The sequence below is a fragment of the Bufo gargarizans genome, chromosome 7, assembly GCF_014858855.1.
Source record: "Bufo gargarizans isolate SCDJY-AF-19 chromosome 7, ASM1485885v1, whole genome shotgun sequence".
Lineage (NCBI taxonomy): Eukaryota > Metazoa > Chordata > Amphibia > Anura > Bufonidae > Bufo > Bufo gargarizans.
This window is the reverse complement of record NC_058086.1, coordinates 10,452,247-10,596,425: the sequence shown is the minus strand read 5'-3', so window position 1 is coordinate 10,596,425 and position 144,179 is coordinate 10,452,247. Positions and strand designations below refer to the sequence as shown.

The window sequence follows — 144,179 nt, the reverse complement described above, 5'->3', positions numbered from 1 at the left end:
CAGACCCGGTCTCAGGGTCCCCCTCCCTCTTACCGGCCACTGCTTCAGGGCCAGAGGGCCCGCGCCTTGCTGCCCCTGACCCATCACGGGCACCGGTCCGGTCAGCACTAATATATCCGGTGCGGCCGGTCCGCCATTCCAGGCCCCCTTACTTCCGGCCGGCGGGGTGGGCTCCCGCGGCCAGCGAGCCACCATTCCGGTCCCTGTCTCTTCCGGCCGGCCGGGTGGGCTCCCGCGCCGGCAAACCGCCATTACGGGCCCCTGTCTCTTCTGGCCGGCGGGGTGGGCTCCCGCGGCCGGCATTGGGCTATGCCCCAGCAGGTGGCGGTCGGCGGGGCTCCGCTACTTTGGTCCCAGGCTTCGGCCTGCTGGGCCGCAATCCCGACCGGCCCGCGGGGTGGGCTCCCGCGGCCGGTTTGAAGCGCCGTTCTGCCGCAGGTCCCGGCGGTATGACGGGCCGGGCGCCGCAATTTAGCCCCCGGCTTCGCGGCCTACTAGGCCGCAATATTCCGGCCTCTGGTGGAGGGGGCGGGAACTTCTCCAGGCGCGAATTTTCCCGCCTGGAGGTTCCTCCGCCCCCAGGGGATCGCACGCCGCCCTCCAGGCCGGATCCCTGTTAACCCTTTGGGTGCAGGCCGGCTTCCAAAAAATGGGTCTTTATAGTTGGCCCCCCTTTTTTTCTCTGTCTCTCAGGGCCCCTATATGGTGGCTCCCCTTTAGCCTCAGAGGCTGAGTTTAAATAATAATAATAAATAAAAAAAAAAAAAAAAAAAAAAATACATCATGTTTTCTATTGGGCTGCGCTTGACGCTGCAGCCTCATCAGTAATGCTGCATGTCTGCATGACCTCTTTCCACAGGCGGCATGGTGTTGCGCTCCCAGCCTGCGTCGCTGCTAGGGCATTTCCCCTTTTAGGCGGTTTTCTTGCCTCTTCCAGGATACGGCGCTGGCCAAGTGCATTCGGCCCTCTGTAGGCAGCATTCATCATCTCTCCAGTTATGGTGCCTGCCATGTGCATCCCCCCCCCTCCTAGGCGGGCTACTGCACTCTCCCTGGCTGGCCATGTGCATGACCCCCTTCTTAGGCGGAATGCTGCACCTTCACCGGATACGGTGCTGGCCTTGTGCACGACCCCCTTCCATAAGCGGAACGCTGCACTCTCTGGATTTGCTGCCGGCCATGTGCGTGACCCCCTTCCGTGGGCGGAACGCTGCACTCACTGGATTCGCTGCCGGCCATGTGCGTGACCCCCTTCCTGGGCGGAACGCAGCACTCTCACGGGATCTGTTGCCGATCATGTGCATGCCCCCCTTTTTTAGGCGGGATACTGCACTTTCACCGGATACGGTACTGGTTATGTGCACGACCCCCTTCCATAGGCGGAATGCTGCACTCTCGCTGATGTGCTATGATGTACTTATGTACTATGTTATTATGCTGCACTCTCGCTGATATGCTATGATGTACTTATGTACTATGTTATTGTGCTGCACTCTCACTGGTTGCGCTGCCGGCCATTTCTTAGGCGGTATGCTGCACTCTCATTGGATTCCCTGCCGGCCTTGGGTATGCCTCCTTCCCTCAGGCAGCATACATACATCCCTCTGTCTTTGGGTGTTTCCTCGCAGGTACGTTGCTGGCCACGTGCATGTACCCCGTACATGGCAGGGTGCTTGCTCTCTCGCTGGATCCGCTGTCGGCCATAGGCATGACCCCTCTTCCGTAGGCGGTGTACGCACTCTTGCTGGATTCGCTGCCAGCCAGGGGCATGGCTTCCTTCCTCAGGCGACATGCACGCGTTCTTAGTGACTGTGTTTGTCTCTCGCCAGTACGTTGCTGGCCATGTGTATGACTCCCATGCATGGCGGTGTGCTCGCACTCTCCCTGGAGGAGATGCTGGCCATGTGCTTTACCCCCTTTTTTCTGGGCGGTGTGCTACACTCTCACCGGATACATTGCTGGCCATGAGAATGGCCCTCTAACATGGAACGCTTGCACTTCCATTGGATACGGTGCTGGCCTTGTGCGTGACCACCTCTCACTTCAGGGCAGAATTTGGCACGCTCATGGGATTCACGGCTGTCCTTATATGGCTGGGCTGGACTTGTACATGTCCCCATTCATTGGCAGAGTAGTTACTCTCTCGCTGTGTTCAGTGTTGGGTGTATTATTGCACACTCCTTTAATGCTAGGATGCCCCTGTGCATGTTCCCCTTTCACTAGGTGGACCTCCTGCGTTCCTCCTGCGTTCCTGCTGGTTTATAGGGTATGTCCTGCTTCTCTGAAGTAGGTTCGGCCTTAGGCATCACTCCCTTTTGGGACGGGTCTTTGCACTCTTGCCAACTGCAGTTGGCCAGGTACAATTTCCCCCCTTTCGGGGTGGACTGATTGCGTTCCATCGCATGCTATACTGGTTTTGTGCATAACTCCCTTTCAGGTTGCACTTTGCGATTCCGTACATGCTGTGGCGCTCTGGGACGAGCCCCCCTTTTTTTTTTTTTTTCTAGGTGGGTTGGCCTTCTCGCTGCTTGCGGGGCTGCTCGTTCGTATGCCTCACCTGCTTCCTGCGGCATACCTTTGTTTCTTGGGAGACGATGCTTGCTGCCAGCCTTGCACTCGTCCCTAGGGAGTTCATTCTGTCCTCCTGACCGGACAGGCTCTATTTCTCTCTGCTGCACCGAGCTGGGTGGTGCTCATTCATTTAGTTGGCCTTTCATTCCAGGGAGTGTTCGTGGGTCCTAGATGCATGCCCTTTGCGTCCTTCTGCAGCATTGCTTCCCTGCGCAAGTGGTCACATGGTCGAGAGTGCTGTTGTCTGCGGCGCCTCTCGAATTCTTCATTGGCGCTGGCAGGACTGCGGTTCCCTTGCCTGCCGCAATTTCCTCCTCTTTGGATGCAGTGTGGTATGAGTCCTTCCTCTTGGCGCCTCTACGCTTCTGTCTGATCTGCTACCGGGTTCGGGCTGCTCTTCTCGGGACGGTCACCCAACTTCTCTTGGGTGCTGGATTACCCAGGTCCGGAGGATCTCCGCCTTGGGTTCTTCAAGGTATTCGCCTTCTGCGAGGCGGTGGACCGGGCGTCTCACAGTGTAGCGGGTTCTGCCTTTGAGCTGTCCTATGGCTTCCCTGTTGCCCACTCCTCCTCCTTTCGGTTGGAGGGTGTTATGTCGGCCTCTGTCTCGACTGCCTCTTTTCGCCGGCTTTGTTTGGCTCCCGCTCTATACAGATCACTCTGATGTGGCTTCCCGCCAGACTTCGGAGGCTGTGTTTTCACTGTCCTCCCCTCTGGGGTGAGCATGGTTGTTCCTGTGGATGGTTCCGGTGTTCCTTTTGGCCTCGTACTGTCTCCCTTGTTCACGCTGGCTGTATTAGCTGTGTGCTTGTTTACCGAGTCTACCGCGTTCTGTCCTCCCGCTGGGTGCAGATTGCGTGGCCCGTTCTAAGACGATGGTCCTGATGTAGACTTACCTTCTCGATAACTTGGGGGGACTAACTTTTCAGTTCAGATTGTCCTTTGATCCACACAGGGGCTGTACAACGTGGTTACATCAGCATGGACTTTAGCCTGCCTTCTCCTGGCATCTGGCGGATCCTTTGGGTTCTTTTCATCTGTCCTTCTGCTCCCCCATTCGGGTGGATGCGGGTCAACGTTGTTCGAGGGCCGACGGGGCTAGTTTTGTCGACCCTTCTGCCCGTGTTACTGGTCTGCGCCTGTTCTCATTGGGTTTTCGCCTGCTTGCCAGGCGACTCCAGCGGGTTCACTACTGTCCACTCCTGGCTGTGTCTCGTCCAGGATCTGTCGTAAGACTTAGGGTTTTTTGTCTGGGGTTCTGTGGGAAGCTGTGCATTCCCCACTCTGAAGTTCTTTCCCCATGGTTCTGTCTTTTAGTTGAGGTGTCAAGTGTCGGCGCTGTTCTTCCTCTTCCAGCGTTCCCGGCCCTCTGGGCCTGCCAAGACCTTCTTCCTCGGAGTGGCTCTTTGGTTCCTCTGTACTGTCCTTCGGTACCGCCCTGGGGACTATATCCTGAGCTCTCGGCGCTCCGATCTTGCCCTTGGAGCCGTTACAGGAGTTCTCTCTATCCGTCTGTCCTGTACGGTTGTGTTCCGTATCAGTCGTGTCTCTGACTGGTGCCGGCATGGGCCCCCTTTTTTTGTTACGAGCTTTCTGTCTTTTCCAGGACAGGGCTGTTCTGCATCTCGTTTCTTCCTTCCTTCCTTCCTTCCTTCCTTCTGAAGGTGGTGTTGCCTTTCGCTTCAACACCTCACCTATTTGGACGTTGTTTGGGCCTGGCCGTTTTTTACTTGGAGATCTCCGACTCTTGCAGTCGTTCGGCCTCTTGGGGTTCCAGGAGGTCTGTGCATAGGGTTGACAGACTCCAGGGTGGTTTTCCTCTGCTTGATCAGATTGGCTATTGCTGTGGTTACCGCACCTAGGGCAGGATTCTGTCTTTGGTGTCACCGTTCCTTTCACCAGAGCGGTCGGTGCCTCCTGGGCCGGAGGCATTGGGCTTCGGCCGTGCATTTGGGCACGGCGGCCACAGGTCTGCCTTGCACGCCTTACTGAGTTCTACAGGGTGCATACTCTGACTTTGGCAGATGCTGCCTTACCCCGCCTGGGTTTACAGGCGGCGGTTCATTGATGCCTTTCGGGTGCTTCACCTTGGTGCTGTGGTCCCTCCCCCTTTTGGACTGCTTTTGAACGTCCCAAGGTCTTCTGTGTCCCCCAAGGAAACTGGGCGAGAAAACGAGATTTTTGTATAACTTACCAGTAAAATCTCTTTCTCGCTCTTTCCTTGGGGGACACAGCACCCACCCATTAATTGTTTTTTCTCTGTGCGTTTTCCGAGTTTTTGTTACCCGTTGGGTAGTTGGCTTGTTGGTTCCTTGTTGGACTTTGCCTTTTCTCACTGCTTGGACACGCAACTGGCAGTCTCTCTCTCCAGGCTGAGGGTATAGCTGTGGAGGAGGGGCTTAACAGTTTTCACTTAGTGTCACGCCTCCTATGGAGATGAGCTATACCCAAGGTCTTCTGTGTCCCCCAAGGAAAGAGCGAGAAAGAGATTTTACTGGCAAGTTATACAAAAATCTCGTTTTTGTCACCTTGCATCACTAAAAGTGCAACACCAAGCAAACAAAAAGGCGTATGCCCCCCAAAATAGTACCAATCTAACCGTCGCCTCATCCCACAAAAAATGAAAAAATGTCTCTCGGCCTATGGAGACGCTAAAACATGTTTTTTTATTTTTTTTGCTTTGTGTTAATGTAAATAAAAAAAGCATACATATTGGGTATCACCGGGTCCGTAACTGTAAACTACAGAATCGAGGCAATAAATATTGAGTTTAGTTTGGCTGTTAAGTCTTGCTTTGTTAGCAGAAAAAAATGATTAATTTAAAATGGAAAATCTGCCCCAAAAAGTGAAATTCTGAAATTATATATCCATTTTCTATTAATTCTTGTGGAACACCTAAAGGGTTAACAAAGTTTGTAAAATCAGTTTTGAATACCTTGATGGGTGTAGTTTCTAAAATGGGGTCATTTTTGGGTGGTTTCTATTATGTAAGTCTCAAAGTGACTTCAAACCTGAACTGGTCCTCTTAAAAAGTGGGGTTTTGGAAATTTTCGGAAACATTTCAAGATTTGCTTAAAGGGGTATTCTCATCTTAATGATCACTGTTAAATCTGTTAATGATTTAACAGTGATTATTCTTCTAAATATATTTAATTAACAAATTCCCAACCCTTAGAAGAAAATAAACCTATACTTACCTGACTGTTGTCTTCTGTCTCCCCTGGTTACGGCCACCGCTATTCTCCGGAATCGTGGTGGCTGCGCGTGCGCAGACTTCTCCCAGCCGGGCCGCACGCTGTACTGAACGCGCATGCCGAGGCCGCGCATGCGCTACGGTGATTTCTTCCTGGCCAGTATAGTATACCTGCCAGGAAGAAGTCACCAGGGCGCATGCGCGGCCTCGGCGTGCGCGTTCAGTACAGCATGCGGCCCGGCCAGGAGAAGACATCAATCAAGGAAGTGGACAGCGCGCCGGGAGCAGGTAAGTATGAAACTGCGTGTTGATAATACCCCTTTAACTTCTAAGCCTCCTAATGTCCCCAAAATGGCATTCACAAAATGATCCAAACATGAAGTAGTCATTTGGGAAATGTAAAGTAATAACTATTACAGGGCTCCAGACTAAAAAAATATCAAGGAGCCATTGGCTCTTAACCTGAGAAATGTTGTCGCCAAATTTAAAATACATATAATTATGTACACACAGCAGCATGGAGCTGACTATGGCAGCCAGGGCTTCAGTAGCGTCCTGGCTGCCATGGTAACCGGAGCCCCAGGATTACACTGCTGGGGCTCCGATTGGAACTGCCACTGCACCACCAATGATACTTGGGGGGGAGGGGGGTTTGGGGCGCACTGTACCACCAATGATTATAATACTCTGGGGGTGGAGCCATACCCAGAGCATGACGTGATTTGGAAAAAAACACAATTTACCCGAAAAATGCACCTTAAAGGGGTTCTCCGGCCCAAAACTTTTTTTTTTTTTTTGCTAAAAAGAACTAACCTGTGAAGGAAAGAGTATTACTAATATACTTGCCTTCCACAGTGCAGCTGTTTTTGCGCTATGGATCTTGGTCACGTGGTCCCTCTAGCCATCTTTTCTCCTCTTCCGGACAAAGTCTGTCTTCTGGTCCTCTCTTCCTTTCTCCAGCACGAGACTGTTTGTCACTAATGACGTCATTGCCTCCTACTGGAGAAAGCTCCGCCCGGCCGTCTACACGGCGCACTAGGCTGCATACTAGTGCACATGTGCAGTACTGCCGTTTGTATCATACAGGCTTCTATGTGAAGCCTGTATTGACTCCTGCACAGCGCAATGTATCAAAAGCCTTACTAAAGTCTACTGCACCTCCGCCATCTATTATTTTAGTCACCCAATCAAAAAAAATCATTAAAGGGGTATTCCCATCTTAATGATCACTGTTAAATCTGTTAATGATTTAACAGTGATCATTTTTCTAAATATATTGTTGTCTTCCGTCTCCCCTGGTTACGGCCACCACTCTTCTGCGCACGCGCGGCCACCGCGATTCCTGAGATGACTTCTTCTCTTCTCCAGGCCGGTTGCGCGCTGTACTAAATGCGCATGCCGAGGCCGTGCATGCGCTATGGTGATTTCTTCCTGGCCAGTATAGTATACTTGCCAGGAAGAAGTCACCAGGGAGCATGCGCGTCCTCTGCGTGCGCGTTCAGTACAGCGCGCGGCCCGGCCGGGAGATCAAGATGAAGCCCGTCCCCTGCTGAGTGCCGAAACCAGGAAGTGGACAGCGCGCCAGGAGCAGGTAAGTATCAAATAGCGTGTTGATAATACCCCTTTAAGATTAGTTTGACATGATCTCCCTGAAGTAAACCCATGCTGTTTTTCAGCTTTCAATCCATGGTATTTTAGATGTTCCACAATCCTCTCCTGAAGTCAGGATTACTGGCCTATAGTTGCCCGATTCCTCCCTACTTACCTTTCTTGTGAATGGGCACAACATTTGCTCATTTCCAATCTTCTGGGACGACTCCTGTTACCAGTGATTTGGTTAAATAAATCTGTTAATGGTTTTGCTAGTTCACCGCTTAGCTCTTTTAATAGCTTTGGGTGTATCCCATCAGGCCCCTGTGACCTATTTGTATTAATTTTAGACAGCTGACTTAGAACCTCTTCCTCTGTAAAGACACATGCATCAAAAGATTAATTAGTCTACTTTCCTAACGGAGGTCCTTTTCCTTCATTTTCCTTTGTAAAAACTGAACAGAAGTATTCATTGAGGCAGTCAGCTAGTTCTTTATCTTCTTCCATATACCTTCCTTTTGTTTTTAATTTGGTAATTCCTTGTTTTAGTTTCCTTTTTTCATTTATGTATCTGAAGAATGTCTTATCACCTTTTTTCACTGACTGAGCTAATTTCTCTTCTGCCTGTGCTTTAGAAGCTCTTATACCTTGCTTGGCCTCTCTGCCTAATCTTATAATTTTCCCTGTCATCCTTGTTTTTTTTATAATTACTAAATGCTATCTTTTTTGTTTTTAATGATTTTGGCCACTTCTGCTGAGTACCACAGTGGTCTCTTCCTTTTTTTTTTGCTTTTACTGACCAGCCTAATGCATTTATCTGTTGCCTTCAATAGTGCCACTTTTAAGTAGTCCCATTTCTCCTGGACTCCATTGAAACTGTTCCAATCTGATAGGGACTCGTATACCAATCTAATTTTAGAAAAGTCAGCTTTTCTAAAAATCTTTTTCTAAAATCTAATGAAAGTGCCTTGATTATTATTATTTTTTTTTCTTACTCACAGAAGTTCGGTAGCCTTTCATGTTGTGTTACTGCATTCCTGGGATCTAATAAGCTTCTTATTTTAGCAACCTACCATCAAACCACTGGATATGAAAATGAAATTTGTCTGCGGGCAGTGCTTGCGCAATGGTCGAGAGATTGAGGCTGACCGTGATGAAAAGTATTGCACTGCCAAAGCAAGACATAGGTACTGTGAATATTGTAATTTGTGAATTCCCTATGTGGACTCTGCTTCATTAATGTGAATTGTGTTTAAAGTCTTTTGATGGTCATAAATGGGGTGATAGGTGCCTGTCCCATCTCTGGATCACTCGCGTATCTCAAAAATGCAGGTCGCATAGAGGAGAGCAGACCGCGCTTGTATGGCCGCCCTCTATTCATTTCTATGGGACTGCCAAAAAAATAGCCGAGTGCTGGTTCAGCTATTTCCTTCAGCCACATAGAAATTAATGGACTTGTCACCACTCTGCTAATTTTGGCATTCATAGAAAATAATGGAGGGCAGCCGTGCATGCGTGGTCTGCTCTCCTTCTCTTTGCAGGCTCCATTTTAGAGATAGGTGTGGGTCCCACCTCTGGGACCTGCACCTATCAGACATTAGGGACATATCCTGGCAATGTATGAGATGGGCCAACCCCTATAAGGGCTTATACACATGTCAGGGACTAACGCACTTGTGCTGTCCATGTTATCCATGGATGGCACACTGATCTATTGATTTTAATGTCTTTACTCACAAATCCTTATTTTTACACTGACAGTGGATTAATGGAAATAACTGAAGCATGCAGTAGTTCGGTCTGTATTGTTGACCAAACACGCCCTTTGAAATCTGCGGGTCCGTGAAAATCAATGACACGACACAGATGGCATCTATTCTATGTTCTGTCACTTGTTTTTACAGACCATTGGTAGGAGATACTCTGGAATTACCTTTTTCTTTTCAGCTTGGCAGTGCACGTAGAACACATGCAACATGGTGGCTACAAAATGGACCCACCAACCAAAAACTGACCCTTTACAGACCTCTTCATGGATGAAACACTGACTTTTTTTTTTCATTGATGTCTAACTAACTTGGATGTGTGAAACAGGGCTAAAGTTGTCCATTGGCCAAGGAACACCACTTGGGCACAGCCACGGCATTTGTGTGCTGAATGGCACCAGAATTGGCATATGCTCTTGTAGAGGGCCCTGAGCAGGCAATACACAAATTGTTACATACATATATACTCTTGTCTTCTTATTCATAAAGGGAATGTGTCATCAGAAAATTACCATTTTTTTAATCACGTTTTTTATGTTAAACTTTTTTATTTTTTTAGAATTTTTATTTTTCTATGTCACTATCTATATTTTCAAAAATGTACATAATCCTGCAATTTTACCGCTGGCTGCAAGGCCTAAAATATGTTAAAGGGGTCGTCTGCTTTTTTTTATATTGATGACATAACCTCTAGATAGGTCATCATTATCAGATTGGCGGGGGATCTGATATGAACAGGATGGAGGCGTCCCATTGAAATGAATGGGGACAGAGGAGCTCTAATTACACTGCTCGCTACTGCAATGTGGACTGTGAGCAGGTAAACGGAGAAGAGAAGACAGCGCTTGTATGAGAGCTGTGTTCCCTTCAAACAGCTGATCGGTGGGGTTGCTGGCAGTCATGTTCTCGCCAATCTGATACTGATGACCCATCCTGAGGAGAGCATCAATATAAGAAAGTGGACAACCCCTTTAAGACTTCCCTTTTGAGAGCAGCTACGTAGGCCATAAACACATTATAATAATTATTTAAAAAAAATTTTTTTTTATTGAAGCACCATTCATTCCATAGCGCTGTACATATGATAAGGGGTGCACATACATAATACAGACAATTGCACTATTCATAAACAAGATGAGTTACAAACTGGTACAGAAGGAGAGAGCCCTGCCAGTGAGGGCTTTCAATCTACAGATATGTATGTATATGTGTGTATATATATATAAAAAATCACCAAAAATAAAAAAAATTATGTCTAACATAAAAACAATAGGTCATCCTCTTACGGCATATTACCTTTAAGTCTGTCAAGACACTAATTGACCGCTTTCTCTTCTATTTTACAGCTGGACAAAAGATAAGCGAGTGTTGTTGGTGATGTCAAAGACCAAAAAAAAATGGGTCCCCACCAGACCCCTTCCATCGATTCGCTCTTTTCCTCAGCAGTATGAGGTATATTGCATATACTAAAATGTGAAAACCCATGTAATACCATGCATTTAATATTTTAGTATTCTCAAGTTTGTGCCACATAGATCAAAACAGAAGGTAATGAGACTGATTGGCTAAGGAGCCATCGCTGCTTGTTTTTCTTAAAGGCAATTTACATTTTGATAGGGGAAGTCACTACGCGATGTCTAGCAGATTGCTTGTATCCAGATTGAGCGGTTTCACATAGAGAAGGATTATTATGGCCCTGGCGGAGCCCTGATAGGCTCTCACATGATACTGTACTATGTAAACCTTAAACCCAAGACATTCAACCTTTTAAATATAGGTCATTGAGGAACAAAAATGAAAACTCACTGTAATTGATTCCACAACCCCGTCCATAAATTGCATTATAAGTAGACACCTTAATAACAGATCTGCCTCTCTATGTGGTGCTAGAGTTGAGATGCCAGTGGCATCTGGCAGCTGATTTTCCACATGCAGATCCCAACATGTTTTTGTCGATCTGCATTTCTCACCCATAAGCAATAAGTATACCGATGTCAGAACATGTTTTGATCACTGCTTAGTTAAAGGGGGTATTCTTACCGAAGACATTTATGGCATCCTCTCCTATCTGTAGAATGGGCTCATGTGAGCTCTTTTCTGGAAGACATGGGGTCATGTCTGAACAGCTGTTATACCTGTTATGGCCTATCCTACTGTATCCATAAAGAAATACCCTGCTGTACTCGTAAAGAAATGATGAAGGTGTCTGAAAGAGATCTGTGGTTTAGTTGGCATAGCTCTTTACGTGGGCGATGATTGGGAATGAACGGTTCATGCCTTATAATGGCTGATGAGTCAGCTGCAGTAAAGCTGCAGCGGTCATCCTATCTGTACAGAGATGAATAATTGATACAAGATTGTTTGTCCACGTACGGGTTTATTGCCCATCAGCAGCAGATTGCTGTTTAGACGTGGCAGTGTTCTGCCAGGAAATGATTTTATGTGCCACATAAACAGAGCACCTGATGAACAAGCATTTTTGCTCATTTGTCTTTTGACCAGCTCCACCTTTACACAGGCCTGTTATGGGGAGCGAGTGTTCATAGGAATGTTCACTTCCAATAGCTAACCCAAACCTCAGCCCATGTAAAAAAGCCTAAAAGGTGTATTCCAGGATTGGGTCCCCTTTAAAGGAAGCATGTGTAACCTAAAGAAAGAATCATGCTCGCCTGCCCCCCCACCGCTCCAGTCCAGACTTTGGCTTGTCCCCAAGCAGCACATCACTGTTGGGTCAAGTGCCGCTTGGGGACACTTTACCACTGAGGAAAGTAATTGGCTGCAGCAGTGCACATGTTCCCGTCTGTACCCCAGCCAGACGTAAACAAGCCAAGGACTGGAAGATCGCTGAATGAAGCCAGTGCACAGGACCGGAGCAGCGGGCAGCAGGTGAGTATGATTCATTTATTAGGTACCACATGCTAGGGGGCCTAAATAAAATGGGATTACATCCTGGAAAACCTTATTAAATGGGTTTTCTGAGTTTTTTCTTGATGACCTATCCTCAGGATAAGTCATCAATATCAGATCGGCGAGTGATGCTCTGCACCCCCGCCGATTAGCTGGTTGAAGAGAAAGCCGTGCGGCGTCCCAGCGCAGCCTTCCCTTCACTGTTGACATTGCAGCGGTGAGGAGGTGTAACTACAAGAACGCTGTCCTATTCACTTCTATGGGATGGCTCGTTCCTATACAAGTGTTTTGTTTTTTTTCCTGCTGTGCAGACCGTCCATTTTAATGATTCAGACGGCATTTAATTAAGCAGGGTGGAGTTCATAAAAATGTGGTATGTCAGGCAGGAATAACTTGGCCCAGGCATGAAAAATAATGGCAGTATCACGTAACATAATGTACCTTGACTTTAACTATTTATAGACCCAGTTACCTAATATGACCTGGACTCACAATGAATCACATTAAAGCCTCATGCACTCGTCTGTGGAACATGGCCCGTGAGATACCGGCCTGGATTCCTGTTGAGTGCAGGAGCGCACAGCGTCATTGGTTGCTGTGACGACGTACGCTTCCTGCTGCCGCTACACTACAGTAATACACTGGTATGATCTATACGAGTGTATTACTGTAGTGCAGCGGCGGCATGAAGCACACGGCGTCATAGCAACGAATGACGCCGTGCGCTCCTGCACTCAGCAGGAATCCAGGCCGGTATCTCACGGTCTGTGTTCCAAGGATGTGTGCATGAGGCTTCAATGTTGCACTGTTAATTAGTAGGTGAAAACATATATTAAACCTGTGTAGACCATTCCAGGTGCATTCACATCACTTTTTTCTTTTCCATTCTTCTGATCCTTTATTTTGAGCATCAGTCATGAGTTAGTATCAGTTTGCACTAAAAATTACTGATCCATTGTTTTGAGCATCAGTCATTATCAGTTCCGTCAGAGACTCGTTATTTTAGACAGGAGGAAAAAAACCTTGGGAGATCTCGGAGATAATTGACAAAAACGTATAATAACGAATGCCCAAGACAATGTATCTGTGTTTAGGGTGCATGTAACCACGTCATGTTCCCCCCTTGCTGTCACCTGTGCACATATTGCACATATACATTTTGTTTCCAAATTTGATACTGCAGTCCCGAGAAACTTGCCTTTTTATCCATATGCAAATTTGGTTCTAATTGCACTGCGGATGGGCCGAGCCGCTTTGTGCAGCACAGGTCCTCCACTTTTCCCTCCCACTCTAGCCTGATTGACGGGACCGGGCTTCACCATACCGCTCCTGGCACTTGCATTCAAGACAGTTACTTTGAATGTGCACATGTGCAGAAAAGCCCTTTGGCCTAGTCTGGTCTGAAGGAACTGTTCTGTGCATGTGCCAAATCCAGATTTCAGTCATAGGATTTCTGAGACTGGTGCAGTGATGCCGGGGAAGCATCCAATATGTGGGGTCTGTCTGTCTGGACACTGGCATTTTGTTAGTGAAAGTTTCTCTTTATAAAGGGGTTTTCTGGGCATCATGGCCCCTGAAACAGAAGATTCATACTTGCTTGCGCCATGTGGCTCTGGACCTCCTCTCTGTCTCCGCTCTGGCCATCTTCTCGTCCTGGCACTGTTTGCATCTGCCTGGCCATGGGCATGGTCACCCAGTCAATGACAGCGGTGATGTGCTGCATGTGACCACACAAATCAGCCATTGGCTGGAGCGGCACATGTGACCATGCTCATAACCAACCAGATTTTAACAGTGCCAGGACCAGAAGGTAAGAGCGGAGGAACAGAACAATGTGGGAGGCAATGGAGCAGGTAAGTGCGATTATTCTGTTCCAGGGGCCATGCTGAAGGAACTTGTTAAATACTCTTTACCGGGAAAAAACCCTAAGGTGGTCAAGCCAAGTGTACTGCAGCTAAAATGCGTATGTGTTGTCGTCTTGTAGGGATTAATTGAAATTATTCTTTTTTTTTTGGCATAGATCTGCGTCCATGTGCAAAATGGCAAGAAATGTCAGTATATTGGAAATTGCACCTTTGCGCACAATACTGAGGAAAAAGACATCTGGACATTTATGAAGGAGAACAAAGGTCAGTGAATGCAAATGTCTTCACAGGGATTAACAGTTACCATATAGACTAGAGCGCAAGCTCTTCAGTAGAGATGATGAATACAATTCTATTTCACAGCCTCTCAACCAGTCTACCTTTTGTTTTATTACTACTTAGTTCTGGATCTACAGCTGCTGTTTGATTTATGTAATAAGAACAACGCCCTGGCAGAGAAACCTGGAAAGACAGCAACCGCATCTGGAGGCCAAAAAGAAGCTGAGAAACAGATTGTCATGCCAACAGATTATGCAGATCTTATGGTAAATAGATTTTTCCGCCTGGCTGACTTCTTTCATGGAATATTATAAGGAATGTAGTATCACTCTTGATTTTAATTAACATGGGAGTATGAGGGTTAACACCTAAGAGAAGAAAGCTATTATAAAATCAGTATTCAAATTATTCCCTACTCACAGGATAGGGGGTAGCTAACTAGTGGGGGTCCCACTGCTGGGATCCCCAACGATCCAGAGAATGGGATCCGTGTTCCCCTTCCTGATGAGAGGCAGGCTGCACATGCTCACTGCTGCTCCATTCATTCTTTGTGGGACTGCCGGAGGCAGCAGAGTACAGCACAGCTATTTCTGGTGGTCCCATAGATAATGAATGGAACGGCAGAGTGCTACTACCTTGAAATAGTTGATCAGTCGTGGTGCTGGATGTTGGACCCCCCACCAATCGGGTATTGAGGGCCTGTCCTTAAGGATTGGCCATCAATATTAAAATCCTGGAATACCCCTAGAAGTTAAAATGGGGTAATATGGAGAGAGATTCTGATAAACATTGGTTACAACTGGGTTAAAGCTGAAAGTAGGCCATATTTGGGGGGAAAAGGTCTTCTGATAATTTGGAAATGTTTATGGTTACGATGATGTATATAGGTGTTGAGAGGTCTGTTGGGGGTGGAAGTTCTTCATATGTATGCTGGTCTTCTCTCCTGAAAGGCTGGTTTCCACTGCTATCTCTGTGGCAAGAACAGCAACAGCGAGAGGCAATGGCAGAAACACATCCAGTCTGAGAAGCATAAGGATCGTGTGTTCACCTTGGAAAGTGAAGATAGTTCTTGGAAATACCGCTTTCCAGCTGGGGAATTCAAGCTCTGTGAAAGGTTAGTGTGTATACTTTATGTATTCAGGTAGAAGAAAGTACCGAAAGGTTTACAGCCCTGCAGAGACGCCCTTGTTCCTGTTGGTCTCCAGATTCAGGCACTTTCTTCGATTTGCCCCTCCGTTCTCCTGCCACAGCCCCTGCTCTGTTTTGGCATTAAATATGTAAACCAGTAAAGGTACGAGGAGGAGTAGACCTCAGCTCTCCTCAGAGGGTGTTGCCTTCTCCAAAGCAGTCCAATCAACACAGATCACTTCACAGCAATGCAGACTACACGTGAGCGCCATCTTTAACGACCATACATGTACGGTAGAGGTCCTGAAAGGGTTAAATGGTGACATTGTAACCGTAAAAGAAGCATAGTATTTGGTATATTTTTGCATATCAATAATAAGAGGTCTGTTTCCTTGTTAATTATCTACTTGTGAAGTATAAGTTAATTACTTAGCTGGAGATCAGGAAATAATTACAATTTTAAATATCCCTGGTCTGGGAGAAGACTACATCCATCACTGTAGTCCGCTTCTTCCCCTACTGCTTGTCATCACATAGAATGGTAACAAATCATGAGTGCTTAGTGCATTTTAAAAGGTTATTACCATCTTAGACATTGGGGGCACATCGCTAGTCCCTCTGGGACATGCACCTATACTTAGAACAGAGCCTGCAAAGTCCAGGAGGGCACACTGCACATAAGTGGCCACCCCTCCAGTCATTCCTAATCGAGCACTGAAAATAGTCGAGCTACATCCGTCAGCCGCATAGAAGTAAATGGAGTGGTGGCCACACTTTCGCGGTGTGCCTACTGTTAATTTCAATGGGACTGCCGAAAATAGCCGGGCGTGCTACTGAGCTATTTTCAGCACTCCCATAAATGAATGGAGGGCGGCCATGCATGTGCAGGTCCTAGCAATATGCTCCCAATGTCTGACATGGGAATAACCCTTTAATGTGTATATTTCTATACTTTTGTTGTAGCTACACTAATATATTAGACTCATCTAGAGTGTGACTTAATCTGTCTACATTAACTTATTGGTGTAGAAACTGTCACATCAATTAAAGGGGTTGTCCCGCAATAATTCCTTTTATGCAGCTCCTACCTCTACGACTCCCTCCTGTAAATAAGGGCCCTTGGGCCCCAGTGCTTGACTGTAGAGCAGACAAGCAAGTGCCATCCTTCTCAGTAGACCTGAATGAGGATTTCCGTAAAAACCAGACTTGCTCACTTGACCTTTTAAATAGAAAAAAACAAAATGCCTCAATACACTAAGAATAATCGTGTAGATGTATATTGTCTCACCCCAATATATATCAAAACACACTGTGGACCGGGTATACTATTAAAACATAACTTTTACTATAATTGTTTAAAATTGTAGACAACCAACAATTGCAGTGAACAAACAAAATCGCCATCCCCTGAGGCTGCAGTATTAGAATTATAATAAAGGGTAGGTCTTGCCACTTCCAGAAGTATTCAGGTCAACCTCAGTTGTGTGACATAAATATCCTAATGTTCGGTGGCAATAGGACACAAGTGACCAGTGTTCATGATGCCGGTGGCAGCGAGCAGTTAATCTCCTAATTAGCCCTGAGTGTAAACCCTGCCTGCCATAGGGTCAGGGAACTAATTATCACCTGCCTAACAGACACAGAGCACCCGCCCCAATAGGGCGACCCCATACGGAACCTTTCCTGGTTATGGGGCCTAATCCCTACAAATACCCTCACTAGAATTCCCTACATGCCATGTTTCGTTCCACCAACGGAACTCATCAGGGGACTTTAATAAAGTGAAGGGGAATACTGAAGAAACAAAAAAACACAATTGTCTCTCAAAAACCTCCACATGAAAGACAAGGAGATAATGCATCATCCTCTACTTACTAATTCAAAATCTAGGACAATGTTCTTGTAGTGTGGAGAATATAGGCACGGTCAGTGATGGTCGCCCATACCTGGTGTGGGGGAAGTGTCCCCTGTCCACCTACGTCTCACCGCAAGTTATGGTAAACTAGGAGAGCGCGACCTTATGCGCCATCTCCCTATTTAAATTCATCCGGCTGTATCTGCCTCCCAGTCACCCGCCTCCCTTCAGTGTGTGCTGCTCACGTGCGCTCCACTGCCACCGAAAGTAGGTATCACACAATCTCCCAGGCTTCCGGAAACCTAGTGAAGCACTGCGCCGGCATCCCTTGTCTCTAGGCAACCGAGTGATGTCCGGACGCAGCGCTCACTCGCTGTCAATGATATCTGACAGCTGTTTAACTGAACTGAATCGCCCTATAATGGATTTTAAAAGACAGGTACCACACAGTTTGTTAATGATAAAAATTGCCAATGACTACAAATCGGAGAGGAGGGATTACTTACAAAGAACCTCAAAGTTGATCAAATACCATGGCTAAAGTTTGCCTATTTTTACGGGTAAGGAGGGATGTTCGGTCGCATGCCAGGTCTTTCTAATAAGCTGACTGAAGTGTGTCTACGGGATAACCACGGTCCGAGAATCTGGTTTTCAGATCAGCTGCCTTCCTCAGGATATCAGAATGTTGAGGGCAGTTCCTCCTTAGCCGCAAATACTGGCCTCGGGGGGATCCCTTTTTATTTATTTATTTTTTTGTGAGAATGGATGGCTGTTCTCCTACCGCAAAACTGAATTGGTAGAGGTGGGTTTACGGAAGATAGAGGTGTCAAGTGTACCTTTTTCAATTTTTGATAATGGAAATACCCAAAAATGGCTATTGTGTCGGATTACATTCAGACGTGAACCGCAAGAAAATATCATTGGTATTCAGGCTTTTTGCCCATGTGGAAAATGATTCTGGACTACCCTTTCAGATGACAAACACGTCATCGATATAACGTGCCCACATCTGGACATTCTGAAGCTCCTTTGTGGTTTCATCCCTAAAGACCACAGTATTCTCCCACCAGCCCAGGAACAGATCAGCATACGATGGGGCACAGGGGCTCCTCATCTCAGTGCCCCTGAGCTGGTGGTCGAATCTGCCATTGAAAAGAAAATCATTTCTTTTCAGAGAGAACTCAAGCAATTGGAGGACAAAATGATTATGTGCTGTGACCTGTCATCTACGTGTGGACAAGAAACGTGCCACTAGGCACCATTCATGCGGAATCAAGGAGTATAATGCCTCAACATTAATACTGCCCAATATACACCCTTCTTCCGGTTGGATGCCTTTGAGTTGTTGAGTTGTTTAAGAAGGTCCCCAGTCTCTTACTTGACCGTTACTTTCCAACAGATTCTTTACAGCGAACAACCCATTTAAATATATATATATATATATATATATATATATATGATGTATACGTACCAGGCTTCACAACACTATGGTAGGTGGAGGCTTCCGCCTAGCAGTGAGCCCGGTGACATCACTGGCATAGATAGGTGGTGTATAGCGCTGCCCTAGGATCTTTCGGAGGCAAGTACTATGCAAAGTAGCAGGTCCCCCCCCCCCTTTAATACGCAGCGGGCCTGGGAAGCATCAAAATGGGAGTGGTGGGGCATTGGCGAGGTTACTTTTTTGTATTTTTCAGTGTCGCCAATATGGGGTATGTTTAACTTTTTGATTAGTCTGTTGAGGGCAGACCTGTGGATTTGTGCCCCCACCTCCATAGCAACCTGTTGGCTTATTGGGGGGGGGGGGGCGGCGGCAGAGGAAACTCTCCTTCTATCTGATCACTTAACTGTTGCAGTCACTATTGACCATGGTATCTAAGGGGTTAAATGGCTAGGATTGTGGTTCTCTCAGATGGTGGCAGTAGCCTCGCTGTCAGTCACAGCCAGGCTCCCATGGTGACTGCACAGTCCCAGCATTTCTTGTAGGCAGATTGGGCCCCCTTGTGCCAAGTTGTCGATAGAACCAGTCCACTTGTCTTTCTGCTGCAATGGAATAAAAAGCTGCTAAAGACGAGTCCAAGCAAATATTTTATTTTTTCTTGATAAATGCATATTTTATCTAATTTCACCATAGGTATGAGGAGACACAGAGTTGCCCGCATGAAAACAACTGCCCCTTTGCTCATGGAACAGAAGAACTGGCAGAATGGCATGAACGCAGAAAAGTGCTGCAGTACAAAGTTTCCAAAGCCCGTAAAGACATGTTACTGGAGCCCAGCGACTCTGACTTTGGCAAATACTCCTTCATTATGCAAGATCTGGCAGAAGGATCTGAGGAGAAAGCGACTGCAGAATCACAGTAAAACCGAAAAGTATTCATATCACCTGTATAAGACATGGGAAATGGGATTAAATTGTAACGCTGGATTACTACCATCACACAATGTATCTGTAACTCTAGGCCATCACTTCACTTCATCCCAGTTCATATTTTGAGAAGTAAGTTTTCCCAAAGAACTTGGTGCAATCAGAGTCTGCAGGACTGAAACTTTCTATTTTATGTATTAATAATTATGATATTTCCAACAATGTTTGGTGCGGCATCGCCAGATATTCCAGATTTTGTTTCTCTGAATGAGAAATAATTGTGTTCCTTCTACTCAATGTATTATATTTAGTTATCACTTGGTAGCGAAACAGCTCAGTAACTTTAAAGGGGTTTTTGGGGCTTTTAATATTGACCTATCCGTAGGATGGGTCATTGACATCAGATTGGCTGGGGTCGGACACCCGGCACCCCTGCCGATCAGCTGTATGAGAATACTGCCATCTCGTGTCTCTTTTTCTGCTTTCTGACTTAGAAGGCTACTTTCACACTTGCGTTCGGAGCGGTTCCGTCTGGTATCTGCACAGACGGATCCGCTCCTATAATGCAAACGATGGGATACGTTCAGAACTGATCCATCTGCATTATCTTTCAGAAAAAAAGACGGATCCGTCCAGACTTTGCATTGAAAGTCAATGGGGGACGGATCCGTTTGAAATTGCACCATATTGTGTCAACTTCAAACGTATCCGTCCCCATTGACTTACACTGTAAGTCTGGACGGATCCGTTTGGCTCCGCACGGCCAGGCAGACACCCGAACGCTGCAAGCTGCGTTCGGGTATCTGCCTGCTGAGCGGAACGGAGGTCAAACGGTGCCAGACTGAGGCATTCTGAGCGGATCCGCATCCACTCAGAATGCATTGGGGCTGTACGGATCCGTTCGGGGCCACTTGTGAGAGCCTTCAAACGGAACTCGCAAGCGGAACCCCGAACGCAAGTGTGAAAGTAGCCGAAGCCGTGAGCAGGAAGAGAGACGGGAGACGGCGCTTGCCTTCTCTTCATACAGCTGATCGGCAGGGGTGCCAGGCGTTGGACCCCTGCTGATCTGATATTGATGACTTATCCTGAGGATAGGTCATCAATATTAAAAGCCTGGAAAACCCCTTTTAATACTGTGTTAACTACCGTATATGGCTGTCAAAATAAAATACTGTAATTCTATTTAAAGGGGTTCTCCAAGAATGTTTTAAAATGGCAGTATGCAACCTTTCGTAGTATGTGAGTGGGACTGATTGCCACCACTTGCTGATGTGCTCAGGGGGTGAGGGAGTGGAGCCTCCTTACACACTACACTGCTCTACAATAGATGGTAATGATGTGATTCTGCTTATGATGGGCCATAATGGCTGAGCAGCCTAAGGCCTCATTCAGATCCATCCTCCTGATCCAGCACAAATGCAGTCTGTCGGCCAGACAAAAAAACTGTTGCATGTCCGACCAGAACCTGGCATTTATGGCAGAAAGCAGCCAGATCTCGTTACAGTATATTGAGCTAGAGAATCTGGCAAAATCCGTCAGGCTGTTCTCTGCTGGATAGAGATGAACAAGGCCTAACAGGAATGTTCACCAGTGTGTAGTATATACAAGTGGTAGTGAGGCTTCACCCTCCTAGGCAGCTCTGCAAATGAAGGCAACCAGCCCTGCTCACATTCTAAGACGGGTTGCTTGCGGCCATTTTTAATTGAAATATTTAAGTGGACAAGATACTATAACATATAATTTAGTTCACAATTGCACTACTAAATTTCTCCATTTTTAAATCTGAAAAAATGGAGAAATTTTGGCTGATAGTCCAGTAAAAATGTAGGTCCAGACTACTTTCATATATGGAGCTGAAATATTACTTCAATAGGTTGTTATTTGAGAGAGCCATCACAGCGCCGGTGTCTACACGCAATAGTGCGGGTGCAATGTATTAACTGGCATTAAAGTATAACTTTTATCGCTCCTGAGGAAACGTGGGGTGTTATGTCCACGTAGAAACACGTCGAGCAAATGTATTATTGAGATAGAGCTCCCTAGGCAGGGCAGTGACACTGGTATCATTCCACTGCTATATGCTGGTTCTACTCATCAGACGATTGCTTCCATCCACCGACTAGTATAGGGCACTAATATAGGGATTGATACATAATGGCAACTAGTCTGTTATTTTGACTCCCTGCCCTTTGTGGCCGTTACAGCAAGTCTAGGTTTGCTGGTGCTCTCTAATACAGATGATACAGATGAGCATACCCTAGGCTGTTTTAGGTTACCCCATATGTAGATGGCATTCAATTAGGTCCCTCTCTACATTTTGGGTTTCCTGTTTGCCTGGTTTTTAACTTAAGATATATTTACCCTCTTTTAATTATTGACTTTAATAAAACTTGATTTTTGTTTTTGTTGTGAATGTTCTATCAGGCTGAAATTATAGTATTTTCTTCTGAACTTGTATCAATATAAAAATTTGTGTTCTGTTATTTTGAGAGAACCCTTATCGGCCTAGTAGATTGTGTTTACATTGAAAAGTTGGCACAAAATAGATTTCTGCTACACATCTGCAAGCAGTGGGGGGGTCCTGAGAGCACAGCACTTATGTTGGGCATATTACATGTTGGATAACTAATAATAACTAGCATTTGGCTAATGGCCATCTCTCCACGAACACTGATTCTCTGTATGATGTCAATGGGGGGATATGGAGAAACCACTGAGAGAACATTGTTTTCACCTGTGAACAAACTGTTTGGATATGTTAAAATCCAGCACATGTCCAAGGAGAGTCTGGAGGTCATCATAGACATCAGATCTGTCAGGTATATATTATAATAATAATAATAATAATAATCTAATGTTTATGACCAGCCGTGTAGGAAATGTCTCATTTGTAACTCATGATTACTAGGAAATTATCCTCAGCTTTAGGCCAGTGATGACTACAAAATTACTGAAACTGCATTGCAAATGAATCCGTGAATTCAGAGGACTAGGAGTCTGCCTTATTCTCTGGAGGCTCTTAATATAACTGCTCCGCAGTTTTTGTGCCATTTAGCTGTGTTATTACAGCAAATCTGTCCCTTTTATATGCTGTGGTGACAGATCAGGTTAAAATGAGAATATTTTGGTTGCTCTCTTTATTGTTAAGTTCAGTATATAGCTAGTGTAATAGTGTGCCTAAGCTCCCTCCTAGTGCTGGCTGCAGACCGAATTGTTTGGGTGCAGTGAATTTGTGGCTTGGAGTAAAAAAAAAAGAAGAGGACCAACCTCTAAAGATGTATAAAGAATTCTAATTTTGATTTAAAAGAGAAAATGGTGTTTAAGGGTCGACACATTAAATATTAATGTCTACAGCCCATTTTGTTTTTTACAATTAAATGAGAAGCATACAGTCAGGTCCATAAATATTGGGACATTCTAACATTTTTGGCTCTATATACTACCACAATGGATTTGAAATGAACAAGATGTGCTTTAACTGCAGACTGTCAGCTTTAATTTGAGGGTATTTACATCCAAATCAGGTGACCGGTGTAGGAATTTCAACTGTTTGTATATGTGCCTCCCACTTGTTAAGGGACCAAAAGTAATGGGACAATTGGCTTCTCTTGTTTTTTTTTTCCCCCTAGTATAATTTTCATAGATTCAGAATTCGGGATTGGTTGAAATGTTAGGTTGTGTCTACACTGAGTATTTTTTCCACTTGGGAAAACCACCACAGAAACTGTGATGGAAATCCGAGGCTGGCGCTTGGGTTTTAGCTGCAGTTTTGCATTTTGCACTCAGTGGGGCTAATCCGTGTTATAACACACTGGTTGGCGGTGGTTTCTGGACAGAAACTGAACTAAGCATGGACACGTCCCATCTTGATAATTTCTGTACAGGTTTCCAGAAAGCATCTGCAGCCGTATAGATGAAAACACGGACTCCCATTGACAACCGTGGGAGGAGGTTTTCACAGCAGAATTGGTGCACTAAAACCACTGTGTGAACGAGCCCTAGAGGAGCCGAAACACAGTAGATGTATGTCAACCAAACCAACCTTTTTGGCATGACTGGTTGACTTTGAAATATGTATAGGCATGTCCTGATTCTCCCCGGATGGCACATGTTTGGGCAAAGAATTATTGTGCATGGTGGATTTTAGTTTTCCCTAATCATTTATTCCCACAGGACATAAGCTGTTACCAGAGGTGTTCGGTAGTTTGCTTATTCCCCTTTCTCCATTAAAAGCACAGACACCTTTAGCAGAGTGTGCATATGGGGTGTCGGAGGAACAGCTCTCAGCTGAATGAGACAACACCTATGGTATATGGTGCGCCTTACAACTGCTGGGGCGTGAGCAGGATCCACATGTAAGAATCGGTGGATTTTCTTGTATTCTTGTTGGTATTTAGTGAGGGGCCTAAATAGAAGTGTACATATAGGTACGGTAAGTTATAATGTGTCAAAGTGAAAGAATTATAATTATGAATCGGTATATGTGTGATGGTCGTGGAAGGGAGGAAGTATAGGTAAAGTCTTAATTATGGCAGACAGTACTTTGAAGGTAAATTTTTGGGGTTCCAATGATGCATGATGAATGCTCATCAGAGCTGCTTGTATGAAATGCTTATTCTTTCTGTGGTTATTTGCAATATTCGCTATTTGACAGCTTCATGCAGACTTGGCATGAAACAGACTTCCGCTCCTTAATACACTACTATTAGGATAGGAGAAATCAGAAAAGCCTCTCATCTGAGGTTGTAGTACATGGGAGTGCAACCGCGGTATCAAAATTATTGCCTTCAGCCTCCTTTTTGAGATCCATGCATGGTACAATGTTAATTCAGGAGTGCGACCATGTCAAAGCAGTGCGGGGAATTTATCACAGGTAGTGCAAGGGCTTATAGCAACCACTCAGTCTTCAATGTTTCAGTACATCTGTATGTAAGGAAAAATGTATACCGTACTTATCGTTTTCAAATGGAAATAGGTAGCAGACGCATGCAACAGTATAGGCATACAGCCGCATGAGAACCCCAGCTAACTTGTATTGTAAATAATTAGCTTGCCTTGTATTTAATAAACTGTTCTTTTTCCAAATGGGGAATCCTTATTCATAGACTAAAAATAGAAAAAGATGGCGCTGCCCCCTGCGCCTTGGTAACCCTAGGGCGAGCGTGAAGACATTCTGGTGGAGTTGGCTTTCCTTGTTAAATGCTAGTCTCCTGTCAATTGTCCTGGATACACAGACTAAAGAACTCCACTATATATTTATATAGTATATTCTATTATGCATGGCCATACTATTGTATCGCAGCTTGTGCCATTTCTGGAGTCTTAATGGAGTGTCGATTAACCAGTAGTATTGGAGCTTTGTGTATGTCTAGTGACCTCGGTGTGGTTATCGATGTATAAGGGCCTATGCACATCTCGCTAAAGGGCCGGGGAGCTTTAGAAGACCTGGATGATTTCAGGTACTTTCATTTACATACAAGAAGAAATGTATTTGATGTGGTCTTTGTACCTGAGGTGACAACCTAAAATACATGGCTAAAGTCGGTGTGTCCTATTTTCCGGGCCCATTAGCCAGTATGTGTGTGTGTGTATAAGACACTCTTACATTTGCCTCTTTTATGCAATTGGTGTATGTACTTACTATGCAAATCAGTTTGCTAGGGGTTATCTGTATTTTATTAATAAAGCTTGTTGACATCCGCACTGAATTTGCTGCTACACTGTAACGGCGGTCCCAGAGACTACATTTACAGTGGTGTTTGTCTAGATCCATAGCCTCAATGGAGGAGATCTGCATATTTCAAACTAGGCATATATACGGTAACTCATTCCCTGGATCGGCAACTTTCAGTTCACTATTAATAGAAATTCTTGAACTGGGCTTCTAGGCTTCCAAATAGCTTGACTTTTTCTACTTCTGGACAACCCCTTTTTAATAGTTTTTTATTTTATAAAAATTACTGGTGGTACAGACACCATGTTATGCACGATTACTGCAAGGATCCACAGTTGTGTGATCAGATCACTTTAATACTGATTAATGGTAAAGCCATTCATTCAAAGAATCTTTGATACTATGATACTAAATGAATAAACATAACGTGGGTCATTTTTCAACAACTAATGATGCACTTAATTTATGGCTAGACCCAGGTCTCGCCCTAAATTAGACGTGTCCTCTTGCAGTCTGTGTGCCTAGATTGAAATCTACTCCAGCTTGTAACTGGTGTAGATTTTAAGTCATGTACACCAGTACATAAGTGATAGTGAATATGACAGGGGGAGATGGCCCACACAACTCCCACTTTCAGAATGTGACATGGGCAACGTAAAAATGGCATTTGCGCCTATATTTAGACGCAGTGGCATTTAAAAAGTTGCAAACTGTGTTTTGTTTTTTTTTTTGTTTTTTTTTTTACACCAGTTTCTGTCATGGGGGGGCATAGTAAATGACTACCAAGGTGTCCAGCTTTAAAAAGCTGTTCTGCCATCTTTTCTTCCCATACACACGCAGGCTTGGCTTAGCTGGACTGGGAGAGGGGAAATAAGCCCCAGGCAGTGGTGTATGCCCCCTGGGAACATAGGACTGAAATCAACACACTTATCCTCCTTTCCCTGAAACTGCCATGGGGACAGTACCATACATGTTATAGATGGTTGTCCGGTCATGCCAGGTTCGGCTATCATTCCTCTAATGTGTATGCCGCACGTCGGTTGAGTGTAGAAAGTGTTATTACTATATGTGTCATATTTAATATCTGTGCATCCCTCAGCCAGAGATAACTGACACCAAAGCACTAATCCACCTTCGATTGCATTGCTATTGGCAATGAATCGCCCACCCAAGTTATGTATTTCTGATGGATTTCCTAAAAGTATGATTGTCGCAAAATTTTGTTTCATAGTGGATCATCTTATTCCTATTATGACTGGTAGAGAAGGACTAGATAACTCATCAGGATTTAATGTAGACCATCAATAAGGCCGTCTGTTTGTGGCGTGCAGTTGCCTCTATGCCACTTTATTCTGTGACCGCATTTCAGTCCTGTTAGGCTTATTTTGAAGCCTGTGGTGAAAGGTACCAAGCTTTGGACCATATCCGTGACTTCAGTGCCTTGGAGCCAACATATGTTTCATTCACCCGCTGACAACCTTTTATAATTTACCCTTTCTCTTTTGTGATGAGAATTCTGCATGTTCTGTGTGATTTTTCTCCTTAAATCTACTTTACACAGTGTATGTCTATCACTTAAATTCATGTGGGGACATTAAACAGTACAGTATTGACCATTCTGCAGATGATAGAAAAGTTTTCTGTCTCTTGCTAAATGGACAGTGGAAAACTTATTCCAGACAGTCTTTTTTATTTGCATTAATCAATAAAAAAATATTTTGTATGATTTTAGTACTTCATTGTTTCATAAGCCCCAGATACACAATACACATTTAGCAAATGTAAAAGCATAAAGGAAAAAACGGCGGTCTACCAGGACCAAAACTGTCTACGTAAGAACAAAGCAGACAGGACGGAGCCTTTAACCATCCAATGTTCCTTCAACAATCTATGTGAAGTTTACTAGTGGTATTCTGAGATAGTTGCCAGAAGTAAAGAAATATCCATAATGACACTGGTTGCAAATACAAGATGTCCTTCTGGCAATCAAGCGTGGAAGCGCTGAACCAGGTGGACCATTCCCAAGTAAAACAGCAAATATAACGATTAACAAGACTGGTAGAAAGCAAGAAAGAGGAGGAAATTCAGTCACAGAAGGAGGTATAGAAAGGAAAGAGAGAACGCTAGGTTCACAAAGCAAAATCCACCACAGAAAAAATGTTTTGAATGTTTTTCTGCTTTTCCTTGACTTCTGTGAAAAATTACAATCGCTCTGCTTCAAAGAGCTAACGTGCCACCTCGCTGGCATTTTTCAAATCCGCACAAGGTGTGCACATAGTCGCATTTTTTACATTGAGGTCAATGGGACGATGTTAATGACAGTCCTAAAGTGAATTATACAGCAAAAATGTTTTCCACTGCTAAATCGGTGGCAGAGTTTGGTGAAAATGATGCAAAGAAGAGGGGGAAAAATGGAGGTTGGAGGGAGAAGAAAGTGAAGGGATATAAGAATGTATAGGGATGCTCCTGAGTAAAGTCTGAAAGTCTTGTGAGCTTCTGAAGGGAATCCAAACCTGCAATAACTAGTTGGTGGCTCTCAAAATGGTGATCGCTGGCCTTCAGAGAAGATCAGGAATAGGTGTAGCATGGGCAGCGTAGAATCTAATGTACAAATGCGCTTGGGGGCTTCCTTCTTTTTAGCACCCATTTGGAGAAGTTCTGATGCAAAGTGGAAGTATGATGGCTGCAAACTCGATCCGGGTTGGGAGCTTGGCTACCTTCTGTCTCTACTCCTCCATGGCCAGGCCATGTCCCACATCACACATTTTAAACTCTGATTTGACTTTCCTTTTAATCTTGGAGTAGCAGGAATTTTTGTTTTGGAGAAAATGAAAGGTTGAAATTGAATCTTTCCTCTCTACTGTCTGTATTTCCATGCTTAAAATGTAGCATTTGAATGGGGCATAAATGTCTAAGAATTTACTGCCATCCAGGTAGTTTATAAGATATGCTGTATTTGCCCGGATTACTGAATATTCATGCAAAACCCATGTATGCAGGTTCGGACAAGTGAAATATCCCGGTGGGCCCCTAGTCTCCCACCCCCTGCACAAGTGGCACATAACACAGTAGACTTACTGCACTATTTCAATGTACAGCACCTCAACCAGCCTATGTTCACATAAAAAAAAAACACTTGATTATTATTAGAGCTTCCCAGTTTATTATTCTAGACCTGATCAGATAGTTGAGAAGACTTCTAGGTAAAGAGGAAAGCTAGCCAGTATGATCTTTCCCCAGAACCTTCCTTCTCAGTTACTGCAGGGGCCCCCATTTTTAATCATCTGGTAGCATCTTGTTGCTATGTGAGCAGGTAATATTTAAATGTATCCATATGGTTGGCCCCCAAGATAAATTTTACAGGTGGGCACTAGGCACCCCCAGTCCGACACTGCATGTATGTATACAATTTGGAGAGTATGGAATGTCTGGCAGGATGTGAACCCAGTCTCAACAAACCTTTTTGGTGGCCATATGCTAAATAACGGCTGTATCCACCAGTTTTAGCAGCATCAGCTCTACGGGGATCTGCAAACCAACGCATGCTGGGGCAAGGATAAGCGAATGTTGGATTTACACATCTGATACTTAATTCCTGCAGGGGATATGAAATACACAGGTACCAGGGGAGTCTGGCAGTACGTACAGTTACATATTCCCCTCTCCAAATTGAAAAAAAAAAAACATGTACAGTCTTCACAACACAGCTCATATAACCAATATTAGTCCAAATTCCAGTAGAAAGCAGACATAGAAGCATGTATCAGATAAACAAGGTAGTTCGGAATAGGGTAACATTTTTTAGCAAATAAATAAATGTGCAATAGAAATAATACTATTTTGTAATCTGACTTTCAAAAAATGTTAACCTGATGAGATATAAAACAATCTCCCATCCTGTTCCATTACATCTTTGGCTGATTAGGCCAAAGTCTTCTACTTCAAGCTGCTTTCTAGCAAAAGACATATTGACCTGCTACAGGTTCTCTATTTCACACTGGACTACGAGCTCTTCGACACTGGATCCACAAAATATTTAACTACAGAGCCATTTAAAACTTTCTCTGGCCTCATAAGGCTTGATAAATTTAGCTAATGTTCTTAATCTATTACTCAACACTATAGGTGTGACTGAGAGAAAAGGGTCTGTTGTCCATAAAGGGTTAGTAAGTGTTCTTCAGGATAGAAGGACATATTCTGGGCTTCTCTCATGGTAGGAAAATTGAAATCGCTGGCCTACGACATGCAGAGATGAGACCGTTTTTAGGGTAGGTCAAATGGGAATGTATATGACATGCAGAGACAAAGTCATTGATGGGGTACAGCCACAAGGAGTATAAACACAGCTTTTACAGTAGGAGATGGATGAGAGTTTAAAATCTCATCCACACACTGCAGGAATATTTCTCAACAATATCTGCAGCAATTTATATCTGCGGAAGTTTCAATGCAGAGAGTTAAATGTGGCAAGCCTGCAACATTTCCACGATGACTTAATCAATGCTTAATCAAAGTAGTAAAAAACACATGGTGTTAATTTTCATAATAAATGGCCGGTTTTGTTACAATAATATATCCACATTTATTGTTGCCTGATAAAATACATATAAAGCGTGTTTCGAAACCGCACGGGTTCCTTCCGTGGTTGAAAAGCATAATTTTAAACTAATTAAGAACATTACAATAAGAAAGTACAGTCAGGTCCATAAATATTGGGACATCTACACAATTGTAACATTTTTGGCTCTATGCACCACCACAATGGATTTAAAATTAAACGAAGATGACGTGCTTTAACTGCAGACTGTCCGCTTTTATTTGAGGGTATTTACATCCAAATCAGGTGAACGGTGTAGGAATTACAACAGTTTGCATATGTGCCTCCCACTTGTTAAGGAACCAAAAGTAATGGGACAATTGGTTTCTCAGCTCTTCCATGGCCAGCTGTGTGTTATTCCCTCATTATCCCAATTACAATGAGCAGATAAAAGGTCCAGAGTTCATTTCAAGTGTGCTATTTGCATTTGGAATCTGTTGCTGTCAACTCTCAAGATGAGATCCAAAGAGCTGTCACTATCAGTGAAGCAAGCCATCATTAGGCTGAAAAAAACAAAACAAACCCATCAGAGAGATAGCAAAAACATTATTTGGGGGCAAAACAACTGTTTTGAACATTCTTAAAAAGAAGCAACGCATCGGTGAGCTCAGCAACACCGGAAGACCACGGAAAACAACTGTGGTGGATGACCGAATAAGTATTTCCCTGGTGAAGAAAACACCCTTCACAACAGTCTGCCAGATCAATAACACTCTCCAGGAGGTAGGTGTTCGTGTGTCAAAGTCAACAAGCAAGAGAAGACTTCACCAGAGTGAATACAGAGGGTTCACCACAAGATGTAAACCATTGGTGAGCCACAAAAACAGGAAGGCCAGATTAGAGTTCTCCAAATAACATCTAAAAAAGCCTTCACAGTTCTGGAACAACATCCTATGGACAGACTAGACCAAGATCAACTTGTACCAGAGTGATGGGAAGAGAAGATTATGGAAAAGGAAAGGAAGTGGTCATGATCCTAAGTATACCACCTCATCAATAAAGCATGGTGGTGGTAGTGTCATGGCGTGGGCATGTATGGCTGCCAATGGAACTGGTTCTCTTGTATTTATTGATGATGTGACTGCTGACAAAAGCAGCAGGATGAATTCTGAAGTGTTTCGGGCAATATTATCTGCTCATATTCAGCCAAATGCTTCAGAAGTCATTGGACGGCGCTGCATAGTGCATATGGACAATGACCCAAAGCATACTGCAAAAGCAACCAAAGGGAAAGAAGTGGATTGTCAATCACCTGCCCTGAATCCGATTGAGCATGCATTTCACTTGCTGAAGACAAAACTGAAGGTAAAATGCCCGAAGAACAGGCAGGAACTGAAGACCGTTGAAGTAGAGGCCTGGCAGAGCATCACCAGGGATGAAACCCAGAGTCTGGTGATGTCTATGCGTTCTAGACTTCAGGCTATAATTGACTGCAAAGGATTTGGAACCAAGTATTAAAAAGTGAAAGTTTGATTTATGATTATTATTCTGTCCCATTACTTTTGGTGCCTTAACAAGTGGGAGGCACATATGCAAACTGTTGTAATTCCTACACCGTTCGCCTGATTTGGATGTAAATACCCTCAAATTAAAGCTGACAGTCTGCAGTTAAAGTACATCTTGTTCGTTTCATTTCAAATCCATTGTGGTGTATAGAGCCAAAAATGTTAGAATCGTGTTGCTGTCCAAATATTTATGGACCTGACTGTATCAGTAGGACACTCCTCCTATACTGCTGTGGAATGTACTGATTTTTGAATAGTGCAAGAGCTCCGTACTATGTTTATAGAGGGACTGTGTACACCATTTTTTGCTTATTTGAATTGGTTATTGTGTCTACATATAGAACATGGTATTTTATACATATTTTATCAGGTAACAATAAATTTGGATATATTATTGTAACAAAACCGGCCATTTATTATCTCATTTTATTGAGCAGCTAGGTGGTATAGCAGGCTGCGTTATATTCCAATGAGCTTTCTTGATATTGGCATTTAATAATTTGCTTATCGCTTCAGGTTCTGCGTTTGCTGTCTAATATTCCTCTATGCTTAAAGGGAACCTGTCACGTCGATTTTGGGTATAGAGCTGAGGACATGGGTTGCTAGATGGCCGCTAGCACATCCGCAATACCCAGTCCCCATAGCTCTGTGTGCTTTTTATTGTGTAAAAAAAAAATTGATTTGATAAATATGCAAATTAACATAAGAGTCATATCTTACTTGTGTGACCAGAGAATAGTCATATTTTCAAGCTCTGACTCATCTCGGGTTAATTTGCATATGTATCAAATAGTTTTTTATACACAATAAAAGCACACAGAGCTATGGGGACTGGATATTGCGGATGTGCTAGCGGCCATCTAGCAACCCATGTCCTCAGCTCTATACCCAAAATCCCAGTGACAGGTTCCCTTTAATAGAAGATCGCATTTCCCTCAAAATTTGTTATTAATTGGGTCATCCAGTTTAGAGCTTAACAGATCAGCGAGAGGATTAGAGTGCCTTTAAAAGCCTGGATCAAAGCAAGGGCTCTGTCCTGAAGAACAGGATGTTCCTAGCTATGTGAACATCCTGCCTAAGAATGCCTATGAAAGATCAGAACAATGGACTAGTTGAGGCGTTTTTAGCAGATGTCTAGGGACACATTTATTTGTACTCAGCACTGTCTATTTTTATAATGTAAGTGGAGTATATTTGACAATTATAATAACATTTCTGATCGCTGATGTTGGGCCCGCCAAAGTGCCAATAAATGAGAAATTCCTCTACATTTGATCCACTAATCTGCTGGCTGAGGGAGAATATAGACGAGGAGCAGACGTTGTTTGTAATGGTCTCCATTATGGCAGCCTCTGTAAATGAGATTCTATCCCATCTAATGGCAAATATAAATAGATGGTTTATGCCTTCAACACATATGTTTTTACATTTATAAAATAAAATACATGAAAATGGTACAATATCATTTTTCTAATTCCTTATACTAGAAATTGAAAGCATAAGAGTTGTATGCACTAAAATCACAGCAATAATAAATGGCAGCCACACAGAATGTCTTGCTTATTCTTGCCTTATAATTCTCATGTTATATATATTTTTTGTACGGTCAATCAACTTTTTCATATGTATTCATTACACAGTTTTGTTGTTTCGTTCCTGTCTGTACAGTAAATCGCCTTATTGCCTATTAACAATTATCAATAAGCCTATGTTGATGGACCAAAGACTAGATGGAATGTGAGGCTACTTCCTCTTCATTACACTGCGCGTTGTCTCCCCTGTAGCAATGGCATAGTGTAATTACAAGTACTCGCTCAATTTAAGTGAATTCTGAGACCATGGGCAATGTATTGAAGAGGAACTGGCGTTTGCAAGGAGCAAAGCCTCCTCTTCATGCAGCTGATCGTCGTGGGTGCTCTTTGTCGGACCCCCACCCATCAGATATTGATGACCTATCCTGAGCCTAGATTATCAATATATACTGACTGCACAATCCCTTTTTAAGGATGAATGAATCGATTCTGAACAAATCGGATTCATTACGCACTTCACAAAAATTTGTCTGGCAAATGAATCCAAAGCTTTCTCGATTTAGCTTTGGATGAATTGTGTAAAGATGGCGCCCAGTGCCATTTTAGTGTTAATTTTGGATGGGAGAACTATAGTGTGTTCAGCTTCTGAAGGAGTGTGATTAGAGTCACAAGCAACTATTCTAGTGTGACAGAGACCGTATTGGGAAAGTATAAGAAAATAATAGATATAGTTGTGTACATTTTAGGGAATTTGATCAAGGAAAGCTTTGAGGGGCTGGTCACACTGTGCTTAAAGGGGCTGTGTCACCAAATTTTAATTTTTGCCAGTAAAAATCAGGTATCAACACATCTTTTTTTTTCTAATCTGTTTTTATGTTCTGATTACAGATTTTTGATGGGGTGGTCATCTTGCCTGAGCTGTTATTAAAGGGAACCTGTCACCTCCTAAATGCATGTAAACCCGCCAGCAGTACCTCAGGGTAGCCCACAGTGTGATGCTAATCATAGTTTTCTGACCCATGAAAACTATCTTTTATCCTCCATCCGCCCTAATTTGCATGTCTGCTTGAAGTCCAGGGGCAGCGGCCTTCTTGCTTCAAGTCAAGGTAACCACGCACCCTCTTGCCTTTGAGTGACAGCCCGCAATTCGGCTTTGCTTTCCCAAGTCTTGCGCATGTGCGGTGCCCTCTGTTTTACTGCGTGATCCCATGTCAGGGCAGTACCTTATGCAGCATCGGACTGCAGGATGAAAAGTATGATTAGTATCACACTGCGGGCTACCCTGAGGTACTGCTGGCGGGTTTACATGCATTTAGGAGGTGACAGGTTCCCTTTAACAGCATTTAGAGAATTGCTTTATGGCAGCTACATGGGCCATAGACACAATGGACTTGAGTTGACCTCTTTTAAAAAAAATAAAAACCTTTTAAAAAAATGTTTTACTTTTTTCCTTTTCTTAACCATATACCCTTATAACTTTTTTGTACTTGTGTTTGAGACTGTGTTGGGGCAAATTTTTTGTGCGGCAATCCGAATTTTGGATTGATACAATTTTTAGGTGTGTATGACTTTTTGATCATGTTTTATTCATTTTTTTTATCCAATTTTTTTTGTGGGAAGTGAAGCAACCAAAAAATGGCAAATCAGCTATTTTTTCTTCCATTTTGTCGTATGGGCTTAATATTTTTATATTTTAATGGTATAGACAGGCCATCTTTATAGTTTTGCCCAGTGCTGTAAATGTACGGCAGCGACACAGCTTTTTTTTTTTTCTTTTTTAAACCAAGTTTCTAGAGTTCATTATTGATGGCAGAGCACCGAATTCATTCTGATGCAAACGCTGAGCAACTGAACTTTTTTTTTTCTTCAGTGTATTATATCCCTCCATGCTATTAATACGCATTATAGCAAAAGCATTTTATGGCAATAACAACCTTTTTTATACCAGTGATAGAAAATGTATAGTTCAAAGGAATTTCACCAACGACACTACATCATTATATTGGTGGTAGCAAACATATTATTGCATCGCACCATCCTGACCTAGTCCAGTGATATTTAAAGCATATATACAGGTCCTTCTCAAAAAATTTGCATATTGTGATAAAGTTCATTTATTTTCTGTAATGTACTGATAAACATTAGACTTTCATATATTTTAGATTCATTACACACCAACTGAAGTAGTTCAAGCTTTTTATTGTTTTAATATTGATGATTTTGGCATACAGCTCATGAAAACCCCAAATTCCTTTCTAAAAAAATTAGCATATTTCATCCGACCAATAAAAGAAAAGCGTTTTTAATACAAAAAAAGTCAACCTTCAAATAATTATGTTCAGTTCTGCACTCAATACTTGGTCGGGAATCCTTTTGCAGAAATGACTGCTTCCATGTGGCGTGGCATGGAGGCAATCAGCCTGTGGCACTGCTGAGGTGTTATGGAGGCCCAGGATGCTTCGATAGCGGCCTTAAGCTCATCCAGAGTGTTGGGTCTTGCGTCTCTCAACTTTCTCTTCCCAATATCCCACAGATTCTCTATGGGGTTCAGGTCAGGAGAGTTGGCAGGCCAATTGAGCACAGTAATACCATGGTCAGTAAACCATTTACCAGTGGTTTTGGCACTGTGAGCAGGTGCCAGGTCGTGCTGAAAAATGAAATCCTCATCTCCATAAAGCTTTTCAGCAGATGGAAGCATGAAGTGCTCCAAAATCTCCTGATAGCTAGCTGCATTGACCCTGCCCTTGATAAAACACAGTGGACCAACACCAGCAGCTGACATGGCACCCCAGACCATCACTGACTGTGGGTACTTGACACTGGACTTCAGGCATTTTGGCATTTCCCTCTCCCCAGTCTTCCTCCAGATCCTGGCACCTTGATTTCCGAATGACATGCAACAGTCCAGTGCTGCTTCTCTGTAGCCCAGGTCAGGCGCTTCTGCCGCTGTTTCTGGTTCAAAAGTGGCTTGACCTGGGGAATGCGGCACCTGTAGCCCATTTCCTGCACACGCCTGTACACGGTGGCTCTGGATGTTTCTACTCCAGACTCAGTCCACTGCTTCCGCAGGTCCCCCAAGGTCTGGAATCGGTCCTTCTCCACAAGCTTCCTCAGGGTCCAGTCACCTCTTCTCGTTGTGCAGCGTTTTCTGCCACACTTTTTCCTTCCCACAGACTTCCCACTGAGGTGCCTTGATACAGCACTCTGGGAACAGCCTATTCGTTCAGAAATTTCTTTGTGTCTTACCCTCTTGCTTGAGGGTGTCAATGATGGCCTTCTGGACAGCAGTCAGGTCGGCAGTCTTACCCATGATTGCGGTTTTGAGTAATGAACCAGGCTGGGAGTTTTTAAAAGCCTCAGGAATCTTTTGCAGGTGTTTAGAGTTAATTAGTTGATTCAGATAATTAGGTTAATAGCTCATTTAGAGAACCTTTTCATGATATGCTAATTTTTTTAGATAGGAATTTTGGGTTTTCATGAGCTGTATGCCAAAATCATCAATATAAAAACAATAAAAGGCTTGAACTACTTCAGTTGTGTGTAATGAATCTAAAATATATGAAAGTCTAATGTTTATCAGTACATTACAGAAAATAATGAACTTTATCACAATATGCTAATTTTTTTAGAAGGACCTGTAGTACAAGTAAATTTTGCCACCAACACTGCAGACCAGGGGTGTACATAAAAATCATTGGGCCCCATGTCCGGATGCGCCAGATTCGGCACTACCGTGATTTTTTTTGTTCACTGTTCTGCTCTGTCATAGGAGCACAACGTCACTAGCGCAGATGTGAATAGTGCCTAATATACATCATAATAGTGATAAGAGAACTACAAGTCTCATCATGACCAGTTTAGGCGTGTTTCACACTGCTGGCAGTGATTCCAGCAAGCTGCCTGAGCTCTTCCAGAACCAGAGAGCCCCAGCGGGCTGTTCTCTGCTGGCACTATGGCCGGCGGTGTGAATCAGGCCTTATTGCTGAAAATTAGTGGGTAATAGATAGAGGGGGTAAAAGAAAGCTACAACTCCCAGCATCTCCAGGTTGTTATTGTGGAACCCAAGTTAACATTACAGTGAGAGGGTATAAGAGGAGAGAACTACAACCCCCAGTGTTACCAGACTGTTATACAGCATCAGTGGATATTTTAAGAGAAGAGAACTACAGCTCCCAGCATGTCCACATTTTAGGGAATTGGTGAACATTACCTTTAGGGGGATACAGTGGAACAAAACTACAATTCCCAGTATTTCAAGAATGTTATGGGTAATCCCAGGATTCCACTCGCCTCTCCTCCAGGCTCAGTACAGAAGCCCTCCCCATGTAGTTCACCACATTTTCATCTCCAAGGCTGACTGCTTCATCTCCCTGCTCTGTTTACATGATGATATCATTCTTCTCCACAGCTAGCTAAGTAATTGGCTTTTCTTCTTCCACGGGCCCCATAGCAGCTGCGTGGTCTGCCTCTATAAGAGGTACGCCACCTCCTTCTGCTCCTTCTTGCAAACCCAGAAAAGCCTTTAAGTTTAAGTTGCATCCTCTCTGTCTTTACAGCCTGTCTTTTTTTTGTTTTCCTAAAAAGAGGCAACAAAACCCCACCCCAGGGGAAAGAGGGGGACGGACCCCATGTATAGCTGTGTTGCTGGTGGCGGTGGTAGTAGTGGCACCTGTAGCCACAGTAGTGGTGATAGCGAAGGTGGCACTCGGGGCAAATACAGAGCAGGGAATCAGTTGTGGGACCAAGTCACCCATGATGATATATCACAGTCTGATAAAATTGGCGAAGAGACTGAGGACTTTGATGATTATTGTGTGTTGGAGAGAACCTGGGAGCCAGATCAGGGTGCTGATGAGGAACGTGGTGGCAGCGGCAGCTATGAAGAGCAGAGGCAATGTACGGCCAGAACAGCCCAAAAAACTGTCAGGGACAGATCTGCTCCTATTATGCTCAGGAACTGGTGATGCTGCTGTTACTGTGGGCAAAGGCTTACGACATGCCAGATTTAAGCCAAGCATGGCTGCCGCTAGCTCTGTGCCGCTATCTCCTGTCTGGTAGTTTTTGTACACAGTGCTGGAAGACAAAGGCATTGCCACGTGCAAGATCTGCAGGATTAAAATAAGCCACAGGCGTTCAAACACAAACATACCCACCATGGCTCTGTTGAACCACATGAAGCAGATTTTTGTGGCATGACAGCACTGCAGCAAGAAGGCCAGGTCCTATTGACACCTCCACGTTTGTGTTGGTCTAGTTCCCACACCAGCAACTTATCTGCCTCCTACTCCATGGACATACTCAATGCAATGCTGGGCCAGCATTGCTCCCACTCCTCCTCACTCTCATATGTGTAAAGTCAGGGCCGGTGCAAGGATTTTTGCCAACACAAGCGAAGCTCACCTGGCCCTGGTCCTGTCTGCAGCAGCTGGCTTCTCCTCTATGTGGTCCTGGTATCTTTGCTCTGCTTCAGACAATCGCTGGTTTGAGAACCGTATTTTTCGCCCTGTAAGATGCATATAGGTTTTAGAGGAGGATAATAACAAAAAAAAAATTTCCATTACACCTCAGGTCAGACCAGCAATCAGACCCCCAATGTTAATCAGACCTCAGATCCGACCCCCAATGCCTCAGATCAGCCCCCCATGTAAGCCATCAGCCCCTATCTATCAGCCCGTCATGTCAGCCAATATTCTCCCATGTCAGCCATCATGCCCCCATGTCACATTTCACCCCTTAATGTCACATTTCACCCCCTCAATGTCACATTTCTTCCCCTTCATGTCAAATCACCTATGTCACATCACCCCTCACATTTCTCCCCCTTAATCCATGTTGTCACATTTCTCCCCCCTCCATCCATGTTGTCACATTTCTCCACCTCCATCCACGTTGTCACATTTCTCCCCCTCCATCCACGTTGTCACATTTCTTCCCCTCCATCCACGTTGTCACATTTCTTCCCCTCCATCCATGTTGTCACATTTTTCCCCCTCCACCCATGTTGTCACTATTCTCCCCCCAGTCTACACCAGTTGCTGCTGCCTGCCGCCCACCGCCGCAGCGCCACTCGGCAGTCACACCCCCCTGACCCAGTGACTGTCTGTGTTGCCGCTGAGCCTGCGTGCCGCTCTGTGAGGAGGCGAGGGCCGCACAGCACACCTGCAGGCTGGGGCGGGCGGCCGGGCCTGGCGGGGCAAGTCTGCAAGTTATGTATTTAAAAAAATATATATATATTCCGCCCTGGCCGCTTGGTCTGCCTTATGGTAGCGCCGGCCCTGTGTAAAGTGAAGCTTTGCCACACAGTGTTATAGCTGATTAGCCTTGGCGAAACACAGCTGATGACTTTCTACAGTGCATCAAACAGCTAATGTACTGCTGGCTTTAACGGCAACTGGGCAAGATAGTCAGCGAGAATGTCCGCAACTGTGGCCGCGCTGAACCTGGGGGAAATAACATGCTTCCTGCATGGTGCACGTGATCAATTTAGTCATGCAACGATTTTCTTGAAAGGGATAGTACACTGGCTTGCAGAGAGTGCTGGTCATGTCCAGGATACAGTCCTTGTACTTCAGTCATTCTTATGTGGCAAGTAACAGCTTCCTAGACTTGCAATGACAGAACAGACTACCATTATACTGCTTAATCGTCAATGTTCCAACTCTTTGGAATTTCACCTTGCAGATGCTAGAGCATATGCTTGAGCAGCACAAAGCGGTGAATAATTTTGTCATGCCCCAGACCATATCAGCGGGGAGTATGTGTTGTTTCGAGGTCAGGCAGTGGCAGATCAGAGTCGTGTACTGAAGCCCTTTGAAGAGGCCAGAAAATGTGTTAGTAAGGACAACTGCGACATAAATTATGCCAACCCCCTGATATTTATCTTGGAGCAGACGTTCAAGCTGATGCAACAAGGGACACAGGAAGAAGCTTACACATTTTGCTGGCCGCTTTGTAGCTGTTGGGGACCCACATGGAGAAGCAGGAGGAGGAGGATGATGATGATGATGATGATGATGAGGAGGAGGACCAACATTCTGGCCACAATCACTAATCGTCACAGTGGGGGCAAAGCCGGAAAGAACTGTGTCGTCCAGCACAGTTCCCAGAATGGCAACTTATATGGTTGCTTACATAAATGACAGGCATACCATGAACATAAGGTCTAAGGATTACTGGATAGCCATTCTTTTAGACCTTTGTTATCAAAGCAAAAAGGGGGAATGTTTACCTCTTGCCGAAAAAAGAGGCTAAATGAATTCATTACCAGGAAACTGGGGCGTAACTACCATGGTGGCAGACCATGCGACTACTATGGGGCCCAGGGCAAGATAGGCCCATTTGGGATCATCTCCTCTTCTACTGGAGGTGAAAACGTGGGCAGGACTCTTCCCTCTAAAGAAACAATTTTTAGCAAACGAGGCAGTGATAAAAATGGCCCAAGGGTCATTGAAAGGTGTTTCGGTGAAAACCCTTCTGTCCTGTGTGGGGGGCCTGGTTTGATCGTTGCCATGGGGCCCTTACTTCTCTATGTACGCCACTGCCAGAAAACATGGTGTACACTAGAGTTGTTGCGATACCAAATTTTTGATTCAGTTTCAATACCATGAAAAAGTATTGCGATACTCGATACCATTCGATACCACGCGAAAAAATAAACCAAAAAAGCCACGTGCATTCCGCATTTTTAAAAATGGCGAATCGCGCATTTATTTTTTTTTTTTCTGTTCCGGCATTCACCACCTAGATTTTTTTTTATATTTTAATAGTTTGGACTTTTCTGACGTGGCGATATGTAATATGTTTATTATTTATATATTTTATATGTGAAATTGGGAAAAGGGGGTGATTTATACTTCATATTTTGGTGGGGGTTTTTTTTACTTTTTTTTTGTTTTTTACACTTTTTATTTAATAACTATTTCCCCCTTAGGGGCTAGAACCTGGGATCTTTCATCCCTTGTCCTATTCAGCCTGATAGATCTCTATCAGGGTGAATAGGACTTCACACTGTCCCTGTTGCTCTGTGCTTTGTGCACACAGCATCAGGGATGTTACCATGGCAACCAGGGCTTCTGTAGCGTCTTGGCTGCCATGGTAACCAATCGGAGCCCCAGGCTTACACAGCTGGGGCTCCGATCAGAAGCTGCCACTGCACCACCAATGGTGGGGAGGGGAGAGGACCCTGTGGCCACTGCCACCAATGATTTTAATACTGGGGGGTGGAGAGGGGCCGGCGCACTGTGCCACCAATGATTTTAATGGGATGGGGGGTTGAGGGGGGGGGGGCACACTGCACCACCAATCATAATTACCCTTTTATACAGGAGGTGGGTACTGGCAGATCAGCGGCAGTTAACCCCTTAGGTGCCGCACCTGAGGAGTTAACTGCCGCTGATCGCAGCTCCCTGTCAGGGGCAGGGTGCCGGCAATGCGATTCTGCTGCCGGCACCCGCCTCCTGTATTGTGTTAAAGACTGACTACTTTATATGGGACTCCAGACTTTCACTATTAGGCTACACAGAGCGGCGCCCAGCGATGTCCCAGCACTCACCATTAGTCCTGGGCGCCTCTCCGTTCGCCCGCAGTGCCCCATTACTGTCTCCTCTCCTGCTCCACATGCTGCTGATTACTATCATCGCGATGGGAGGAGACATCAGCTTCACTAGTGGGCGTTCCTTCTTCCTGGCTGTAGCGCTGTCCAATCGCAGCGCAGGGAGAAGGAACGCCCACTAGTGAAGCTGATGTCTCCTCCCATCGCTTCGATAGTAATCAGCAGCATGTGGAGCAGGAGAGGAGACAGTAATGGGGCACTGCGGGCGAACGGAGCGGCGCCCAGGACTAATGGTGAGTGCTGAGACATCGCTGGGCGCCGCTCTGTGTGGGAATAGTTCTATCATTGGTGGAGCAGTGCGCCCGCCTCTCCTCCGCCCCTCTCTTCTCATTGCCGCCCCTCCTCCGCCCCTCTCTTCTCACTGGTGGCAGCGGCAGCAGCACAGGGGGAGGGAGGATAGCTTCCTTCTCCCCGTGCTGCTGAGAGAACATGAGCGCGCCGATAGCAGAAGTGCAGCCTAGTATCGAAAAAACGGAAATCCCGGTATCGTATCGATACCGGGACAAAAGTATCGATTGGGTATCGAAATTTCGATACCCGCAACAAACCTAGTGTACACAGCTTTCTGAAGCTTTCAGTACCCTGTGTAGTCACCCACCGTCCACCATCTCTACTACCACAAGCGGCAGAAGCTGCAGCCAATTCAGTATCATCAACATGATGGAGCAATTTTTTCATGTGCCACGCCAGGCTGAGACAGTTCAGCAAATTAATTTATTACCAAGAAACACTGTGTACACAGTGGGCAGCTTTCAGTGGGCAGACGCCTGCTACCTACGTGCACTCTGCCCCCTGCAGAGTCACCCACCTTCCACTGTCTCTGCTACCAAGAGCAGCAGAAGCTGCAGCTAATTCAGTATCATTCATGTGTCACACCAGGCTCACATAATTTAGCAATAGTACTGCCTCAACAACCACGTTCAGTCCTGGACTCTATATTTTTTTTTTTTGCGCATACCGTGTTCCCTGACCCCATGGACTTCTGGACTGGTACTGGACTGGAACAGTCTAGGAATATAAGAGAAGAATACGGCGGCACTGCTACAGAATATCAGCCAGACAATTCAGCAACTGCTTATGGCCATGCACCAACAATGCGATATTGGACAATGGATACTGGACTGGAACAGTGGTCCAAACCAGCCCAGTATGCTATCAGTGTTCTCTCTTGCCATGTCTCCAGTGTCATCTCAGAGAGGGTTTTCAGAGTCGTAGGGGCTGTGGGACACCCAAATGGATGAAGTTGTCCTCAGCCAGTCTACAAAACACCACTTTTGTCAAAATAAATGTGAGGACTTTGGCTTTTTCACATGAGCGTGTGCAGTCCGGAAATCAGGCTAACACATGGAGCGTGATTTCTGGACTGCACAAGCTCGTGTGAAAGAGCCCTAAGACTGATTAATAGATCTAGCCTTGTTGACTGTGCCCCATCATGCCCTGCTGTCTGCCTGCCTATCTACTATCATGTTCTGTACTATGTGGCTGCTGCTGCCGCCATCATATTCTGAATGGTATGGCAGCTGCTGCCGTCATGCCTCTACAGCTGCCTATCATCATGTTCCATACCGTAAGACTGCTGCGGCCACTGTTGCATCTGTTAATTGCTGCAGCTAATTCCCTTTTGCCACTTCTATTACCCCTACTGCCACTACTATTACTGCTACACGGTCGTCACTACTACTACTACTACTCCTAAAAAGCCACACACACTTCTACTGCCTTGTCTGTTCCATGCTATGCTGCTACTGCTGCCAATACTATAGCTACATGCCACTATTGCCCTTTCCTTTTCCACATCCACACTGCACTGCTGCTACTCCCATTTAAAACAAGTAACAGTAACATAGTACATAAGGCCGAAAAAATGCTTTTGTCCATCCAGTTCGGCCTGTTATCCTGCAAGTTGATCCAGAGGAAGGCAAAAAAAACCTGTGAGGTAGAAGCCAATTTTCCTCATTTTAGGGGAATAAAAATTCCTTCCCGACTCCAATCAGGCAAACAGAATAAATCCCTGGATCAACGACCCCTCTCTAGTAGCTATAGCCTGTAATATTATTACACTCCAGAAATACATCCAGGCCCCTCTTGAATTCCGTTATTGTACTCACCATCACCACCTCCTCAGGCAGAGAGTTCCATAGTCTCACTGCTCTTACCGTAAAGAATCCTCTTCTATGTCTCTGACAATTAACACTTGTGTGTGTATGTATATATATATAAGGCTGTTTTCACACTTGCGGCAGTGTGATCCGGCATGCGGATCAGTCTCACAAATGCATTGCAAGAACGGATCCGTCTTTCCGCTTGTCATGCGGACAGACGAATCCGTCTTGTATCTTTTTTCAAATTTTTACCGGTCTGCGCATTCCGGTATTTTAAATGCCGGATCTGGCACTAATACATTCCTATGGGGAAAAATGCCGGATCCGGCATTCAGGCAAGTCTTCAGTTTTTTTCGCCGGAGATAAAACCGTAGCATGCTACAATTTTATCTTTTGCCTGATCAGTCAAAATGACTGAACTGAAGACATCCTGATGCATACTGAACGGATTACTCTCCATCCAGAATGCATGGGGATATGCCTGATCAGTTCTTGTCTGGTATAGAGGCCCTGTGACGGAACTCTATGCCGGAAAAGAAAAACGCTAGTGTGAAAGTACCCTAATACGGGCAGGTATTCTGCCCTTGCTAATGTCCTTGTGCAGAACAAAGCATGACACATGAGACTGAGCAGTGTTTTTTGTTTGTTTACACTGTCAGACATGTAATTACCCATATTATATATGTCAGTGTCACTCTGGCATTAATTGCTATTGCTGTCATTGTGTTCCAGAGCTTAAAACTGGGGGAGGAGAAAAAGAAAAAAATTCTTTTAAAAAGAAATTAACAAAAAGAAATAACATATTTTCAATAGGCGTGGGTGAATCGAGCTTCGGATCATAGATCCGAAGTCGATTTGTTCAAAAACTTTGTTTGTAATGCTGTTTCCGTACAGCATTAAAATATATGGACTCCGTGTAGGCAAACTTTGTATCGCCCGAAGTTGCGCAAAACTTTAGTGAATTAGTATGATATTCCTATCTGTGTATCTAAAATCATTTTAAAATAGGAATACGAAGTGGGCTTTGGTAAAGCTGGTACCTCAGATTCCTATTTTAAAATGTTTTTAAATGCGCAGATAGGAATACCGTACTAATTCACCGAAGTCTCGCGCAACTTCGGGCGATATGAAGTTTGCCTACATGGAGACAAAACATTTTAATGCTGTACGGAAACAGCATTACAAGTTTTTGAACGAATCGACTTTGGATCTATGATCTAAAGCGCGATTCGCTCAAGCCTGCTTTTCAATAAAAAGGAGGAGTCTAGAGAATGTCATGTACCAATTTTCAGGGCACTTGCTCAAACTTTGATTCGTAATTAATCAATTCGGGTCTAAATCAAACTTTTTGAAAAATTTGCTGAATCGGATATGAAGCAAATTTCAAGAAGTTCGCTCATCAGTAGTGTGAATAAGAATAAATATACATATATATATATATATATATATATATATATATATATATATACACACACACACACACACACACACACATATAGAGAGAGAACTGTCAAATAATGAGTATTTTCAGAATTATGAGAAGGTAACATATTAGGTGATTTGCTAAGCATGGAGACTGGTTTCTTTTACAAGGGTTTCATTACTTAGATACATGGAAATTTCAAAAAGCTGCTTGGAGGCATATACAGTACAATGAGCTATATGATCTGCGGTGAAGGACAGGTTAGCTGCCACTATCACATGGAGACAACGTGTCAGCTGACAAGGGAGTAAACGTTTCTTTATTCCATCCCACTATGCTGACTGCAGTGACTTTTAACCTTTTAACAAACTCAGTGACCCGCTCCTCACTGTTGTGAATGCTAAACACTGTTAAGAACCATAGCAAATAGAGCGATCCACTATTTACATCATTTGGGTGCCATTTGACTAAACTTATCTAAGCTATTCATTTGAATGTGTTATTGTTGGGTCTACAATATTACACTAAGGCGAACGTACTTTCTTTCCGTGTCCATTCCGTTTTTTTTTTGCGGACCGTATGCGGAACAATTCATTTTAATGGGTCCGCAAAAAAACTGAAGTTACTTTGTGTGCATTCCTTTTCTGTATGTCCGTTCCGCAAAGAAATAGAACATGTTCTTTTATTGTTCTCATTACAGACAAAGATAGGTCTGTTCTATTAGGGGCCAGCAGAGAAAAATGTCTCTGCTTTTAAAAGGGTTGTCTCATCATGGACAATGGGGGAATATCGCTAGGATATGCCCCCATTGTCTTATAGGTATGGGTCCCACCGCTAGGACCCGTACCTATATCGAGAACGGAGCCTCGCAAGGTGGTGGCTGGAGGACTCCAGTCCAGCCACCACCAAGCCGGCTCCCCATAGAAGTGAATGGGAGCGTGTACCGCGCATGCCCGCTCCCATTCATTTCTATGGGGACGACTGTAATAGCCGAGCCAGCACTCGGGTATTTTCGCCAGCCCCAAAGAAAATGAATAGAGGACGGCTGCACATGCGCAGTGTGCCCTCTTTCACTTGCGGGGCTCCGTTCTCGATAAAGGTCCGGGACAATGGGGGAATATCCTAGCGATATGCCCCCATTGTCCATGATGAGACAACCCCTTTAATGCAGATAATGATACCTCACAAAATAGTTTTTACTTTACATTTCTCATATGTCTACTTTATGTGGGCATTATTTTGAAAATTTCATTTTAATTTTTCAGGACGTTAGAGGGCTTAGAATTTTAGAAGCAATTCTTAAATTTTTTAAGAAAATTTCCAAAACTCACTTTTTTAAGGACCAGTTCAGTTATGAAGTCACTTTATGAGCTTTACGTAGTAGAAACCACCCAAAAATGACCTAATTTTAGAAGCTACACCCCTCAAGTAATTCAAAACTGATTTTACAAACACTGTTAACCGTTTAAGTGTTCCACAAGAGTTAAAGGAAAATGAAGATAAAATTTCACTTTTATGGCAGATTTTCCATTTTAATATTATTTTTTTTCCTGTAATAAAAGCAAGGATTAACAGTCAAACTAAATGCAATATCTATTACCCTGATTCTGCAGTTTACAGAAACACCCCATATGGGGTTGTTGACTGCTATATGGGTGTACGGCAGAGCTTAGAACAGATGGAGCACAATATGGCTTTTGGAAGACAGATTTCACTTGAATTATTTCCAGGTGCTGTGTCGCATTTCAAGGTACCCTGAGGTACCCCACAGTGGAAACCCCCTAAAAGTGACCTTATTTTGGAAACTACACCCACCAAGTGCTCATGGGGTGTAGTGAGCACTTTGGCCAAACATGCTTTTCATAGAATTTAGAAACCCTTGGCGGTGAAAAAGAAAAGTTACATATTTTACTGGAAAATGTCACTTTAGGCCCAAGTTTTTCATTGTCACAAGGGGTAACAGGAGAAAGTCACCACAAAATGTGTTACCCATTTTCTCCTGAATAAGGCAACACCCCATATGTGGTTGTCGACTGCTGTAGGAAAGTATGGTGAATACAGGAAACACTGCTTAATGCAAAGTCCAGGGTTATCTGGACAGGTGTCACATTGATGATTTATGGCAGTGATGGTGAACCTTTTAGAGGCCGAGTGCCCAAACTGCAACCCAAAACCCACTTAATTATCGCCAAGTGCCAACACAGCAATAACCTGAATACCAGTGTTGTGTATCTTCCATGTACTTTATCATGTAGCTATAACACCCTGCCTACATTCAGTGCACTGCCTGTGCTGTTCATAGTGCGCCCTGCGCTGATGAATGGCAGGAAAAGTCTAAGGCATATTGGTCCACCATAGACTTTTTCCAGGGAGCAGGTGCCCACAGAGAGGGTTCTGAGTGCCGCCTCTGGCACCCGTGCCATAGGTTCGCCATCACTGATTTATGGTATCCCGACGTATCCCATTCTTGTAACAAACTGTACAGCTCTTTTGGGCTCTGCTTTTTTTTTTTTGCAGTAGGGGGCACCTCTGATGGGAAATTTTGCCCTGGGATAATTCTGTTGGCATGACTAGATGACGCTATCCCACTGCTATCCTTGCGCTGCTCTCCAAATACCTTATTAATGATTTGTTCTTGAAATTCAAGGTATGTTCCTTGGTTCTCTGCTTTTCAGAACATGTCAAAAGAATTATACACGGCTACTTCCATAAGGTGGACTGCAAGTTTCTTATACTAAATGCGGGATTTCCTGACCGCGCTGTAGGAAGGTCCACCCCACCCATATATTTATTGTAATCCTGTATGCTGACAGGCTTACAGACGGTGGTATATGTGCCGCACACAGAAACAGGGCTGCTACTGTCTGGATGTATGGATGTCATTATGAGGATATCTTTTTTGTCTCGATATTTTACAAGATGTCCCCATTGCAAAGACCCTTTATTTCCCCAGACTTCAATTTGTGGTTCAAAATAGGCTTGGGCAGGCCTCTTTGATTGCAGTGCCACATGCCCTTGTCTTTCTGACTAAAAGGCACCTAAAAAGGGGTACGCTGGTGTAATAATTGTCAATGTACAAGTGCTTATACATTTTTAGCCCAAATCGTGCCCTCTTCCTTGGCAAATATTGGCGAAATTGAAGCCTGACTTAAAAAAAAACAAGTGACACGTCTGCGGCAATATTTTTTTGGGGATGTAGGCCTCTTTATATGTTTCATTTAAATAATTTTAAAGGGACATAATTTTATAAAGCCTGTCATGGCTGGGGTCATCATGTGGGGGGCACTGTATTAAGAATTGGCAGGATTGTCTCAAATCGCTGTCTTGTCATTTTTTCCCTGTACATGGGGGTATCGTACAACACATCAGATGACCAATTAGATCTCATAATGTTTTTTTTTTTTTATGAGACCCATATTTAGAAAGAGGCCCCAAAATTTTAAAACGTCCGCCACAACAACAGGGCACCATACACCATTCCTGGTGTAATATGAAGTGGGGTGACTGCCGATGAATTGAGCAGCATATAAACTGGGCTGCTCAACCATCAAATGTATCAGTTCCTCTGATAAGAAGATTTTTAAAAAAATTCCACCCCTCTAAACCCCATAACATTATAACGGATGCCTGTGACAGAATTAAATTCTGGAACAGACGGAGTATATGACTCTGTGGGCATCCATTCGGGGTCAATCAGGGCCGTCTTTAATATTGATTGGACCCTGGGCAAAAATTTACTTGGGTCCCCTGGATCCCGCCTTCCCACACCTTAGCAGGCAATCACGCCCTCCACCACAACACACACACAAAAAATCCACACATCTGGTAGAGTCCAGTGAATGACTGTAAATACTTCCAGTTCTGAAGACTCCAGCGGCTCAGGATCAGTGCTCTGGGCAGCTGGGCTTAGTCTGGAAGTGGGCACCGCTCTGCAGGAAGGAGACCAGGGCTCGGCTTACCCTAGTTTTACAGTGCACCCCAGCACCCCACAGTATGCAGTATAGCACCCTATAGTATACAGCACCACACAGTATGCAGTATAGCACCCCACACTATACAGTACCCCACAGTATATAGTAGAGCAGTATAGCAGCCCACAGTATACAGCACCCCACAGTATACAACACCTCACAGTATACAGTAGAGCAGTATAGCACCTCACTATACACGATACAGCACCCCACACTATACAGCCCCCACACTATACAGTACAGCAGTATAGCACTCCACGCTATACAGCACATACAGTATACAGCCTCTCACAGTATACAGTACAGGCCCCCACACTATACAGGCCCCAACACTACACAGGCCCCCACACTATACAGGCCCCCCACACTATACAGACCCCCACACAGTATACAAGCCCCCACACATTATACAGGCCCCCACACAGTATACAGTCCCCCACACAGTATACAGGCCCCCACACAATATACAGCCCCACACATTATACAGCCCCCCACACACTATACAGCCCCCACACAGTATACAGCCCCCCACAGTATACAGCCCCACACACTATACAGGCCCCCACACAGTATACAGCACCCCACTATACAGAAGTTTGCAGTATATTAGCATAACAGCCCTGTCACCTTTTTCTGATGTAATCTTCACAAAAAAAGCTCCACAGTTAAGGCAAACTTCTCCTGCAACACTCCTGGTAGGACCTGTGATGACCTCATAGCCATGTGACCAGTAGGGTGGCCAGACGTCCGGTTTTAGGCCGGACAGTCCGGTTTTCAGGCTCCCTGTCCTCCGTCCGGCGCAGTGCCTGGACGGATACAGGGATGTCCTCCTTTTCAGTAGCTCACGTTCAGACAGCAGCATTGTGCTGTCTGAGCGTAAGCTGCAGCAACTGACTGAGGCTTCTCTCACCCCCAGTCAGTCACTAGAGCCGCAGATATTGCTCCCTGTGGATGACTGAGGGGAAGAGAAGCGCCCCAGCTGCCCCCGTTTACCTTCTATTCACAAAGTTCTTCCCTCTCCTCCCCCGTGTTGTTTTCCAGCCGATTGGGGGGGGGGGTGTGGCTTCACTGGCACGGGGCGTGGCTTTATGTGGTTTGGAGGCGTGGTTTGGGTCATTGTGGGAGTGGTTTGGGCGTTGTGGGTGTGGTTTGGGCCGGTCCGGCTTTCTAAGGTGAAGCCAGTCATCCTAGATCACAGCTCTCGTCACAGTATGCTGCCTGGACTCAGTGCCGGCAGGCATGGCAGCACCCCCTGTGTAGCTGACAGCCTGACACCCGGGGCAGTGGCTAGCAGGGCTCAAGAGGCCACTGCCTTGGGCCCCCCAGGAGCAACTGGGCCCGGGGCAGCTGCCCCTTTTGCCCCTTGGTAAAGACAGCCCTGTCAATAGCGCTAGTGTCACGTAAAGAGTCTCGTCTACGACTTTGCTGTGGCTCGTCATCACTAGTGTTAGCGGACAATTACGAAATTATTTTTGCATATTTTTTTATATATTTTTTATTTATTTTTTTCAAACCTCCTACCCTAACACTACTCCAAACTATTTCTATCTAACTGCTAGCAGAACAAAACGATCAGCATGTTGAATGACAAAGGAGCTAACACTTGTGCGAATCCCGTGGAATCAGGTGGATCTGCTGCACACCGACCAGCACATTTGCAGAAAATCCCTGGTAGACATTTTAGGGTACAGCATTAATTTTCGTTTGTGGAAATATATACAGGATTTTAGTTCGATATGTGAACAGTATTCAAAGAATAATCTGTAATGAAAACCTGGAACAACATGATGAAACCTAAGACTAACCCACGTAGTCTTGTCTCTCTCTTATAATAACAACTGTAATGTAGGTCAGTCCTCTTGTATGGCCTACATTTATTTATCTGCCATCTTACGACACGTCTGCTTATACATTCACAACACAGATGCCCCATATGTAAAGGACAGGTACCCCTTATATCCCCCTCTACATTAAATGTCTGTGTTTCCCTTTGAGAAGTTTATTGCGGCTCTGTTTGTGTGCCCTCTTTTTTTATGTGCACCTGTGGCCCTTTTGTTGTAAGTGGCTGATGGACCACTGTACGCAGTGCCATCGGTCAAACCCTATCATTGTTGTTGGACATGGGGGAACCTTGTTTCCCAGTTTGCAGGAGGAGGAGGCATCAAGCAGCATCGCAGATCTACATAGAGCCTGGAAAGGGTACTGATGCTGACTGTTGATGCTGAGAGGAGGGGGAAAAAGAGTTGTTAAAAGGAGCAGAGCCTGGTGCCAGTGTTTGTGGCGTAACCATGTGTAGTGCCAGAGAGGCCTGCCGAGAGTGCGCTCACAAGTAAGCCCCAGTGTAGCCAATGGGAGATGCATCAGTGGGTTGTAGCCAACAGTGCTGCACCTCCATATATCTCCTCCCTCATCTCCATCTACCACCCTACTCATGCTCTCTGCTCTGTTAGCGACCTAAGATTAATAACCTCCGTAATTAATACCTCTCACTCTGGTCTTCAAGATTTTTCTCGAGCTGCACCTACTCTCTGGAATACTCTGCCCCGGAATACTAGGTCAGTTCACAACTTCTCCACCTTCAAACGTGCCTTAAAAACACATATTTTCCGGCAGGCTTATCAAGCTACCTAAAATGACTTTTCCCAAACTAAACCTTCCTCCCCACCAACTTCCTCTTGCCTAAACTCGATCCTCTAGTAGTCCCAAACCCGAGGCAGATCGGCCGGCACCACTCATGTCAGTTAATGTCTCAGATCCTACTTATCACAATCAACTACCTTATGTGTCACCCCCAATTCCTCATAGATTGTAAGCTCCTGCGAGCAGGGCCCTGACTCCTAGTGTTTCAGTTGCATATTAGCCAGTTACTTTTGTTTTGTACATAAATCCAAATCCAAGAGCTTTTATTGGCAGGACCAAATACATTTAGCATTGCCAAAGCAAAACAAACCATTAACAAAGGGGTGGACCCTATGAATTTGTAAAGAGCCTGAGAGAAGCCTGAGTATGGCTGCCATGAGTGAGGTCAGTAACCTGGATCTAGAGACGGAGAGGCTTGAGTGGTAGTGCACAGCAAAGCTTGCAGGTATGGAGGGTGTTATACTTTTATGCAGGCTGATAAAGTGGAGGTGAAGCACTGCATTTACATGTCAGAGATCACCTCCACAGTATGAGGATGAGAGATCGCTTGTCCTCATACAGCTGCATTGTTTCTGGGCAGCAGATCGCTGTTTAGACAGAAACAATAATTTTGGTGCCTGCAGTTTCGCTCGTTCATCAGGTGATCTGCTGCACTTTTACACTTGCAGATTGTCGGGAACGAGCACGGGTCTGTCCGATTATCTACACATACACCTTTAGTCCTGAGATTGGAGCAGACAGAGAAATATTGGTAGTCTTAAGGCCTGGTACTGTTAGCCCAAGTCAAATGAGTGGACTATTGAGTGAAGAGGGACAGTAATAATATTACAAGTGGATTATTGGAAGAGAATTTCAAGGAATAGTGAGTCCTCCCTCCTTCTATGTAACAAAGTGCAAGTTCAAACTGTGTTCTACCTAGTTAACCTGTGCAAACATTACTATTATACTGCTGTTATTACTGCTGCTACAAGATAAGCTGTGCAGTGCCTTAAAGAGACAGTACATCCACATAGAGTAAGGCCTTGGACAGGAAATGTGCAGACCAGGCTGTGACCTAGAGGCTGCGCTATTGGGTGCAGAGTGTTGTGTAAAGTGCATGCTAACAGCCATGGATAGTTGGGCAGTCCATGAAAGGAAGTGGTGTCACAGGCACAATGGCCCACAGAGGCGCCCAGCAGTTCTTGCTCCTCATTACTACAGAGCAGGGTATTGGTTGTCCTCATGAGATACTTCTAAATGCAGCTTGGGGAGTACTGTTTCTCATTAAAGAGACACTGTGGTGTATGAAGGATTATATTGCAGGCAATGCCCCATGGGAAAACAATCTCCAAATTAACTCTTACCAGGCAGAGAGTACTATATCTGAAAAGAGCACGCTAATCTCTTCCACAGCCTCAAGTCTACCAGTCCCAGTCTAGCACAAGAAATTGATTATACTTGTGATGCAAATTTAAATAGAAGAGATTGGTGCTGGAGGAGGAACTGAGCGGACGCCTGGATGTTCATATCTCACAACATAAGGAAGAGAGAAGAGCAGAAACTTTTTTTTAGATAGGTGAGTTTTTCCTATTAACACATGGCTGGTATCCCCTTTCGATAATTATGTAAGCAGGGGTGGGATTCAAATTTTGAACAGGTTCCCTACTCCATGGCAGACACGCGGCATTGCGACACATGTTTACATATACAGACACCATATATATGCAACACACATACACATAAATACACCATATACATAGTACACATACATAAATACACCATATATACAGCACCCACTGCCGCTGCCAGAACACCTGATCGGGACTCAGTCGGTAACACGGTTCTCCGATCCAGTTGTAATTTTAACAATCGGATCTGGAGAACTGGAGGGAACTGGCTGAATTCCATGCCTGTATGTAGGTATTCTGTAACATAATTGTAGACCTTTGAGAGCTAATTATCAGAACTAATGTTTGTATGAACGATCCCTCTTTGGGTAAAAGCGTTGTTAATGCAGTACTTCCCAAATCCCTGTTTCTGAGCAGCACAACGTGCTATGTAAACAGGGATATGCTATCAGATATGCAATCTGAATGGGGGCAAGCAATCACAGTAACGAGCTCTCACCCCCAGGCAGAAGAGATGTTTTGTACATGTGAATGCAGCTTTCACCTCCTCTGTCCATAACCAATTATCGGGAACATTCAGTTTGTTCCTGATAATTATCTGTGCCTCAGCCTGTGTATAATTTTTTACTGTGTCTGGATAATTTCATACTCTAGCAGCAGCAGTAATTATAAAATAACAAAAAAGTCAGATTCCGTCTCTGATCTTGCAGCGCTGACGTCATTTTCCTGGGTGCAGTGGTGACATCCTGTACACGCCATTGTAGTGATTGGCTGCAGTGGTGAGCTGGTGTGTACAGGTTGTCACCGCTCCAGCCAGGAAAGTAACCAGCGGTGAGGAGGACCAGGGCCCTACATTGGAAGCAGCAGCGGGGAAAATGGGTGGGCATGACTTTTTTCAATTTTTATGATATTTACTGTTACTGCCTGAGTTTTTATGTTCCAAAGGTGAAAGTCCCATGGGTCACCAGGATCTTGTTCAAAGTAAACAGATTTTGTAGTTTTAGAGAAAGTTTTTTATCTGTTGCATTGATTCAATTATCAGTAGCTTTCTAATAAAGTGGCCCCATATACAGTCCTGATCAAAAGTTTAAGACCACTTGAAAAATGGCAAAAAAAATCATATTTTACATTGTTGGATCTTAAGGTTCAAAGTAGAGCTTCACCATGCAACAAGAAGAAATGAGAGTGAGAGAAAACATTTTTTGAGCAGTCAATTAATTGAAAATAATGATTAAACTGAAACAGGCTGTTTTTCAGCGGATCAAAATTTTAGGACCACATGCCTTTAAAAGGCCAAATCTGTGCAAAGATGTGGATTCATTGTCATTTTCTGTCAGGTAGTCACACGTTGTGTGGCAAAGGCAAAAAAGCTGTCCCTTTTTTAACGTGGTTGGGTTTTTGAACTGCATAAGCAGGGTCTCTCACAGCGCGCCATCGCTGCTGAGGTGGGACTCAGTAAGACAGTCATTTGGAATTTCTTAAATGATCCTGAGGGTTATGGAACAAAAAAGTCAAGTGGAAGACCCCAAAGAATTTCACCAGCACTGAGCCGGAGGATCCAATTAGCGGTCCGTCAAGACACTGGACGATCCTGGACCCAAATTAAGGCCCTTACTGGTGCTGACTGCAGCCCCATAACCATCAGACGGCATCTGAGACTGAAGGGCTTCAAAAACAAAAAACGTCTTCAAAGACCTCTTCTCCTTGAACACCACAGAACTGCTCGTTTGGACTTTGCAAGAGAGCACCAAACATGGGGCATTCAAAGGTGGAGGAAAGTTTTATTCTTTGATGAGAATTTTTTTTAACCTTGATAGTCCTGATGGTTTCCAACATTACTGGCATGACAAGCAGATCCTACCTGAGATGTTTTCTGCGCGCCACAGTGGAGGGGGCACCATAATGGTCTGAGGTGCTTTTTCCTTCAGTGGAACAATGGAGCTTCAGGAAGTGCAGGGGCGTCAAACGGCCGCTGGCTATGTCCAGATGTTGCAGAGAGCATTCCTCATGACTGAGGGCCCTCGTCTGTGTGGTAACAACTGGGTTTTTCAACAGGACAACGCTACAGTACACAATGCCCGCAGGACAAGGGACTTCTTCCAGGAGAATAACATCACTCTTTTGGCCCATCCTGCGTGTTCCCCTGATCTAAATCCAATTGAGAACCTTTGGGGATGGATGGCAAGGGAAGTTTACAAAAATGGACAACAGTTCCAGACAGTAGATGGCCTTCGTGTGGCCGTCTTCACCACTTGGAGAAATGTTCCCACTCACCTCATGGAAACGCTTGCATTAAGCATGCCGACACGAATTTTAGAAGTGATCAACAATAACGGCGGAGCTACTCATTACTGAGTTCATGTTTGGAAGTTGGATTTCTGTTTTGGGGGGGGGTGGGGGGGTTTAGTTTTTTTTTGGAGGTGTGGTCCTAAACTTTTGATCAGCTGAAAAACAGCCTGTTTCAGTTTATTCGTTGTTTTCATTAAATTGAATGCTCAAAAAATGTTGTGTCTCACTCCCATTTCTTCTTGTTGCATGTTGAAGCTCTACTTGGAACCTTGTTAAGATCCAGCCATGCTAAATATGATTTTTTGACATTTTTCAAGTGGTCTTAAACTTTTCATCAGGACTGTATATATATATATATATATATATATATATACAGTACAGACCAAAAGTTTGGACACACCTTCTCATTCAGAGTTTTCTTTATTTTCATGACTATGAAAATTGCAGATTTACACTGAAGGCATCGGTTCTTCAAAGTAGCCACCTTTTGCTTTGATTACTGCTTTGCACACTCTTGGCATTCTCTTGATGAGCTTCAAGAGGTAGTCACCTGAAATGGTCTTCCAACAGTCTTGAAGGAGTTCCCAGAGATGCTTAGCACTTGTTGGCCCTTTTGCCTTCACTCTGCGGTCCAGCTCACCCCAAACCATCTCGATTGGGTTCAGGTCCAGTGACTGTGGAGGCCAGGTCATCTGGCGCAGCACCCCATCACTCTCCTTCATGGTCAAATAGCCCTTACACAGCCTGGAGGTGTGTTTGGGGTCATTGTCCTGTTGAAAAATAAATGATGGTCCAACTAAACGCAAACTGGATGGAATAGCATGCCGCTGCAAGATGCTGTGGTAGCCATGCTGGTTCAGTATTTTATGTATCTCCGACAACATTTTTTAAGATCTTTATAACTGGCACCGCTTTATGTGGGAAAGTTCTACGAACTGTCATGCACTTGCACTTATCCAGTTACACGTGTATCTGTACTTGCACAACCAAGTCACTTCTGCAAGACTTAACTTCCTCCCTCTGGTTACAGATCCGCTCCCCTCATTGGCTCACAAGTCAGTGCCTGGCACTTCACACTCCCATTCACGCTATTGGAGATTCATTGACTGTAATTACCAGGGGCTCTCTCTCCTCCCTTCAGCTTTTTATCTGGTAAATCCCAGGCATCTGACACACTGTGTTGTGGAGCTATTGCTGCTGCTGCCTGTACCTGGCAACAATGTCTAAAAGTGAGCTCATCCAAGGATTTTTGGATATTCCAGAAATGTTAAAGTCCCTCTTGGAGTACCCACTCCCACATCAGAGCACAGGTAATTGTTTAATCATATGCCTTTTGTATTATTTATGCTTTTCGGTGTATAGTCTTACATATAACTGCATAAGGTTCCTAATATACTGTATTGTCACAGAATTAAAGTAATTTTGAGTATTCTGATACTAACTTGCAGGTCTATAAGGCAGAGCTTCATTTTAAATCTTTAAGCAGGGAGCAATCTGTAATCTTAGATTTGCCCATAAAGCGCCCACTCTGAAGCAGGGGTGCACAGCCTTCTCTGGCCCATGGGCACATTGTCAGACTGAATCAAAACCACAATAAAATGTTAAGTTATATTACTAAGTGAAACATTTATCATATATCCATAGTATATGCCATAGATGCCAGTTCAGAGCTCCCAACTTATTGGCAGAACAGAGGTCCCCTTTTTCTCCATTTATACATTTATACCCAGATAGGAGGCGGCCATATATGCATATGACTTTTTGCATTGTAGTTTGGTTTTCAGTATTCCCATAAACTACAGTACATTGAATATAACAAAGGTCATGCATAGCAACCTCTACACCTGATATTTTATTCTGGAGTGTCACACAGGCATCAAGAGACCCACCTTATGCGCTATATGGTGTCCCAGAAATGGCCACACAGTGAACCATTACTACTTGGGCTAGTTTCACATATGTGGTTCAGCAGTTCTCAGGATCTGGCAAAGCCGGATAGTGCCACGTGCCCGCCGGTTCCCATTATAGTCTACAGTCGCTACCCAGACAAAAAATTTTTTTATGCAGGAGAAGGGCCGGATCCCCACTGGTTCACATTATAGTCAATGGGTTTTGGTGGTAAATGGCCGGATCCAGAGAACTCTGGCAGGCTGTTCTATGCCGGAACAACCTGCCAGATTGCTGTGCCGCATATATGAAAGTACCCTTACCCATCACTTCTCCTGAAAAATACATGTGAGCCCCCAGGCAGCATGTTGTGTACCCCTGCACTAAGGTGTCTGCAAATAAATGATTTCATAGGGAAACATGCATTTTTATCTTTTGAGGGTATGCATATTAGGATGTTAAGTGGCACACACAGACAAAGGTTGGGCCCCTGTGCAAGAACAATACCTGGGCCCAGTAGTTGCTCAACATGCGCACTACTGCTACATTCAGACAAGGGACTGACTCGGGGACCAGTATTCTGGGAATCACTGTAGGTCCCAATGGTCAGACCCCTGGCGATTTATACATTTATCACTTATCCTGTGGATAGGAAATACATGTTGTTCATGGGATAACCCGTCAAAGGGCTTGTTTGATCCTGACCACGATTGTAGTAATATGCCAGAATCTACTCTGCCTAAAGATTTTCCTTGGCTTGACTTTCTTTAACCAAATTAATCTTATTTTGTAAAATGAGGATGTACTTTTATTTTATGATTCCAATGGCACCCGAAGTTCAGCGCTCCATTCCAGTGCCATTTGTCCCTGCTTATGGACATAGAAAGCAGACATGTGGGCATTGCTAAATGAGGATGCACAGATTATTATGGGAAAAGTGATTGATAATAATGCTTCACTAGTAAAACGCAATAATGCTGCGTTAATTATAATTATAATTAGTTAACCTCTTACAGACACAGGGCGTACATGTACGCCCTGATGTCCGAGTCCTTAAGGACACAGGGCGTACGTGTACGCCCTGTGTATTTCCGATCACCACCGCGTGGCGGAGCAGTGATCGGAACAGGGTGCCTGCTGAAATCCTGAAATCATTCAGCAGGCACCCTGTGACAATGCCGAGGGGGGTCCTGTGAACCCCCCCTCATATTGGCAATCGCTGCAAACCACAGGTCAATTTAGACCTGTGGTTTGCAGCGTTTCCGGGTCATTCGGGTCTCCGATGACCCGGAATAGGAGGGTGATCGGTGGTGTAACGACCATATGTGGTCGTAAACTGCTGTACTGGCACACGAGATTGCGCAGAAGGAAAGGAACCTTATACGGTTTTTGGAAGGCAGATTTCACTGGGATAATTTTAAGCTGCCATGTCACATTTGAAGACCCCCTGATGCACCCCTAGAGTAGAGACTCCACAAAAGTGACCCAATTTTAGAAACTACATACCTTAAGGTATACAAAACTGATTTTACAAACTTAGTTAACCCTTTAGGTGTTCCACAAGAATTAATGTAAAATAAAGATGACATTTCAGAATTTCACTTTTTTGGCTGATTTTCCATTTGAATCAATTTTTTTCCAGTTACAAAGCAAGGGTTAACAGCCAAACACAACTCAATATTTATGGCCCCGATCTGTAGATTACAGAAACACCCCATATGTGGTCGTAAACTGCTGTACGGGCATACGGCATTGCACAGAAGAAAAGGAACGCCAAACGGTTTTTGGAAGGCAGACTGGTTTTTGACACCATGTCCCATTTGAATCCCCCCTGATGCACCCCTAGAGTAGAAACTCCAAAAAAGTAACCCCATTGTAGAAACTACGGGATAAGGTGGCAGTTTTGCTGGTACTATTTTAGGGTACATATGATTTTTGGTTGCTCTATATTACACTTTTTGTGAGGCAAGGTAACAAAAAATATCTGTTTTGGCACCGTTTTTATTATTTGTTGTTATTTCTAACATTCATCTGACAGGTTAGATCATGTGGTATTTTTATAGAGCAGGTTGTTACGGACGCGACAATACCAAATATGACTTTTTTGTTGTTGTTTGTTTCAGTTTTACATAACAAAGCATTTTTGAAAAAAAAGGTTTTTTTGTGTCTCCACGTTCTGAAAGCCATAGTTTTATAAATTTTTTGGGCGATTGTCTTGTGTAGGGGCTCATTTTTTTCGGGATGAGATGACTGTTTGATTATATAGGGTGCATATGACTTTGATCGCTTGCTATTACACTTTTTGTTTTTTTTACGGTATTCACCTGAAGGGTTAGGTCATATGATATTTTTATAGGGCATGTTATTACGGCCGCGGCGATACCTAATATCTCTACTTTTTAAAATTATTTATGTACGTTTTACACAATGATTTCATTTTTGAAACAAAAAAAAATAATCATGTTTTAGTGTCTCCATAGTCTGAGAGCCATCATTTTTTCATTTTTTGGGCGATTATCTTCGGTAGGGTATAATTTTTGCGGGATGAGATGACTGTTTGATTGGCACTATTTTGGGGTGCATATGATTTTTTGATCACTTGCTATTACACTTTTTGTGATGTAAGGTGAACTAGATGATGAGGAGAACGAGGATGACAACAGGAAAGTGGGGTCATCCTCGTCCTTGTCCTCACTGGGGCTATCAGAGTCGGAGAGCAGCTGGGCATATGCCTCCTCAGCCGAGAACATCCGGCAGGCCATCTTCTAACGCTAAAGGGGAGTAGGTGTATAAAACTTTGGTGTGGGCGATGCGCTAACAGTGGCCGAACGCTCTTTTACGGCTAAGAGTGTCGGCCACAGTCAGCGCATCTACAAAAAGAAAAAAAAAGCACTTGCGCCCCAAAAAAATTGTGAGGGGGTCAAGCTGCAGCACCCCTGGGGGGTCGCACAGCTGAGGTTGCTGTGGACCCAAGACATCCTCAGATCCGGGTGCTACACACAAAAAAAAACGGCAGCTTAATCTACAGAATCAGGGCCATAAATATTAAATAGAAAAAATGGATTCAAATAGAAAATCTGCAAAAAAGTGAAATTCTGAAATGTTATCTCTATTTTCCATTAATTCTTGTGGGACACCTAGAGGGTTAACAAAGTTTGTAAAATTCGTTTTGAATACTTTAAGGCCCCTTTCACACGGGCGAGTATTCTGCGCGGATGTGATGCGTGAGTTGAACGCATTGCACCCGCACTGAATCCTGACCCATTCATTTCTAAGGGGCTGTGCACACGAGCAGCGATTTTCACGCATCACTTGTGCGTTGCGTGAAAATCGCAGCATGCTCGTCTTTGTGCGTTTTTCACGTAACGCAGGCCCCATAGAAATGAATGGGGTTGAGTGAAAATCGCAAGCATCCGCAAGCATTTCACGCACGGTTGCTAGGAGATGATTGGGATGGAGACCCAATCATTATTATTTTCCCTTATAACATGTTTATAAGGGAAAATAATAGCATTCTGAATGCAGAATGCATAGTACAATAGCGCTGAAGGGGTTAAAAAATAAATAAATATTAAACTCACCTTAATCCACTTGATCGCGTAGCCCGGCTTTTCTTCTGTCTTCTTTTTTGCTATGTGCAGGAAAAGGACCTGTGGTGACGTCACTCCGGTCATCACATGGTACGTCACATGATCTTTTACCATGGTGATGGATCATTTGATGGCCCATGTCATGACCGGAGTGACGTCACCACAGGTCCTTTTCCTGCACATAGCAAAAAAGAAGACAGAAGAGAAGCCGGGCTGCGCGATCAAGTGGATTAAGGTGCGTTTAATTATTTTATTTTTAACCCCTCCAGCGCTATTATACTATGCATTCTGTATTCAGAATGCTATTATTTCCCCTTATAACCATGTTATAAGGAAAAATAATACAATCTACATAACACTGATCCCAAGCCCGAACTTCTGTGAAGAAGTTGGGGTTTGGGTACCAAACATGCCGATTTTTCTCACGCGCGTGCAAAACGCATGACAAGGTTTTGCACTCACGCGTAAAAATCACGCATGTTCCCGCAACGCACCCGCACCTTTTCCCGCAACGCCTGTCTGAAAGAGGCCTAAGGGGTGTAGTTTGTAAAATGGGGTCATTCTTTGGTGGTTTCTATTATGTAAGCCTCACAAAGTGACTTCAGACCTGAACTGGTCCTGAAAAAGTGGGTTTTAGAAATTTTCTGAAAAATTAAAGATTTTGCTTCTAAACTTCTAAGCCTTCTAACATCCCCAAAAATTCACAAAATGATCCAAACATGAAGTAGATATATGGGGAAGGTAAATTAATAACTATTTTTAGAGGTATTATTATCTATTATGAAAGTAGAGAAATAGAAATTTGGAAATTTGCTAATTTTTCCACATCTTTGGTAAATTTGGAAATTTCTTATAAATAAAAATGTATATTGTTTTACTCAATTTTACCACTGTCATGAAGTACAATACGTGACGAGAAAACAATCTCAGAATTGCCTGGATAAGTAAAATTGTTTTAAAGTTATCACCACATACATAAAGTGACACATGTCAGATTTGCAAATAATTGCCGGGTCCTTAAGGTGAAAAATGGCTGGGTCCTTAAGGGGTTATACCAGTTTTAGAATACTGTTGATACACACAGTCAGTGGGTGCAGCCCCTAGCTCATCCACGTCACGGGCACATTAGAACATTTGTTTCAGCTTAGGTAGATCCAGTTGCATGTGATTGACCTACTTTAAAGAGTATTGGCAGCTCTTTCAGGTATGAAATCATAAAAGGCAAAGAGCAAGGTGTGCAGGGCACTGTAAACACTGCTACGCCCATCTGTGCTCCCGGCTTTTACCTCGGCTGCCACCCAGGGCGTCAGCCAGGAGCTTCAACAAGGTCTGGACTCTCCCTGGAGGGAGAGCCCAAGGGGATTTGCAGGGGGGTGAGGAACCAATATGACCACCGCCCCCCCCCCTAGACCTCAAGGTGGATTGCCCGTAAGGGCACCGCAACCGCGAAAATCCAGTGACAAACAAACGTGTAAAATAGACACAGTGAAAACACAAAAATAAATAATGCAAATGTGCCATACTCAGTGGGCCCGGACATCCTGTGAGTTTAGGCACCCCAGGGTCACCCCTCCTGGGGCACTATGCGCTTCAGCCTTTCAACACAACTCCGCCTCCTGGCTTTAATCCGGCAGAGCCCAGGCCGTCTCGCACAGGGCCTCGTCATACCCTGCGCTGTACACCTGGGGTTACTGTTTAGTGGTTCTACATTCCGCTCAACATCCATGGTTCCCCATGGAGAGGCCGACTGGTAATGAAGCACCAAGTTATGTTAATACAGCAATCATTGCACGGCACACTTAGCATCGCTGGTTTGTTTTGTGATGTGGAGGCCACTTGTTATGGAGAGCTGCTTTGCTGCCATTACTGTACAGTCTATAAACCACTGTAAAATATTCTATTCATGTATAAACAGAAATTTGCAGCCCAAAATAAGTCTGCACCTATGCAGGCCATATGCAAGGAGCTATTAAAAATGGATGCAGATAAACAAGTAAATGAGGTTTGTAATATTCTTAGGTACATTTGCGGCAAGCCCTGGAGGAGCAGGAGTAGGTGATGGCCAGTGGCGGATTACAATAGGGACGTTCGGGTCGGCAGCCCCGGGCCCAGCACCGCTGGGGGGTCCAACGCCGACCCGAACGCCCACATACTGCGGCGGGACACGGGAGCGCATAGCTCCCTGTCCCGTCGCCTATCACAGCCATAGGCTTCAGGCATAGTAGGTCTGAGGCCCATGCGGTAGTGAAATCCCGGCGCAGGCGTGCTGGGACACAGCACATTGACGTGTGCACGCCTGCCTCATCCCGCCTTGAACCTTCGTCTGCAAGCAAGTGCCTGGCCCTGGACGGTGAGTATTTAGCTTTTCATTTTTTGTTCATTTTTTATTTTTTTATTTCACGTGCCTACTTTGGGGGACATGTGGGGGACGATACATTACAAGGCATTAAATAAAAATTTGCATGTACCCTATTCTGCAGTACTGCACATTTAGTAGTCAGTAACACATGCAGTTGTACTAAAAGGAGTTTAGATCACCATGGAAATAACACATCCATATTTAAGTGCCAATATTTTGTCTACAACATGCAGATCCCAAGTGGTTCAGGCCAGTCAAACTATGGTAGGCAGAATCTACACCAAACTATGATGCAGATCACTGAGACTCCTCAAGTAAGCTGACTTAAGTTTCTTGTGACTTGATTTAGTAGATTTAATAAAGATACAGTCGGGGTCATTCCTTATAGCTTTATGACACTTTTCTGGCATAGAAAAGTCAGAAATGTTGTCAGTTTTGCCAGTTTGAGATTTGTTTGCTTTTATCAACACCCTTTTCACTTTACAAAAAAGTCAGTGGGGCAAGGATGGGACCTCCATGGTCCAACTCATTTAACATGTGCCCCAGATTACACCAGAAATCAGTTCTGGTGCGCAGACAGCAAAAGATGCAACAAGTTTATTACGAGGCATGCACCTCTTAAGCTGCTCCGATCTTCCCCCTTATTAATGGCTTATCTTTAAGATAGCTGAACGATTCCCAGCACCCCCTTCGATCAACTGTTTTTACAAACTCTGGTGGTGGAACCAGGCAGTGTAGTGCTGGTGCCTCGTTCCAGGACTTGTGATTGCAGTTGATTGGCAGGGGTGCTGGTTAGTGTTGAGCGAATCAAAGCATATCAAGTGAAATTCGATCCAAAGTTTAGGACAAATTTGATTCACAATAAATCCGAATGACTTTTTTTCCCCCTAAAATGGCGGCTACACGTGTTACAAAGGGAAAGTAAGAAGTTCAGGAATGCTAGATCACCCATAATGCTGTGCAGACGGCCAATCAGCAGCTAGCCAGCCTCTGTGATGTCACAGCACTTTAAAAGTCTCATCCCACGCGGTCTCTGTCATTTTACTGTGAGCTGAGCATAGGGAGAGACGTGAAGAGCGCTAGGGACAGTGTTGCTGAATTTATTATGGAATAATGGATAGGGAGAGTGCAGGGAGATCGTAAGGAGAGTTTTTACACACTGTAGGGAAAGCAGGCAATGTAATCTGAAGCTGAAGGGATTAATATGAGACAGCGCAGTTTGCATCAATCCCTGTGTAGGGCATAGAGCTATCTAATTGAACAGTGCCCACCTTGTTTAAAAGATAAGCAATTATATTACGCCTTGATTCTCAGATTGGGGTGAATAGGCTGTGTAATTTTACTGTTATTGGGGTGTCCACCTGCTTCTTACGGTAACTGTTTCACTACCAGAAAGGACTAGCTATGCATGTTGCTGCAATGCACAGTGATGTACACCGAGATACGTTCTCGCTGCAGGCCGGGATAGAGCTGATTTAATGCACTTTGTGACATTCATTTTTAACAAAGCAAATTTCTTGAAAAAATTGGGCGAAGCGTTTGAATCAATTTGTTTTTTAATTCAATAATCAATGGTTGTTGGACCCCTGCCGACCTATCCTAAGAATAATTCATCATTAATTAGGTACTATAAGGCTCCTTTTAGTTATCACCTATGCTATACAGAAAGTCACTGTACCATCAAAAATACTTTAGTGACATCAATACATGACACACTGTTTTTTTTAGCAGATTACATAATATGTATGTTACATCATATAATTATTCAGTCCTATTCTATCCTAGCAGAATGGTAGGTGCTGCATTCCTGGGATCCATAACTTTTTTTTTTTTAATAAAACTTGAACTCTAAATGAATGATGATCCGTGAACCTGATGGAAAGTACACAGCAATTCATATTAGCTAATTAGACTTAATGTAGCATCACAAACAAATAGAAACCACACTAGTATCTTCAGTAGTAAAGGTGAATAGTCATCTGAAAAATTAGCCAGACAGCTGGGTTTGAATCAGAAGTATCTTGTCATATCTCATGCATGTAGGCCAGGTCTCCTGTGGTACAAGTGAACCAGACATAGATCACCATGACCTTACATGATGATCTTAGTTTGTTTCACTTGCATTGCAGGGAGTCCAGGTTGCCTACTGAATCCAACCTAAAGGCCCCCATAACATTAATGTATTGTCAGCTGAACCCTCCGAGAATGGTGGGTTCAGCCGACTGTTTAGTGAGTATTGGGAGCTCCTGACTCTCCCCCCACATCTTTTCAGATGGGAAGATCCTTTTGTTCTCCCGGGAGGTAAGCTGCCGACAGAAGTGTCTATTAAATATTCAGGGAAGGACTGGGAACTTAAAGTGGCCCTGGAAAAAAAATATATAATAGGCGCCATGTTGTAGGCATGTCCATATTTACAGAAGATAAGGTAACGCAATTAGGCAGGGTCAGCAGAAGTAGGCAGGGTCAGTAATACAATAGTGCAGTACAAAATACCATCCCAGCACAGCCAAATACAACAGTGCAGTACAAATACCTCCACAGAAGCTGTTCCTCTGTGGTGGCCACGTTCTGTCGTCCTCCTCCAGTTGTTTCTAATTGAGATATGAGAAGGTGAGATGTGGTCCACAGCACCAAGCCAGCACTGCCTTCAGCATACTGCCTGGACTTCCGCTCATAATGACCCCGATAGTGCGCCCAGTAGTATTCTCCCCAAGTGGCCAAGGAAAGAAGAAAAAAATAGAATACCTGAGTCTCGTTCCAAACCACTGTCTGTGTTACAGGGCTTTTCCAGCCTGCGGTTTGAGACACATGTGTCCCTGCCTCATATAGTGGTCTATGAGGGTAAACAGCTGGGCAGGGAGCCATGGACCTCGCTGAGCGCATCAGATCATTATGTACCCAGCCAGTGGCAGTGAAGAGAGCTTGGGAAGCTCCCTGGGCATCGTCCTACCGGGAAACTTCCCTGTAGGTTCTATGGCCCTGTACATGCTCCGTCAAGCTGAACATGTATATGTATGAGGGAGTTGTGAGGAGCATAGCTGTTCAGTCGACAGATATTGAATATTTATAGCTGCCTTAAGACTAGATCCAGGTAATTTTTGTTCACTAAAACAGAAACTAAGACCAATGCAAAACTTCTGAAGCCTTCTCTTTGGGGAAAAAAAATGTCATGCACCCTCTTATGGACCTCTTTTCATTTTGGTGAAGAAACACTAGTGTAGAAGTTACCTAAAAGGCAGATCTTCAGTCTTTCGTAACTCATGTCCCCTTTTCTTTCTTTCAATTCTTTGAAACCATTAAAACTTGTGATGTGAAACATAAGAAGCCACATTTAAATAGGATCTTTCATAAATAATACATGGCGCTAGAAAACAATAATAATCTTTCATTGAATATGATCACATGAACTGATCATACATCCTGCATCGCAGCCATGGTCTAAACAATTACTCTCTGGAATGTAAGCCAGGAAAGAGATTAATACAAAGGCGTATTTCATTCTCTAGAGTCATTCGACAATGCCACCACTTGGTTTAAAAAAAAAAGTGGTTAAAAGTTTGGCCTGGCTTCTTTCTAATGATTTTCTGTAGAAGATTATTATCTGACCGGAATCATAGACAGATTTTCTTTTTAAAAAAAAGACTGGTACATAATCTTTCCTGGTACCTTGGAACCGAACTAGAGTCCGGGAAATGGTTTTTCACGGTACAAATTAATTTATGAAGTTATTACCCAGTCTCATGAGACATCGCGAAGGCGGCGAAGCAATAACTTCGGCTCATTGGAGCCAATACATTCTAATACTGTATAGAGCTCCTGCTCCGTACAGTATTGGAATAAAGTTTTATGCAAATCAACTTCGATGTTTCATCTGAAGTGGATTCGCTCATCCCTACCAGATACGATAATTCCTGGAGTCTGCTCCTCTTCCAGAACAGACTACCAAATGGAGAGGGGAACCTAGCCTAATATTTAAATAGATAATAAAGTTGAAAAAAGACACAGGTTCAACAAGTCCAACCAAGGAGGGAGAAAATTGAATTCCCAACTCCAAAATGAATGGAAGCAGTGAAGTGAAGGGGAGCAGCAATGCATTACCCAACACTATCCACTACACAATGGATGGGGCTGAGACAGTAACTCCCAAACAGCCAATCAACAGGGGTGCAGTGTGTTGGACATCCGCTGATCAGATATTGATGGCCTAAGAATAGGCAATCAATAGAAAAGGACTGGGCAACCCCCTTAATTAACTTGGTGACCTTCCTCTGCATACCCTCTAGTTCTTCTGTCATTGTTATCCAATAAATTCCAGAACTGTATGGGTTACATAGCATCATAACTCAATATAATGCTATGCGACCCCAGCAGTGCTGGAAGTTCAGGCCGGGATTCCGCAGCGTGACACCCGCTCGCCTGAAAGGGGCCTTAGGTTCACAAAGAACAGAGGTTTAAATTACAACTGAATCTTTTCCCACAAAACTATGGAAGTGATTCATCATCTCCCTTGTGCCAGAAAAGTGGCTTTAAAAAGTTGCAAGGTGTCTCTATGATTTTTTAAATGCAACTTTTTAGGGGGAAAAAGTTGTGAGTGCCGATTTTTATCCCGCTTTGTCACTTTTCCAAAAAGTAGTGTGGCCAATTATATGTTGGAAACATACAATTGTCCAAAATGTCTACTGAAGTATTCAGATCCCCCTTCCCTGAAACTAAGGGCCTAGGCCAGTGGCGTACATATAGAAGTAAGGGCCCCATAGCAAGGGTCAAACCAGGCCCCCCACACAGGACAGAAGGGTTTCTGCCTAAACCCTTTTCAATTACCCTTGGGCTATATTTCCACTGCCTTTTTTGCTAAAAGTTCTTGCTTTAGAGGGTAGAGTCCTGACCAAGTTTTCACTTCCAGTAGAAAAGATAATCTCTACTAAGACTGGATCCCCTGTTACCCTGGGCCCCATAGCAGTCACCTGGTCTGCCGCTATGGTAGTTACACCCCTGGCCTAGGCCGACCCTTGAAAAACAACCCCATAGCATTTTCCCTCCTCCACCAAAGTTTACAGTGGGTACAATGCAGTCAGGGAGGTAGCATTCTGCTGGCGTCCACCAAACCCAGACTCATCCTTCAGACTGCCAGATGGAGAAGAGTTATTCATCCCTCCACAGACCACGTTTCCAATGCTCCAGAGTCAAGCATGCTTTACATCACTCCAGCCAATGCTTGGCATTGGTAATGTAAGGCTTGCATGCAGCGGTTCAGCCTTAGAAACCCATGGCTTGACGCTCCTGGCGCACAGGTTTTTTATTGATGTTAATACCAGTAGAGGGTTAGACCCTGCAATTATTGAGTCAGCAGAGTGTTGGTAAGTTTTATGGTCGCCGACCCTGCTCTGTAACTCTACATGGTCTCCACTTTGTGGCTGAGTTACTTCCACATTGTAAATATACCACTCACAGTAAATGGTGGAATATCTAGGAGGGAAGAAATTTCACAAACTGACTTGTTGCAAAGTTGCCATCCAATTACAGCACCATGCCGGAAGTGAGCTCTTTAGAAGGACATTCATCCACAAATGTTAGTAAATGCAGACTGCAGGGCTAGGGGCTGGAGTTTATACATCTGAATTAAATGATTAACGAGGGGTGGCCCAATACTTTTCTCCTGTAGAGGGTAGTTCGGGTGCTGTAAAACGTTCATGTTTTTTGATGCACAGGAAAGGCATAGTCTAATACACTTTTCTACGCAAAATGACACAGTAATCAAAACCTATGTCACCCAGTGTTCATCTTTGTTTACAATGGGAGTCAGTAGCCGCCGTATGCCTCTCTATGCCTATACAGTGGTTTACATGCATCACAGGCTTCCATCAGAGGTATACAGGCTAAAGCCCGCCAGTGACGTCACTGAGAACACTGCTAGGAGACCAGTACGTCACCCGATCTAATGAAAAAACCTTTGCCCTGCGCGGTTCAGTACAGGGCAAGGGAGAGCAAAAGAGCATGAAATGCTCCGATACTCATCTCAGAGGGGCTGTCTGGGCAAAGATAGGGATATGTCCAGGTTCAGCTTTACTGCCACCGACTGCAATACTCAATGCCTTATTGATGTGCAGAAGAAAATGGGTGATAATGGGCTCTCAGCAATGCCTTATCTGACCCTCACATCCTAGACCGTGCACCCACTTCAGCACCCCGAGTCTTCTCGCTTCGGAGTTTGAGACTATCATGTCTTTGACTGATGATTTAATAAACGGCAATCAAACCTCTAACACTTTTCCTGTAAATTGTGCAATAAAATAATGTCTTAACGAGTCACAGTCTGGCAGGAAATAATTAGTGCCAAGGCTGCAGACGATGCCAGGGACAGAGCGCCAGGAACTTAGCAGCTGGATGTAGCCTGACATGACCTGACTGACATAGTAAACTGCAAATATGTGTACAGATCAGCCATTACATTGAAACCACCCGCCTAATATTGTGACTGCTGTAGCCACTCACTGGCCTCAGCAGAATATAGCACAAGACTTTGTCGACCAGTAACTGGCTGCTGCAGTCACCCGGTCATACCTGTGTTGTATTGGGTATATTTCTTTAATTGTTTTAGCAGCCAAACCCCCCCCCCCTTGCTCAATTCTGACAACTCCTTTAAAAGAAAGAATTGAAAACTGCCCCAATATCGCAGGTGTGGCCATGGCTGAACACAGCAGCAGGGTACTGGTTACTGCAGCCCCTGACAGGAGCCTCTAGTAGACTGCTGGCCACGTGACATTCCTGCGAGGTACACGTGCTGGAGCCCTGTGACAGCTCGGTGTGGTAAACAAGAGGCAGGGAAGTCTCCAGCTTACGGCCAATGAGAAGCAAGGAATGTATATACGCCCCTTTCAACCTCATTCCAGGCAGCCCATTGGTAGAGGGGGAAACGAAGGAGGAGCTATAACCTTGATTGGCATTTCTGTCAAAACGTGACCCTGCTTGTGACATCTCGTGACTGCAAGGTGTGAGCGGTTGCGTAATTGGGGCAATTTGAGCCAATCAGCGTGAAGCCTGTGCTGTATGCTAATTGAAGGAATTAACATAACGTCGGGACGTGCGTCACTGCGGTGCTTACATTGGCGCGTTATGTTGAGAGTGACGTAGTAATCACGCCCCCTGATGCACGTCACACTCGCAGGCGCTGTGCCTATTGGCAGGGTCATGAATAATGAAGTGACCGTGGAAACCGCTTCTATCCAGCCGTGTGCCCCGGGTGTACTGTACAACGTGAGCGCCATGTCTTCACCGCAGCCTTCTGAGGCCTCCACCTCTCCGGTTCCGCCGGTATCCGTGCTGGGCGACTCCTTCCCGCTGGTGCTGAAGAAGCTTATTGAGAATCCTCCAAGGAACTTTCTGGATGCAGGAGACGTCGGTGAGGAGTTCTCCCCCGCCATGGCGCCTCCCCTGTGAGCGGCCATAAGCCGCGTCTCTGTCAGCAAGGGGGGGTAGATGCGGTTTTCTTAGACTAACGCACGATGCCTGCGTGTAGTGCTGCAGAGGGCGCATCAACTCCTCCGTACACAGAGGTGCGACATTATATGCGCAGCTGCGTTTACAATTGCGTTTCTGTATGCGCTGGAGATTTGTACTGCGACTTTCATACAATTAATGTAAAATATGGAGATGTGTGTATTGCACAAAATAACTTTTAACATTAACTCCTTCCCGTCCCCTTTTCTTAATTTATTTTTATTTTTTATTCCATAAAGCATTATTTTCAATTTAAAATATATATATATAAAATGTATTTATATTTTTCCACATAGGGTACTTTCACACTTGTGTTGGATTCCGGCAGGCAGTTCCGTTGCCGGAGCTGCCTGCCGGATCTGGAAATCTGGATGCAAACGGATAGCATTTTTATGCGGATCCGTCTCACAAATGCACTGCAATACCGGATCTGGTATTTATTATTGTTTTTTCACATTTTTAAAGGTCTGCGTATGGGAAGACCGGAAAACCAGATCTGTTTTTCTGGAACACTTGGTGCCGGATCCGGCGTTAATGCATTTCAATGGAAAATAATGCCGGATCCGGCAAGTGTTTGGGAATTTTGGCCGGAGAAATACCGTAAGAGTGACTGAACTGAAGACATCCTGATGCATCCATTCAGAATGCATGGGGATAAAACGGAAGCGTTTTTTTTTTACGGTATAGAGCCCCTAGGACGGAACTCAATGCCGGAAAACTTTAACGCTAGTGTGAAAGTACCCTTAGCTGTACAAGGAATTGTTATTCTAATGTAGGAATCGGCAACTTTTGGTACTCCAGCTGTGGTAAAACTACTGCTCTCAGCATGCACACTTGCTTGGCTGTTCTTGGGACTCCCACAGAAGTGAATGGCGCATGCTGGGAGTTGTAGCTTCACCACTGCCGTAGTGCCGGACGTTGCTGACCCCTGTTCTCTTGGTACCAAGTCCTCTTGACCGTACCTGGAAAGGGAAGCTCACTTACTTGCTTCCCGGCGCTGGTTTTCAGCTCCTTCCTTACCAGGCCTGCAGTGCTATGCTGAGCTCCCTCGCTGAAAACAGGCCAATCATTGGCCGCGGCATAGACCGAATGCCCTTATGTCATATGACCATTTGTCATGGCGTAAGGGGTCACCGCTGCAGCCAGTGATTGGCTGCAGACGATGTCAAATCAGATGATTTCAGCGAAGGAGCACAGCGGAGTGTCGCAGGCCTGGAAAGAGCGGAGAGCAAACCCCGGGAAGTAGGTAAGTAAACTTCACTTTCCGGCAATGATGCCGATCGTGGTCATTAAAGCCTTTAGATGCCGTGATCAAGTGAGATCACGGCATCTAAAGGGTGAAAGACCCGGAAGCTTCTTACGGCATCCTCTGTGGCCAATGAGGATGCCGGTAAATTTTTTTGTTTTTATGCGCTAGGTCTCGCTGAAGAGTGAGTCATTTAAGCTTCAATTATTATTTTGGCCGGCCAACATAAGAAATGAGCAATAATGAACAATTATTGAATGTTAAAAAAAAAAATCCATAATTGTTCAGAATGAAAAAAAACACGATTTTTGTAGGTTCAAATGCGACGTTCAAAAAACGTAACTCTCCCCCCTTTCCGTAGAATAAAATAAATACATAAATAACAATACAAACATCATGGTTATTACCGTGACCGAAAACGCCAGTACTATTAAAATCTAAAAATATTCTTCCAATACGGTCAAAGGCGTAACGGAAAAAAGGGTCAAAATGGCCAATTTGCCACTTTTTCATTGCTTCTCTTACCCACATTATTATTTTTTTTTAAATGTGATCCAAAAGTCACACTCCAAAATGGTATCAATAAAAACTACAGAAAAAAAAATGAGCCCCCACACAGCTCAGTAGATCTTAGGGCTCTTTCACACTTGCGTTCTTTTCTTCCGGCATAGAGTTCCGTCGTCGGGGCTCTATGCCGGAAGAATCCTGATCAGTTTAATCCTAATGCATTCTGAATGGACAGTCCGTCCTTCAGGATGCATCAGGATGTCTTCAGTTCAGGACCGGAACGTTTTTTGGCCGGAGAAAATACCGCAGCATGCTGCGCTTTTAGCCCCGGCCAAAAATCCTGAAGACTTGCCGCAAGGCCGGATCCGGAATTAATGCCCATTGAAAGGCATTGATCCGGATTCGGCCTTAAGCTAAATGTCGTTTCGGCGCATTGCCGGATCCGACGTTTAGCTTTTTCTGAATGGTTACCATGGCTGCCGGGACGCTAAAGTCCTGTCAGCCATGGTAAAGTGTAGTGGGGAGCAGTATACTTACCATCCGTGCGGCTCCCGGGGCGCTTCAGAGTGACGTCAGGGCGCCCCACGCGCATGGATGACGTGATCGCATGGCACGTCATCCATGCGCATGGGGCGCTCTGACATCATTCTGGAGCGCCCCGGGAGCCGCACGGACTGTAAACGGAACACTGGGAACAAAACCAGTAAAACGGTGGAGGAATTATTATTATTTTCTAATTCCACCCCATTTGTAATTCTGCCCCGCTTCCCACTACATGGTATACCTTATTAAATGGTAGCATTAGAAAGTACAACTTGTCCCGCAAAAAATAAGCCCTCATACAGCTATGTGAACAGAAAAATAAAAAAGTTATGGCTCAAGGAAGATGGGGAAGAATAATAAAAAGCGAAAAACCTCCTGTGTCCTAAGGGTTAAATACCACATATTCATCATACATGTATGGCAGATGTCGGGAAGGAGATATAAGGGGTGTGGGATATGCAGGTGTCACATGACCCAGTCACATAGTTTGTTGCTGTAGGCTATTGTCAGACGCATTAGGCCACGCAGTCACAGCCTAGAGGACGGCGGTGTCATCTAATATCTAGTTGCAGTCATGTTATCGGGGTGGCCTGTCAATTTCTTTAACATTTCTTTTGCCAGTTTCTGATCATTTCTTAGTGTAAATGATAAATGATTGCATCTTTTTACACATCACCAAAAATCAACGTTTATTGGCAGTAAACCAGGAGATTGTCCCCCATTCAGTTTATATACTGTCGGAGGCACATCGTTCACCCCCCCCTTTTCACTTTGCATTGTACTGTCTGAAAACAAGTGACCTTTAAGGCTATTTTCACACTAGCGTTGTTTGTATCCGGCGTTCAATTCAGTCACCGGAACTGCCCGCCGGATCCGGGAAAAACGCATGAAAACGGGTTACATTTGAATCCTGATCAGGATTATGATCACAATGAAAATATGCATTGGAAAAAAACGGATCCACCATTTATAGAATTTTACTTAAAAAAAATAATAATTTGTGTTTAACATGCAAAAGCCGGATCCGGTTTGACGAAACACATGGCGCTGGATCCGGCGTTAATGCAAGTCAATGGGAAAAAGGCTGGATCCGGCGTTCAGTCAAAGTGTTTTGAATTTTTGGCCGGAGGTAAAAATACAACATGCTACGGTTTTCTGAAAAGCCTGATCAGTCAAAAAGACTGAACTGAAGACATCCTGATGCATCCTGAGCGGATTACTCTCCATCCAGAATGCATGGGGATAAAACTGATCAGTTCTTTTCCTGATTTGAGCCCCTAGGACGGAACTCGGCGCCGGAAAAGAAAAACGCCAGTGTGAAAGTAGCCTGACTTGTGTGTCCTCACTTGGCGCGTGTTTGGGGCTGAAATTGCCACCTAGGGTACGTGCCCATGGGACTGAAATGTTTTGGATTTCTGCAAAAGAAAAAAAAAAAATGCACCAAATGGGGTTTAACCACCTCCCGACCGCCGTACGCGTATATGCGTCCGGGAGGTGGTTGCTTTATTCCTCCTGGACGCATATACGCGTCTTCTCGCGAGACGCGAGATTTCCTGTGAACGCGCGCGCGCTCACAGGAACAGAAGGTAAGCGAGTGGATCTCCAGCCTGCCAGCGGCGATCGCTCGCTGGCAGGCTGGAGATCCGAATTTTTTAACCCCTAACAGGTATATTAGACGCTGTTTTCATAACAGCGTCTAATATACCTCCTACCTGGTCCTCTGGTGGTCCCTTTTGTAAGGATCGACCACCAGAGGACTCAGGTAGGTCAGTACAGTCCCACCAAACACCACACTACACCCCCCCCCCCCCCGTCACTTATTAACCCCTTATAAACCCCTGATCACCCCATATAAACTCCCTGATCACCCCCCTGTCATTGATCACCGCCCTGTCATTGATCACCCCCCTGTCAGGCTCCGTTCAGACGTCCGCATGATTTTTACGGATCCGATCCATGTATCCATGGATCCGTAAAAATCATGCGGACGTCTGAATGGAGCCTTACAGGGGGGTGATCAATGACAGGCGGGTGATCACCCATATACACTCCCTGATCACCCCCTGTCATTGATCACCGCCCTGTCAGGCTCCATTCAGACGTCCGCATGATTTTTACGGATCCGATCCATGTATCCATGGATCCGTAAAATTCATGCGGACGTCTGAATGGAGCCTTACAGGGGGGTGATCAATGACAGGCGGGTGATCACCCATATACACTCCCTGATCACCCCCTGTCATTGATCACCCCCTGTCATTGATCACCCCCCTGTCATTGATCACCCCCCTGTCAGGCTCCATTCAGACGTCCGCATGATTTTTACGGATCCGATCCATGTATCCATGGATCCGTAAAAATCATGCGGACGTCTGAATGGAGCCTTACAGGGGGGGTGATCAGTGACGGGGGTGATCACCCTGATTACCCTGATCACCCCCTGTCATTGATAACCCCCCTGTAAGGCTCCATTCAGACGTCTGCATGCGTTCTGTGGATCCGATCCATGTATCCATGGATCCGTAAAAAATCATGCGGATGTCTGAATGGAGCCTTACAGGGGGGGTGATCAATGACAGGGGGGTGATCAGGGAGTCTATATGGGTGATCACCCCCCCCTGGTAAGGCTCCATTCAGCCATTTTTTTTGGCACAAGTTAGCGGACATTTTTTGTTTGTTTTTGTTTTTTCTTACAAAGTCTCATATTCCACTAACTTGTGTCAAAAAATAAAATCTCACATGGACGCACCATACCCCTCACGGAATCCAAATGCGTAAACATTTTTAGACATTTATATTCCAGACTTCTCACGCTTTAGGGCCCCTAAAAAGCCAGGGCAGTATAAATACCCCACATGTGACCCCATTTCGGAAAGAAGACACCCCAAGGTATTCCGTGAGGGGCATATTGAGTCCATGAAAGATTGAAATTTTTGTCCTAAGTTAGCGGAAAGTGAGACTTTGTGAGAAAAAAAACAAAAAAAATCAATATCCGCTAACTTATGCAAAAAAATAAAAAATTCTAGGAACTCGCCATGCCCCTCATTGAATACCTTGGGGTGTCTTCTTTCCAAAGTGGGGTCACATGTGGGGTATTTATACTGCCCTGGCTTTTTAGGGGCCCTAAAGTGTGAGAAGAAGTCTGGGATCCAAATGTCTAAAAATGCCCTCCTAAAAGGAATTTGGGCCCCTTTGCGCATCTAGGCTGCAAAAAAGTGTCACACATGTGGTATCGCCGTACTCAGGAGAAGTTGGGGAATGTGTTTTGGGGTGTCATTTTACATATACCCATGCTGGGTGAGAAAAATATCTTGGTCAAATGCCAACTTTGTATAAAAAAATGGGAAAAGTTGTCTTTTGCCAAGATATTTCTCTCACCCAGCATGGGTATATGTAAAATGACCCCCCAGAACACATTGCCCAACTTCTCCTGAGTACGGCGATACCACATGTGTGACACTTTTTTGCAGCCAAGGTGGGCAAAGGGGCACCTTTCGGATTTCGCAGGCCATTTTATACACATTTTGATTGCAAAGTTCTTCTCACACATTTGGGCCCCTAAATTGCCAGGGCAGTATAACTACGCCACAAGTGACCCCATTTTGGAAAGAAGACACCCCAAGGTATTCCGTGGGGGGCACGGCGAGTTCCTAGAATTTTTAATTTTTTGTCACAATTTAGCGGAAAATGATGATTTTTCTTTTTTTTTCTTTTTTCCTTACAAAGTCTCATATTCCACTAACTTGCGACAAAAAATACGCAGGGAAAACACGCCCTACTTCGCGGGTTCTGTGAGGAGATGGGATTAATAGATGTCTGGCGATGGCTCTATGGTAATAAACAGGCGTTCTCTTGCTTTAGTAAGGCGTACAGTGCTATGTCCAGGATTGATATGGCTTTGGCTAATGAGCAGATGCTTGATTCCGTTTTAAAAATGACATATGAGGTCCACGGCATATCCGACCACTCACCGATCTTACTAGTGATGAAGACCGGACAACAAACTGGGATTAGCAGACCGTTCAGATTGAATGAACATTGGTTAACTATACTAAATGACCCTGCAGGGATAGATAGAGAACTTGCGCAATTTTGGCAAGAGAATAATGGCACAGCACATGTCCACTTTGTGTGGGATGCCATGAAGGCATTTATGCGCGGGCTCTATTTCTCCAGAATAAAAAGGAAAAAAAATGAATTTTTTGCTGATCAAAAAAAATTGGAGGCAAACATTTCATATCTGGAGGGTTGTATCCGTGTACGGAATGATGCGAATACGCGCATTAAGTTAAAATCCACTAAAGACCAGTATACCATCTTTATGAGGAAAAAAGCGCAGAATCAATTATTTTTTAGGGGCTATAAAGATTTCTGTGAGGGAGGCACCCCGAGTAAACTACTGGTTTCCATTATAGCGAACCAAAAGCCCCCCCAAAGAATTAGACAAATACTGACGGGTGACGGGCGTAGATTGGAAGGAGGAGTGGAGATGGAGAGAGAGTTTGTTAAGTACTTTGACAGTTTATATCGATCCAGTGTGACAGATACAGTGACTGAAATAGATGACTATTTAGAGCAGGTTAGGATCCCGGTGCTGTCGGACTCGGACTCTGCCCCCTTGAGCGCCCCCATCTCTTTGGAGGAGCTACAGGTGGCCTTGCATGAGACCCGGGGATCCTCGGTGCCCGGATCGGACGGGCTCCCATTTGGCATATATAAGTGCCATGCGGAGATACTTCTGCCCGGACTGTTACAGGTCCTAAATGAATCTAGCAAATGTGGAAGGCTGCCCCCCTCTCTGACTGAAGCAACGGTTACACTGATCCTTAAGAAAGAGAAAATGGGCAATAAAGTGGAGGATTATCGCCCTATATCGTTGCTTAATGCAGATTATAAAATAGTTGCAAAAGTTCTCTCCAATAGGCTTAAAAAAGTAATAACCCGCCTGGTCCATGTAGATCAGACCGGGTTCATCCCCGGGCGACAGATACCGTCCAACATACGCCGGACCATCCTGAATATTCAGATTGGAGGGGGGGAGGACCGCTCCATCCTGTCATTGGATGCCGCCAAGGCGTTCGATCGGGTGGAATGGCCCTTCCTCTGGCGTGTTATGCATAGGATGAATCTGGGCCAGGAATTTATTGGATGGGTTAAATTGCTATATAGTGATGCAACAGCCAGAATTAAGGTTAATGGGGTGCTCACCCCTGCTGTCTCTCTAAAGCGGGGGACACGCCAGGGATGCCCCCTCTCCCCACTTCTCTTCTCAATTTTTATGGAACCCCTCGCCTGCAGAATACGCGCTGAAACCGGTATAGTGGGTTTCGGGGGGAGAGGGACAGATGATAAGATCTGTCTATACGCAGATGACGTCTTACTCTACCTGAATGACGGATGGAGAAGCGTCCCTGATGTTATGCGGATAACAGAGGAATTCGGCAGAATTGCCGGATATGAGATAAACTGGACAAAGTCTGTACTCTTCCCCCTGAACCAGATGCCTCCCCTGAATGATCTTAGGATTAGAATCATTGCCCCTACAGACCATTTAGACTATCTTGGGATAAAAATCAGTAATACCATTATGGATTATAATAAGCTCAACATTACCCCCTTAGTTGTGAAGATAAAAAAAAAAATAAGGGTATGGCAGAAACTTCCGCTCTCGCAGATTAACAGGATTGCGCTAATTAAAATGGTTCTGTTGCCTTGGATACTATACACGGTTAGCTCCTGTCCAGCTTGGATTGAGGACAGTGTTTTCAATTTGATTGATCGCTTGATAAATGACCTGATATGGGGCAGAAAGAGGGTCCGCATTAAATTACAATATTTGCAAATGGTGCCAAGTAATGGTGGTCTAGGCTTACCCCACTTTCAAATGTACTACCTGTGTGCACAGCTACAATGGTGTGTTAATACTGGGGACGGAGTACTACTATCCCATATCTTAGGTCAACGCCAACTGCATGTAAACAATATTTTTAGTATACTGGAAACTGGGCTGTTTCAGCGCGCAGACTATTTCTGCCCCATTGGGGCCGCGCTACAGAAATCTTGGAATAAAATTAAGGCACTTATTCAGGCCCCCCAAATTCTGGACTTTTCCCCGCTATGGGATAACCCCGTGTTAACAGAATTCCGGACACTTAACGAAAATGAATATTGGACTCGTAGAGGCATCACATTAATTTCACATATATACACGAAAGGGAAAATTAAATCAATAGGAGAATTGACACAACAGACACCAATAACTGCATTAGAGCACTATAGATACTGCCAATTACAACACGCATTAGTAAGCACACTTAAAAAAACACCTTTTACAAGTTTCACGCAGGGGTTTTTATTATTTTGTTACAATATCGTTGGGAATAAAGTTAAGATTTCACTAATATATAGGAGATTTATTGAGGAATTAAGCTCCATCATTAAATTTAAAAGTGTAGATAAATGGAAGATGGACATCGGGGATTGTAACCCCTTACAATGGCGGGAAATATACCAAAACATTAAGAAGGCTTCCCTTTCACGACAACATCCGATTGATACAATTTAAAATAATACATCGCCTATATGTTACCCCGAGTCTTTTATCCAAAATGTACAGTAATAAGGGTCAGGAATTTAGCTGCCTGAAATGTTCTCTTGTAGCCGCAGGGTTTGTACACATGCTGTGGGACTGCCCTGCCATTAGGACCTTCTGGGGCAGTATATTCCAGACTATGGTGGTAAATTGTAGGAATAATCCCCCCTTTACTATCCAAGTAGCTGTGCTTGGACTCTTTCCTCCCGAGTACAAAAATAGAACCACCAAAAAAGAACAGGCGTACTGGCTGAAGGGATTTCTTTTGGCCAAGGTGATAATTCTGAGACAGTGGGTGAAAGATAGACCTCCTATAATAAATGAATGGCAAAGCTTAATGACGAGAATAACACACTTTGAGGACATGAAACGATGCGGGGTAAGAAACGCCATATGAATGGGCGTATACAGAGGGGAAATGGCGAGAGGAAACACCCTGACTGAAACCTATGACCATCTACTGCTGTGACTATTACTATTACCTCACCATAATCTAATAAATTACTTGCATCCTTATACAATAAACTTTATCGGCACTGTCCACACTAGATGGAGTTGATAATATGGAGTTGATAAAATGCTCGGAGAAATACCTCAGAAAGGAGTGGGCGGACCTCGTCGCCCCACGTGGCGGCCGCACCAATGCCAGACGGGATGGGTGGGGGGATGATGAGGGGGGGGGATGGGTTTCTGAGTTTTGACATTCATGCCAGAGAATTGACGCAAAAATTGAGTTACTCTGATTATAGATGTGTTTCCACATATGTATGTTCTCTGGTATGGCAGTGATACACTGTTTTAAGTGATTCGATATACGTGTGTATTTTTTGTGATTAGATATCTGTCTTATCTTGTTTATACTTGGAAAAAAAAAAAAAAAACAATAAAGATATATTTATATAAAAAAAAAAAAAAAAAAAAAAACTTGCGACAAAAAATAAAAAATTCTAGGAACTCGCCATGCCCCTCACGGAATACCTTGGGGTGTCTTCTTTCCAAAATGGGGTCACTTGTGGGGTAGTTATACTGCCCTGGCAATTTAGGGGCCCAAATGTGTGAGAAGAACTTTGCAATCAAAATGTGTAAAAAATGCCCTGCAAAATCCGAAAGGTGCACTTTGGAATATGTGCCCCTTTGCCCACCTTGGCAGCAAAAAAGTGTGACACATCTAGTATCGCCGTACTCAGGAGAAGTTGGGCAATGTGTTTTGGGGTGTCATTTTACATATACCCATGCTGGGTGAGAAAAATATCTTGGTCAAATGCCAACTTTGTATAAAAAAATTGGAAAAGTTGTCTTTTGCCAAGATATTTCTCTCACCCAGCATGGGTATATGTAAAATGACAGCCCAAAACACATTCCCCAACTTCTCCTGAGTACGGCGATACCACATGTGTGACACTTTTTTGATGCCAAGGTGGGCAAAGGGGCACATATTCCAAAGTGCAACCTTTTGGATTTCACCGGTCATTTTTTACAGATTTTGATTGCAAAGTACTTCTCACACATTTGGGCCCCTAAATTGCCAGGGCAGTATAACTACGCCACAAGTGACCCCATTTTGGAAAGAAGACACCCCAAGGTATTCTGTGAGGGGCATGGTGAGTTCCTAGAATTTTTTATTTTTTGTCGCAAGTTAGTGGAATATGAGACTTTGTAAGAAAAAAAAAAAATCATCATCATTTTCCGCTAACTTGTGACAAAAAATAAAAAGTTCTATGAACTCACTATGCCCATCAGCGAATACCTTAGGGTGTCTACTTTCCGAAATGGGGTAATTTGTGGGGTGTTTGTACTGTCTGGGCATTGTAGAACCTCAGGAAACATGACAGGTGCTCAGAAAGTCAGAGCTGCTTCAAAAAGTGGAAATTCACATTTTTGTACCATAGTTTGTAAATGCTATAACTTTTACCCAAACCATTTTTTTTTTTTTTGCCCAAACATATTTTTTTTATCAAAGACATGTAGATCTATAAATTTAGCGAAAAATTTATATATGGATGTCGTTTTTTTTGCAAAATTTCACAGCTGAAAGTGAAAAATGTCATTTTTTTGCAAAAAAATCGTTACATTTTGATTAATAACAAAAAAAGTAAAAATGTCAGCAGCAATAAAATACCACCAAATGAAAGCTCCATTAGTGAGAAGAAAAGGAGGTAAAATTCATTTGGGTGGTAAGTTGCATGACCGAGCGATAAACGGTGAAAGTAGTGTAGTGCCGAAGTGTAAAAAGTGGCCTGGTCATGAAGGGGGTTTCACCTAGCGGGGCTGAAGTGGTTAATGTTGCTCAAACACTGCTGTTTTGATGCATGGAAACGCAGGAAAATCCACACGGAAAATGTGTTTGTAAACCCGCGCCCAGGTAGCCTAAGAGATGAACTGTTCACAGGGGGCATCCGATCCTAGTGTTCCATAGAGTTATGGTTTCAGTTATGTTACCTAGCTGGTAAACCGTGGGCGCACACATCTGTAAGTTGTCTGTAACCCTTGGGCCCCACAGATTTTGTGCTGAAAGTCAGTGATGGAATAAATTCTACTTTAGGCAAAATGTCTGTATATAGATGACTAGAGCTGGTAGTTCCATAGCTGATAAGTTTAAAGGGGTTTTGCACCTAATGGGGGTGGGGAGGTTGGAAAACTTCCCTCCTCGACAGACTTGAAGTTGTGAGGGAAAGCATTACCTGCTTCTCGATGCTCCAGCGCTCTCCACTCGGGCCCCTGGATGTAAAGTTCCAGTTTGACGCCGCTGCAGCCAACTGCTGGCCAGAGCAGTGACCTGCTCCCCTTGTGTCACTTGACCATTTGCAGTGGTGTCAAAATGGACATTTTTGCCAAAAAATGTAAAAACATTAAAATACCTAAAGTGTTATTCCATTTGTAGACATATCCAGAAGATGCGCCATAAATGTCTGATAGATGTGGATCTGAGAACAGGGGTCTCTGGGTGAATGCAGAGATTACCAGCTGAGCCCCCCCCTTGCCACACGGTTTCCCTCCCCTCCTCTCACTTCTGTGGGGGTTATGGAAACCGTGTAGCACAGCGAGGTTGGCTTTTTCCATAATCCCAACCACCTCTGCTTTTAAAGGCAGCCTGGCCCTTGGCCACCTGGATACAGTCGGATGACCTCCGTTCTGACATGGGTGCGGTCCCAGAGGTTAGGCACATCACGGATTGCTCCATACACTGCTGCAGAATACATTAGCATTATGGAAGCGGCATAAGTAAATTATGTTTTTCTGTTTTACAGGCAAAGAGAAGACTAAATTGGACCAAGATGACAACCTCGATGGGAACTTGCTGGCCGTGTCGGCAGCGCTCATGCCCCCTATCTGGGATAAGACCATTCCATATGACGGGGAATCTTTTCATTTGGAGTATATGGACCTTGATGAATTTCTTTTGGAGAATGGCATCCCGTCCAGCCCCACACATCTGGCTCAGGCAATTCAGAATCCTCTGATGCCAGTGTCTGAGCTGGAGGAGGAAGAGGAGTCTGCATCTACTTCGGGATCTCCTGTGTCCCCATCTGTTCTGCTACAGAAATCTGAAGGTGCTTTTATTATAGCATGTAATTGTGAATGCAGACAGTAAGGTTTAAAGGTTAAATGATTTTTTTTTATTTTTTTTTTGGTAATTGGTGTGTAAAGGAAGCAAAGCAGGGTGGATACTCTTAGCTAGCAATATTGGAGTCTTCAACCCTGCATAAAAGTACAGGCTCATGGTTAAAGAGAATCTATGGCCGACAAGTAAAATATGGACATCAGTATGATCAACTAATGGCATCTACCAAACACCCCCCTCCCCGCCCCCCCACTAAAGTGCTGAATGTGGAAGCTGAAAGGAAAGCACTCCTCTGTTCTGTGAAATGTCATGGTGGCTAACATGATCCATCTTCACCAGTCAGCAGCTCTAGATAGGACTATAGGCTCTGTTCACATCTATATTGTGGTGTCTGTTAAAGGAATTGTGGCATGCTTGCAAGTTATTCCCTATCCACAGGACAGGGAATAACTAGTTGATCGCTGGGGGTCCAACTGCTGGGAAATAGCCAAGCGCTGTACCTGGCTATCTTCAGCAGTCCCATAGAGATTAAATAGAGCAGAGAGGGTGCATGCTCTACCTCAGGCATCCTAAAACTGCGGCCCTCCAGCTGTTGCAAAACCACAACTCCCAGCATGCCCAAACAGCCTACAGCAGGGCATTGTGGGAGTTGTAGTTTTACAAGAGCTGGAGGGCCGCAGTTTGAGGATGCCTGCTCTACCTGCTGCTCCATCAGATTAGGGGAATCGAACCCCTGTTCTCGGGAATCGAACCTGCGGTTCCCAGCGGTCAGAACGCTGACTATCCGTTAGCTATCCTCCATCCTGTGGATAGGGAACAACCTGCAAACTTGGAACAACCCCTTTAAAAACAGAAATCCTACTGCAGAGCCACAACAGAAAAAAAACTTTTAGTCTGCTACTGGGCAAAAACCATTTGTCCTATACTAAATCAAGTGTGCGGATTACAAATCCGAAGTCAGAATTGTTGTAACACTTCACAAAATTTTGGTATGCATAAGTATGCCTGAATGAATTAAGCACTTGGAAAGCAGTGAATAATTATGAACAGAACGAGTTTTGCTCCAACAATTACCTGATCTACATCAAAGTTTGCGTAGTAAACAGTGTATGAAAATGTAATGGAATAACAAAACTTCAAAAAGTCTAGTTTTTCAGTTTAAAAGTCTTACTTGAGCAAGGCCCAGTACTGTTAAAAGTGCTTCAGGCATCTGCTTTTGCGTTTGTGAACGGTCATATTTTCCCGTTGCAAAAACCCGCAGTAGTCCCCCATCATGCTGGGATTCCAGCGGCCTTGATAACTGTTCTTCATTGTAGAAATATCTTTATGGAACAGCTCTCCTTGTTCATCACTTACGTGTCCCAAATTGGGTGGGAAAAAGTCAAGATGGGAATGTAAGAAATGCACTTTCAATGACATTTGGCAGCCAAGTTGTTCATAGGCTGTCAGCATGTTGTCTACTAATTCAGCATAGTTTGCAGCTCGTCTGTTCCCAAGGAAGTTCTGCACAACTAGCACAAATGCATCCCAAGCTGCTAGTTCCACAGGGTTGAGTTTTGTTCTGAATGTGTCATCATGCATTAGTTGATTTTTTTCAGGCCAATAAAAATTCTGGCCTTTATTTTGGCATCAGTTTTCAGTGTGCTAAACTTCTCCTTCAAATACTGGAAAATTTCCCTGTGATCAAGTGCAATTACAACATTTTTCATTAAACCAAGTTTAATATGAAGTGGTGGAAGATAAACTTGAAGTGGATCGACCAGTGATTTGTGTTGTACATTGTACTGACCAACTATGTGCTGGACTGAGAGGCATCTCTGGACTAAGTTGTCATCACAACTTCTCCATAGGCGCAAGAAACACATGCTTAGTGTACCCTAACTGTAGGCCAAGCAGCAGTGCTACCACTTTCAGGTCAGCACACATTTTCCATTTTTAGTATTTAATCATTTTCAAAATTAACTTCATAGAAGCATGGGTCTCTTTCATTCCAACCGCATGAGCCAATGGAACAGATTTTTTTTCGTTACCATTGTTCAACAAGACAGCTTTCAAACTTGTTTTGCTAGAATCTATGAATAGTCTCCATCCTTCGGGAACATGTGTACTATCTAACTCCATCATAAGACCATTTACATTAGTACAGAAACAGACATCGCTTTCCATTGCATCATATGCAGCTAACTTGGTGTGTCGATGATGAAAGTGTGAAGTTGTGGTGCCTCTCTCCAGTTCTGGATCAGAAAATACATTGTGACAATCAACATCTTGATCAGGATCAGAACTGCCTGTTTCAATTGCCGTTCCCGCTGTGGGAGGGGCAGGCACTGGATTCTCTACATCATGTGGTACTGGTTTATGAGCAGACTTAGTCAGGATACACCATTTGTGACTTGTTTCTCTTTGAATATCCGTCGATTTTGGTCATGCAAAAGTAAGTCTGGTGATTTTTCTGTTGACTCCAAACCATAGGCACTGCAAAAGCCGATCCTTTCCTTTTACCATTCAACCACTGCGTTAGCCCAGAGTAACACACAGTGCAACAAACATGATTTTATCTTGATCTCCAGTTTTGCAGTCAAAGAAATGCTTGTAAGCAAGATGCACTCGCTTTGTCAGATTCTTGCGCTGATCATAAGTAGTGTATTTGCCACTTATGTAGCAGAAATTGTCTATATCGTTAACACCTTTTGCGTTTATCCATCTTAAAGGGAACCGGTCAGCGGCAAAAATCACCCCAAACTGCCAGCAGTACCACAAGTCAAGGTAACCTTGCCCCCTTCCTGTCCCTTCGCTGTGACTGACTGTGGTTATGCCCGACAGCTGGCTGGCTTTGCTGAACACACAGGAGAAGGGACAGGAAGGGGGCACGGTTACCTTGACTTGAAGCAAGGAGGCCGCCTGCCCGCTTGACTTCAAGAGTGACTCGAAAATGGCGCAGACGGAGGATAAAAGATTGCGTTTTTATTTGTATTTTTTATTTATTTTTTTCTGCTTTTACCGCATCTGACTGAAGGAATAAAATAATCATTAGAAACGCACTGCCAGCTTCTTGAAGGTACTGCTGGCAGTTTGGGGTGTTTTTTGCCGCTGACAGGTTCCCTTTAAGTTTCAAAACTGATAGCAATATAACAGATCACTTTATCAAAATCTGTCCAGCTTGCCTTATATACTTACTGCGGACATCAGCCTGAGTGCGTCTAAACAGGTCTGCACATGTCCATTGGAATATCTCCAATATAATGCATCAATATTATAACTGAATAGGCTTTGCATGTATAACTTAAAATCTAGACGTGTCAGGCAAATTCTGAGTTCATATTTGGAATCGGCGCGCTCAATTTAGTGTAAATCACATGGTTTTTCTCTCAGTAGCAAAAACACTGTTGCGCGGTGTAATTCTTAGTTATGCTGGACAGTATAGTGCCTCATTCTGCTGTATATTTTCAGTCAAATGCAACAGAATCTGCAACAGTGCCTCCGACCCAGATGTGAACATCCCAATAATGCTGTAATTTCAGATAGATCTGTCTCGATGACAGTTTGCCTTTCAACATACATTTAAAGAGGACCTGTCACAACAAAATGCTGCGCAATCTGCAGGCAGCATGTTATAGAGCAGATTAATATATAGTTTTGTAGGAAGAGGTTCAGCAACATTTGTATTTTATATTTAAATCTCTGCACTTTCTGAGCTTAGTTGGACACACGGGGGCATAATATCGGTGACCAAGGCTATCTCTGTACACACACACAGATTGAAAAATTGGTGCTCTCATCCGTCTCCCAATACTGGATAAACGTATGGCCAAGTGTTCAAAAGGTTGTATACCCTTAGAACCAGAATAATACAAAAGTGATATTTTGGGGAGGGTTTTTCCAATTTTAATGTGACTGTGAGGAGGGTGATTTTATATTTTTTTGTAATTTTTCTTTATTTTTTTGAGAATTCTCAAGACTACAATCCATATTGAGAAGTAAATTGATCAAGAAGTGGCAGCAAGCCTCACATTTTCCTTGCAGAGGACCATTAAAAGGTAGCTAAACCTGTGGGAGAAAGCATGATGGTGCAGAAGCACTTCTCAGAGCGCTCTGCACTGTCCGTCTTCATCAGCACTGATCTCATGTACTTCGTGGTTCCGTACTCTGCATGCCGATTTAAAGCCACTACTGCAGAGCGCTCTGAGAAGCTTATGCTTTCTCCCAAAAGATTAGGTAGTCTTAAATATTTGCATAGAGCCCATTTTTTTCCCAAGTCTTTAGCATCTCTTTTTCCTGATCATTCCATTTTTTATAGTTACTAGTTGACTTGTATCTAGGTAAGCAATTATTGTTTATACTATATGTTCTTGCAGATCTAGAAGCCTCCATAACGTTAAAAGAAGAGTCTGATCCGCCAAGTCCCATCGATCCGGAAAAAGTAGAAGTGGAAGTAAACTTCAATCCAGACCCTGTTGATCTGGTGCTCTCCAGCGTGCCAGGAGGGGAGCTCTTTGATCCAAGGAAGCACAAATTTGCAGATGAAGAGTTGAAGCCACAACCCATAATTAAGAAAGCCAAGAAAGTTTATGTCCCAGATGATTTGAAGGTGCGTGAAAGAAATTGTGCTGCTCTTTCAATTTGCCTATAAAGCTAGGTCTACACGACGACATTTGTCGCACCAATGTCGCGCGACAATTTTTATAATGGCAGTCTATGGTGTCGCACTGAAACATACTGTGACAAGATGGATTTTTTTCCGCGACTGTCGCAGCATGTCGCATGTTCCAGTGCGACACCATAGACTGTCAATATAAAAATTTTCGGGCGACATTGGTGCAACAAATGTTGCAGTGTAGTTGTGCCCTATTTGTCGCGCGACCTAGCCTAAAGTTTTGTAGAATTTCCAGTATATATTACCTACCATGTGTAGTAGGTATCACTTTTACATCATTAGCAATAGCAAGGTTATTGTAGCCATCAAACATTACAAATGCCAGCTGCCCCATAAAGATAATACCATTTATTCGTGGCCATTTGGATCTGCCATGTGGCTAGTGTGAACACAGATCTATCTGGTGCCCATTTAGGCGCACAGTAGTAACTGCATGTGGCCTAATTGTCCCACTAAAGCCATTAGTTAATGGAGCGATATCAAAAATGGTCTAAATACACTTCTGCCTGACCTGTGTCTTTGTACACATCCTTACAGTATTGGGGCAGATTTACTAATCCTGTCTGATGGGCAGTCTAAAGATGTGCTGGATTTATTTAGTGGCTCATTCCTGATGATAATCCAACGTACCTTTTAAACTGGCCATACACATTATTCTAAAATTTAATTAAAACGGACGCTTTCAACCAAAATGAGCATTTGTTGGTTGAAATCCAACAATGAACAATTGTTTTAGCTGACTGATGACAGACTGCTTTCATTTGAAAAAAGTATGTGTGTTTTTTTTTTTTTAAATATATAATATATATATATATATATCCGATACTGATAACCTGTGAACTTTTTATCGATATTCTGTGCATTTTAATTTTTTGAATAATAATAATAAAAAATAAAAAAATTCTGTTATGGCATTTACCACATAGATTATTATAAAAAAAAATGTTTTTTATATATTTACATTTTTTGGACGTGGCAATGTGATATGTTTATTTATTGTTTATATATTTTATATGTAAAATTGGGAACTTTTTTATTTTATTTTTTTAAAACTTTAACTATTTCCTCCCCTTAGTGCAGGCATCCTCAAACTGTGGCCCTCCAGCTGTTGTAAAACTACAACTCCCACAATGCCCTGCTGTAGGCTGATCGGACATGCTGGGAGTTGTAGTTTTGCAACAGCTGAAGGGCCGCAGTTTGAGGATTCCTGCCTTAGAGGCTAGAACATGGGATCTTTTAATCCCTTGTCCTATTCACCCTAATAGAGCTCTATTAGGGTGAATAGGATTTCACACTCGCCTTGCTGCTCTGTTCATAGTACACACCGCAACAGGGCGATTACCATGGAGGGCTTCTGTAGCATCCTGGCTGCCATGGTAACCGATCGGAGCCTCAGGATTACACTGCTGGGGCTCCGATCAGAAGCACTGCGCCACCAATGATTAACATTTAATACAGGAGGCGGGTGCGGCACCTGAGGGGTTAACTCCCGCTGATCGCAGCTTCCTGTCATATAGGCTGGACACCGCCTCCTGTATTTGTATTATATGTTAACTTTCATTGGTGGAGCAGTCTCCCTTCTCTCCTTATTCACAGCGCAGCACAGGGGGAGGGGGAGGGAGAGAGGGACTCCTTCTCCCCTGGGCTTTTTGAGGGAACATGGCGCGCTGGACACGTTATCGGCAAGGTTAGATGTTGATACCGATAACTTTGAAAATCATGAATATCGGCCGATAATATTGATAACTTGGCTAATTGGTCGATTCCTAGTCTCAAGTCACATTTTACCCAATACAAAACTATACTATACTGTATTTTCCCAAATTGTGGTCCAATATATGAATTTTTTTATTTTATTTAACTTTGCTTAAAGGGAGTCACCCTTTAATTCACTGATTAAACCAGGTACAATTACTTGTAAGGCTAACTTAATCCATATGCAGATGAGCAGTTACATGCCCGAAGGATGGGCCCAAGTCACTCTGTGCACCCTTAGGCCCCTTTCAGACGAGTGGAAGTCACGCTGCACCGATAGAGAGATACTCATTGGTCCATACACTCATCACAAGAAAAGGGAGGTGTTATAAGCTTGACTCCGCCCCTAACATTCAGTCCTCTGCCCAAACCCCTGAAGACGCCTGGTCGGCGAAACATGTCGGGGGGCAGCTAGTGATGTTAGCGTTTTAGCCAGCAGTAGCCTGGCCTGCACACATATCTGAGAGAGACACAAAGTATAAGAGCGTAGTCCAGGAAGGCGGCACAGTAGCGAACACGCTGTGGGAATAACAGCGTGCAGTACATAAGCAGAGACACGCCTGAATAATAAAGGACGTACGAAACAAGCAGCTGCAGGTGCATAGAGCCATCTAGTGGACATACTTGATAATTACAGATTATACTGTCATAACCATTAAGAGGCAGGCAGGCAATACTGACAATTTTAATTATAGTGTTAAGATGGAGTTCTAATAAAGTTATTTTAAGGACAAGTAATAAATGCTATATTTTAGAATTATTAACACGTGTCAATCAAGGGACACTGATGGTCCTAGTGGCCAAATGTAAATAAGAGAAGTCACGCTGCAGACTCGCTTTGCAGCACCCGGCATGAACTTCCAGCACTGCCGTGGTTGCATAGCAATATATTGAATTATGATGCTATGTAACCCTTACAGTTCTGGAATGTATTGGATAACAATGACACCCTAAAGATTACATAGCATCATAAATCAATATAATGCTATGCGACCCTGGCAGTGCTGAAAGTTCAGGCCAGGTGCTGCAAAGAGTCCACAGTGTGACACTCGCTCATCTGAAAGGGGCCTTACTCTTCCCGCTTTCTTCCCTCTCCTTGATTGACAGGGTCCTGCATAGTTATCTCGTCAGGCCCTGTCAAACAAGGAGCGGTAGGGCTGGCAGAGAAAGCTGGAGGAGAAAGAGTGCACAGAGTGGCTTGGCCCCGCCCTTGGTGCACTTAGCTGCTTATTTGCATATGTACTTAACCATCTGTTGCTTCATTCTGGAGAAAAGTTACCTTAAGTGAAAGGTATCATTACATTCAGCTGAGCTAGCCCTATAATGTGTCATGCTTGGCTTAACAGAGAATTTCTTAGTGACAGATTCCCTTTAAAAAATATGAAAATGCAGCAGCATATGGTAACATTAGCGCCATATTCTTAATCTGTATTACACAAACTTTTTGGTAAAAATGTTTTGTACTAATTCCTCTAAACTCACCAGATTGCTATTCGTGATATTTCACACAGGATGAAAAATACTGGAGCAGACGGAAGAAGAATAATGTGGCAGCTAAGCGATCTCGAGATGCCCGGCGTCTTAAAGAGAACCAGATTACTGTTCGAGCAGCTTTCCTAGAAAAGGAGAACACTGCTCTGCGTACAGAAGTGGCCGAGCTGCGAAAGGAACTGGGCAAATGCAGGACCATCGTTTCCAAATACGAGAACCAATATGGACAGTTGTAAGCATCCTCCGAATGAACATTAACCTGTTTCCTTCCTAGTCCATACCAAGGCCAGTGTAAAGCTGGTTGTCACTTACCCATCTGTCTGCTAAATAGAACAGTGTAACTGGTGAGGATCCGGTAGTACATTTAGAGACTGATGTTTCTTCTATAACATTATAGAAGATGAAGATTTTTATATACATAAATATATCGATCATAAAAGCGATTTAAATATCATACAGAACAACCTTACTGGTAGTGTTGGTGGTTGTGAAACTTTGGGACCCTAGACCAGTGCTGTGTAATGTGCGGTGTTGGTAAATACATTACATCTTTTGGAGGTTCCTCATGAACCCGTGGCACCTACTAATTTTGTATCCTATCAGTCTTTTGGGATTTGTGGTCAAACTCTTTTCTAAGAAACCACAAATGGCAAGAGTATGCCAACATTCGCCTGCAGAAGCTCCTTAAAGAGTGTCGTAGTAAACTTTGGATGTGAAAGAATGTGGAGAGGAGTGGAAAGCCCTTGGACAATGGAGGGCCTGTAGTGCTGTAGTCGTAATTGTGAGTGGTCACAGCGGGCGGCACATGCGTTTAGATTGGACTCCAGTGGTTGTAGTAAACACCTAGGCTGATTTAGTTTGTATCGGTGCAGCAACCAAACTCATTTCTGGGGGTGAATCAACCTTATGTACATGGATGAGACAGATTTTTGGCTGCATAATTTTCTGTAACAAATCTGCCACGTCTGACTTTACCCTAATACTGAGGCTGAGAACTAACAGACACTGAAGTACCGAGTTAAAAACGGGGGTCATTTACAGTCATACGCCACTTTTGTGGCATATGTCTGGCGCAGATTCTGTTGCACGCCATGATGTGGCTGAATCTGTGACTTCTTCTCCGCTCACACCAGGTCTAAAAAATAAAAATAGGTGGGGCTGGCCAGCAGGCTGGTTTAGGCATAGAAAATGGTCTAAATGCAAGACCGCAAGGAAGCTGGCTTACATTTAGAATCGGCACTGGATACGTAAAAGTTTTATATAGAGGCTGGTTCCTCTACATAACTTCGGCGATCCACCAGCTATAGGGATTAAGATCGGCGTGTAAAACGCCAGTATTAATAAATAAGCCTACGCACCTCTTCAATATCATATCAATCCAGTGCAGATACTATGGTCATCCTTTCCTTAGTCATAGTTTACAAGTGGCTGCCACATGACTTCTGCAGCCAGTCGGTGGCATTAGTGCTGGATTAGAGAGGTGAGTATGGTTCTTTTTTTGTTTTCAATATATCATTTTAAACCTGTTTATCCCACAAAAAATAATGCTGTACAATGAATAGGGATTTTCATATGAAGAGTTATTTCAATATACATGCAACAATAAGACTGCAAGTTTTATATACACATGTCCATAAATATTGGGACATTGACACAATTCTAACATTTTTGGCTCTATACACCACCACAATGGATTTGAAATGAAACCAACAAGATGTGCTTTAACTGCAGAGGGTATTTACATCCAAATCAGGTGAACGGTGTAGGAATTACAACAGTTTGCATATGTGCCTCCCACTTGTTAAGGAACCAAAAGTATTGGGACATAATAATCATAAATCAAACTTTCACTTTTTAATACTTGGTTGCAAATCCTTTGCAGTCAATTACAGCCTGAAGTTTGGAACGCATAGACATCACCAGATGCTGGGTTTCATCCCTGGTGATGCTCTGCCAGGCCTCTACTGCAACTGTCTTCAGTTCCTGCTTGTTCTTGGGGCATTTTCCCTTCAGTTTTGTCTTCAGCCAGTGAAATGCATGCTCAATCCGATTCAGGGTCTGTGATTGACTTGGCCATTGTATGACATTCCACTTCTTTCCCTTAAACTCCTTGGTTGCTTTTGCAGTATGCTTGGGGTCATTGTCCATCTGCACTGTGAAGTGCCGTCCAATGAGTTCTGAAGCCTTTGGCTAAATATGAGCCGATAATATTGCCCGAAACACTTCAGAATTCATCCTGCTGCTTTTGTCAGCAATCACATCATCAATAAATACAAGATAACCAGTTCCATTGGCAGCCATACATGCCCACGCCATGACACTACCACCACCATGCTTTATTGATGAGGTGGTATGCTTAGGATCATGAGCAGTTCCTTTCCTTCTCCATACTCTTCCCATCACTCTGGAACAAGTTGATCTTGGTCCCATCTGTCCATAGGATGTTGTTCCCGAACTGTGAAGGCTTTTTTAGATGTTGTTTGGAGAACTCTAATCTGGCCTTCCTGTTTTTGAGGCTCACCAATGGTTTACATCTTGTGGTGAACCCTCTGTATTCACTCTGGTGAAGTCTTCTCTTGCTTGTTGACTTTGACACACATACACCTACCTCCTGGAGAGTAATGTTTTTGCTGCCTCTGTTTTTTTTTCAGCCTAATGATGGCTTGCTTCACTGATAGTGACAGCTCTCTGGATCTCATCTTGAGAGTTGACAGCAACAGATTCCAAATGCAATTAGCACACTTGAAATTAACTCTGGACCTTCTATCTGCTCATTGTAATTGGGATAATGAGGGAATAACACACAGCTGGCCATGGAACAGCCGAGAAGCCAATTGTCCAATTACTTGGTTCCTTAACAAGTGGGAGGCACATATGCAAACTGTTGTAATTCCTACACCGTTCACCTGATTTAGATGTAAATACCCTCAAATTAAAGCTGACAGTCTGTAGTTAACGCACATCGTGTTTGTTTCATTTCAAATCCATTGTGGTGGTGCATAGAGCCAAAAATGTTAAAATTGTGTCGCTGTCCCAATATTTTTGGACCTGACTGTTTTCCTCTCTAGCAACGCCCCCTGCTGTTTATCCTTCTGGTCCACCTTTTCTTCAGAGGTGGACTGCATTCTCAGTAGCTGCCCTTCTCCTTTCCTCCCCTGGTGCAGTGATCTCTTGAGAGGCAGATGAAGTGACCCAGAATCCTTTCATTCTTTCTTTACTTCTAAATTCTTGGGCTGCTTTTACAGTTGCGTTGGAATCTGGCGGTGACAAAGACGGTTTCAGGCATAAGTGACAGGTTTTGACCCGACAAATACCGTTTTATGTCCAGCCGACATTTATGCCGGAACAGGCTAATGGAATAGCCCGCCGAAATGTGAACACAGCCCAAACTTTATATAGCTATAGTATGTCTATGCAGTGCAGGAGGAAATTGTAGGCGCATTCCATACCATAAAGATCTCTGGGGTTATATGTGAGACTACTTTGTATGCATTGGAGTTAACAAGCAATTTCAATGTATTCTGGGAGATGCAGGTGCTTGATGTGAGGTGTGTCATGTGAGCTGCTGCCTTCCCACAGAAAGGGTAAGCAGATAAGTCAGCAAGGAGAGATTTAAATTCCTGGGAGGACCTCTTTAGGTCTCCTGTACGCTACTCTATTTGGGATCCGCATTTTTTGCAAGGCAGACACTCTTCCTATTCATTTCTATGGGTCTGCATCCGTATGTCCATTTCGCACATTATAGAACCGGTCTTAATCCTAGCTGCATACTGCAGTTTGTGCCCCCCTTCAAGTCCATGGCTCCACAAAAACCATGGATGGCACACTGAAGCTATGGGAGCGAAACTGAAGCATGGCAGGTAGAAATCAGGACTTGCAGATCCATTGCATGTGGCCCTTTTTGTTCCTCAGACATTTTACAAGAAATTTTACTTATCACACGATTGTGTGGAAATTCGTGCAGTAATTTACTTTTGGCATTTTGATGTTAGCTGAAGGACAAGTTAGGGCACGTTCACAACACTGTTATGGATTGCGTTTTTGTTTTCCGTTATAGCAGAAAATAACGGAATCCATAAGACTGAAGTCAAAACGGAAGCCTCTAAGAGGCATTCAGTTTTGATCCATCATAATAGAAGTCTATTGGAATCATAACGGATCCGTCTGGTTCCCGTTATGCAAGACGGAAAACAAAGTCCTGTCGAAACCAGACTGATCCGTTATGATTCCCATAGACTTCTATTATGATGGAAAGCACAACGGAATGCCTTTTTTTACGGGCTTCCGTTTTGAGTTCCGTCTTAAGGATTCTGTTATAACGGAATCCATAAAGGTGATGTGAACGCGCCCTTACTTAATTTCTTTTCCACTATAATGTGTGTGTCGGCAGCAGCAGAAATTCATAGGAAACCTTGTCCATCACCGTGATTATACTGTAAATATAAAACCTGGAAAATGGATTTCTATTCTGATACTTTTCTATCTGTCTGATGTAATTGTGGGGAAATAAATGTGATTTCTTTTCTCTTGTCATTGGTTTCCCGTTGTTTTATATAAATCTCTTTGCACAGACGTCTCAATATCATATGTTGTGTGCCTGATGTTCTCATTGAATTACTTGCCTGCAGTTCTCACACTTCTCTTCTTTTATTCAAAGTGACTTCAGTGATTCAGAATGAGTCTCCTTACATATTTTTTATTTTTTTTCTCCTCAAAACAACTTTTTTTAAAAAAGCAAATTGATTCCCAGACTGGATCTCAGTGGATTTTTACACTTGAACGCAGGAATGCTTCTACAATTGTGTCTACAACTGCTACTAAGGACCCTAAAGACATTTTCCAGATGAAGAAATTTATTTTTATTTTTTTCGAATGGTTAGAAATATTCATCAGGGTCTTTCTGGGAATCCTTTTTTTTTTTTTTTTCTTTTCTTGTTACTACAAATTAACTGACAAATATCCGAGCTGCTGTCGGCAGCATTTTTCATTTGTCCTTGCACTGGGCAGGAGGGTATCATGTAACACGATAAAGGGGAAACTAATGGTAGAGTTCCAGGAGGAGCTAGACATGTGGTTTGGGTGGTTATTATTGCTAAATTGTGGCCTTGAAGGGGAATTTTTTTTTTAAATTAAATAAATAATTTAATGATATTGGGTGATTTTGGGAAATTACCATGCGGTGACCCAGGGAAATTCTAGATCTGCCCTTCAGCTCTACCTGGTGTTGCAGCTCTAACCCATTCAAGTGACTGGGTCTGAAATGTGACACCAGGCATTGCTCATGGACTGAGGTGGTGCTGGTGAAGAAGAAGAGAGAGGGAGAAGGAAAAAAAAAAAAATCGGTCTGGGCCTGGACACACATGTAATGCGTAGTCTTCAGCATGCTGAGTACTAGGAGTATCCATCAGTAGCCAGGTTTTGATGGCAGAGAAGATAAATGGATAAAAGCAAATTAACGGCATTTTATACTACTATATAATAAAACCTATTTTTTACTATAACCTTGTAAGAGGTGAAGTCTAGTGAACTAGTTTAGTGTGCCCATTGTTTGTCATTATATTTTGAAGGGATTAGTAGATCTGAAATGGAGCACTTGTGCTTTTCTGAAAATTGTTTTCAGAGGTTTACTAAGCTAAATATAATAAGAAACCAATGGTCCCTTTTTAATGGGAACCTCTCACCACAAAATGTGTGCAATCTGCAGGTAGAGGTTATAGATCAGGAGGAGCTGAGCAGATCGATATATAGTTTCGTGGGAAAAGATTCATTAAAACTTGTAATTTTATACATTTATTTCCCCGTTGTTACGGAGTTTAGTTTAGCCGTCTTTATCAGTGATTGATGGCAAATGCCGAACAGATTATCTGGGATCAATGTTCTTGTGAAAGCTCGTTCCCGATAATCTGCCACAGATCACCCAATGAATGTACAAAATACTTGTTCCTGTGGGAGCAGAACGCGCCGTCTAACGAGCACTGCTGTATTGGGACGAGTGATGGTGGTAGCCATTGTTCATTCCCCTACAGTGGAGGAGACCACTGCGTGTAAAGGCATCGCCCCATGTAAACCAGCGAGAGAGCCGTCAGTCACTGATGGGTCACTTGGCTACTGAGCATAGAAAGGGCTGAAATTTGAATGTATAAATTAGTTTTTTCCGCTCCCTATAAGACGCAGTAAAATAAGAAAAAAGATAGATAATAGAGCCCCTATTCAGACCTCCATGTTGATGACCCCCATATTAATCAGACCTCGGATAAGAGGAAAAAAAAAGCCAACTTACCTCCTGCTCTTGACACGGTGTGCTGTCTGCATTCTATCCGCAAAAAAAAAAAACGGGACAGAGACAAACAACTTTAGTGTGCATGTAGCCTTATCGGGCGAAAAGTACAGTACGGTTTTGCTGAATCATTTCCCATAAACTTTATATCTGTTTTGCTTAGTTCGTCCAGCTGTAGAACTTGGCTGACCACAGACTGCGCTGTATTTTTATGGTGACAGGTTTCCTTTTAAGAGTGGTTTTTTTTTTTTTTTTTCTTTTTTTTTTTTTTTCTGGTATTTTTATATTAATGGAAAAGCCATCAGTATCTGATCAGAGCGGGTATGACAACCAGTTGTTTTGCAGTGGCTCCAACACCTGAACTACACAGTTTGTCCATTGTGTAGTGGATGGAGCTGGTTACTGCAGCACTGCTCCTGTTCACTTCAGAGGGAGCAGCGTTGCAGCAACCAGCTCTGTCCAATACACAACATGTGGGGTTGTGCTGTGCCCTACCCCTGCCTATTAGATATTGAAAAACTGGAAAACCCCTTTTAATTATAAAAAAAAAAAACCTACTATGTTGCAGAAATGTATGTGGTCTATATTCCGATATTTCATATATATATAAAAAAACTACTGTATAAAATGACTTGATCCTGCACATAATGCAGGACACAGGCTTAATGGGCATCTATCTATTTGTATATAAACTTTGTAAATCTGTTTTCAATTATGGATTCCAATCTGTTTGATTTTATTAAATCAGTCAGGTGAGGCATGGCTGCATCTTGTTGTTTTTTATGCTCATGTTTTATATCGGGGTGGGGAACCTTTTTGCTGCTGAGGGCCCTTTTTTATATCTAACATCGTTCGCGGGTCGTACAAAATTCTCAACTTAAACATTTGACGGCTATATGTGGCCAAACTTATAATTGACTTAGGGGTAAGTTACAGAAATTGCCCTTCAAGTAAAAAGAAATCTAGTGTTGTATTTTTGCAGCACAAAATGGCGCCTGCGCTATATATATTACATATAGTACAGGCGCCATTTTGACCACATATAGCATTGTAATTTTTAAGTTCAGAATGTTATATATTTAGTTCTTTCTAGAAAGCGTTAGTGGCTCAAACTATTATATGGGACAGTGCACTCCCTACCACACACCCTTTGTTTGTATAGATCAGAAATTTGGGAAAGAGTAGAAAGAGAGGGGCACTCGCTTATCTGGCAATAGACTGATATGTACAATATGGCTAAGTGAAATAGATATGGCAGATTTATAAAAAAAATATAGAAAATATATGAAAAATATATATAACTTGTCTAATAAAACCATATAACTAGTCTAGTAATATCCCCTATACTTAACAATGCCAATAAAGATAAGGATGCAATCGTATAAATACATAGAATGAACGTGGGTAGGACATGGTCTATATGCCACTTATAAGATTTAACATACAGTCCGATCCGGTGCCTGCTTAAATGCTCATATGTTGGTATATTTATCTATCAAAAGAAGTGGCACATTAATCACTTGATGTAGTGCTGGCTGATCCAAAATCCGTCATATATAGTATAAACACTCGAAAAACACTGGTATACAATTGAGAAGAAAAGGAAAGGCAATAGTAATCAGAAGTAAATTTCACCTATCCTGCGGTGTCTCAAAGGTAGGCTATTTTACCATTCTATCGCCTGTTGTGTCAAATGACAACTTAAACAATCGGGTACTTTACCGCTCCTGTGGCCCGTCCGCTGTGTTTGGTAGTTGGCTGCGAAATGAATGTGTCCCACGTGTTCGTGGCTTTTTTTTTTTTTTTTTTACTCTTTCCCATATTTAGTTCTTGATTTGGCAAGCGCTGCCTCTTGGCAGATTCACTTACCCTCCCTGGTCTTCTTCCCGCCGCACTGAACTGTGACCGCACAGCATCAGGTCATAGTGCGCATCTACGTGCACTACGTCCTGACGCTGTATGTGTTTGGACACAGCGGGACTGGAAGAAGACCAGGGAAGGTGAGCACAGACAGTGTAGTTCTCACCTTCCTTCGCCTCCCACATGCCAATTGACCGCTTCCATAATGGAAGAAGCGGTCATTAGCATTTTCACAATATGTTCTGTCTGGGGGGCCACATGAAATGTGACATATAGATATATATTCGTCAAAAAGATGTCTGCAAAATGTGGAGCACGGGGCCATTGAAGTCAGTGGATCTGCAAAAGAGGATAGCACATGGATCACATCTGTATTTTGTGGATCTGTGAGTTTTTCTAATATATTCCCAGCCTACCATCTCTTTGGATTAGAAATCACTGTGAAAATGACTACTTCCCCCAATATTACTTTTTAATATTTACCTCAATCTGATTGGTTCCTATAGGGAACACTGACACTTGGCGTGGTTTCAGTAGCAGCTTATGGTCTGACCAGGTTTCCTGGGTAAAAAGGGTGTGCTTTTAAAGGGATTCTGTCACCTTGTTTTCGGTTATAGAGCTGTGGACATGCACTGCTAGATCGCCGGTAGCATGTCCGCAATATAGGTTCCATAGCTCTGTGTCCTATCTATTTTGTTAAAAAAAGAAGATTTTAGAGATATGTAAATGAGCTTTGTAAGGTGCCCTAGGGGCTGTACGAACCTTCCTGGTGCCCTGCCACGCCCCCTGTGAAGTTGCCCAGCACCACCTGTGTCCTCCAAATCTCTTCCTTTCGTCACAGTTTGCCGTAATCTCGCGCTGCGGCTGATGCCAGCACAGGGAAGGAACACTGTACCGTCACTGCGCATGCGCAAGCTCTCGGCAATCTAACTGTGATGAAAGGAGGAGATTCGGAGGATGCAGGCGGTGCTGGGCACCAGGAAGGTTCGTACAGCCCCTTGGGCACTTTACAAGGCTCATTTACATATCTCTAAAATCATTTAAAAAAATAAAAATAAAGACACTGCCCTACAGGATCGGTATATTGCGGACATGCTAGCGGCGATCTATCCATGCATTTCTGCAGCTCTATAACTGAAAACGAGGGGACAGAATCCCTTTTGATTTACATGTAATGTGACTTGTAATGCAGGCCACTTTCAGTCTGCTCTAATTTGGCAGCATGTTAGAATCCATTCTGTGGTCACAACGTACATAAAATATCTGTAGTGGTTCTACTAGGCCGAACTTAGATCTCTATGCAGGGCTGGCCAACCTGCGGCTCTCCAGCTGTTGTAAAACTACAATTCCCACCATGCCCTGCTTTAGGATTATAGCTGTAGGCTGTCTGGGCATGCTGGGAGTTGTAGTTTTGCAACAGCTGGAGAGCCACAGGTTGGCCATCCCTGCTCTAGAGGCATCTGCGATTATCCATGTTTACTTAAAGGAGCGTGTGGAAGATTATTCTGGTATGGAAATGAAAATGTTGCTGTGTCATGGCCATGTGAAACTGGGTGTGAGAATAAAAACTGCCAGACAGTGTTTAAATAACACAGCACACATAGATGTGCAAACATTCACTTGAACAAAGTATTAGTGTACATGTATAACACTCATGAGATGCGTTCATATCTCAGTGGAGGGGGACTTCGGTCTTGTTAAAGTAGCGCTTCCACAAAACCTTTTATTCTGCACCATGTTAGAAAGGTATATGATGTAAATTGTAGTGAAGATAATCTTTTCACCAGAGACTGTGTTTCTGAGTTATAACCTCCTGTCATGTACGGGAGGAGTGTGTGCTGCCTGAGCTCCACCCTCACCTCTGTCCCTGCCTACTTGCACAGTCTGCACTAAGCGATGGTGTCCAACTTGACGGCGGTCCCTAATCTGAGTATGTGCAGGGCCTTAAAGGTAAGAATACAATAAAGGAGAAAACAACAAAGTGACAGGCAGGCACTGAGGGTTCAATCAAATATCAAATATCAAAGTCAATATGAGCCGAGGTCAGGAGGAACAACAATACAAAAGGGAAAAGCAAGATCAAGTCAAACTCACGCCGGGGTCAAAGCCAAGAAGTCGCATCAAATGCAGGAGCTAGCAAGAGCGAGGTCAAAATGCGGAGCAGGGGTCAAAACACAATAAACACTAATAGACGATATGCTTGAATGAAATAAGACCAATCACAGGCAACCTGTGACCAGCAGGCTGCCTGTTTAAATAGCCCTGGCTGATGAGTCACATGACTCGCAGTACACGGCCAAGCACCGATCATAATTATTGGCGCTCAGCTCCTCTGCTGCTCGCCTGCTGCCATGGAGACTAGGACGAAGACTGCGTTCTTGACCCTCTCTTTTCGCAGGGCGCCAGCGGTGCTGTGAAGGAAGCACACGTCGCTGGCCCAGCGTTATAGTACACCCCCTTCCACAAGGGGCCCACGAACCCATAGTCACAGGAGTGGGCTTCTCCGGATGGGCAAGATGAAATTTTTTTACCAATCCGGCAGCATGCATCTTACTCGCCGGTTCCGAAGACCTCTCTTCAGGACTGAAACCCTTCCAATGGACTAAATACTCGAAAGAATTCCGGACCTTTCTTACATCGATAATCCTAGAGATCTCAAACTTAAGTTGCCCGGCAACCTCCACTGGTGGCGGAGATTCTTGTGGAGAAGATACAGATGACACATTGTTTTTAGTAAATATTTGTGAAACACATTATGCATGCGAAAGGAGTCAGGCAGTCTTAGTTTAAAAGATACAGGATTAATAATACTCACAATCTCATAAGGCTCAATAAATCGCAGTGCAAACTTATTTTATGGTACTTTTTGGTGGATAACCATACCTTCTCACCCACCCCAAAATCCACCCCTCGAGAGCGTTTTTTATTAGCCTTGGTCTTTTGAATCTCCTGAGCTTTTTTCAGGTTAGACTGAACCTGGGCCCAGACTGTGCACAGTTCACTAGCCAACCTATCAGCCTCCGGAATTTGCGAGGAAGATGGTGAAAAAAAATTCAATCGTGGATGGACACCAAGGTTACAGAAACAAGGAGACATTCCAGTGGATGAGTTCACCTGGTTGTTTATGGCGAACTCGGTCAAGGGTAGACGTCTCACCCACAACTGTTGGTTGTCAGAAACATAACATCTCAAAAACTGCTCCAAAGACTGATTCAAACGTTCCGTTTGACAGTTAGTTTCAGGGTGAAAGGTTGAAGAAAATGACAAAGAAATATCACACTTAAGACAGAAAGCACTCCAAAATCTAGAGATGAACTGAATGCCTCTATCCGAGACCACATTTTCTGAAATCCTGTGTAGACGTACCATATGATCTATAAACAGGGAAGCCAGAGTCTTGGCATTGGGCAGCTTTGCCAGTAGAACAAAATGCACCATCTTACTAAACCTATCAACCACTACCCATACCACTGACTTACCCTCAGAGACCGGCAAGTCAGTGATAAAATCCATGGAAATATGAGACCAAGGTCTACTAGGGATGGACAGTGGTCGTAAACTCACCCATTGGACGGGATCTTGGAGTTTTAGCCCTGGCACACACTTCACATGAAGACATAAGAGTGAATATCTCTAGATAACATGGGCCACCAGTAGGACCTAGAGACAAGCTCCTTGGTGGCATTAATACCCAGATGTCCACTAAACACTGAATTATGGCACTCACCCAACGGTCGGAGGCGTAAATGGCCTGGGACAAACAATTTATCTGTAGAGGAGTGTACCAGAGTTAGCTGTTGTCCTGCCTCTATTTCAGTAGTTAGATTGGAGGACACCGAAGCCACAATAATACATGCTGGCAATATTGGTTGACAATTGGAGGTTGAAAAGCACAAAAACTTCGGGATAAGGTGCAGTTACCATCGCTTACGCAAGATCAGGTTGCGCAGCTGAATGCAGATATTTCTATAGAAGAGCTCCAGACAGTCATTCGTCACATGGGTAATTCCAAAGCCTGACGGATATACGGGGGAGTACTACAAATCCTTGCTTACCCAGATATCCCCCAGTTCTTTTGACGGTTTACAATGAGGTGCTGGAGGGAAAGGCACCCCCTGACAGGGAGAATATGTCCTACATCAAGCTGCTGCCCAAGGCGGGTAAGGATCCGCTAGACCCGGGGTCATACAGACCCATTTCTCTTATAAACGTTGACACGAAAATACTCTCCAAAGTCATGGCTCATCGCCTAGCGACTATGTTGCCTATCATAATTGCCCCTGAGCAAGTGGGGTTTGTGCAGGGGAGATCTGCAGTTATTAATATAAGAAATGTACTTGCTGTCTTAGATAGGGTTTGTCAAGATCCTGGGGAGGGAGAGACTCCAGCCATGCTCACTATCGACGCTGAAAAGGCTTTTGATAAAGTACGGTGGGCATGGGTGGAAGCGGTTTTGGACAGAATGGGATTTGTTGGGCATTTTCGGAACTTCTTATCCCGGCTTTATGAAAATCCAAAAGCAAGAGTATACACACAGGGGTTACTTTAAAGTCCTTTTCCCCTACAGCAAGGTACACCCCTTCTCTTCAATCTAGTTCTAGAACCACTGGCCAGGAGCTTGAATCAGTCTGACCTCTTCGAGGGGATACGGGTTGGCAAAGCATATCTGAAAACGGCTTTATTTGCTGACGACGTTATTCTCTTTTTAGCGAGACCACAAGATCACATAGAGAGAATATTTGAAGAGCTGAAGGTATTTGGCTCATATTCAGGGTACCGAGTGAATATGGCCAAGTGCGAACTACTAACTTTGTTTCTAGACATGGGGGGATCCCAGCGGTGGGTGACAAAGCTCCCTATCACTAAAGCCAAGGCCCATATTACATACTTGGGCATCAAGGTACGGAAGCAACCTCACTCCTTATATCAACTGAATTTTCCATCATTGATCTCTAGGATACTGGAAGACCTTGACAGATGGATCAATCTCCCGCTTTCCTTGACAGGGCGTTGTCATTTAATGAAAATGATGGGGATGTCCAGATTGTTGTACCCTTTGCAGACCATCCCGCTTTTGCTTAGACATGTTGATATTCACCGATTAGAACAGGGTTTCTCGAAATTCTTGCGGAGGGGAAAAAGGCAGCGAATTTCCCTAGACAAGCTGAAGCTGAGCAGGGAGCATGGGGGACTGAATTTTCCGGACGTAAGGGGTTACAATTTGACGTGTCTGAGCAGTCATTTGTTAGATTGGGCCAATAAGATGTCCTATTATTCCAACTTGAAGCTGGAAACGCAGTTGGCGTTACCCTGGGACCTTATGGCCTTGGTGCATACTAGTTTACCCAAGCTCCCAACTTTCGCCAAGAGGTCACTTATATTGAGGGACACGGTCCTCACATGGAAGATTCTGAGAAAACAATTTAGTTTGTCCTATCAATTCTCCAAGCACCTTCTGCTGTCTCGTAACCCTGGCTTTCAGTTGGGCGGAAATTCTTTGGGCGGTAAGCTCTTTGACAAGTGGGCCCAGAAAGGGATAACTAAAATGGCAGACTTGTTTAGGGAGGGGGAGGACTGTTGGGCTACTTTACAGGAGATTGAGGAGAGGTGGGGATTGCAGGAAGCGAACTTCCTGCCATATATGCAGGTTAGGAGTTATAGCAGAAGCCTCATCAGAGATTTATCTAGGGAATGGACCCGGAATGAGTTTGATCTTTTCCTCAAGACTTCGGTTAGGCCTACAATATCCTCCTTGTATCACTTATTAAGGGACAAGTGGAGATCTAAGGATAGGAAAAAATCTTTGACAAATGGAAGGGACTGTTGGGAGTAGAGGACGTTTATTTGCACATCTGTTCAGGACTGGCAGACCTGTATTGTGCGGTTACGAATGAGCATTGGTGGGAAACGCATGTTAAGATATTGCATCATGCTACTTATGGCTTTAACATCCCAGGTAAAAAGGGAGATACCAGCAGATTGATGGCATGTCCCAAGTGTAAATTAGAAAGGTCAGATCTATTTCATGGCCTTTGGGCTTGTCCAATGCTGGTTGATTTCTGTTCGCAGATGAGTCAGATCCTACGTGATAGTAGCAGTTTTAAAGGAGAAGTCTCTCCAATATTAGCTATCACACGCGATTGTTCAACCCACTTTAGCTACAGGGAAGGAGGGAGACGACGAAGCCTTGCACCTAGCACCACTGGGTCATAAACTCTTGTTGGTAGCAAAACGATGTATATTACAACTATTGCTGGAATCGGCAGTTCCAACTCGAGACATGGTCATCTCTCAACTAAGGCATGTGTTCCACCTAGAATGGCTTGAAGCCCTAGGGCTGAGATCTGAGGGCAGGTAGCCTCAGTTTATAAGGGTAGAGGGCACTTTAATAGGCGTGGGCAGGGAGGGGGGGGGGGAAGTCTGAAGAACGGGTGGGGGGGAAAGGGCTTGGGGATGAGAAGGTATATGTTTTAGGATGTTTGAATCTAGAAATTATGACAATTGTTCCTATTACTTTCATTTAACTGTCAAATGGTTGATTGTATCTCTTTTAAATGCTGGCATGTAACTGACGTCTTCTAAGATATGTCATAGACGTTATATATATGTAAAAAATCTAATAAAGAATTGTGATAAAAAAAAAAAAAAGACCAAATATTTAAAATGACCCTCAGGAGTGTTAAATGCAGTTTTCCACTCGTCTCCCTCCCTAATTTGAATCAGATTATAAACCCCCCCTTAAATCGAGTTTCGTGAACCAACGGGCCCCAAGCACCTGATTGAACAGGTCTGGAATCAACGGCAAAGAGTACTGATTTTTAATAGTAATTTTGTTCAATTCTCTATAATCAATACAGGGTCTCAGACCCCCATCTTTTTTTTCCACAAAAAAGAACCCTGCCCCCATCACCTCATCCCGCAAAAAATGAGCCCCTACCTAAGACAATTGGCCAAAAAATAAAAAAACTATGGCTCAGAATTTGGAGACAGCGAGCCGTTCCCCAATTACCAGGATTTATTGATAGAAGAAGGATACAGTCGGATGGATTTTCTCTTATGAACTATTGCCATTGTCTCGAATTAGAGGCAGGATCGTAAAAAGGGTCCGATACTTTACAGCTGCCAAGGCGAGGAGTCACGTGAGACGTCACGTTTGAGACTCCATACCACATGGGACGCCGTGTAGTGTAAGATCGGCAGAATTTTCGATTGAAATATTGAGTTGGTGACGACATATGGTAAGAGATATCCCTCACGACTATTATTATATCGGATGATCCGAATAAGCTAGCGGGATCGAATCTGGACAGCGTGTGGTGTTTTATTACTATACACACTAAGGTCTTCTGTGCGATTTAATTGGAGCCTTTCATTAGGCTGGAGATAAGAATTGACATTCTAAGTTTGCTCCTGTGATTATTTACATATAGAATCGCTCAAACGATCATTGTGTGGACTGTCATATATTCGCCATTGCGATTTTTATGGAGTATATTTTTATGAATAATCACAATTTTTCTGCGATCGAATAAGTTCCTGATTCATTGTATAGTGTTGTATTTTATGGATGTTTTTATTGTTTTATGTATTGGCTCCTTATAATGAATATGTAATAAATATGTAAAATTATTGACGTATTCACTGAGCACTTGCTGCTTTCTTTTCCCAAACGTAATGTCTTGACGTGTGTGATTTATACAGATGTTCTACAACAGAAACTCCCTTAGTGGAATAAGAATATGACTTGGCTCTGCAATGATAGTCTGAATGACATTTCTAATACTGTATCTCCCCACCCTCTGTTTTGTGGTTTCCAAATGATGTATGAAAAAAAATATCAGATAAAAAAGGAAAAACTTAACCAAAAGAAACACAATATAAATTCAATCAGGTGAATTTATTGACTGACCCCCCCCCCCACACACTTCTGTAAAGAAGTAGCAAACACTGTGTTTGAGACTTTTTTTTAACACTACTTGTACAATTTTTTGTGTGCAAATGGAGTTTCTCTACTGCCCTTACTACTTTCCCAAAAAGGCAGCATGGTGAGTGAGGGTAGCAACCATCACCCCTAAAATATTTATCCTATGCTAGTTTTCGGATGTTACACTGTAGGATAGCGCAAGGGACAGTCATTGACAGAAGATATGTGTTACCAAGGTTCCTGGCCTCGGTGAGGTAAGAGCCGGTAATTTTAAGTGTCAGCGGCAGCTATTGCTGACTGACACTATTGGTTATTTAGTGTGGCTGTAAAGCCGATCTGGGTCGGCTCTTACTGGGAGCAGCCAAAGTGCAGCGTGGGTGGCTGTTCCCCATGTTCTAGGCTGGGTTTTGGTTAGGGATATAAAACCCAGCCAGCAGCCTCAGCTTGGTGTGGATTATCCTCCATTTCATAGTGGATCTGTGAAGTCTCTGTGGTTTGAGATCTGCATGATGTATGCCGTACTAAAGGGCTGAGATTGCTGGGAAGGAGGCCCTAAAGCCTGTTGGGGACTGCTACTGCCAAAACCGCTGGCAAGGTGAATGTTTTTTGTTCTGTGGACTTGCCATTGTGTGAATGAAGACCAAGACGATAAACTGTCATTTTTGTTTATGTGTGAATAAACACTGCACTGTTTAAGTCAAAGACTTTGTTTTTGCCTCTATACTGCATCCGCTAATCTGCCTACCAGAGCGAATCCCCTCAATTGGTGTCGGATGCGGGCAAACGCAGTGAGGCAGGCCTGAAGGCCGAAAAATGTAGTTTTTCCTTGGCACAAGTGCATGTCATACATTAAGCCGGCAAGGTTATGACCCGTGTCCCCTGACAAAATGGAGGTGGTCGTGAAAGCCCTCGTGGAGGCTAACTTGCAGTAACGGGAGGCTAACAAGCAGCAACAAGAAACTAACCAGCTGCTATTACGACATGTAATGGCATTGCAAGCGGCAGGAGCCCGACGAGTATACTGGCTGAAAAGTCATCGTTGTCTGCATTCATGGGGATTTAAAAGACTATCCCACCGCCCTGGTCTCTTTGTCAATGGTGGCCGGCAGGTGGATGTATGAGGTGGCCGTCGACACAAAATTACCGCATGAGTTAATAATTGGGAGAGACTTCCCCGGTTTCCCGGCACTATGGCCGGATACAAAAGTTACCGATACCCGGGAGACAGATGTAACCCTAGCAGAGTGGCCCAGCTCAGGGGGGAGACCAGAACTCTGGGAACCTGAGTCAGAAGGGCCAGCAAAAAGAGTGACCGCCACTTCAGTGGAAGAGGGGGAGACAACCCCACTAAGTGTGATGTGGGAGACGTGGAGGACTTGCCGCTGGGTCCTGAGCTAGCAGACCTCAATGTCTCTGGGGATAATTTTGGTACAGCACAGCACCAGGACCCGACTCTGTCTCAAGCCTGGAAAGACGTGGTAATAGTTGAGGGTGAGCCGCAACAACCGGGAGCCGAGTCTATGTTCCCCCGTTTTGTGGTTCAACAGGAGATGCTGTACCTGATAAATCAACTACGGGGTGAACATATTGAACAGCTGGCGGTGCCCAAGGCGTATCGCAAGCTCATGTTGGAGTTAGCCTACCAACATGTTCTTGGGGGACACCTGGGCCAGCAGAAAATGCAGGACCAGATTCTACAGCGGTTCTACTGACCCAGTATGTTCAGAGAGGTGGAAGAGTATTGCAAGTCTTGCCCAATCTGCCAGATAACCAGCCCCCAGCCACATTTCCGTAGTCCCCTAGTCCCTCTCCCAATTATTGAGGTACCATTCGAGCGGATCGCTGTGGATCTCATAGGCCCAGTACTGAAGTCTGCTAGAGGGCACCAACACATCTTGGTCATCCTCGACTACCCCACTCGGTACCCGGAGGCGGTGCCGTTGCATCATACATCAGCCAAACTCATAGCTCAACATAAAACAGTTGCGGACATCTGTCTATTACCCGCAAATGGACGGCCTGTAGAGAAGTTTAATCAAACATTAAAAAATATGTCAAAAAGAGTGGTGTATAAGGATGGGTGGGACTGGTATCTTTGCGAGAGGTGCCCCAGGCCTCTACTGTGTTCTCGCCCTTCGAACTGCTATATGGTAGACACCCTTGCGGTCTGTTGGACGTGGCCAAAGAGGCGTGGTAACAACAACCCACATCGCACAAAAATGTTATTGAGTATGTCACCCAGATGCAGGGATGGATGGAAACAGTGTTACCTCTGGTTAGGGAGCATATGGCGGCAGCGCAGCGAGCCCAGAGTAGGGTCTATAATCGGCAGGCTTGGGTCAGGAACTTTAACCCAGGTGATCGGGTATTGGTGCTAGCACCAACCGTAGACAATAAGTTCCTAGCTAGGTGGCAGGGGCCCTATGAGGTACATGAAAAAATTGGAGCGGTAGAGTACAAGGTACATCAGCCGGGGAGGCGAAAGCCGGAGCAGGTGTACCATGTGAATCTGCACAAACCATGGAAAGATAGGGAAACCTGTACGGAAGACAGCCCATGTCCAGCGTTTCTAGGGGAAGCGGATTCGGTCCCTCTGTGTGAAGCAAGGGAAGTGGCTGCCACAGTGAAAACTGCTGACAGTCTCTCTTCTAAACAGGCTCAGGAAGCCAGGGAGTTCGTTAGTCGGAACACTGATGTGGTCTCAGACCTTTCTGGGCACACTTCTCTAATCCGACATGACATTATCACTGAGCCTCAAGCAAAAGTCCGGTTAAAACCATACCGGGTACCCGAGGCTCGGCAACAAGCCATCGTGGAGGAAGTGCAGCTAATGCTACAGCTAGGTGTCATCGAGGAGTCAAAAAGTGAATTGGCCAAGTTGATAGTCTTAATACCCAAGCTGGATGGGACATTGCGCTTCTGTAACGACTTCCGCAAACTGAATGAGGTGTCCAAGTTTGACGCATATCCTATGCCCTGAGTAGATGAGTTAGGCTAAGCCCGGTATTTTTCTGTGTTGGACCTCACCAAAGGGTACTGGCAGGTACCCTTGATGGAGGCTGCCAAGGAAAAATGTCTTTCATCATGCCAGAGGGGCTGTATCAGTACAAGGTATTACCCTTTGGTCTACATGGCGCTCCCATCACGTTTCAAAGGCTAATGGACATTGTACTCGGTCCACATCGTTGGTACTCTTTGGCGTTCCTGCACTATATCGTTATCCACAGCACCGACTGGGAAAGTCACCTACCTAAAGTACAGGCTGTAGTGGACTCCATTAGCAAGGCTGGCTTAACCGCTAACCCCAAAAAATGCACGATAGGGTTAGAAGAGACCAAGTAGTCAGATGAGAGCTGGTCTTGAATGCATCAGACGGGGTGGAATGTTTACCTGGAGTATGTAATTGGGCGCGGAATTATTTAACCTCAGGTAAACAAAATTGAGGCAATTCGGAATTGGCCACGACCGGTCACTACTCAGCAAGTAAAGTCGTTCCTGGGAATGGTGGGATACTATATGAGGTTTGTCCCCAACTTTTCTACAGTCACCGCACCATTGACAGGCCTTTTGAAGGGACGCAAGTCAGTGACGGTCCAGTGGAATGAGCAGGCGGAAAAGGCTTTCTCCGCTCTGAAGTCGGCCCTGTGTGGGTCCCCGGTGTTGGTTACGCCCGACTTTAAGAGAGAGTTTGTGGTACAGACCGATGCCTCTGAAGTAGGCCTTGGAGCTGTAGTCTCTCAGGACATCAATGGGGAGGAACATCCCATTGTTTTCCTGAGCCGCAAACTTACCCCAGCCGAGACTAGGTACAGTATAGTGGAGAGAGAGTGCCTGGCCATCAAGTGGGCACTCGAGTCTATCCGCTATTATCTGTTGGGGAGAAAGTTCCATCTGGTAACCAACCACCCCCCTCTCAAGTGGATGAGCCAAGCCAAAGAGAGGAATGCTCGGGTCACCAAGTGGTTTTTATCTCTACAGAACTTCAAGTTTTCCGTGGAACATAGGGCAGGCAGGTTACAGGTAAATGCAGATGCCCTGCCCGGGTACACTGTCTGGCGGGTGTTCACCCCCTCAGGGTTGAACAAGGGGGGGAGGTATGTAGGAAAGTGCAAGGGGCCGTCATTGACGGAAGTGTCTGTGTCACCGAGGTTCCTGGCCTCGGTGAGGTAAGAGCCGGTAATTTTAAGTGTCAGCGTCAGCTAGTGTTGACTGACATTATTGGTAGTGTGGATGGAAAGCCGATCCGGGCCGGCTCTTACTGGGAGCAGCCAAAGTGCAGGGTGGGTGGCTGTTCCCCATATTCCAGGCCGGGTTTTGGTTAGGGATATAAAACCCAGCCAGCAGCCTCAGCTTGGTGTGGATTATCCTCCATTTCACAGTGGATCTGTGAAGTCTCTGTGGTTTGAGATCTGCATGATGTATGCCGTACTAAAGGGCTGAGATTGCTGGGAAGGAGGCCCTAAAGCCTGTTGGGGACTGCTACTGCCAAAACCGCTGGCAAGGTGAATGTTTTTTGTTCTGTGGACTTGCCATGGTGTGAATGAACACCAATATGTCATTTTTGTTTATGTGTGAATAAACTCTGCACTGTTTACGTCAAAGACTTTCTTTTTTGCCTCTGTACTGCGTCCGCTAATCTGCCTACCAGAGTGAATCCCCACAACACCTTCAGAGGCATTTTTTTATAATTGCATTTTACTCACTTTTGGCTAAAATAATTTTTTCAATATTGAGCCATTCTATCACAAAGGGTTAACTTTGTAGCTGTGTGAATGTGCTTTTTAGTTTCATTTTTTGCCATCTAATAACCCCTTATTTCTAATTTACTGAGAGGTCATAAACACTTATTCTGACCAGTTTATTTTAACTACATCATTGTAGTCTATGGGGAAAACCACTATAGAAAAGACGCAGAATCGCTCAAACAATTGCAAAGCTGAAGATTTTAAAATCTGCACGGTAGGTCAATTTCCGCACATACAAAATATGCAATGTGATTAACTTTGCTGCTACTGTGTTACGCTGGAAAAAACGCACATAATCCTCAACCTGTGCAGGTACCTTTTGACCCAAAGTGGTAAGACTGCTCTGATTTCAGAGCTTCCCTTTCTACCCTTAGTGTCTTTGTTTTGTATAAGTCCTGCATGTCAGCTCTTAGTTTAGCGAAGCAAGCAGAAGCAGGAGCCCGCTCCGCTCAGCTCATCCTGGCATAGCACATGGTTACTGGGTACCCATGTCCTATGCCGGCATTAAGTAAACCTCGGGGCACAGGCAGGGGCAGCAATGTGGCCCCAGTGAGAAACTGTGTATTCTGTACACCACTGAGAAGTCAGGAGTGTACTGAATAGTCAATTTTAAGCGTACAGGAAAAAGATGAGCTTTAGGAGGGGGAAAGTCTATTAAAAATATAAAAAACATTTATAAAGTATATAACAAAATGTGTTATTATGACAGGGACATTTTAACAAAAATGTATTCCAAAGTTTAGTTACTTTTTAACCCTCTAGCTGTATGAATTGTACTTTCACTTTATGCTGGTCATCTGATAAACCTTATCTCTAAACTACTGAGAGGTCATAAACACTTATTTAAGCCACATTCCTATCAGTAAGATAAGAATTGAGCTATAATCAATGTTTAGGAGGTTAGAGATCAGAGATAAGGAGCCGTCAGCTGAACTGCCTGATGGAACAAAGTATAAATACTTAGATTGCTACTAGAGAATCTCAAGGCAGTACAGAGAAAATTGCAGTACAAGACCAATTGATTTTTTTTTGGGGGGGTCAAAGCGAGTGCAACTCAACAATAAAAAAAAAATGCCCCCAAAGGCGTACATAGCCTTTAAATGTTAACCCACAATTTAACGCTACAACACACTTAACCGCTAAGTGACCACACATATGCCTTTTTACGGTGGTCACTAAGGCCGCAGCCTTTTTAAAGCAGCCTAGTCTAAAATGCTGCATGGGTTTTGGCTCTCACATGAGAGCTGGGCTTCTGTTCTAACAGCAGAAGTGCCAATCTGGGCCATTTAACCTCATAGATGTCGAGGTCAATAGTGACCTCAATATCTAAGTGGTTTAGAGCAGTGTTTCCCAACCAGTGTGCCTCCAGCTGTTGCAAAACTACAATTCCCAGCATGCCCACACAGCCAAAGGCTATCCGAGCATGCTGGAAGTTGTAGTTTTGCAACAGCTGGAGGCACATTGGTTGGGAAACACTGGTTTAGAGGGAGCTCCCTCTGTCTACCATTGGCACCCCATGATTGAGATGGTGGAATGCTGATGTCTTCACATGTATTATAGAAGCAAATCAAAAGATCGCCTGTTGAATTTCCTTTATGGGACTAGTAAATTGTTAAAAAAAGACACCTTTTTACACAGAATTCTTTTTTAAATGGAAAATGATATAATGCCCCCCACAATTTGGTATTGTCACATCCGTAATGAAACACACTTCACAATTATGTAATGAATCCAGTACAGTGAATGGCAAACAAAAAAATGATACCAATGAAGAGTCGTCCTGCAAAGATCAGCTCCATAGAAAGAAAAATAACGTTATGGGTCTTCCCAACATTCACAGTACATGTACGTTAGATGTGGGGTCTATAAAGATGGCACCCACTCCAGAGTAGAGCAAGAGACATAGCTACCAGCTGCCTGTTTTACACAGCAGACACCCGGTGCTAATGTCTGGCAAGAATGCCGATCGCAAACATTTAACCCCTCAGATGCCATGGTCAAATGTAACCACGCCATTTGAAAGGCAAAAAACATCGAAGGGCGCTCTTCCCCGACAGGAACGACTCCCATTGGCTGACATTGGGGAAGGCGTTCTGTTGCTGTAATGCTGTAATAAGCCAGAGCCTGTACTTGCTGAAGATGGCAGCACTGAATTGTAATATACCAATTTTTGACTAGTGTTATAGAAAAAATTATATTACTTTATAAATGATTACTTTAAAAATTCAAATCACATCATTTCCCCAAAATTAAAATAAATAAAATAAATAAACCGCATAGGCATCGCTGCGTCTGAAAACGCCCGGACTATTAAAATGTAAACATTTTTTATCCCATATGGTGAATGGCATAATGGAAAAAAATCTAAATGATCGATTTACAATTTTTTCACCACTTCTCCCCAAAAATAGAACATAAAAAGTGATCAAAAAGTCATACTCACCCAAAATTGTATCAATAAAAACAACAAATAAAACTGCAAAAAAATGAGCCTTCACACAGCTCTGTAGATGTAACTATAAAAAAATTATGGGGGTGAGAATATGATGATGGAAAGAAAAAAATAGTTTTTTCCAAAGTTTCAAAAACATTTTTAGTATTAAAACATTAGAAAAACTATACACCTGTGGTAGTGAATGCCATAAAAACAAAACCCACAAAACTGTGGCAGCATTACATTTATTTTTTCCAATTCCACCACATTTGGAAATCTTTTCCAACTTTCCACTATATCATATGCAATATTCAATCGTGCCACTATACAATAAGAAAATTATTTTTTTTTTTCTTATTTTCCTCCTCAAAAACCTAGGTGCGTCTTATGGGCCGGTGCATCTTATAGGGCGAAAAAAAAAATATTCTTAGCTTTGCCAAATTCTGACAACCATAACTTTTTATAATTCTGTTGAAAGAGCCCTGGGAGGGCTCTTTATTTTGTAAGCCAATATGTAGTTTTTCTTAAAACCATTGTGGGATTAGTGTTGAGTGTGAACCAAATTTTTATCGCGAATATCAGCACTTCGAGAATTCGCAAAGATCTAGAATATAGTGCTACTGTATATCTTCATAATCGCAATTTTTTTTATCACTAGATAAACCTATAATCTTTTTCACTTACTGTATATAACTTCTCTTTATCCTTATTATGCTATCTATCATCCATACTTAACTATTATTTTACCTATCATTAATAAACTTTCATTATAAGTATTTTCCTACCTATCATTTAATAATTTATAACATGGGTATATGGGAAAGACATGCAAATAGTGTTTCAGCTGAAAAACAAGGCAGATTCTGCTAATTTGCATGTACTTCCCATATGCCCATGTTTATGTAAATGAGTTTACATGACAAACAGTATAGAAAGCTTATTGAATATAAATGTTAGGACAATTAGAAAACTTAGAAATTTTTTATGCAGCCCTCCTAAGCAGTGAGAGAAGAATTAACTGGAATCCCCCCCCCCAAAAAAATTTCATTTTTGTCACCCCAATGATAATAATCTAGAGGCGCAGGTTTCCTAAGCCATCCAACTCAACTGAAGCAACTTTGAAGCTTACTGGCTCTCAGTCAGATGAGAGCTGGTCTTGAATGCATCAGACGGGGTGGAATGTTTATGAGTGATAGAACTTGATAAGAAAGTATGCAATAAAGTCCGTTGATGAGGGGATGGAACGTTTATGAGTGATAGATTGTAAATATTCCTATCTTAAAAAAAAAAAAGGTCTTGAATGTCTCATTGCACACAAGGCTGCCATTGTAGGTATGCTGACTGTACCTGTCTCATGGATAGGTTGTTGGCTTGCACATACCCAGCTTTTGGTATATAGCCTTTGTGTGATTGTTATAGATAATGAAATTGCATACGTGCATATTAAATTGCTGATTTTTACAATTGCGAATTTTTGAGTTCATGAATTTATGGTGAATATTCAGCTAGAAATTTGCGAAATATAGTGAATTTGAATATTTCCTATGCTGATCATCACTATCTGGGATGTATTGGCGATTTCCCTTTGTCCTGAGAGATAATTGAATTGCTCCTCGGGTGTCTCCAGGGCAGAGAGGAGGAAACCATGATGCATTGTGGGGATGTATTGTGTCTGTGTATCCTGAATTGCTGCATATCTGTCCTGTGTCACAGTCTTCCATCTGGTCTCCTAGGGGCGTGTCCACCAGATGGGGACCTGCATAAATACGGGCGGGTAGCACTCAATAAAGTGTGCCTGTTTTATCCTTCATCATGTTGAAGCTGGTGTTTGGGTAACTGATCAACACTGGGGGATTGCTATGCGCTGGTGCTGAAGATTTGCTATACTCCCCTGGCATAACTACTAGCTCTTGTAAGAGCTGTTCCTGCTCTCTGGCTGTAGGAGAGGTTCACCCACTGGAGCCTGGAGCCTTGTCGTAGGTCCAGGGTGGGTAGGAGACGGTGAGGCCTAAACCAAGCTTCGGCGGTTCGTGGGGTCTGCAGTGCGTACGGTGTCAAGTGGAGCGCTTGGAGTCCTCGGAAAGCACTAGGAGCATCTATCGACGGAGGTACCTGGTCGGGGTGCCAGGAGATCCGTTACAGACATGTTCTATTTTTTGGCAGAGCCACGGATCAGTGAATGGGCCCCCATCTGAGGCACACTGAGGCAAAATGCGACTCAGATGCGGACTCAAAAAAGGGTCGTGTGCATGAGCCCTAACTGTAGAGAAAAGGAGTTTGTAGCAGCACGACGATTTTTTTTTTTAATACAAAACCTTTCTAGTGGTGGTGCCAACAGTGTTGGGTGCCAGTCTGAAGCTCCCCCATCAACACGTAGTACTTGTAAGAAAACCGCAGCACTCACTTGTCTTATGTTATTTGAAATGTATTCACCAACACAATGCGACATTTCGACCTGTATGGTCTTTCTCAGGCAAGACCATACAGGTCAAAACGTTGCATTGTGTTGGCGAATAAATAGTAATACGTGAGTCCAAATTGTCGCACTGGCTGGGATTTCTACAGAGGGCATGTAGCATTTGGTTGCACGTCTTATTTTTGACCAGTTAGCCAATCTGTTTTGCACATCACATTGAGTAGATCTGCCGTACCATACTTTTTTCTTCAATCAAAATGAGGATCAGATTTCAGCACAATAGGATATCAAGGGGCAAATGTAGCTGGTCAGCTAAGACCTGTCCTAGGTTGCTAACATAGCTTATATGTTTATACAGCTAGACCTGCCAGCAACCTTAAATACAGTTCCTATGTTTGTGTGTTAAAGACAAAAGCAGAGTTATTTACAGTGACTTCATGTTTGGATGTCATATAACTGTAATATATTGTGTTCACAGAAGCAGAAAAGATAATATGCCTTTAAGATTCATTATATGGATGTGAGGTAAGCTCAAGTTAAACTGTTGTTGTTGGGCAGGAGTCTTGACCAATCACAGCCAGTGTCACACAGCCCAGGAGTTTTGACCAATTACAGCCAGCCCCCACACACAGCTTGTGTGGGAAATTCCCTAGCAGGAGCTGCTAGAAATTATTATTCACCAGAGAGAGAAGCTGAACAGACATTCACTCCACTAAGAGCTGTGTTTTATGGAAGCAGAGAGGCCAAAATAGGTATTTAAATCAGTTATATAATGTTCCTACTGCTAATATAGTGATTAGAACTGTATACTGAACCAGTTATATGTGTGTTTGTGTTTGCACACAGTTCCACCAATTGCAAACTACAGATTCAATTGCAAACCACAAAGTTCACAATCCAAATTCAAATTCCATATTGCAATCCGAATTACATACAACCATACCAGATCATACTCAAAATTTTGATTTGGTTTCGATACCATAAAAAAAGTATTGCGATACTCGATACCATTCGATACCAGGCGAAAAAAATAAAACAAAAAAGCCACGTGCATTCCGCATAAAAAAAAATGGCGAATTGCGCATATATATTTTTTTTTTTATAGTTTGGACTTTTCGGACGTGGCGATGTTTATTTATTTATTGTTTATATAATTTATATGTAAAATTGGGAAAGGGGGCAGTGCTCCAGACAAAAAAAAAATACCTAGTAGCCATTGGCTCCTGAATAGAGTTGAGCGAACACCTGGATGTTCGGGTTCGAGAAGTTCGGCCGAACATCCCGGAAATGTTCGGGTTCGGGATCCGAACCCGATCCGAACCCGAACCCCATTGAAGTCAATGGGGACCCGAACTTTTCGGCACTAAAACGGCTGTAAAACAGCCCAGGAAAGGGCTAGAGGGCTGCAAAAGGCAGCAACATGTAGGTAAATCCCCTGCAAACAAATGTGGATAGGGAAATGAATTAAAATAAAAATTAAATAAATAAAAATTAACCAAAATCAATTGGAGAGAGGTTCCATAGCAGAGAATCTGGCTTCCCGTCACCCACCACTGGAACAGTCCATTCTCAGATATTTAGGCCCCGGCACCCAGGCAGAGGAGAGAGGTCCCGTAACAGACAATCTGGCTTCATGTCAGCAGAGAATCAGTCTTCATGTCATAGCAGAGAATCAGGCTTCACGTCACCCACCACTGCAACAGTCCATTGGCATATATTTAGGCCTAGCACACAGGCAGAGCAGAGAGGTCCCGTAACAGACAATCTGGCTTCATGTCAGCAGAGAATCAGTCTGCATGTCATAGCAGAGAATGAGGCTTCACGTCACCCACCACTGCAACAGTCCATTGGCATATATTTAGGCCTAGCACACAGGCAGAGCAGAGAGGTCCCGTAACAGACAATCTGGCTTCATGTCAGCAGAGAATCAGTCTGCATGTCATAGCAGAGAATGAGGCTTCACGTCACCCACCACTGCAACAGTCCATTGGCATATATTTAGGCCTAGCACACAGGCAGAGCAGAGAGGTCCCGTAACAGACAATCTGGCTTCATGTCAGCAGAGAATCAGTCTGCATGTCATAGCAGAGAATGAGGCTTCACGTCACCCACCACTGCAACAGTCCATTTTCATAAATTTAGGCCCAGCACCCAGGCAGAGGAGAGAGGTCCCGTAACAGAGGATCTGGCTTCATGTCAGCAGAGAATCAGTCTGCATGTCATAGCAGAGAATCAGGCTTCACGTCACCCACCACTGCAACAGTCCATTTTCATAAATTTAGGCCCAGCACCCAGGCAGAGGAGAGAGGTCCCGTAACAGAGGATCTGGCTTCATGTCAGCAGAGAATCAGTCTGCATGTCATAGCAGAGAATCAGGCTTCACGTCAGCCACCACTGCAACAGTCCATTGTCATAAATTTAGGCCCAGCACCCAGGCAGAGGAGAGAGGTCCCGTAACAGACAATCTGGCTTCATGTCAGCAGAGAATTAGTCTGCATGTCATAGCAGAGAATGAGGCTTCACGTCAGCCACCACTGCAACAGTCCATTGGCATATATTTAGGCCTAGCACACAGGCAGAGGAGAGGTTCATTCAACTTTGGGTAGCCTCGCAATATAATGGTAAAATGAAAATAAAAATAGGATTGAATGAGGAAGTGCCCTGGAGTCCAATAATATATGGTTATGGGGAGGTAGTTAATGTCTAATCTGGACAAGGGACGGACAGGTCCTGTGGGATCCATGCCTGGTTCATTTTTATGAACGTCAGCTTGTCCACATTGGCTGTAGACAGGCGGCTGCGTTTGTCTGTAATGACGCCCCCTGCCGTGCTGAATACACGTTCAGACAAAACGCTGGCTGCCGGGCAGGCCAGCACCTCCAAGGCATAAAAGGCTAGCTCTGGCCACGTGGACAATTTAGAGACCCAGAAGTTGAATGGGGCCGAACCATCAGTCAGTACGTGGAGGGGTGTGCACACGTACTGTTCCACCATGTTAGTGAAATGTTGCCTCCTGCTAACACGTTGCGTATCAGGTGGTGGTGCAGTTAGCTGTGGCGTGTTGACAAAAGTTTTCCACATCTCTGCCATGCTAACCCTGCCCTCAGAGGAGCTGGCCGTGACACAGCTGCCTTGGCGACCTCTTGCTCCTCCTCTGCCTTGGCCTTGGGCTTCCACTTGTTCCCCTGTGACATTTGGGAATGCTCTCAGTAGCGCGTCTACCAACGTGCGCTTGTACTCGCGCATCTTCCTATCACGCTCCAGTGCAGGAAGTAAGGTGGGCACATTGTCTTTGTAGCGTGGATCCAGCAGGGTGGCAACCCAGTAGTCCGCACAGGTTAAAATGTGGGCAACTCTGCTGTCGTTGCGCAGGCACTGCAGCATGTAGTCGCTCATGTGTGCCAGGCTGCCCAGGGGTAAGGACAAGCTGTCCTCTGTGGGAGGCGTATCGTCATCGTCCTGCCTTTCCCCCCAGCCACGCACCAGTGATGGACCCGAGCTGCGTTGGGTGCCACCCCGCTGTGACCATGCTTCATCCTCATCCTCCTCCACCTCCTCCTCATCCTCGTCCTCCTCGTCCTCCAGTAGCGGGCCCTGGCTGGCCACATTTGTACCTGGCCTCTGCTGTTGCCAAAAACCTCCCTCTGAGTCACTTCGAAGAGACTGGCCTGAAAGTGCTAAAAATGACCCCTCTTCCTCCTCCTCCTCCTCCTCCTCCTGGGCCACCTCCTCTTCCATCATCGCCCTAAGTGTTTTCTCAAGGAGACATAGAAGTGGTATTGTAACGCTGATAACGGTGTCATCGCCACTGGCCATGTTGGTGGAGTACTCGAAACAGCGCAACAGGGCACACAGGTCTCGCATGGAGGCCCAGTCATTGGTGGTGAAGTGGTGCTGTTCTGTAGTGCGACTGACCCGTGCGTGCTGCAGCTGAAACTCCACTATGGCCTGCTGCTGCTCGCACAGTCTGTCCAGCATGTGCAAGGTGGAGTTCCACCTGGTGGGCACGTCGCATATGAGGCGGTGAGCGGGAAGGCCGAAGTTACGCTGTAGCGCAGACAGGCGAGCAGCAGCAGGATGTGAACGCCGGAAGCGCGAACAGACGGCCCGCACTTTATGCAGCAGCTCTGACATGTCGGGGTAGTTGTGAATGAACTTCTGCACCACCAAATTCAGCACATGCGCCAAGCAAGGGATGTGCGTCAAATTGGCTAGTCCCAGAGCTGCAACGAGATTTCGCCCATTATCACACACCACCAGGCCGGGCTTGAGGCTCACCGGCAGCAACCACTCGTCGGTCTGTTGTTCAATACCCCGCCACAACTCCTGTGCGGTGTGGGGCCTGTCCCCCAAACATATGAGTTTGAGAATGGCCTGCTGACGTTTACCCCGGGCTGTGCTGAAGTTGGTGGTGAAGGTGTGTGGCTGACTGGATGAGCAGGTGGAAGAAGAGGAGGAGGAAGCCGAGAAGGAGGAGGTGGCAACAGGAGGCAAAGAATGTTGCCCTGCGATCCTTGGCGGCGGAAGGACGTGCGCCAAACAGCTCTCCGCCTGGGGCCCAGCTGCCACTACATTTACCCAGTGTGCAGTTAGGGAGATATAGCGTCCCTGGCCGTGCTTACTGGTCCACGTATCTGTGGTTAGGTGGACCTTGCTACAGATGGCGTTGCGCAGTGCACACTTGATTTTATCGGATACTTGGTTGTGCAGGGAAGGCACGGCTCTCTTGGAGAAGTAGTGCCGGCTGGGAACAACATACTGTGGGACAGCAAGCGACATGAGCTGTTTGAAGCTGTCTGTGTCCACCAGCCTAAATGACAGCATTTCATAGGCCAGTAGTTTAGAAATGCTGGCATTCAGGGCCAGGGATCGAGGGTGGCTAGGTGGGAATTTACGCTTTCTATCAAATGTTTGTGAGATGGAGAGCTGAACGCTGGCGTGTGACATGGTTGAGACGCTTGGTGACGGAGGTGGTGGTGGTGGTGTTGGTGGTACATCCCCTGTTTGCTGGGCGGCAGGTGCCAACGTTCCTCCAGAGGCGGAGGAAGAGGCCGAGGCGGCAGCAGCAGAATAGGCCGAGGCGGCAGCAGCAGAAGAGGTAGCAGGGGGAGCCTGAGTGACTTCCTTGGTTTTAAGGTGTTTACTCCACTGCAGTTCATGCTTTGCATGCAGGTGCCTGGTCATGCAGGTTGTGCTCAGGTTCAGAACGTTAATGCCTCGCTTCAGGCTCTGATGGCACAGCGTGCAAACCACTCGGGTCTTGTCGTCAGCACATTGTTTGAAGAAGTGCCATGCCAGGGAACTCCTTGAAGCTGCCTTTGGGGTGCTCGGTCCCAGATGGCGGCGGTCAGTAGCAGGCGGAGTCTCTTGGCGGCGGGTGTTCTGCTTTTGCCCACTGCTCCCTCTTTTGCTACGCTGTTGGCTCGGTCTCACCACTGCCTCTTCCTCCGAACTGTGAAAGTCAGTGGCACGACCTTCATTCCATGTGGGGTCTAGGACCTCATCGTCCCCTGCATCGTCTTCCACCCAGTCTTGATCCCTGACCTCCTGTTCAGTCTGCACACTGCAGAAAGACGCAGCAGTTGGCACCTGTGTTTCGTCATCATCAGAGACATGCTGAGGTGGTATTCCCATGTCCTCATCATCAGGAAACATAAGTGGTTGTGCGTCAGTGCATTCTATGTCTTTCACCGCTGGGGAAGGGCTAGGTGGATGCCCTTGGGAAACCCTGCCAGCGGAGTCTTCAAACAGCATAAGAGACTGCTGCATAACTTGAGGCTGAGACAGTTTCCCTGGTATGCATGGGGGTGATGTGACAGACTGATGGGGTTGGTTTTCAGGCGCCATCTGTGCGCTTTCTGCAGAAGACTGGGTGGGAGATAATGTGAACGTGCTGGATCCACTGTCGGCCACCCAATTGACTAATGCCTGTACCTGCTCAGGCCTTACCATCCTTAGAACGGCATTGGGCCCCACCATATATCGCTGTAAATTCTGGTGGCTACTGGGACCTGAGGTAGTTGGTACACTAGGACGTGTGGATGTGGCAGAACGGCCACGTCCTCTCCCAGCACCAGAGGGTCCACTAACACCACCACGACCATGTCCACGTCCACGTCCGCGTCCCTTACTAGATGTTTTTCTCATTGTTATGGTTCACCACAACAACAAATATATTATTTGGCCCAATGTATTGTATTCAAATTCAGCGGAATATAAATTTGAGGCCTAGTATTTAGGCGCTGTGTGACCGGTATGGATTTAGTGACAGAATTAGACTTGGAAATGCACAGAAGCGTGTGTGTGAAGTTATTCTGAATGACCCTATGTGCACCTTGAATATTATATACCCTTTTAGGGATAGATTTCAAATAGCTCTGATATAGCAGGAACCACTAAATTATGAAATTGCTAAATTGGGAATTGTACTTCAACCCAGAACAAAAAATGTGCTTTGACGGATACTAAATAACTTTCCCAGCTACAACAGGACAGCGGTAACGAGAGATTTAGCGGGATATAAATTTGAGGCCTAGTATTTAGGCGCTGGGTGACCGGTATGGATTTAGTGACAGAATTAGACTTGGAAATGCACAGAAGCGTGTGTGTGAAGTTATTCTGAATGACCCTATGTGCACCTTGAATATTATATACCCTTTTAGGGATAGATTTCAAATAGCTCTGATATAGCAGGAACCACTAAATTATGAAATTGCTAAATTGGGAATTGTACTTCAACCCAGAACAAAAAATGTGCTTTGACGGACACTAAATAACTTTCCCAGCCACAACAGGACAGCGGTAACGAGAGATTTAGCGGGATATAAATTTGAGGCCTAGTATTTAGGCGCTGGGTGACCGGTATGGATTTAGTGACAGAATTAGACTTGGAAATGCACAGAAGCGTGTGTGTGAAGTTATTCTGAATGACCCTATGTGCACCTTGAATATTATATACCCTTTTAGGGATAGATTTCAAATAGCTCTGATATAGCAGGAACCACTAAATTATGAAATTGCTAAATTGGGAATTGTACTTCAACCCAGAACAAAAAATGTGCTTTGACGGACACTAAATAACTTTCCCAGCCACAACAGGACAGCAGTAACGAGAGATTTAGCGGGATATAAATTTGAGGCCTAGTATTTAGGCGCTGGGTGACCGGTATGGATTTAGTGACAGAATTAGACTTGGAAATGCACAGAAGCGTGTGTGTGAAGTTATTCTGAATGACCCTATGTGCACCTTGAATATTATATACCCTTTTAGGGATAGATTTCAAATAGCTCTGATATAGCAGGAACCACTAAATTATGAAATTGCTAAATTGGGAATTGTACTTCAACCCAGAACAAAAAATGTGCTTTGACGGACACTAAATAACTTTCCCAGCTACAACAGGACAGCGGTAACGAGAGATTTAGCGGGATATAAATTTGAGGCCTAGTATTTAGGCGCTGGGTGACCGGTATGGATTTAGTGACAGAATTAGACTTGGAAATGCACAGAAGCGTGTGTGTGAAGTTATTCTGAATGACCCTATGTGCACCTTGAATATTATATACCCTTTTAGGGATAGATTTCAAATAGCTCTGATATAGCAGGAACCACTAAATTATGAAATTGCTAAATTGGGAATTGTACTTCAACCCAGAACAAAAAATGTGCTTTGACGGACACTAAATAACTTTCCCAGCTACAACAGGACAGCGGTAACGAGAGATTTAGCAGGATATAAATTTGAGGCCTAGTATTTAGGCGCTGGGTGACCGGTATGGATTTAGTGACAGAATTAGACTTGGAAATGCACAGAAGCGTGTGTGTGAAGTTATTCTGAATGACCCTATGTGCACCTTGAATATTATATACCCTTTTAGGGATAGATTTCAAATAGCTCTGATATAGCAGGAACCACTAAATTATGAAATTGCTAAATTGGGAATTGTACTTCAACCCAGAACAAAAAATGTGCTTTGACGGACACTAAATAACTTTCCCAGCTACAACAGGACAGCGGTAACGAGAGATTTAGCGGGATATAAATTTGAGGCCTAGTATTTAGGCGCTGGGTGACCGGTATGGATTTAGTGACAGAATTAGACTTGGAAATGCACAGTAGCGTGTGTGTGAAGTTATTCTGAATGACCCTATGTGCACCTTGAATATTATATACCCTTTTAGGGATAGATTTCAAATAGCTCTGATATAGCAGGAACCACTAAATTATGAAATTGCTAAATTGGGAATTGTACTTCAACCCAGAACAAAAAATGTGCTTTGACGGACACTAAATAACTTTCCCAGCTACAACAGGACAGCGGTAACGAGAGATTTAGCGGGATATAAATTTGAGGCCTAGTATTTAGGCGCTGGGTGACCGGTATGGATTTAGTGACAGAATTAGACTTGGAAATGCACAGAAGCGTGTGTGTGAAGTTATTCTGAATGACCCTATGTGCACCTTGAATATTATATACCCTTTTAGGGATAGATTTCAAATAGCTCTGATATAGCAGGAACCACTAAATTATGAAATTGCTAAATTGGGAATTGTACTTCAACCCAGAACAAAAAATGTGCTTTGACGGACACTAAATAACTTTCCCAGCTACAACAGGACAGCGGTAACGAGAGATTTAGCGGGATATAAATTTGAGGCCTAGTATTTAGGCGCTGGGTGACCGGTATGGATTTAGTGACAGAATTAGACTTGGAAATGCACAGAAGCGTGTGTGTGAAGTTATTCTGAATGACCCTATGTGCACCTTGAATATTATATACCCTTTTAGGGATAGATTTCAAATAGCTCTGATATAGCAGGAACCACTAAATTATGAAATTGCTAAATTGGGAATTGTACTTCAACCCAGAACAAAAAATGTGCTTTGACGGACACTAAATAACTTTCCCAGCTACAACAGGACAGCGGTAACGAGAGATTTAGCGGGATATAAATTTGAGGCCTAGTATTTAGGCGCTGGGTGACCGGTATGGATTTAGTGACAGAATTAGACTTGGAAATGCACAGAAGCGTGTGTGTGAAGTTATTCTGAATGACCCTATGTGCACCTTGAATATTATATACCCTTTTAGGGATAGATTTCAAATAGCTCTGATATAGCAGGAACCACTAAATTATGAAATTGCTAAATTGGGAATTGTACTTCAACCCAGAACAAAAAATGTGCTTTGACGGACACTAAATAACTTTCCCAGCTACAACAGGACAGCGGTAACGAGAGATTTAGCGGGATATAAATTTGAGGCCTAGTATTTAGGCGCTGGGTGACCGGTATGGATTTAGTGACAGAATTAGACTTGGAAATGCACAGTAGCGTGTGTGTGAAGTTATTCTGAATGACCCTATGTGCACCTTGAATATTATATACCCTTTTAGGGATAGATTTCAAATAGCTCTGATATAGCAGGAACCACTAAATTATGAAATTGCTAAATTGGGAATTGTACTTCAACCCAGAACAAAAAATGTGCTTTGACGGACACTAAATAACTTTCCCAGCTACAACAGGACAGCGGTAACGAGAGATTTAGCGGGATATAAATTTGAGGCCTAGTATTTAGGCGCTGGGTGACCGGTATGGATTTAGTGACAGAATTAGACTTGGAAATGCACAGAAGCGTGTGTGTGAAGTTATTCTGAATGACCCTATGTGCACCTTGAATATTATATACCCTTTTAGGGATAGATTTCAAATAGCTCTGATATAGCAGGAACCACTAAATTATGAAATTGCTAAATTGGGAATTGTACTTCAACCCAGAACAAAAAATGTGCTTTGACGGACACTAAATAACTTTCCCAGCTACAACAGGACAGCGGTAACGAGAGATTTAGCGGGATATAAATTTGAGGCCTAGTATTTAGGCGCTGGGTGACCGGTATGGATTTAGTGACAGAATTAGACTGGGATATGGCCAAAAAATAACCACACTATTGCTGGTTAAATGCACTTGGTGACGGGCGCAGCTTGCCCCTGATGTAGTATATGGCCAAAAAATGAACAGACTATTGCTGGTTAAATGCACTTGGTGTCACAGCTTGACCAACCACACTACTGAGGGTTAAATGCACTTGGTGACGGGCGCAGCTTGCCCCTGATGTAGTATATGGCCAAAAAATGAACAGACTATTGCTGGTTAAATGCACTTGGTGTGACAGCTTCACCCTGATGTAGGCTTTAGCCAAAAAACAACCACACCATTGAGGGTTAAATGCACTTGGTGACAGGCGCAGCTTGCCCCTGATTTAGTATATGGCCAAAAAATGAACAGACTATTGCTGGTTAAATGCACTTGGTGTGACAGCTTCACCCTGATGTAGGCTTTAGCCAAAAAACAACCACACCATTGAGGGTTAAATGCACTTGGTGACAGGCGCAGCTTGCCCCTGATTTAGTATATGGCCAAAAAATGAACAGACTATTGCTGGTTAAATGCACTTGGTGTGACAGCTTCACCCTGATGTAGGCTTTAGCCAAAAAACAACCACACCATTGAGGGTTAAATGCACTTGGTGACAGGCGCAGCTTGCCCCTGATTTAGTATATGGCCAAAAAATGAACAGACTATTGCTGGTTAAATGCACTTGGTGTGACAGCTTCACCCTGATGTAGGCTTTAGCCAAAAAACAACCACACCATTGAGGGTTAAATGCACTTGGTCGCAGCTTGGATGCACTTGGTCGCAGCACCGCACAAGACACAAAATGGCCGCCGATCACCCCATAAAAAAGTGACTGACAAACGGTCTGGGCAGCCTAAAAACAGTGAGTGAGCATTTGAGTATCAGCAGCTCAATGATGCACAGCTGCAGATCGATCGATTAATCAAGTGAAGTCCTTTGGAGGAGTTAATCTGCCTAATCTCGCCCTACTGTCGCATCCGCAACCTCTCCCTACGCTAATCAGAGCAGAGTGACGGGCGGCGCTATGTGACTCCAGCTTAAATAGAGGCTGGGTCACATGGTGCTCTGGCCAATCACAGCCATGCCAATAGTAGGCATGGCTGTGATGGCCTCTTGGGGCAAGTAGTATGACGCTTGTTGATTGGCTGCTTTGCAGCCTTTCAAAAAGCGCCAAGAAAGCGTCACAAAAGCGCCAAGAAAGCGACGAACACCGAACCCGAACCCGGACTTTTACGAAAATGTCCGGGTTCGGGTCCGTGTCACGGACACCCCAAAATTCGGTACGAACCCGAACTATACAGTTCGAGTTCGCTCATCCCTACTCCTGAACTGAAAAATTTAGGAGCCAAATTCAATTTTTAGTCACCAAATCGAGACCGAATCAGAATTTTGGTATCGTGACAACGCTACACCGATCAGATCGGCGTAGGGTTGTTTCGATACCAAAATTTGGATTCGCTTTTGTGACCATAAAAAAGTATATACCACGCAAAAAAAAAAACACCAAAAAAAAGCTGCGTGCATTTCGCATTTTATGAAACGTTTGGCCCATAATAGAACAGTCCTATCCTATTTTTTGGGGTGACAAGGTGACTAAAAAATGTCGAATCGCATGGTTTTTATTTTTTTATTTCTGTTACGGCACTCACCGCATAGGAGATATTTTTTGGGGGATTTAATAGTTTGGACTTTTCGGACGCAGCACTATGTAATATGTTTATTTATTTATTGTTTATATATTTTATATGTAAAATTGGGAAAGGGAGGATTTAAACTTAATATTTTAGGGTACTTTCACACTAGCGTTTTTCATTTACGGCATAGAGTTCCGTCACAGGGGCTCTATACCGGAAAAGAACTGATCAGGCATATCCCCATGCATTCTGAATGGAGAGTAATCCGTTCAGGATGCATCAGGATGTCTTCAGTTCAGTCGTTTTGACTGATCAGGCAAAAGATAAAACCGCAGCATGCTACAGTTTTATCTCCAGCGGAAAAAAAACGGAAGACTTGCCGGAATGCCGGATCCGGCATTTTTCCCCATAGGAATGTATTAGTGCTGGATCCGGCATTTAAAATACCGGAATGCCGGATCCGTCCTTCCGGTCTGCCATGCGCAGACCGGTAAAAATGTGTAAAAAGATACAAGACGGATCCGTCTGTCCACATGACAAGTGGAGAGACCGATCTGTTCTTGCAATGCAGTCACATCCAGATCGGCGGGTCCGGCAGACAGTTCCGATGATGGAACTGCTTGCCGGATCACACTGCCAGAAGTGTGAAAGTAGCCTTAGGCCTCTTTCAGACGGGCGTCACGTTTTGGCTCCGGATGCGTCCTGGGTGCATTGCGTCAAACCTATGCGGGTAGGTACGCAACTGCAGTCAGTTTTGACTGCGATTGCTTTCCGTTGTTCAGTTTTTATCGCGTGGGTGAAATGTGTTTTGCACGCGTGTGATAAAAAACTGACTGTGGTACCCAGACCCGAACTTTTTCACTGAAGTTCAGTTTGGGTTCAAGGCTGTATAGATGTAATTATTTTCGCTTATTCCATGGTTATAAGGGAAAATAATAGCATTCTTAAAACAGAATGCTAAGTAAAATAGGGCTGGAGGGGTTAAATATAAAATAAAATAATTTAACTCACCTTAATCCACTTGTTCGCGCAGCCCGGGTTCTCTTCTGTCTTCATTCGTGAGGAAAAGGACCTGTGGTGACGTCACTGCGATCACATGGTCCATCACATGATCCATCACCATGGTAATGGACCATGTGATGAGCTCAGTGACATCACCACAGGTCCTTTGACAGGTCCTGAAGAAAGAACAGGAGACCGGCAGCTACACGATCAATTGGTGAGTTAATTTTTTATTTTTTTAACCCTCATTGGCACTGCGCCACCAATGTTTATTATGCTGGGGTGTTGGGGGGCGCACTGCGCCACCAATGTTTATTATATTGGGGGGGGCGCACTACACCACCAATGTTTATTATACTGGGGTGTTGGGGGGCACACTACGCTACCAATGCTTATTATACCGGGGCATGGGGGGACGCACTGCACCACCAACGAAGATAACTGACCTGTTAATACAAATACAGGAGGCGGGTGCCGGAATCAAATAACCGGCACCCTACCTCTATGACAGGGAGCTGCGATCCACTGCAGTTAACCCCTCAGATGCCGCTGATCACAACTCCCTGTCAGAGGCAGGATGCCGACAATGCGATTCTGCTGCCGGCACCTGCCTTATGTATTAAAAGTTAAGGACGACCTTATATGGGTTCGGACCTTGTTAAGCAGCAGGCTACACAGAGCCAGCACTTACTATTATTCCTGGGTCCGCTCCGTTTGCCCGCTGTGCGTCTGTGCCCCATTACAGTCTCCTGCAGTCCTGCTCCATATGCTAATGACTATCGGAGCAATGGGGAGGAGACATCAGCTTGTCTAGTGGGCGTTCCTTATCCCCTGGCTGTAGCACTGTCCAATCGCAGCACAGGGAGAAGGAACACCCACTAGAGAAGCTGCTGTCTCCTCCCCATTGCTCTGATAGTAATTAGCATATGGAGCAGGACTGTAATGGGGCACAGGCGCACAGCGGGTGAACAGAGTGGTGCCCAGGAATAATCGTAAGTGCTGGGAAATCCCTGGGCGTCGCTCTGTGTAGCCTACTGCTTAACAAAGTCCGAACCCATGAAAAGTCCCGCCCCTCCTCCGCCCCTCTCTCCGTTCATTGGTGGCAGCAGCAGCACAGGGGGGAGGGAGAGACTGCTTCCTTCTCCCCTGTGCTGCTGAGGGAACATGAGCGCGCTGACAGCAGCACGCTCATGTTCTGTGATACTAGACTGCGCAGAAGCGCAAGCTAGTATAGAAAAAATAGAAATCCCGGTATTGTATCGATACCAGGATAAAAGTATCAATTGGGTATCGAAATTTCGATACCTGCAACAACCCTACAACCAATCTGCAAATAGTTACTGCTAACTGCATACTGCAAATTGCGACAAAATTCAGCAAGTAGAACTATTAGTTAGACCTCAGATTTACCTCTCAGGGAGATCATAAAGTGCTGAAATAACTTAAAGTGAGGGACTGTTGAACCACCATCTTATGCATACCGCCTTATGCTTACCCAATCTTTTCAACACTTGTTATGTACATGGACTATCTGCTGCGGAGGCGGCAGTGTTATATATGAAAAAAAGTTAATAAAGAAGTTAATAAAGAAGTTATTTCAAGCATTTGGTGTGCCCTTTAAACCTACTGCTTCCATAGAGCGGCGCTAGAGCAATTACAGAGTAATAGTCTGATTAGACTAAATGTCAGAGATATCAAAATTCTTTTAATGCCACAGCGCAAAAGGCACTTCATAGTGCTGCGCCTGCCACAACAAAGGAAATTTTTCCGATTTGTGAAATGTATTTGGTATTACTTGGATAGCCTTGAGTCAGAAGGATAGAATGAATAGCCTTCCCCACACAATAGCTGACTCACAAGCCTTTAATAATAACCTGCAGGTTAACTAGATGAACTTCAACCTCACAGACTATGGATCTCTTTTACTCTGCAATTTCATCAGCAGATAGAAGCTGTTATTTAACGTCCGCGTCTGAGGGGAATCAAATATAATAAGGACATCAAATGATTTTCCAAGTCGTATATTTTAACTCCTTTTTTTCCCGACTTTGTATCCAATATTCTCTGTCACCTATATTAATAATATGTTTTAACAGTGGATTTATCAAGCTTACATCAGTTGAAGCAAACCCCTTAGGAGCCGGAGCAGAGAATGGGAGTGGTAGTGGCCCCGATAATGATGTGTCACGGTGTACTCCCTCAGGCCTTTGCCCCCTGGGGTTGGTGCAGTGAAGGAGGGGCAATCTCTGTAGCTAGGGCTCCTGCCTGATGATAGTTTGGGGGTGCCCTTGATGTTAAATGTCTGTGTGGGTCTAAGGCAGAGCTTGAAATGGAAATGCAATGGCCAGAGTCAGGGCCGTCTTTAATATTGATTGGACCCTGGGCAAAAATTTACTTGGGCCCCCTGGATCCCGCCTTCCCACACCTTAGCAGGCAATCACGCCCTCCACCACAACACACACACAAAAAATCCACACATCTGGTAGAGTACAGTGAATGACTTTAAATCCTGCCAGTTCTGAAGACTCCAGCGGCTCAGGATCAGTGCTCTGGGCTCAGGCTGGAAGTGGGCACCGCTCTGCAGGAAGGAGACCAGGGCTCGGCTCACCCTAGTGTTACAGTGCACCCCAGCACCCCACAGTATGCAGTATAGCACCCTATAGTATACAGCACCACACAGTATGCAGTTTAGCACCCCACACTATACAGTAACCCACAGTATATAGTAGAGCAGTATAGCAGCCCACAGTATACAGCCCCCCACAGTATACAGCCCCCCACAGTATACAGCCCCCCACACTATACAGTACAGCAGTATAGCACTTCACACTATACCGCACCCACAGTATACAGTATACAGACTCCCACAGTATACAGTACAGCAGTATAGCCCCCCACACTATACAGGCCCCCCCACTATACAGCCCCCCCACTATACAGCCCCCCCCCCACACTATACAGGCCCCCCACACTATACAGCCCCCCCACACTATACAGGCCCCCCACACTATACAGCCCACCACACAGTATACAGCCCCAACACAGTATACAGCCCCACACAGTATACAGCCCCACACAGTATACAGCCCCACACAATATACAGCCCCACACAATATACAGCCCCACACAGTATACAGCACCCCACTATACAGTAGTTTAAGGTATATTAACATAACAGCCCCTGTCACCTTTTTCTGATGTAATCTTCACACAAAAAGCTCCACAGTTAACTTCTGCAACACTCCACAGGACCTGTGATGACCTCATAGCCATGTGACCAGTAATTGCTAGGTTACTGGTCACATGGTGATGATGTCATTAAGGTCCTAGATCAATACTTTAACACAGTACGATCGTGATGCCTGGACTCAGTGCCAGCTTGACACCCGGGGCAGTAGCTAGCAGGGCTTAAGAGGCAGCTGCCTTGGGCCCCCCAGGAGCAACTGGGCCCTGGGCAGCTGCCCCTTTTGCCCCTTGGTAAAGACGGCCCTGGCCAGAGTATAGTGTTAGGAGAGTAGAGTCAATAACCATGCTAGATTGAACTTAACAAGTCTCTCTTTACTGTGCACCAAGTAGGAGTTGTAGTACATCAAGCAATTGTCGGAACACAGTACAAATTCCACCCAGATGGCCAAGCATGAGCTAAGCAAGTAGTTGGCAGCCATGTCTCTCTGATTTCTCTCTCTTACTACAGTCTCTAGTACTGGTATCTCTGCAGCAAGGCCTAAGAATGTTGTACACTAATTACCTTGTTGACTAAGCATTGTAGAATTTGAATCCACAAATCTGGGGTACATTGGGTGTCTTAACCCCGAAGCAGCAGCAAAGTCTATAATGCTCTAAGCTGGTTAATTTGCCGACTCTCTCTCTCTCTGTATCCATGAAAATTCTTCAACATCTTATCTTTCTCTCTCTCTCTCTGATAGTAGTGGAGGACACACATGGATCTATTAGCCTCCGGAAGCATTGAAGATGAATGCCTGAGAAATGTCTGTCTCCTCCCTGCCTTCTTCGGGACTGTCCTTACACTGCCTACTCCTAGCACAACTAGAGGCTTCTCATGAAACTAAGAGCGGGTGGCCAGCCCACACCTTAAGCTCCAGAGAGGGCTGGGTCAGAATAGTTAACTCTGGCCATGCCTATCTCACCCCAGGTGCCAGCTGTCAGGGGGTTTCTTGATGCAAAGAGTGCTTCCATCAATACAGATGGAAGCACTCATTGCTAAAGTGCCATGGAGTTGGCGGTCCTTTCACTTACTGACCACTCAGCTCCCCATGCTTCTTCACTCCTCCAGGCCGGCGCACAGAATGGTGAAGCAGGGAGCCGTCGAGTCCCTGCTTCACCATGCAGCTCATTCGAGCTGCCGGACTGTGTAGGAAGAGCCTGCAGGCTGGGAATCTGGCAGGAGAGTGCTGAAGGCAATCGGATCATCAGGAACGGGACAAGGTGAGTGGTTACTGTTTAGTTTTTTTTAATTAAAACTGCGGGCTCAGATAGGGCATTACTATTGTGAAGAGGCATAACAACTGTTATAGGAGCACAGAGGGCATATCTACTGTGAGAAGGGGCACAGTGATGGCATAACTACTCTGAAGGGGGCACAGAGAGGCATAAGTACTGTGAGGGGGGCACAGAGAGGCATAACTACTGTGGGGGGCATGATGTCAGCATAACTACTGTGAGGGGGCGCAATGTCTATATCTGCTGTGAAGGGGCACAATAAAGGGATAACTACTGTGAGGGGGCATAATGTGGGCATAACTACTATAAAGGAACGCAATGATGGCGTAAATGCTGTCGGGGGACACACTGTGGGCAAAACTACCATGAGGGGGCACAATGTGGGCATAACTACTGTGAGGAGGGCACAATGAGAGCATAACTACTGTGAGGGGAGACAATGAGTGCATAACTACTGTGAGTGGGCACAATGTCTGCATATCTACTGTGAAGCGGCACAATGAAGTGATAACTACTGTGAGGGGGGCATATTGTGGGTATAACTACTATGAAGGGGCACAATGAGGGCATAACTACTGTGAGAAGGGAACAATAGTTAATAGTTAATACGGCTGAAAAAATACATAAGTCCATCAAGTTCAACCAAGGGATAGTTGGGGATGCGAATCCCAGAAGGAAGTGAGAATCAGATTTCTACACATTTTCAGCATTAATGTCATTTACTTTTAAGAATTCATGTAAACCCTTTTTTTAAAACTGTCCACTGTTCCTGCTGCGACCACGCCCACAATGGGCATAACTACTGTGAAGGAGTGCAATGAGGGTATTACTACAGTGAGGGAGAAAATTGAAAGCATAACAACTGTGAAGGGGGCACAATGTTTTTTTTTAAAACTTTTTTATTAACAGAAGAAATAGTACAATGATATATATGTTCTTGATACACGTCAAAGTACCCATTGTTACAGTGATTTTATAATTGTCGAATAACTTCAATCGAAATGTAAACCTTTACTTTTACATTATACAACTGCCCACTTGCACTGACGTCTGCTCCAAGTTCCTATATATAGTCATGCTATGTCTATATCGTTCTTTTGTTCCCATTATACCGATTGAGCCATGGAACATCGAGCTGAAAGTGTAGCCTGTCGCTGTATCGAGGTTGAGTACTATGCTTGGGGGGAGTCACACCACAAACCCCAGACTCTATCAATTTTTTGTGGTTTGTTGCGATGCTTAAATACCAGCACTACGTATGGTAGGATCTGATTTATTTGTTGTTTCGACATGGTCAGGTTCGGAGTAATGGGGTTGTACCATTTTAGAGCAATGCATTTACGCGCCATGAATAAGGATTATTTTAAGAATGTTGGCATATAGTGATACCAAGTATCTTCATTCAATATTCCCAACAGGCATATCTCAGGTGTACATTCCACCCTAACTGGCACCAGACTTGATAGAAAAGATGTCACCTCTTCCTAGAATTTAGCAATCAGATCGCATCTCCAAATCATGTGCCAGAAATCTGCCTCCATTTCCCCACATCTGGGACAGGCCGTGGACGATGCTCTGCCCATTCTAAAGATCCTAGTTGGTGTCAGATATGTTTGATGGGTGATATATAATTGTATTATTTTATTATTGGCTGCTGGTGATACATGTAAATGTGACTCTAATAAAGTTGCTATACATTCGGCTGTGAGTGTGGCTATCATTCTTTTCCATTTGTCTATAATCGCAAGAGGATGCACACTAACCCTTGCCTGTACCAGTTGTGAATATATTGTTGATACTAGCCCTCTGGGTCCTTGGGTTTTAACTACTCCTATGAGTGGGTATTTAGAGACTGTAGGGTTGGCATTTGGGAGTTTACTCTGTATAGCTGAACGTAGTTGCAGGTATGAGAAGAAATGAGTTCGAGGGATGTGGTATTTCTGGGATAATGTGTCATGTCATTAATACTCCCCGATCATATAAGTCTCCGAGTTTTGACCACCGTCATCTGCCATCTGTCTGTCCCCATTACCGCCTGCAATTGTGGTAACGATTGGTTGTCCCACAGGGGAATATATGAGACAATCTCTGTAAAACAAGATAATGTTTTGGCTTCACTCCAAGATGTTTGTGCCAGCCTATGTAATGGCAACAACGGCTTCCGAAATTTAGGGGAAATTTCCAGGACTGACCAAAGAGTATTGCAGTTGAGATAGTTTTAGTAGGAAATATTCCGATATGGGTAGTTCCTCCGAGGAGTACCAAGTGCTAATAAGCCTCAATTGGCCTCCCAAGTAATACAGGTGGTAGTTCGGTAATGTCATACCTCCCTCCGTTTTAAGTCTTTTCAATGTCTTTTCCATGCTTAAATTAGGTCGGTATCTGCCCAAGACAAAGTCAGGGCGTCCATTTCTGTAAAGAGCGCTTTGGGTATGCCAGTCTGAGTGTTGAAGGATATAGAGGGCCTTTGGGAGTATAATCATTTTGACTAAATTGATGCGTCCTACCACTGAAATGGGTAGAGTCTTCCAATTTTTAAGTTTATTCTGTATATGCCCAATTAAGGGGTAAATATTAAGTGATAGGGCCTGTTTTTTGGTAATGTGTGCTCCTAAGTATTTGAAAGTGTCCACTACTTTGCATCTCTCCACATGGGATGGGCCAGTCCAATTCGTCTTGCCCATGGGCATATAAACTGATTTCCCCCAGTTAATTTTTTGACCCGAAAACTCTCCAAACTTATTTATCAGCCCTATTGCGCCCCTAAGAGATGTGCTGGGTGATGACAAATAAAGAATCATATCGTCCGCATATAGTCCTATACGGATTTCTCTTTCTCCCAATTTCACCCCTAATATATTGTTGCAAGGGTCTTGATTGCTAGTGCAAATAGAAGTGGCGACAGGGGGCATCCTTGTCTTGTACCTCTGTGAAGAGGGAAGGTCTCTGATAGTTCCCCATTTATTAGTAGTCTACTTATCAGGTTACTATATAAGAGTGTGATCCATTTAAGAAATTGTGCGCCAAAACCATATCCCTTTAAACATTGGAATAGAAAAGCCCATTCTATGGAATCAAATGCCTTTGCCAGTCTAAGGAGGCCAAGGCCCTGTCCTCGTTTCAAAGAAAATCCCAGCTGAGTGACCACTTGAACTCTTCTGATATTTATAGTAGTGGACTTCCCCGGCATGAATCCCATCTGGTCGTGGTGGACCAGTGACAGAATCACTCGGTTCAGTTTAGTGGCCAGAACACTAGTTAGAATTTTATAATCTACATTTAGTAATGCTATGGGTCTATAGGAGCTGCAGTCTAGTGGATCCTTATCAGGTTTAAGCAATAGCATAATAGTGGCTTCCAAGAATGATTCCAGTAGGTGACCTGTTTCTAGGGACGCATGGAGGGTAGCTAGTTATTGTGGGGCCATTACCTCTGCATATTTAGCATATACTTCTTAAGGAAGTCCATCAGGACCTGGTGACTTCCCATTATTAAGGTCTGTTATAGCTTGTGTTATTTTGTCTAAACTAATTGGTTTGTTTAACTGGGCACTTTGTGTTGTAGTGAGCCTGAGAAGAGAAATATCCTCCAGATATTTAGCTATCTCTGCTTCCGAAGCTGTAATATTAGATCTACAGACGTGGACAAAATTGTTGGTACCCTTTGGTCAATGAAAGAAAAAGTCACAATGGTCACAGAAATAACTTTAATCTGACAAAAGTAATAATAAATTAAAATTCTATAAATGTTAACCAATGAAAGTCAGACATTGTTTTTCAACCATGCTTCAACAGAATTATGTAAAAAAATAAACTCATGAAACAGGCATGGACAAAAATGATGGTACCCCTAGAAAACACAGAACATAATGTGACCAAAGGGACATGTTAATTCAAGGTGTGTCCACTAATTAGCATCACAGGTGTCTACAACCTTGTAATCAGCCATTGGGCCTATATATATGGCTCCAGGTAATCACTGTGTTGTTTGGTGATATGGTGTGTACCACACTCGACATGGACCAGAGGAAGCAAAGGAAAGAGCTGTCTCAAGAGATCAGAAAGAAAATTATAGACAAGCATGTTAAAGGTAAAGGCTATAAGACCATCTCCAAGCAACTAGATGTTCCTGTGAGTACAGTTGCACATATTATTCATAAGTTTAAGATCCATGGGACTGTAGCCAACCTCCCTGGACGTGGCCGCAGGAGGAAAATTGATGACAAATCTAAGAGACGGATAATCCGAATGGTAACAAAAGAGCCTAGAAAGACTTCTAAAGAGATTCAAGGTGAACTTCATGCTCAAGGAACATCAGTGTCAGATCGCACCATCCGTCGTTGTTTGAGCCAAAGTGGACTACATGGGAGACGACCAAGGAGGACACCATTGTTGAAAACGAATCATAAAAAAGCAAGACTGGAATATGCCAAACTACATGTTGACAAGCCACAAAGCTTCTGGGAGAATGTCCTGTGGACAGATGAGACAAAAATCGAAGTTTTTGCCAAGGCACATCAGCTGTATGTTCACAGACGAAAAAATGAAGCATATCAAGAAAAGAACACTGTCCCTACTGTGAAACATGGAGGAGGCTCTGTTATGTTCTGGGGCTGCTTTGCTGCGTCTGGCACAGGGTGTCTTGAATCTGTGCAGGGTACAATGAAATCTCAAGACTATCAAGGAATTCTAGAGAGAAATGTACTAGCCAGTGTCAGAAAGCTTGGTCTCAGTCGCAGGTCATGGGTCTTGCAACAGGACAATGACCCAAAACACACCGCTAAAAACACCCAAGAATGGCTAAGAGGAAAAAATTGGACTATTCTAAAGTGGCCTTCTATGAGCCCTGACCTCAATCCTATTGAGCATCTTTGGAAGGAGCTGAAACATGCAGTCTGGAAAAGGCACCCTTCAAACCGGACACAACTGGAGCAGTTTGCTCATGAGGAGTGGGCCAAAATACCTGCTGAGAGGTGCAGATGTCTCATTGACAGTTACAGGAAGCGTTTGATTGCAGTGATTGCCTCAAAAGGTTGCGCAACAAAATATTAAGTTAGGGGTACCATCATTTTTGTCCATGCCTGTTTCATGAGTTTATTTTTTTACATAATTCTGTTGAAGCATGGTTGAAAAACAATGTCTGACTTTCATTGGTTAACATTTATAGAATTTTAATTTATTATTACTTTTGTCAGATTAAAGTTATTTCTGTGACCATTGTGACTTTTTCTTTCATTGACCAAAGGGTACCAACAATTTTGTCCACGTCTGTATATAACTCTTGGTAAAATTGTGTAAACGTCTTGAGGATTCCATCCTGCTTGCTTAGTACTTGGCCAATAGGATTCCTGACAGATAGTATTGTTGAAGAGGGTGAGTTATGACGGATAAGTTGGGCCAATAATTTAGATGATTGCTTACCTAATTCAAATATGGTCTGTTTCATAAAGAATAATTTCCTATCTGCCTTATCTTTGAGTATGGTTAGGTATTTCCTACCTGCTTGGAGCCATGCATTTCTATTAAAATCTGTCGGATGTTGGACATATTGTTGTTCCAGTACACTACACTGAGCTTCCAGCTCCATCTCCAGGTGTTTAGTGTCTTTTTTTATATAGGAAATACTAGTGTGTAGGGACCCACGGAGAAATGCTTTTAAGGTGTCCCAAACCAATGCTGTATTGGCCTCATCTGCATGTACAGCCAAAAATAATTTTAACTGATGTGCAGTTCCGTCTGCCGAGCCTAGCAGGCCCAGCCAGAACGAATGTATACTCATTCTGTACATGACTGAGGGTGTTCCACACATTATATTGCCTAGTATTGGAGAATGGTCTGATATTCCTCTAGCTAAATATGATATGGAGCATAGGTTCAACATGGTTATCTCATTTCCTAGAATGTAGTCTATTCGGGTTAGGGAATTATGACAAGAATATACCTTGTCTCTGGTTGTGTAATTCTCCAAAGGTCAAGCCATCTAAAGTCAGAAATATGTTGAGTTGCGACGGACTTCTTGCTCCCAACAGATCCTCTGTATTGATAAGGCAGTCTAATGAGGGGTCCAGTGTCATGTTTAGGTCTCCCATACATTTTATTCTAGAATGTGGCCGCTAAGTGTAATATTTGCATAGATTCGGGGGGAGGGTGTCACGACTGAGAATGGGGAAAACCCTCAGCCGTGCGATGCCAGAAGATGGATGGTCGATGCAAGGCCAGGACAGGAATCAGGGAACAGGTCACCTCCTATCAATCCCTAATTCTGACCCTGTCTCCTAGCCGTATGAGCCGACCCTGATGGTAAGAGGGCTCATTCTCCGGAACCTAATATTCCTACTAGCCCTCAGGGTGGCCCTGGACTAGGAGCAGGGTAAGACGACCTGTTCCTCCTAGACACGTAGGAACAGGAGTCTCACTGTCCAGGCTACATAAAAAGGGAAACATGAACAGCTTATGGCAATGGCAGGTAAATGCAACAAGTAACACCTACCTGCCACAAACACAAAGCCTGGAACACATGCAGAAGCGCTGCTGTCCACAAGATATGGCGGACACAGCACACACCACACATCACACAGGAACCCAGGAACATAAGCTGCAAAAGCAAGGAGACCAAACACACACCTTCATAACACCATGTAACATAACTTAACATCACATAACATTTATGACCACAAAGGTGGCCCTCACTGGCAGATGGTATAAGGATACCAGGAGGATGACTCCAGCAACATGCCTGGAGTACCCCTCAGACTTCTGCTCTCAACTGAGGCTAAATAGCCCATGTAGCCACACCCACACAGACACAGACACAGACACACCCAGTGATCACACACTAGGAAGGGAATTAACCCTTCCCACACCAGGGAAGGAAAGATAACAACTTAAAGGGGAATACACACACAATAAACCGTGCACACCAGACAAGGAAAGTGCACACATATAAACACACGTTGCCATAGGCAACCGCATGCATATACAGTGAGCAGCCCAGCAACCAGCTACAGCTGCTACACTGCCAAATTATATGTTGCCAACGGCAACCACACGTGAGGCAACAAACCCAGAGCCCTCACCTGTGGTTGACAACACAGAACAAACCGCTGACAACCGCATGCGACCAAGAGTCACGACCATAACCATGGTCATGACAGAGGGTTATAAATGCAAAATAATGTATACTGTACATTGTCAATCAGAGAGAAAACAAAGACACATCTGCCTTCCGAATCAACGGCTAAGTCTTTTGCCTCCCAACGTAGTTGTTTATGTATTAATAGGGATACTCCTCGAGTGTTCAGCCTATTGTAGGTGGTATTGACCAGATGCGTTTCTTGAAGACACAGAATTTGTGGTCCAGCGTTTCTAATAAAGGCAAAAATCATGGATCTCTTCTGTGGAGTACTCAATCCCCTGACATTCCACAAAAGTATTTTTTAGCTCAAACATGGAATCCCAGTCAAATACGTGTTGTCAATCATGGAGCGCAGTGCAGTGAGTTTAACAGCATGCAACAGGACTATATAAAGAACTGCATATAACCTACAAAATAACAACATTATTTAGATTCCCAAACTGTAGGCAAGTAAGACTGGGATGCTTCTGCCTGTGACGACTATTGGCACAAGCATGCTGGCTACAGCCACAGCAATAGTTTAACCATTTAACTGAATAAAAGAAAATGTTTCATCCCTATATCTTAAACAATAATGAAAATTGGATTAATTATTCAACCTATTCGGCTATCTGGATCTTAGCAAACGAACCAGACCAGTACGTTGTCTGCAGCGAATGGCAATATCTTGAATACAGCTAAATCTCTGCGTCTTGGAGATCTTCTATGTTGGTTCAGCCACTCTGAAGCTTCTCCAGGGGAGGTAAAAAAAAGACTGCTCTGCTGAGTCTTGCAGGATAGCCCATGAAATATGGGATGCTTGCTTCTTTCAGGCATCTCTTTACATCCATAAATGTAGCTCGTTGCTTCTGCAGTTCCATGGAGAAGTCTAGGAATATAGAGACTTTAGCGCCATCTACTTTGATTTCGTGTTGTCTTCTAGTCAGGGACAGTATTTTATCCCTGTCTTTGCAGTTAAGAAACCTAGCTAGCATGGGACGAGGTGGGGCCCCTGGTGGTGTTTTTTTTTCCGGTACTCTGTGTGCCCGTCCTACCGTTTAGGCTGATGAAAACTTTGCCTCAGTAAAAAGTTATTTTATCCATTTTTCTATGAACACATCCGGCGCTTGGCCTTCCACTCTTTCAGGCTACCCAATAATTCTGATGTTATTTCTTCTGAGCCTGTAATCTAGGTCATCAGCTTTTTGTTTCCAGAGCTCTGCTTTGGTGTTTAAATCAGTTATTGATCGCGGTACCGTGGCAGTGACATCCTCTATGTGAGAGATATGCTCTTTGGTATGCTGGGCTCTTTCCCGCAGATTGTGGAGATCTTGGCGTAACAGCCCCAGGTCAATTTTAACTTTGTCTAGCTTCCCTGTGAGGGATGTCTTGCATTCAGTGATAGCTTCCAGGACCTGGGCTGTTACTTGTTTGAATGTAAGCTCCTCACTAGCACCCTCAGAGGATAAAATGGGCGCTTAGAAATATGAAGCAGCTCTGGTGTGGACATTTCGCTGTGGTAATGGTGACCACGATCCTTCTTCTTGTTGTCTAGCAAATTCACACAGTTTTTCAGCAGCGATCTGTGTTTTTTGTGGCCCCATTGTTATATCAGGATGTCTATCTGTCTGTTATAAGAAGGCAGGGTAAAAGCTGCTGTGGGGTTCAATTTAGTTCTATGGCCAATGGTGTCTCTGTTACGCGGCAGTAGGGGTAGGTTCCCCTGCTTATGAATGTGCAAAGTAATAAACTATTTCTGTATTCTGGTCGTCTGTTGTTTCCTTTATTCTTTATCTGCAGTGGTCTGAGATAGTTGATAAGGTCTATAGGACCTCTGTGTGCTCCTTCTGACTTGGGAGACTGTGCGGTATGTACTCCTCCCCTCCTGCTGTACTATGGAGGTAGGGGCAAGATGGCCGCGTGGCGGGAAACAGGGGAGGTCTAGCATGTGGCTGGGATTCTCTTCCTTGCTGTAGGCTTTATGTCTGCCACCTCCTGCTCCTGTCTTCCCTCTGCTCACCAGGTTTGGTGTGTCCGTGTGTACCGAGGGTTCTTCGCGCTAGCCTTACACATGGCTCCCTTCTCCTGGCTCCCGGAGCAACTTCTCTGTGTCCCAGCATGGCTCTCCTGTGTGCTCCTTTGGGTGAGTCCGTGCAGTTCTGAGGTCGTACGTTGCTGGGCTGTTTCAGGGTTCTTTTTGTAACTAAAAAAAGCCTCACAAATAATAAAGTGAACTGGAGGGATGTCCACATTCAGTGCATGCTCCAAAGCACTACATAAGAATAGAGTTCCTTAGAGTACTTTCACACTAGCGGCAAGGAACTCTTGTAGGCTGTTCCGGCAGGTGAACAGAACAGCCTGCCGGAGTTCCTTGCCGCTAGTGTGAATCTAGCCTTAGACTACATTTATACGACGGCCATTTTTAATCCCGTTTTGTATCTATTTTCTGGCCACCTGGCTGTTTTTAATGGCCATTTTGCATCCGATTTTAAGAGTCATTAAAAACGGCCGTTAAAAATTTATGATTTTCTTTGTTCATCCCCCATAGTGGCCCCCAGCTGTAATAATATCCCCCATAGTGTTCCTCAGCTGTAATAATGTCGAAAAAAACTACTTACCTCATCAACTTGCACACAAAGAGGCAAGCAAAATAGTCAGCCCAGATATCTCATCTTCTGACTTGGACTCAGAAATTATGATGATTCCTATAGGCCAGACTTAGAGGTTAAAAGATATTTGCTCTTATCAGATGACACAAAGGAGTTAATAAGAATAGGTAGGGCTACTATAAATTTATCTGATGAAAAAAAATACAGAGAACGGTTCAGGATGAGATGTTCAGCGGTCTTTAAAGGGAACCTGTCACCGGGATTTTGTGTATAGAGCTGAGGACATGGGTTGCTAGATGGCCGCTAGCACATCCGCAATATCCAGTCCCTATAGCTCTGTGTGCTTTTATTGTGTAAAAAAAACGATTTGATACATATGCAAATTAACCTGAGAGGAGTCCTGTATGTGACTCATCTCAGGGACAGGACTCAAATCAGGTTAATTTGGGGTCCAAGAAAAGAAATCAATCAAGAGGAGCGGGGCGGGCAGAACAGGGGACCTGGGCAGGATAAAGGGTGAGTGGACGGAGCCTCTAGGTGCCGATTTTACGCCCACATAGCACCTAGAGGCTCATTAGCATATTATAAAAGTGATTTTTTTTTTTCAAAAACAGCTGCAGGGACAAA

General features: G+C 44.2%; 2 protein-coding genes across 3 annotated transcripts in view; both read left to right on the top strand.

Annotated features, from left to right (window-relative positions):
* The window catches only part of LOC122943640 (zinc finger CCCH domain-containing protein 7B-like), an 84,434-nt gene extending 64,299 nt beyond the window's left edge, over nucleotides 1–20,135 (top strand). The window contains exons 21-26 of the mRNA XM_044301532.1: nucleotides 8,420–8,541; nucleotides 10,467–10,572; nucleotides 14,048–14,156; nucleotides 14,295–14,437; nucleotides 15,122–15,285; nucleotides 19,286–20,135. Coding sequence (XP_044157467.1) covers nucleotides 8,420–8,541; nucleotides 10,467–10,572; nucleotides 14,048–14,156; nucleotides 14,295–14,437; nucleotides 15,122–15,285; nucleotides 19,286–19,514 — 873 coding nt within the window. The 3' untranslated portion in view covers nucleotides 19,515–20,135. The remainder of the gene's footprint in view (nucleotides 1–8,419; nucleotides 8,542–10,466; nucleotides 10,573–14,047; nucleotides 14,157–14,294; nucleotides 14,438–15,121; nucleotides 15,286–19,285) is intronic.
* A 36,445-nt stretch (nucleotides 20,136–56,580) lies between these two features.
* TEF (TEF transcription factor, PAR bZIP family member) lies at nucleotides 56,581–98,189 on the top strand. 2 transcript variants are annotated; one of them, XM_044300465.1, is made up of 5 exons: nucleotides 56,581–56,779; nucleotides 82,939–83,241; nucleotides 87,608–87,840; nucleotides 91,173–91,384; nucleotides 95,810–98,189. In XM_044300465.1, the coding sequence occupies exons 1-5, from the start codon at nucleotides 56,689–56,691 to the stop codon at nucleotides 95,829–95,831; spliced, it is 861 nt and encodes a 286-aa protein (XP_044156400.1). In that variant the 5' UTR covers nucleotides 56,581–56,688; the 3' UTR covers nucleotides 95,832–98,189. The 2 variants fall into 2 exon arrangements, with proteins under 2 accessions (XP_044156400.1, XP_044156399.1); XM_044300464.1 differs by lacking the exon at nucleotides 56,581–56,779 and adding an exon at nucleotides 70,479–70,704.
* The last annotated feature ends 45,990 nt before the right edge of the window (nucleotides 98,190–144,179 follow it).

Coding starts and splice junctions, on each gene's coding strand:
- TEF (XM_044300464.1), top strand. CDS start 70,494: ATGAATAATGAAGTGACCGTGGAAACCGCTTCTATCCAGCCGTGTGCC. Junction 83,242..87,607: donor TCTGCTACAGAAATCTGAAG/GTGCTTTTATTA, acceptor ATGTTCTTGCAG/ATCTAGAAGCCTCCATAACG. Junction 91,385..95,809: donor GAGAACCAATATGGACAGTT/GTAAGCATCCTC, acceptor TTTTATTCAAAG/TGACTTCAGTGATTCAGAAT.